This window comes from Arvicanthis niloticus, chromosome 1, assembly GCF_011762505.2.
Source record: "Arvicanthis niloticus isolate mArvNil1 chromosome 1, mArvNil1.pat.X, whole genome shotgun sequence".
In the NCBI taxonomy this organism is placed as follows: Eukaryota; Metazoa; Chordata; class Mammalia; order Rodentia; family Muridae; genus Arvicanthis; species Arvicanthis niloticus.
The window spans coordinates 89,992,077-90,136,255 of NC_047658.1; the positions used below are offsets into that span (position 1 = coordinate 89,992,077).

A 144,179-nucleotide genomic window follows, 5' to 3' on the forward strand; every position below is an offset into this window, starting at 1 on the left:
CTCAAAACCAGCCAGTACACTTTCAAACCAAGGTCCTCTGCAAGAGCAGCCAGTGCTTTCTTAACCTCTGAGCCATCTCTAGTCTCAAACTTGACATGTCAATAATTTAAAGTATATGACTCAAGAGCTTAATCACATTTACAATACAGTACAATCTTTACCACTTTTAATAAACTATTTTTAGTAACTCTAGAAAAAGTTTTATAGTGGTGGGAAAGCTTCCTGGTACCCTTGCTCTACAGCCCCTATGACCTCAATCCGCTGCCTCTATATGTCTGCCTACTTTAGGAGGCTCAAATAAGCAGACTCTTTTGTGTCAGCATAATGATGCCATCAAGGTTTATTCATATATATAGCATATCTAGCAAGTGCTGAACTCCATACCTCTTCATGGTTGAATAATATTCTTTGGTATGTATATGCCACATTGTGGTTATCCACCCATAAACAGATAAATACACATATTGTTCTCGACCTCTGGTTATTTCCATACAGCATCTTTTAATTACATTTTGTTGATCAGAGTTATGATAGGCCTTTTCTCTTTAAGGAATTTTTTTAAATCAAATTTGATTTCAACTATAGAAACCGGATCCAAATCATGATTGGAGTCTTGTTCTTTCTTTCCCTCAAGCCCGTCACAGAGCAGGGCCTTCACTATGGTGGTCTAACTCCCTGGAGCATGTTGACCTAATCTTCGATTATTTGCCCATCCTCAAGAGTTTTGTTTCAATAGAGTGTGTTCTGTAAAGTGACCTCAATTGCCCTTGAGGGCATTCCTCTATCATCGCTCCTAGATTGCATGGGTTGAATTCCCTGGAAGCAGAGCCTGAGGCAGGGGTTCTGATGCACTTAACTTATCTAAGGGGAAAAAATCCAAGGGACCATGGGACATGGTATAATAATAAAGAATAGTAATCCTGAAATTGTAGTTTTCTGGAGAGCAGCAATAGTACCTGTGAGAACTTGGTAGAAATTAACCTTGTTAGGCATCATCCCCTTCATTTATCAGGAATCTGTTGTATAATAATACATGAATGACACAAATGTCGAGCTATCTGAGAAGAGGAACCTCAACTAAGAAGAATACTGCCATCAGATTGTCCTGTAAGCAAGCCTGTATGGGCATTTTCTTGATGAATGATTATTGTGGGAGAGTCCCGCTCACTATGGGTAGTGCCACCCTTAGGCATGTCTTAGTTAAGAGTTACTACTGCTGAGAAGAGACATCATGACCAAGGCAACATATAAAAAGAAGGTGCTTATTTACCATTTAATTAATTTAATTGGTTTAATTTAATTGGTGCTTGCTTACCATTTCAGAGGGTTTACCCATGGTCACCATGGAGGGGAGGAGCATGATGACGGATAGGCAGGCATGTCATTGGAGCAGTAGCTGAGACCACACATCTGATCTGCAAGTTGCCCACAGAGAGAGGACAGGGCAGGGATTAGTATGAGCTTTTGAACAGCCAAAGCAGACCTCCATTGATACACCTCCTCCAATTAAAGTCACATCCCCCAATTCTTCCTAAACAGTCTGCCAACTGCAAACCAAACTTTCAGATATATGAGTTTATGGGACCATTCTCTCTCAAACCACCGAAGGGAGGGAAGAGTTTATTTCATCTTACACTTTCAGTGTAAGTCCATTCCCCTTGCTCAGCCTACTTCTTATGCAATCCAGGACCACCTGCCCAAGGGTGGCACTATCCATAGTGAGCTGAACCCTTCCACAATAATCATTCATGAGGAAAAGGCCCCCTCAGGCTTGTTTACAGGCCAACCTGATGGGAGTATTCTCAGGTAAAGTTTCTCTTTCCAGATAACTAGATTTGTGTCAAGTTGACAAAAAGAAAAAGAAAAGGAAGAACACTTTGTTTTGAGAGAGTCTCACGTATCCCAGGTTGGCCTCTAACTGGATAGCTGAAGACGACTTTGAACTTCTAATCTTTCTTCTTCTACCACCAGAGTGCTGGATTACGGGTGTGTAGCATCATGCCCAGTGCATGGGATGTTGGGAATTGAACCCAGGGCTTCCTACATGCTAGGCAAGCACTCTACCAACTGAGCTTACATCCCTAGTTCCACTGTAGGTGATTTAATGCACTCTATAGTCTAAGAACCACAGGAAAGTGGTCAAAGGCAAACAAGGATGTGGTCTTGGTGACATCTAAACCTTAGTGTGATCCATGAATGCCTATAAAACATACACAGTTCCTCCTTCTGGCAAGATGGTTTTATATTCCTGAATTTACTGCCCTCTGGCTGCAGGCTGTCTCTGAGGGACATGCCATTCCTTGGGCAAGGCAGCTTCCATAAGCTGAAAAAGTTGTCCCCAGAGAGGAAGCTGTGGTTCATGGCTCAGGATGAGGATTATGTAAACATACCAATTTGGTGAAGGGCATCAGTCCAACCACATCGGCTACAAGTGTTCTTATTTTCCTGGTTATTACTGTTCACTCCTTTAGACTGGAGTTCCAGGTGGTCAAGAACAAGATGCCTGTTGCTTGAGTCAATGGTGCCTGTCGTAAGTGTGAAGCTTAATCATTACTCACACATAAAACGGATTAAGCAAATGCTCTTTGAGTAGCTACTAAATCTGGGGCACCAGTCTGAGGTCAGGAAATGTAGATGTAAGCAGCGGAAGCAGCATCCTCACCAGGAAGATGTGGGCAAACACAATAACACATCTGCGCATCTGAGTGTTTGTGCTGTGACAAAACACACCCCAGAGTAAGAGGGGAGAGAGAAATATGGGGTGATACTCTAGACAGCACCATTAGGGAAGGATGTTCTGAGATCATGACATCTTTTAAGCTTAGCACAAGATAGCTATTTTAATTTGTGTAAATTAAAACTTGCTTTTTGTTACATTTATTTACTTCTGTGTATATGTACATCTGGCACATGCCTGCCTACCAGGACATGAATGTGGAAACAAGAAGAAAACTTGCAGGATGATCTTTCCCTCTGTTCCATGTGAGTCCCAGAGACCAAACTTGGGTCATCAGGCTTAGCAGCAAATATCTTTACCTGTCGAACCATCTAGCAAGGCAGCACTATACACACCCTGAAATTTTTTGATGAATAGGATATTTCAGGGAGGAGAAGCCCAGGCATTAGGAATAAAGAGATAGCTCACCCAAACAGTTGTCACTTTTGTACTGATAAATCAAGAGGTGGCTGAGAGCAGTGGATGGGTGGCTTGCTGCTTCTTGTTTGCATTCAGTTTTTATTTAACTTTAAACATTTACCAAAATATGCTTGCATGAGATTTTAAACCAAGTAGGATAGAAAGAGCTGAGATGGAAATCCAGCTACCCTAGACATCCCTGGTCTCCCTGCCCCAGGATACTCAGGCACTCTTTAGTCTTCTTTTAGTTTACCCCACCCTACCCCATCTTCTGCTTTAGATGTGGCAATTGAATACTGTAGATTCTATTTTTGATATTTAAATATTTACTTACTTACTCACTTACTTATTTAATGTGTATGGATATTTTGCCTGCATGTATGTCTGTGTACTACCTTGTGTGTTCCTGACGGCCTGAGAGGCCAGAAGAGAGAGCATCAGATTCGCTGGGAGTGGAGTTACAGATGGCTGTGAACTGTCATTTGGGTTTGCCAGGAATCGAACCTTGGAAGAGCAGCTGTTGCTCTTAACTGCTGAGCCATCTCGATAGACCCTATCTTTGCCATTTTACAAGATGCTCAAATTCTGTATCTGCTTCCTTCAGCCAAAGACATGTGCCTTGGCTTCCATCTGTAGTGCCAGCATACTGCATTCTACCTCCATTCCTAGCTCACAGGGCATGGTCTTTTTAGCCAGAGTTATCATAGGATCCCCTTCCTCTGAACTCATCTGATTGGTAGCAGTTTAATAACACAACACAAGCTCAACCAGTCAGGTTGTCAATTCTGGATATTCTAAATTGGAGCTCAATCTAGCTCCTATCTTGAAGATCAAATTATAGTGAAAGTGTGAGAGTTGAGCTTGGTTATCAAATTGATTGGCTAGAGAAGCACCTGGGAGATTAGTAAACACCATCACAGGGTGTATCTGTGAGGTCATTTCCCGAGACATTAACCTAAAGGGAAGATCTGCTCTTGGGCAGTCCATAGGCTGAGGGCACTTACCCTCCCTCCTTCCCTGTTCCTTTCCTTCCTCCTGGATTCCCTCTTCCTTCCCCTCTCTCCCTCCCTGTCTCCCTCCCTCCCTCCCTCCCTTCCTGCCTCTCTCCCTCCCTCCCTTCTTCTCTGCCTCCTGTCTGCCATAGTGTGAGCTACCCTGATCTAGCATGCTCTCTCTCTGCATGATGGATTGAAACCTCTGAATCCAGGAGCCAATAGATCACATGCTGCCGCCACCGCCACCACCACCACCACCACCACCACTGCCACTACCACCATGCCAGCTGCTTAGGTCGGGTGTTATTAGTAATGAGAGTGCAACATAGAAGATAAAACCTTTTTTTCCTAAGAATGTAAAAGGGGGCACAGTTGGAAAACACAGAGGTCATCAAGGATCCCAGTGGCTTGTACTTCGAGATTCCGATTCTGATTCCAATTCTAATTTCATTATTGGCTTTTGGTTCCTCAATCCCACCCCCCTCATATTTCTATGCTATACTCCCCATTTTCTCAAGTGAGCTCCAGTGAGTTTCTGGCACTTGCAGACAAAACGAGCTCACCGATACAGCTCCTGCTCCATGGAGATTGAGACTTACGTCACTGCCCCAAGTGCAGAGCTGGCTGGCTTGTGCATGGTGACACTCAAACCAATTATGCAATTGAATTAGCTGTTAACAATGCTTTCATAAGTGGAACCCTAACAGATGAGAAAAGACACAAATAACTATACTATGGCTGTTAATGGCAAGCCAAGAGTTCAGTGGAAGAAAAGAGTCTCAATAAGAGAAAGCTGCGCAGGTCTGAAGCTGCTGGAATGTCTCCTGAGTCTCCTGCCAGATGAGCAGGATCAGGAAGGATCATTGGCAAACAAGAAGGAAGCCTCTGGCTCCATTTCCTTAAGAGGATGCTTTCAATTGTGATTGAACTGGTGAAAGAGCCCTCTGGTGGTGAGAAAGAGTGATTCTCTCTCGGCCCAGCAGCAGATTCCACACACCCATGTGCACACCTACAGGTCATTGCTGAATGAAAGACTGAGGGCCTCCCCTAGCACGTGAGGAGAAATTATTAGGATCTAAGTGATGGGCTCCCTGCCTCTGCTCTCACTTCAGTCAGGTGCTCTGATATGTTCCAGATGCCCCTACATTCAAACTAGTTTTGGCTTTGGACAAAGGTTACCAAGAATGACCTGTGTCACCAAACTACAGCACAAAGCTCTATTCTTGGGCATTGCAACCATTTCTTTTCTGTTTTCTGACTGTGATTGTCTTCTTTATCCACCTGAGTACTTGTCTGTTCTTCTCGGTAGTCTACCTGGATACTTGGTTCCACCAGCCAGACTCCCGGTATGTGTGGCTTTCTGTTACAAATCTGAGGATGTGGATCTGGGACTGCTGTTGCTTTGCTGTGCATCTGGTGAATGGACTCATGGAGCACACTATCGCTAAGGCTAAACCCTTCCCACCATCACTGCCTTGCTACAGAGCGCAACTTTCCTTCCTCTGCTAAAGTAAGAGAAGAATAAAACAGAATAAGGAATGTCTGTTTGATTGTTATTAATTATTTCATATTATTGAAACTTCTGAGTGAGAAAAAAATATCCACCTATCTTATAAGACCCCCCATGAAAGACCAACTTCACCTTTATGTAACTAGGTGGCCTTTTAAATTAATAGTTATCAATCAAGCTGTGTGTGATAGCTACACCTGTTATCGCAGCATTCTAGGCACAGGTGCAGGAAGAAAAGTTCAAAGCCAGCCTAGGTTTTCTAATAAGTTTGAGAGCAGCCTAAACTACATTAAGACCATTTCCAAAAGAAAGTTAGTAGTTAATATTATTTGCATTAACAACAAAAATAATAGTGATCAAGAATATCAATGATCATAACTGAGAAACAGATTTTCTGTATAAGGAAAAAAAGACATTAAGTCACTTAGAAGATGGCTCATGTATCTTTCCCCCATTGCCTCCCATGTGCTTCTAGTCTTGTTAGTTATGATCTTGGCCCTAAGATTACATTTCATTTTGTTATATGTTAAATTGTCAGTATGAATGGTCACACACACACACACACACATATTTCAATGAATATAATCAGACAAGTCCACATTGTACCTGCATATTCACACATACATACATTCAGCTGTGTATGACCCCACAAACTGCACCGTGCAGGTGTATACATATATTCACATATCTACTTTATGTCTGCAACAAATTCATAGGCACTGAGAAATTATGGCAAAATTGACCATAGCGCTCATTTAGACATAAACACAACTATACAAATAAGCCTATCTGTGTAACACCAAGAACCAAATCTTCAAGTGACATTAACATAAGAATAAAAACGTCGCAAAAAGCTTGTGAGTCAAGTCTGAGATTTATTTAGTATACTGCCACTACTCAGTTACCTGAATAGCTTTTATACAGCCAGAAATGGCATCCTGGGGAATGGATATGATTCCCTTCCATTATATGTTTGTCCAGTTAAATAACACTCAAATATGACAGCTGGCTGTGGGCACATCTCACGGATTGTAGAAACAGCCCATGCAGCCTCAATTCTAAGCACCCAAATGGGTATCAGTACCTGTCATCCGCAAGAAAATAGCTGGCCAGAGCAATTTGGTGGAATGCCTGAAGTCAACTTAGTGTGTGTCCTTATCTTTATGCTAGAACATATGGAACCGGGAAGCTGGCCTGTGCCGGTTCTTTTCGGCATTTGCTATTTCTGAGGGAAAGAACTCACAGGTGTGTGATGGCATTTGTGTTTTGGGCAAGCAAGGAACCCAGACCTAATTACACCTGCGTCCTGGTCTGACTGAGAAGATGTTAACAAATGAACAGCACCAGGGCCTTTGGAAAGAAGCTGACGTTTTCAATGCTCTCATCCTGAATTCACCGCCCCCTCAGATGTAAAAGTGTGAAAATATTTAAGAAGTGTATTCAGAGACCAAACCCTTAAATCGCTTTATCCAAGGTCCCTGATATGTGAACCACAGTCTAGGTACATTTAGTCCCTTCAGCCCTTTAAAGGTATATGTTCATATATACATGTGAATGGTTCTGAGTCTGATGTGAGCATACTATCTTCTGTGTAAACCCGAGCTCTGGAGACAGGAGGGTAGACATATTGGTTTGTTTTCTGAGGAACGAATTGAGACAGATACACACAAACAACGTTTTGCCCACCCAAGTGAGCCACCAGAGTCTCCCATCCCTTTAAGATTAGATCTTTCCCGGCTTCTGTCTCCCCAGCAAACTCCTGCAGCAAAGAGCAAAGTTGCCTGGCTCATTGGGCTCAGTGATGAGGAGGAGGGTTGATTAGAGAATGCTGCGTTGGGTGGGCGCTGAGATAACAGGCGCGCGCCAGAGTGCGCTGTGGGTCCTTGTCCTTAACCCTTCCCTCTGAGCAGCTGGATCCACCGTGCTGCAGTGCCCTGGAGCCCCGATGCTGACTGCCCGGGGCTCCCGAAACTTTGCTTGTTTGTGGGCTTGAGTACGCAGAGCAGAGCTAGCAGGCAGGTTCTAGGAACGCACTAGGAGAGTGTTAGGGGAGGGCCCCTTCAGCACCCCAGGTTCCTAGCTTAGGAGCTCCACCAGCAACAGTGCAGCGGCAAAGGGGAGCTGTCCCTTCAGCACCACAAACCTCCAACGACCCGGCATTGAGAAGCCGGAGGCTGGGCAACAGGCGGGGAGCTGTCCGTTCAGCACCACGGACCTCAGCCCTCCGACGCAAGTGGCCGGCCCCCGCCCCAGGACTCTCCCTTTTCTCCAGTTTGCGCGGGGGTGTGGAGAGCAGGAGGAGAGCTTTCCTGGGAGGCTGGGGAAGCAGTGAACACTCTTCTCAGCGACTCGCCTCCCAGAAGAGCTATTTTTTGCCATCCGCCTTCACCCCCAGCACACGCGCTCGCACACACTCACGCACGCGCGCGCACACACACACAAACACACACTCACACACACATACACACGCACGCACACACATACACACGTACACACACACATACACACGCGCGCGCGCGCGCGCGCGCACACACACACACACACACACACACACACACACGCTCACACACCAGACCTCTCTGGGTTTCTTTTGCCTTTAGTCTCCCGGGTCTGTGAGAAACCAGGCGCATCTCAAACCAAGCTGGCAGCTCCAAGCTCCGAAGCCATGCCCTGCACAAACGCTAGTCCTCACCAAGCTCCTGAGGAATGAAAGCAACCCAGGAATCCTCTGACCGCGGCAGTGATGTGGACCAACCCCCTGGAGCCCGCACCCTCCCAAGGGCCATAGACGATTCGGGGAACTGGAGAGAGCTCAAGACAGGAAATCCCAGCTTTCCCAAAGTCCCCGTGGATGCTGACAAAAGGAGATCTGGATTTCTAGAAGAGGCCGTCCTAGGTTACCCAGCTGCAGAGTGATTCTCCCGTCTGTCACTGAATCTACCCCTCCAACCCCCAGCCGTTCAGAGTACCATGAAGAATTATGAGGATGTGTGACAGAGGTATCCAGATGTTGATCACCACTGTAGGAGCCTTCGCAGCTTTTAGTTTAATGACCATTGCAGTGGGCACGGACTACTGGCTATATTCCAGAGGTGTGTGCAGGACTAAATCTACAAGTGACAATGAAACCAGCAGGAAGAATGAAGAAGTAATGACCCACTCCGGGTTGTGGAGGACCTGCTGCTTGGAAGGTAGTTACAAATTCCTCTCACTGGCTCTGAATGATCTGCTTCTAATGTCCTGACGTGTGTTGGGGGGTGAATAGAGACAATGGAGGGGAAGAAAAATAGTTTAAATTGTTGTTGGAAATGTGTGAGTGTCCAGACTATGCTTCCACTGAAGCTGGTGCTGTGTGGATGGAAGTGTTAGGTCTTGTTGATTGTTTTTGGTCTAAGCTAAATGTGATGTGATTTTGTAACACTCTTAAGCACCTTCTGCAGTTGAGAAAGCTTCTAATCTCGAATCTCTAGGCACGTTGTACACTGCTTGGTTCTCTGTCTAGAGAAGGAGACTTTGGATTTGTTTAATTGCATTTTGGTGAATGGGGGATTATTAAGGAACAGAAGGAGAGAAGACAGGAAGGTGCTGAGGAATTGATCTGACCTGGGGCACTCTGATCTGGTTTTTTGTTGTTGTTTGTTTTTTAATCAATAAAAGCTTACCAGCTTCTTCTGAGTTTTGTCCAACTAGACATTGTCATGAACTTCCTTTGTTAACTTATACTAGGGAACAATATGTAAACCCCAACTCCCACACCCCTACATCTAAAGAAAACGTCTATGAATAAGTGTTCATTATTTAGGCTCAAAATAAAATTGAAGTCTTGGTGTTTGCTATCCACCTGACTTCATTCATAAATCATGCCTATCACCAGCAAATATATTTCCTTGACATTTAGACGAGACTGACTCCAAGAATTGTGTCTCATTGCTTCTAATTTTAAAAATTAGAGGATTTGTTCTAAATTATAATGAGGCAGGCAGGCCATTTTTAGAATGTGGAGCTCTTAGGTAGCCTATGTCAGTACCAAACTTGCTTCACTGCTCGAAGAGTGACTGTCAGTTTCAATGAACGATACCTGGGTATCAGGAGGAGTGAAAAAATAAGGAAGAAAATCAAAGCTTTGTGAGCCTGATACCTAATGGAGTCACTAGATTAAAGGGCCACTAAGAAGGGGTTTTATTTGTCTGCTTGGTGATTTTTGTTATTTCTGTGGCTTCTAGGAAGTCACTGGAGTTTATCACAGTGATAGTCAAGAAAATATAGGCTTCCTCCCCTCCCCTCAATCTCCCTTGGTTCCTCCCCTGCATTCCCTGTGGCATTTCTCAGGGTTTCTTGGGAACTCGCATTTATGTAAATTACTTGGGAAATAATGCTATGACATCACTTGCTAGTGTAATATTGCATCATTCTCTGGCCTCCTTCCCACGTCCTGATGCTCTGAACTCTCTTGACTATAGCGCCACTACAGTTGCTTCTGTTTCCAACACAGATTTGCAACTGGTGGGGAAACCCGGGAGGGAAAGGGCTACTTCATGTGAAGTCAGAAAACCCAAGTAATGCTGCAAATGGTCTCTATACTCTTAGCTAAGATATTTGTCCCTTTTAACTCTCCGTTAACCCAAGAAATGACTGATTTGGAATCAATAGTCATGAGTTAGGACTACTCAGGCTTACACTGTAGCCAGCATACTGACAGAAATTCTAAAATGTGCTTTTTTCTGACCATTTGCACTTGGGTAGCATGAGGTCATTCACCTTGGAGAAATTCCACCATTCCCTTTGCTGTGCTGTCAATTATGAATCAAATCAGTTTTGCAATGCTGTGATTGGTATTATGATGATGCCCACATAGGTGGCACAAAAAAAAAAAAAAAAAAAACCAAAAAAACAAAACCAGGCTCTTCCCCAGCCAAAATCATAGAGAAGTACATCAGATTCAGTCATTTATAGTTATTCTGCCTCTTGGAAATATTCTGGAAATGTAAAATTAAACACTAATACTGACGTTCTTCGCCCTGCCTTATTTATTTAAAAGTCTGTCAGGATAAAATCAGGGCCTACATTTTCTGAACTTTTCCTCAAACCCTCATAAAAAGCATTTCTTCTTTTTTTCAACATGCTACTCTGTGCCTAGAGTTCATGCATGGGGACCAAGACCCCAACTGAGTGTTCCATTGCTTTAGTGGAGTAACTAGGAAGGGAAATTGGGGAAGAATTAGAGGGAGTGAAGATGTGTTCTTGGGCTAGTCAATTCTTTTGGAAAAACTTGTTGGAGGCTTCCTATAGCTTTTCTCAGCTAAATCTTACATTTTGAAGCATTCTATTCGGCAAGCTACATAAACCGTTGTGAATCTGAAAAGGTTTTACCATCCAGATGGGCCTGGCTAAAATTTGAAGCCAAGATTCTTCTTAATGGAGTGAACACATTAAGTGCTCAAGAAATTTGCAAGAGCCTCTGTTTTCTGCATGGTAAGACACATGCAGCAGATAGTATGTATTCTAGGATCTCTATCTTCTGTGCAGATGAAGATAAATAGCCATCTTTATTCACTAACTCCTGTCTGTCTCAGAACAGCGACATTCTCATCTTCTGGTTCTTTGAACATCAAAGGACCTATGTAGGGAGTATTTTAGATCATTTTTTCTTACATGTAATTGAGAAGAGTTCTTTTTTCATACTTTAAGAGCCACGAGACAATGTGACTATTTTGCCCCAAATAAGGAAATACTCAAGAGGGACATGACAGCTGTATGCAAACCTATGAAAGGCTGTCAATTGGAAGAGAGATTTGAAATGTTCTTTGTGGCCTCAAGGGAGTCAGTGTTTTACCTAAATATAAATAACTAACCAGCGTTAGGTAAGAAGCTTCAAGCAATAATGAGTCCCCTAACAGCAGAAGTATTCAAATGTAAAATAATAATAATAATAATAATAATAATAATAATAATAATAATATCAATTGTCTCCAAACGTGGCTAGTCACTGGAATCTCATGAATAAGTTTTTTAAAAATAGACTATCAGATTCGGCAACTACATTCCAGGCCTCCATAGGTCTATGGTGCATCCCTGGAATCTAAATTTTCTAAAAGTCCTTCAAGAAATTATGATATTAGAGTCAACATGTGATGAATGTTTGCAGTGTCCCTAGGGATGACTGTGCATGCTCATGAGGACTACGGCAAGAGATGCTTACTTCTGTCTTGTTACCCTATGACCCAGCAGAGTGTCCTTTATACTCAACCCTTGCTATGTTGTAGTACTGTTTTCAGTATTTTTGAACAATTGGGTTTTTCATCTTCAGAGGAGCTCAGGGATGCAGAAACTGTTGTTATCCTCACCTTATAGATTGGGAAACTGAGGCTGGGAGAAGTTCCATAATTTGCTCAAGGTCATACACCTCAACTTCGCAGGTGGTATGTAACCTAAAACCTGCAGCTTCTCAGATCTTTGCTAGGGAGCCCGAGTTCAGCTTTAGTAGCTGATTTGCTGCCGGTACAAACATTGACTAGAGAGAATGCCCAGACACATGGTTTTTTTCCATTCAGAAGTCTCAGATCTGAAAACATTCAGCTTATCTGTGCATCGATGGAAGGGATGCAGGAGCCACCAGACAAGAACAAACCCAGAGCAGCAAAAGATGCACTTTGAATGAGAAACCAATCAACCTATGCAGAGACACCCACAGTGAGAAATCCAAGTGATTGCCTGACTCATTATCTGGAAAGCAGGCAAGGCATTCACAAAGTCCCAACCTGCTGCATGCTTTCAAAGGCAGTGTGTGAATTTGAATGAGAATGTGTTCAGTAGGCATCTCTCTCATTAAAAAAATAAAATAAAATGAAGCCCTAGATCAATGCAAAGCAATGCATGTAGATGGTGGAGGGGCCACTAGCCTAGCAATAAAGAACCCTGGATACTAATCACAATTTTATCCCTAAGAGTCATGTAAATTGTTCATGCTGCTCTCCCCCCTTAGACTTCAGTTTACTCAGTTCTACGATAAGACCTTTAGATGAGGTTAAGAAATTATAAGTCCACTGTCCATGTGGCCTTGACAGGTCATGCAAAGTGTGAAGAAAGCATATCATACTCTTTTACCCCAGTTGTATGGTAGACAAAAACAATATTTAGGGAGATGTGATGACCAGATTTTGGTCTCAATGTTTGTGGCTGTAGATGGTAGTGGGGACTGTACCAAGTTGGAGAGACCATCTAAAGAACAACTGTTATTTGTCTTGAATTGAGTTTGACTCTGGGGAAATGTGTATCAATCTAAAGGTCTTACCTTAGAACTGAATAAACTGAAATTCAAGGGAGGAAACACATGAACAATAAGTTAGGTAACTTAGCCAAGCATGGGACAAGGGATAGCTCAATAGGTTAAATGTTTGTTACATAAATGCATGGACCAGGGTTGAGATTCCTCCACCATGTAAGTGCTAAGTCATTATGGCAGACTACTTGTGATCCTGGCAAACACAGATTTCCAGAGCAATCTGGATAATTACACTGGCTGAATTTGGAAACTTGAGGTTCAGGTGAGAGACCCTGACTCAGCATATAGGGTGGAGAGCAACCAACTACAGACTCTGGTCTCCACATATGCACACACATACTTGTGCACACACAAACACACATACAGATACACATACATATGTAACCATAGGTACATACATACACATACACCATGAGAATAAACATAAAAAGAAGAAAAAAATCAGGCATTAAAAGCATTTGAATTTTAAAATACAAGCAAATAGTTCACCTTTTAAAAACATGGACTCACCCAAACTACTTACATTGTAGCTTAATTTTGTCCATACGTTGCCAGCTTTGAACCCTAAAAATTACCTAAATGGCCATTGAAAGCAGTTTTCTATTTTCATATTCAGTTCATGAATTACTCTGTGTAACTCATTTAAAAGGCTTTGGATATTAAGAAAAGAAAGCTTACTCAGGATTATAACTTAGGGAACTTCAAATCGAGGAAAGGAAGTTCAATAAACTGCTGTTTCTACTGCAGATGGGCCTGAATGACACCAAACATCTGGCTGAAAACTGAAAAAAAAAACTTAGCCAGCCATTAGAAGTTCCCCCATATTTCCAAATCTGCAGATGGCTGATTTTTTTCAGCCAGATGGGGTTCCAGCTTTATTTATGTGTTCTGAATCTTTCAGGGAAGCTGCAAAGATGCAGTTGAAGAAGAAGACAACGGAGGGGGATTGTTGACTATGTCCTTTGTGCCAAGCCCTGTGCTAGACGCCTTCAAATATGTCAATGTACACTTTTCCTATCTTATATTGCCTGGCAGAATGCAACTTCTGTAGGTACTGGGGTCTTACGCTCTCTATGTCCTTAGAGCTTAGAGACAGTCACTTCTCCTTCATTCCTAGATCTCACATGTCATATTATCTAAGCCATAGCACAGAACAAGCTAGAGATCTTCCTGACTTTCTACTCCTGGCCTTTCTGGTACTTTCCATTCTTCCTTCTCATCCATAAACCCAAGAGTCAAAAGCAAGAAGAAAGTGGGCCAGAGTCATAAGGCAGCATGCAAGCTGTGCCTGTGGGTTGAGTTAGGATTGGGTAAGTGGTAGAGGTCAGAACAGGAACCTAAGCTTCCCACCACTGCTGAAGCTGCCCCACCCATTCCTGAGACCTCCAGGACTTCCTCAAATCCATGAAGTAAAGAGTAAAAGCCTGTTGGACATTTCGGTTGCCACAGTACAGATGTAACTGATGTAGCCGACAGAAAACGTAATGCTCAGATGCCCAGTCACTTCCACAGTTAGTAAATGGTATGCAGATAGAAAGTAGGATGCACCAGACTCCTCCTGTTCACCTTGAGTCACGACCCTGCTCCAGCCATGGAAACTATCCATCTTGTAGGCTGGTCTTGTGCTCAACTCACTGATCAACATTTCAGTCCCAGATGTGCCCTCCTTGAACAAAGCCCTCAGGCATCTTCTTCCCACCCCAGACAGCACTCTGCCTCCTTGTTCTGTGGTTCCATCTCAGACAGTAAATACCTGGGAAATCCCTCTGTTGGTTTCCTTGCTTGAAATTGTATTCTCTGGACTACCAGAAAGACTGCTCACTTATATTCCAAGACTGGTCAATTATTGGTATTGTGTGTTGAGAAATGCACTCAGATCCAGCAACTATATGTTTATTTAGTCCAAAAATTGGGGAAATGAACATAAATGTCTATCCAGGAGCAGTGCAAATGATTGCTGGTCAGTAGAAAAAAGATAACACCAAATATAGTGGCTTAAGCTTTCCAGCATGTTGATCAGTTTTTATATTTAACTTTACAATCTTATTTCTGTTACTGGAAATTTTGTTACTGGAAAAAAAATTACCTCCTCTGTTAAACCAGTTTTATCATTCTGTTGGTTGAGTTGAATTCTTACTGTTGAGTTGAATAAAACTTGACATCAGCCGACTATGTAAGTTAGGAGAAATGTGCTTTTAATAGTTTGAAAGTTATACTTTGCAATATGGAAGCACTTCCACATGGAAACAGTGTTTAAGAGAAGCTTTAAAAAATGCCAAGGTTGATTTCTTTTTCTTTGTCCTGGACATCCTAAGAGACATATTGTTCTACTATAGAAAACAATCTCATCTTTAGCAACAGCTCCAAGAGTACAGGGCAACAGCAAAGGTCTGGGGTCTTGCCTGGGTCCCATCTTTCAGTGGCTATGGACTCTTGGGGATGGCTGAACCTCTGGTTGTCTCCTTACCAGATGTTTTACTGTGCAAATGCCATCACCAAAATGATGCCAGACAGAAGCAACTTAAGGGAGAAAAAACTTATTTTGGAACACAGTTTCAGAGCGTACGATCTGTCAGTCATTGCTTGGCCCCAGCCCCCACCCCCACCCCCCAGGCATTTGGGCAGGAGATGGGGCAGTGAAAATAAATGCAGAGAACAGTTGTACACATCATAGCAGACAGGAGTAAAGTGGCAGGAATCAAGAACTAGGGATCACCTTCAAAGGCCTCCTCTAGGGAACTAGTTCTACCAGACAGAGGTCTAAATATTCCAAGGACTCCCCCAAATGGTGCATCCTGCTGCTGAGTAAACATTCAGAATATGTTCAGAGGCACTTCAGATTCGAAGTGTGGTACCTGCCTGTCAAAAACAGCAAGCCTTTTTCAACCTCTTTGCAGTTTCTGTGGTTCTGTCAATAATATGTTGGCCATTAGTTCCTGATTTGTTCATGTCAGAGAGAATTAACTTGCTTTAAAATGGCAAGCTAGCTTTCTTATGTCAGTATTCCTTCCTTCTAGTGTGTGTGGTCCTTCAGTGAGTTACCTTGGGCTCCAAGAAGAATCATTCACAACATACAAGGACATGTAGGGAAAAGAGAGGCTAGTACTTCGTCTCTGGTTTGGATATGTTTTCGGTAGCATTTGTACATGTGTCAACCTCAGCAAGGAGGTTTAGAGGAAACAACCATGTTGAAAGAGCACATGACAATGGGCAACCTGTTTGGGATAACAAGGTTCTGTAAGTTGAAGGAAGCTTGGGCATCTTACTGGAGAAAGATACTCATTAGCTGGAAAGCTCTTGGCCCATCTGCACAGTGCTTTGAAGAAGTCACATTACCTGAGTTCTCGTGACCAGGTAATGAGACTATATGTCAGCCCCAAATCCAATCACCAGTCATGCTTTAAAAGTAGTTTCAGGGGCTGGAGAGATGGCTCAGTGGTTAAGAGGTCTGCAACCATCTGCAATGGGGTCCAATGCCCTCTTCTGGTGTGCCTGTACTCAGATACATAAAATAAATCAATCTTTAAAAATAATCTAAAAAAATTAGTTACAGGGTACTGTATAGGCAACTGAAGTCTCAGCAGCATGGGGCTAAGCCAGTGGTAGGAGCCAAGGAGAGATGGGCAAGCACAGTCCAAAGTTAGTCATTTCACATCAAGGAAGCATGTTACTGGGAAAGGTCCCTAAGGCCCTCCAATAGATGCCTGTGCCTTCGTAAGAAAGCCAACAAATAGGGTCTTACCACTCAGGCATTAGCTAGACAAGCAGTGACAACAATGAGCTAAGAAGGAGAAGTGTTGGTTCTTCTCTCTTAGTGCTCTAGACATGGTTCCTTAAAGGGCATGAGATTGTTGCTGTTGGGAAACAAGGCTCTACTGCCCCCTCAAAAAAGGAGAGCCACTGGAAGTTTTAAAATATATGCAGATGAAGGAAAATTCAAAGGTTGAGCAGCACTTACCCTAGAATCATGCACATGACCGGCTTTATCTAGAAGCTCTCCACCCTTTGACAGCTCTTCGAGGCAGATTTACCTGTGGTCCTATACCCTGGGCCACATGAAGTGGTCTACCTCCAAGGAACACATGCTCCTTCTTTCTGACATTGGTAATTGGGTGGGATGCTGTTGGCAAGCCTGTGGATCCACATGCTTCCAAGAAAGGAGTAGAAGAATGAACTCCAACAATCCTTGAAGGCAGTCACAAGAAAGCAGTACAAATAGCAGCTGACACAGAGCAATCACCCTCCATATGCCAAGTTACTATTATTGTGTCGGGCTGTGTGCTCATTTTCCTAGCCATCCCCTGAATGTTTGTTTATTTATCTGTTTAACAGCAGACTTACAGTATTTAAGCAGTGTTCTACTCAAGCATTTAACAAGGATCACTTGGTTCTCATGACTTCTTCAGAAAATAGATATTACTGTTATCCACGTTTTCTAGACTTCCATACAGAGCTGGGATTCAAGTCCTCCCATCTGCTGTCTCTCATTAATTATGCGCCAGGCACTTAGATACTCAGTATAAACAAGATCAGCTGATTATCCTAAAAGCCAGTCTACTGATAGCCTTTCTGTGCCATCAGCAAGGAGACAGAGGCTCAAGGAGATGAAGTCATTTGCACAGAGCCTCAGCCCTGGGAGTTGGTAGGGATACAAGGCACAGACCCACACAAACCCAGGATGGGTTTCATTCCACTCGCTTTGTCAGGGAAAGTCTAATGTCAGTCACTAGCACACAACCGTCCAATAGCTGTAGATATCATGAAGTCTTAATGCTGGGGATGGGGATGTGCTTGAACATCAGCCAAGTGTCTGATGTTCAAGCATGAGGAACTGGATTTGGACCCACAGCACCATGTAAAGGAGTCATGAGTGGTGGTAGAAACCAGTAATACCAGTGTTGGGGAGGTAGGCACAGGCAAGTCCTGTAGCTCGCTGGTCAGCTAGTCTTGCTGAGTTAGTGAGACCCAGGTTCCATGAGAGACCCTGCTTCCAAAAAAAAAAAAAAAAAAAAAAAAAAAAAAATGAGAGAAAGAGTGATAAAGAAGATACCTTGACATTTGCCCCTGGTCACCACACCCACTCATCTGTGTGTGTGTGTACACAAGTGAGAATATACAGATGTGCCACATATAAACACAATGTTAAGAGTCACCGATTTTGATTATAAATCCAGAAGGCAATGCCCAGGAAAAGAAAAGGTAAAAACCAAGAGAGTTTCAACACCATAGTACTGGGCTATGAAGAAGCATCCCTCCACAGACCCAATGCCATTTCCCTTTCAAAGGAAACATGGGGCATTTGGATGTAAGAAGCACAAGGAGACTGACCAGATGCTGTGGGCACAAGCCCTGAGGCACCTCCCACTGCATCCACACTGGAGCTTGAGGGGATGCTATTAGATTCTTGACTGTCCTCTTTACTAGGGATTAAACTTTGGACACATCACTGATTTGACTCCTTTGAGCTTTAAATGCAGTGTCAGGCAGACATCAGCTTTTGGCCAGTTTCTCACAAAGCACTTAGAAGGATTCAGCCATCTTAGAAGAACACCAGCCAGCAGACCAATATACCACCAAGCTCTATTTTTACTGATTTGGGGCAAGAGTGAGCCAAAAAAACAGGCAGCTGGGATAAGACAAAGGGTAGGCAAGTCCTAACACCACCATTTTAGCATTTAATTTGAACGTTAGAAGAAACATCATTCAAGAACTCTGGCCACCACATTCGCAGGAACCACCAGCTTAGCCACAGAGCCCAGTGTGTAGTATACTCTCACAAAACATGCGTTAAGCTCATTGAAGGATGGGGAGTAATTTGATCAGCTCAAGCTTCTAGTGTGCCTGTGCTAATTACCAACAGTGGCTGAACAGTTTTGTTAGACTGGCTAGCCAGCAAGCTCCAGGATCTGCCTGTCCACTCTATTCTCCACCATCAGTGTTAGGGTTACAGGCACACACCACTGTGCTCTGATTTCATGTGGCTGCTGGGAGTCTGAACACAGGTCCTCTTGCTTGTGCAGAAAGTACTTTGCCTATTTTGCTGTCTCCTCAGCCTTAGATGTTTGATTCTTAACTGTCTATGAACCACCCTCTGAATAGTACATGTAGTACCCCAGCCGGGAGGTCTCACAATCCAGTAGCCCTCAGTCTGCGAGGCATGGCTCTTCTGACTCTGAGATCTCTGTGCCATTGTCTGCTGTCCTCTATGTTGTCCTGGAATGTAATGCAGCTCTCCAACGGTCTCATCTTCAAGCTCTCTCAATACTCTGGGTGCAAACTTGGGGAAGGATAAAAGAAAAGTAAATCCATGCTGTGTGGACATATTGCATACACACCCAGCAGACACTGTTTGTGTCCCTCATGCCTGAGTCTCTCAGTGTATTTGTTACCTGCACATGTAGGGGCTGGCATCGCCACCACTCTGCATTCTGTAGCTTATGCTGTTTGAAGTTGTGTGTTTCTGTCCTAGAAATACAATGATACATACGTATTAAATTAAAGTAATATTCTAGAAATCATGGGTAGCTATGGAGATACCTCCCACTACCCCATCCATTACAAAAATTCTCCTGTCCCCCATGGAAGTTAGTTCAGAGGAGTCACTGTAGACACACATTTAAAACAAATCCTCTCAACTCCTTGAAAAGTGCAGGACATAGAACCAAACAGCTGTTTATTAGTGGACAATACTTTCTTTTCAAAGTATTACTTTTTACCAAAGAGGAATCTGTTTGTGGTTAAAATGCTCTAAGTCTTTAGCAAATAAGAAAAAACTATATCAAAAGGTAATGGTGTTAACTGGAGTTAAAGGTGTGCTGTGTGGGGCTGGAATGCCCCCCCCTCTCTCTCTCTCTCTCTCTCTCTCTCTCTCTCTCTCTCTCTCTCTCTCTCTCTCTCTCTCTCTCTCTGTGTGTGTGTGTGTGTGTGTGTGATGAGTGCTAGCTTCACTCTTGAGCAGCAGGAGGTGGCAGACCTAGAATACTAAAGTCTGAAACCACGGAAATCAGCTCCAATGCCCCTGCCAGGAACACCAAAGATGAATTTCCGGTTATAGTCCCTGGGGTTCTGCTGTAAGGACATCTCTTTGGCTTAAGAAAGAAAGAATCCAGTCCTAACAGAGGGAAGGTATGCCATGGGAGGGTGTTGTGGGCTTGTGTGAATAAACTTTTATATACTGTGGTCAAGGTGGACTTTACTGAGAAGGTCACATGTAGTTCAAAGTGGAAAGGCCATAAGGAAACAAGTAGAGTGGCTCTGTGAGGAATGGCATCCCAGGTGGAAGAACAGCGACTGCAGAGGCTGAGGGGGATCTGTGCCTGATGCTCAAGAAGTCCAGTGAGGCTGAGAGGGGGCGTCGAGAAGGAGAGAAGCAGATTAGTTTGGGATGTTGGCATACAGCTCACACAGGGCCTGGATTCAGAGCCTAGGAAGGAGTGGAATGTGCCTGTACCATCACCGTCCTCCTCCCTGGTCCTCCCATTTGTTCCTCTTTCCTCTCTTCTTCCCACCCCTTCCTCCCCATTCCTCTTTAGCCCTACCCCCTTCTCCCTCCTCCTTTCACTTCTTTTTACTTCCTTTTCCTCTCTCCTCCCCTCCTGTCCCTCCTCCCCTTTCTTTTTCTATCTCCTCCCTCCTCCCCTTTCAACCCACTTCTCTCTCTTGCTCATCTTCCTCCCTCCCCCTCTCGCTCCAGGTACTGGGGATTGATTGAACCCAGGTCCTCATACATGCTCTGGGTCTTCTCAGAGGTATCATTTGCTGCACATCGCCCCAGGGTCTCTCTAGATTTTTGTTAGATAAGAATACTAAGTCTAGTCTTCAAAATGGTTGCCCATCCTGCCCCCCACTCTTCTCTGTGACAGGCACAACAGAATAATTAATATCTCAGAACTGTCTTTCTTCTTCCCTTCTCTGAAGACAAGTCTATGGTCCCTTATTTTCAGCACTTTATTTCTTATTTGGGGGAAATCATACAAGTGACGTCAATGAGAAACACGTTGAGTACTTAGTGAACCTCTCAAAGTGCTTAGAATCATTCTTCCTGCTGAGTAACGTCTTAACCCACAGATTCTTTCCATTGAACTCCTAGTCCTATCCAGCTCCTACCGACTTCTCCTCCCATGCAGGTCCCCTGCTCAGCCTAGAAATCCAACAAGAGATGCAAGCTAAGTGGTTTCCAGCAGAGGGACCCTCGGCCTGGGTTCCTTGCTCTGTAAGCACTTGTCAAGCTGCCACCATGTGCTAGACACCATGCCATGTCCGTAAGACACATGCGGCAGAGCATAAGGAAGGCCAGGTTCTTGTCTTTGCTCCCAGCTGTATGGAGAAGATGCTGCTGAAGAGGCAAGCAGTGGGTGGAGCTCCTGCTGCTAAGAGGAGGAGTTCCTGGATTAGTCAATGTCGGGTTGTCATGGAAATGTTCTTAGGGCTGTGAGTCTTCAAAGTGACTGGCCTCACTCGGTGCTCAAACGGCATATGCCAAGTACACAAAAAGAACTGTATAGGGTACACAGAGGACTGACCTGTCCAGTGCTGGCTGGAGATATAAATGATCAGAGCTCCTGGGTTCTTACAGCTAAGCAGAGGGCAGTGAGAACAGGAAAGCAGCAACTTCTCCATGAAGGCATGTCAAGGGTGTTTGGGGGGGGGGGGGGGTGTCCATGTGTGTGTGTGTGTGTGTGTGCGTGTGTGTGCATTCATGCATGCCTGTGTGTGTATATGTATATGTGTGTATTGTATGTGTGTATGTATGTGTATATGTGTGTATATGTGTATGTGTGCACTTCATTGTGACAGAGTCACACTCTATCTCCAGCTGGCCCTGACCTTACTTTACACCCCAAGCTGGCTCTAAACTTGAGCTCTTTCTGCCTTAGTTTCCCAAGATCTGGGATTGTAGTTGTACATAGCCATATCCAGTTCCTCTTTTTCATGGTTAAACTTTTTCAAAATCCTAGATAGTTGGTTTTTCTTATATTCTTTTGAGTAGAATTTTCCCTGTTGCATGCCTTTGATCTCGTTCTACAGTACTGGGGATGAAGCTCAAGATGTTCTGTGAGCTCTCTGCCACCCAACTATTTCCATAGCCTTTATATTTTTCTTAAAACACTTTGAAGGATGTAAACTTAACACAAAAGCAGACCTCAGTATAAAACAAAATCAAACAATCTCTCCCTGTCCCTTTATTCAAATGATTGCTGTTCATACTTTGTTAAATGGCTAAAAGATAGCATTTCTCTGATTTGCTGCTTTACTGTGTCATTTGTCAACACTTAACAGAGAGAATATTTTTCTCTTCAAGTTCATGTTGTTCTTAATTTACTCAAAAGCCTTCAGAGACTGATCTTATGTGATGGTTTGAATGAAAATACCCGCCATAGGCTCATATATTTGAATGCTTAGTCCCCAACTGTTAGACTGTTTGGGAATAATTAGTAGGTGTGGCCTTGTTGGAAGAGGCTTCTCACTGGGAGGGGACTTTGAGGTTTCAAAGCCCATACCATTTCTGTTTCACTTTCTCTGCCTTGTGCCTGTAGATCAAAATGTGAGCTCTCATCAACTGCTCTAGCACCTAGCTGCCATGCTCCCAGCCAATATGGCCACAGACTCTAACCCTCTGAAACTATAAGCCCCAATAAACTCTTTTTTTCTTTAAGTTGCCTTGGTCATGGTGTCTTATTACAGCAATAGAAGAGTAACTAAGGCATATTTCAACTTACTAAGACACTTAATCTTCATCGAATTTTAAAATCCAATATAAAGAAAGGTTTGTAATGACAATCCTTTGTCATTACAATTTGACAATTTCTGTGAGACTCAACCCTCAGAGCCACAGAAATGGCTTTTTTAAAAAGTCATTTCTGATTTGATACTCCCTGTGTTTATTCCCATATCTCTAAATCATATGTTCATCTCTCTATTTTTTGATTTATAATCTATTGACTTCCTGCCATGATAGGTAAGGATTTATCCAGCTCATTCCAGTCTCTGTATCGATTAGCTCTCTAATTTTTAAAAACAACACAAATCTTCATTTCTTTCCCATCCACATTAGGCGGAATGTCTTAGCTTCCCACTTTACAGAATGAAAATGTCCAGGTTCCTCATCTCGACCCATCATGTTTGTCAATTGTATTGTTACTTTTCATCATTAAGATTCATTTTATCTTGACCTTGTGTAGATCTCCACAGCTGCTATGCATTGGTGAGTGCAGCGGCTGTGCCATGACCATAAGACAGTGTCTTGTAACATCTTCTTCATCCTTCATTCACTCTGCTCTCTCTTTTGCAATGATCCCTGAACTTGGGAAGGTCTGAATGAGCATAATCTAGTCACTTAGTCTCAGCATTGTAACCTGTCAAGAGTCTCTTTAATCAGGTAGGAGGTGGGAGAATAGATAGAGGACCTAGACATATTGTAAACATATATGAAACTGTCAAAGAGAAAGTTAAAATATTACTAAGAAGAAGAATCAGAAGAGAAAAACGGTAGCTCATAGGCAGAGTACTTGCCTGGCATGCACATGACCCTAAGCTCCAGCTTCAGCTCTGCAAATAAAACAATCCAACATGCACTCTCTTAGCGAGTGGGTCTGTAAGGACATCAGCATCTCCATGTTCTAGCAGTAGAGTCAGAGTCTGAAAAACAACACAAGTTACCACGGCTGTGACTGTAGACTGTGTTCAGCACAAAGTCAAGTTGCTTTCTAGGGCTATCTTCTTCTTTTTGTGGTTTCAGAGACACAGACTACAAGTCATTCAGAGAAAAGTATTCAAATGGCATCTCCCAACACTCAGCCCATTGCTCAAAATCATCTGCATATGTTTACACCTGCACTTGGGCTTTCTGGTACAGTGTCCGTATTCTCTGATTGATTCAAAGCTTTCTTTGAGTTTTAAAACAGGTCAACTTCAAAACACAGGCCTGAGAAAAACACTACATACCCTTTGTCTTGCTTCCCCAACATCACCCAGAACCTAAGAATTCAACCTTACATAGGGTGTGGTGGTGAAAAGGAAAACCAAAGGAAACAAAAAGAAAATCCAATCAATTATGGTTTAGATCTGCACTGTCTCCCAAAGGCTCATGTCTGGGATACTTGGTTCCCAGATGGCAGTGCTGTTCATAGAAATTTTGGGAGGTGTGGCCTGGAGGAAGTAGGTTCCTGGGGGGGGTAGATCCTCAAGGGTACATTACCCCTGACAACTTCCTAACTTACTATGATATGAACTGTACTACCTACCCCACAATACTGTCTCTGATATGCCGGGCTGAACCGTCTGAAACCGTGAGCCCAAATATACCTTTGTCTTTAAGTTGTTTCTGTCACAAGGATGCAAAAGTAACTAATACAGACTTGTACTACAACTCGACTTGCGGTCAAGTCCAAGTTCAACCAATATGGCTGAGTGACTCTGAGCATATTACTTAACTTCTCTGAATCCCAGTTAACACATCTATACAATGAGGGTTGTCAGTGTAGCTGATTACAGTATCGTGTGACTAATTAATACCTGTACAGCACTTAGAAAAGTGCCTGAGTCCAGGGTACACGAGTATTGGTTATTTCCATTTGCACAGCATAGACTAGACACAATCTACTCATCAGCACTGTTTGGCCAACAGGAGAGCATTTTCCAGACTGTGCCAGCTACTGTTTTGTTTGTCACTAAGAATCTTCACAAGACTCCAAGAAGATTGAGATCAAACCAGTGATTTAACTTATGGAAGTAATACCAGCAAATCAGACTGCCTTCAGTGGCAGATCTTGGATCTGATTCTTCTCATTGGATGGTCCAGATTCTATGGACTCCATGTTGTAGAACATCTTCAGATGAACTACACTGGGGAGCTGGTAGCACCTAGTAAGTAGCAGCAGCTAGTGTATTCTGAGTACTTGCTTCCAGACCTCTCCTTAGTCCTGTAAGACCCTTCAGGGTATGAGCACCACTTAACAGATGAGCATCCAGGACTCAGAGGGGCCCCTGGCTCACACCAGAGCCAGTGAGATCCAAACTCAGGTTGTCTAAATTAGAAAACCAGTATCTCTCATCTTAAAGCCAGGGCCAGTGTTCTCATACCATGGAGGTCAGGCAAGGTCAGGCCAGCCTGCAGAGATCATGTCCGCAACTTCAAAATGATTTCAAATCAATAAGAGTGATAAAAGCAGACATGTCTTCTCCACTGCAGTGACAGCTAAACAACCACAATGGTGTACACATTGCAGGCGCAATCCCACTGAAGTCCAGGGACCAGTCAGGACAGTTCCCAACTCTCACCATGAGTACCACCCATGCACAGCAAAAGAAAATGTTAGATACGCTTTAAAATACCCAAAATATTGAAAAAGAAGATGATGACAACAATGATGACAATGATGATGATGACGACTTTAGAAAAGATAGATTTTGTTAACTCTCAGTTTATGGAGGCTATTTTGGAATCCTAAAAATATAAGAAGTCCATACTTCCACTGCAAACCTACGCCGGCTGGGTGTCTCCAGAGAAAGCCCTGTGCTACTGAGTTGTGAGCTAACTACCTGCTTTTCCCTCCACGAGATGCCATATTTTGGGGAAAAAAATGACTGACTGACAGGAAAATTATGGTTATTCAGGCTTAAGTCTTTGGCAGATATTTTCTAAAAAAAAAAAAAAAAAAAGCAACCAACTGTATTTGTTGCCAAGGATAAAATTCAAGGTTTCAAGTAAAAACTACAATTTTGGAAAACTTGTATCTGGCTCTGGGAGCCAATTCGATGTTCTTTTTTAATTTTCTAATATTGTGTGCTGAAACGTGCCCAGTTTAAAAGACTTGCATAATTCAATGAATTAATCTTTCCCCAATGAACAAACATATGTTGTCAACAAAATTGTGCTCGAATAGCCATGCAGGACAGTGAGCAACTTTAATAACAGTGCTTTGGAAGGCAGAGGCAGGTGGATTTCTGTGAGTTTCAGAATAACCTGGTCTGTATAAGAGGTCAGCTGATGCTACATAGTGAGAGACCCTGTCTCAAAAACAGCAACAAAATATCATCCTAAGTAATCATACAGCAACAACATAGCATGAGAACCAGGATCCTCAAGTGTTAGACATGAAACGTCAATACAGTTCAGTGGTCCACACTAGGAGGAAGCCTTTAAGAAGCTGCTGCTTACTGAGCTTTCGTGTAAGATAAAAGGCAAATAGCCACAATTATTTCCAGAGGCCATTCAAGCTGATCGATCTTTTCCAATCATATATTTCTATAACGCTGGGGTTTCTTCGTGTACTCTTATCTGAACATCTGGTGGCAGATCAAATGCAGAAGCAAATGAAAACTATGCTTTAGAGAAGTTTGCCAGGGAGATGGCTCAGTGTGTGGATGCCTGCTGCCCAGCCTCATACATTCAATTCCCCAAGACCCCAGGCAGAAGGAGAGAGCCAACTCCTAGGTGCCCTCTGACTTCTGCATATGCACAGTGGCCTGGGTATATACACACACCGACACATACACAGTAAACAAACATTTTGAAAAGTGGAAGACTTGTCCAACAAGTGAAAAGAAACACCAACCTTCTTTTTCCCCTCTTTTGTTCTGGAAAACAGATGTTTTTAAATAAAGGTATTACGTTAACACGCAATTGGATCTACTGTCATTTTCCCATGAGTTTTAAGATAAGCATTTACCCTTATGTGAGCTACAAGAGATATCAAATTGATACCATCCACACAAGCAAAAGCAGGATGGTGTGTAGATGTGTGGAATCTGAAGACTAGATTTGCAAGCTTTTTCTCCATTCTGTTTTCATTCTGTTGACAAACTTGAAAGTGTTGAGGAAAGAAACAAAGATGAGAAACACAGTTGTCAGCTTTTGTCTTTCCCTCTGCTTTCTCTCCAGTGGGAGATGAAACAGTCCCTTGGCAGCTCTGGCCTCTATCTCTGAGCCCTCTTTGGCTGCAGCTAGGCTAAGCCGTTGTTCTGCTGTCTCTGGGATGTAAGAGGCAATGTGAGGTTTCAGTAAGTCCTGGAAGAGGTGGCTTTGATTAACACACAACCCTGCAGAGGTAACGTTTGATGAGTCCTGGAGGATTCATAATGTCTTGTGGCTTTGTTAGGGAATGCCGACAAAGCAAAGCCGTGACTCTACAGGGAGCAGAAATCTGTGAAGACATAACTCCCCTGTGAGATGAAGCAAAGCACAGGGAGAAGGAGCTGCACACCCTCGGGCATTTGGTGGATGGGGGTTAAACTTATAAACTGACCATTTTGTAACATACCATTAAAGAGCCTATCAAGAGGGAGCTTTTACCGAGTGGATACCGCTGGGGCTCCCTGAGCAGTCGTTCCTTTTGGCTGGTCTCCCTACTGTTCAGCACCAGCATCTGCCTCACTGCTTCTTCACTGCAGATACAAAATGACTGCACGTGATGCCTTGGGTGGACAGGATCCTCAAACTGTGAGCCAAAATAAACTCATCCTGTCTCAAGTTGTCAGGTGTTCTGTCACAGCAGCAAGACAGTAGCTGACACCCCTGTAATACACAGAAGCACCAAAGTGCTCTCTGGCTCCCCCTCCTCTCTCTCTCTCTCTCTCTCTCTCTCTCTCTCTCTCTCTGTATGTGTATGTGTGTCTCTCTCTCGCTCTCCCTCTGTGTGTGTGTGTGTATGTGTGTGTGTGTGAGTGTGTCTCTCTGTGTCTCTCTCCTCTTTCTCTTCTCTCCTTCCCTCCCTCTCTCTCCCCTTTTTCTCCCCCTCTTCTTCCTCCTCTCCTTCTCTCCCTCTTTCCTTCCCTCCCTCCCTTTCCCTCCTCTCTCTCTTCCCCTCCCCCCTCTCTCCCCTCTCCCTCTCTCTCTCCCCTCCCCTCCCCCTCCCCCTCCCCTCCCCCTCTCCCCTCTCCCATCTCCCCTCTCCCCTCTCCCCTCTTCCTCTAGTCTTATGATTTCACTTTTGCAGTCTAATGAGTGGTCTTATCCACTAGAAAGGATGGCTGGGGTCTGTGGGTGCTTCTGCTAGTTTGTGGTAGGATGAGCTTACATCTTACGTCCTCTTCCTTTGAGTTTTGGTACTCTGATTTTCTTATTATGTTGCCCAAGCTAGGCTTAAACTCACTATGCTCCTGTCTCAGTCTCCTGGGTGCTAGGGTGACAGATATATGCCACTGAGTCTACCTTTGAATTGATACTTTTAAAATAATTTGGGAGCCATGTAGAATCGGCTTAGGGATATGCAGAGAGATAAGCCAAGTCATAATAGGAAAAGCTGTAGTAAACTAAAACTCTACAATGTTGATGGCAATATGGTCACCAAATTCACATTTGGAAATTACCACAGGGCAAACGTGTGGGCATAGATGAAAATCACTCTGCAGAGAGGTTTCTCTGGAAACACCCTGACATGTGTTAGAGATGTGTTTCCTAGGTTATTATAAATTTAGTCAAATTGACAGTGAAGATCAACCATTCAAGCAGGCAAAACACTAGTAAACACATATAACACCGAGGTTTGTCTGCTAACATCCATGCTAAGTAATCAATACCCTCACATCTGAGCCTGTTAACTACCCTCATTATCTCTATGTAACAAAAGAAAAAACCTGGGCACAGCCTGGGAAAGGGAAGTATTTCTTACACATATAACCATTCCTCAGGACAGAATCTACACTCAGCAGGACTCTGTGGCATGCCTTGAACTAAAAAGGAACATCCAAAAGAAAAATCATAACTCTCACAGGAGCCGGAGGATGTGTGAGTATTAGAAAGATGAGAGATGGAATGTGTGTTCTGAAAAGAGGGAGTAGCATGAATGTAGACCTGGCAGCTGAAGGAAGAACAGGATAGAACCCCAAGTAGTCAGGAATGGCTCGGTCAGGTGTGCATCCATATAGGTGGAGTGGGCACAGAAAATGGCAGGACAGCAGAAGTTGTTGGACTTAGAAGATACATTGAGTTTTACCTTATTCTGGGGCAGCAGGAACACTGTGTAAAGTTTAAAATGATGGCTTAGGGATGAAATGTAGCTCAGCTGTTAAGAGAACCTGTTACTCCTGCAGAGGACCAAGATTCAGTTCCCAGCACCCACATCTGGTAGCTCACAACCTCCTCTAACTCCAGCCTCCTCTTCTGGCCTTCATGAGCACCCATACCTACATGTATACATACGCATGCACACACACATACACGTGCGCACACACACATGCACACACACACATATACACAAAAATACAGATTTAAAAATCTAACATTGTTTTGAAGTTTTCTCTAGAGTACTAACAGACCAAGAAAAAGTCACATTAGAAGACTGGTTAAGAGACGTCTTACTGGGAGCTATGGAGATGGATCTGTGATTAAAGTCCTGGCCAGGAAAGCACAAGGACCAGAATTTTGATCCCAGGAACCCATATATATGCCCAGAGGAGTATGATGGCCTGCCTATAATGCCAAGGGCGATAGGGGATTCTCCAGAGCACACTGGCCAGTGAGACTCCCACGCCTGATTGATTGAGAGGTCATCCCCTCCCTGTCGAATAAGATGGAAGAGTCATTGAAGATTATTCCAGACATGAGTCTTGGGCCTCCACGCTCACAATGACTCATAAACATGCACATGTGCACACACACACACACACACACACACACGCACACACATGCACACACATATGCAAGCATGCACATACACACACACACATGTGCAGTGCATTCACACAAATAGAAAAAGGGAAAAGCAGGCCTTGACACAACAGACTAACAACAGTGATAGGATCCTGTCATACAAGGAGAGCAGTGCTGATGGACCACTGGCCATATGCTGAGAAGATGCTTCAAGGCAGAACTTCACTGCCTTCTCCAGAGTCTCACTGGCCACCTTGCTCTGGAGAATTCCCTATCACCCTTGGCATTATAGGCAGGCCACCATACTCCTCTGGGCATATATATGGGTTCCTGGGATCAAAATTCTGGTCCTCAAGCTTGCCTGGCCAAGGACTTTAATCACAGATCCGTCTCCATAACTCCCAGTAAGAGGTCTCTTAGCCAGTCTTCCAATGTGACTTTTTCTTTCCTGTTCTGTTCATGCTACAGACAGAACTTCAAAAATAAAGATCTAACAATGTCAGATTTTTAAATATCTATTTTAGTGTGTTTGTGTGTGTGTGTGTGTGTGTGTGTGTGTGTGTACATGTAGGCGTGGTTATCATAGCAGAGGGTAAAAGGGAACAAGGTCAAAGCACTCTGGATTTTCTCCCTTTAGTTTTAGAATTGACAGTGACACCCTTGAGTAGCAGGAAGTTTAGTGAGGATGAGAAACAATGAATTGGGTTTTAAACACATTGAATTTATCATTTCCCATTTAACAGTCAAGATGGGGTGTCAGAAAGGCCATTGAGTACGTGACAGGGAAGCATAGGGTGACCTGTCTAATTACTTGCACAAATAACAGCCTTGCTGACCAGAAGTCGGGCAAACCTGTGTATCCTAACCTCTTCTAATGGAGAGAACCAGATGAGAAGCCATTAGAGGAGATTCCATGTGACAAGTTAACCGATGCTAAAAGTCTGAAAGCCACCTTAGGTCACTGCAGTTTAACTGGGCACAGATAGGGTTCCCTGGGTCTCGCAGAAGCAAGTTGTGCAACCGTCATTTCCCTCTCTGTCCAACTTGTCATCTGGTTCTGAGCAAGCATCAAGGAGCCCTTTCATAAATGGTGACCTTTTGAAATTTGAAATGATGGTTTCTAGCTAATTTCCATTCCAGCCTGGGGGCTACTACTTGAAGGTCATGGGCTTGAAGCTCTTGACTTGTCTCTCACCCCGTGCTCTCAAGTGTAATTTGGAAAAGGGCAGTGTTGTCTGCACTCGTAATGTGCCCATCATTCAGATGAAGGTTCATCACTCATAATCATGTGACAACTCTCTGTTTGAGGTTGGAAATATAATGTTAATGACAGGGCCAGACCCAGTCTGTTCTGGAGAATTGGGGAGCCTTTTGATGGAGGCTATAATAATATAATCATATTATCATATTCCTATCAATTCATTGTTGCAAAGTAATCATATTAAGAAAGAGGGAGGCCTCGGGGAATGGGTCATCTGGTAAAGTACTTATCCTACAAGCCTGAAGACATGAGTTCAAATCCCTAGCACCCACATGAAAAACCATGTCTGACAGCATTTGCCTGCAATCCCCGTGCTGGGGAAGCAGAGGCAGGAGGATCACCTCAGGCTTGCTGGGCAGCCAGTCTATCCAGCCACCAAGCTTTGGATGTGGTGAGAGGTCCTGTCTCAAAAGGTAGTGTAGCGAGTGATGGAGGAAGATATCTAACCTCACTGACCTCTGGCCTCTACACACAGGTGCACAAACGTACATACCCTGCTAGAACACATGTACAGAGAAAAGAGGGTGAGAAGGTACCATATTGGCTTAATAGCAGAAGTATGGTCTGAAGTAGAGGTCAAATTCCCAAAAGCAACATTTCTCTTCCCATCATCTTCTCTGCTGAATCCATTTTGGAGCAATAGACAGCAGACTTGGGAATATATGGTGGTTAATTGTGGCTCTCAGGGCAACGATTATCTATCCTTAAATCCAGTGCTGAGTGTGAATTTCATTCCCAGCAAGCAATCATTGGCTTTGATTAGTTTACTCATCCATTACCAACAAATAGCCTCAGACAAGGAGTCTCAAAGGGCTGATTGGCCGAGGCCTGGGTCACATGTACCAGCCTTGGAGAAGGAAAACAACCGCTCCCCCCCTCCCCAGATGGTGGTAATGACCAGTGTTGAGTACTATTGGAGTGTTCTAGGAAAGATACATCCTTTTCATAACCTGCTCGTTAACACAACCCTCCGAAGCAGGTTGTATCATCACCACCTTTTTAATAACAAGGAAACAAATAGTGAGATAAAGTCGGCTGCCAAGGAACTATCCACAACTAGAAAATGGTAAAACCAAGGAAAAGTATCCTTCCAAGAGGCCCACAGGTAGTAAATAAAGTAGCCTACAGACAGACAACCTCTCCCCAGAGCATGAGTTCTTAACCCTGTATAAAGCCATCTTGCCTTGTGATAGTTTGTTAGATTTTACTCTACCATAACCACTCTGGTGTTGGCATTGTGGTTGCATCTGGAATGTTCCTCATGGTTCATCTTTTTTGCACTTGATCTTCAGTTTGTGGCACAATTTGAAGACTATGAAGTCCTTAGGAGGCAGTGGAAGGAGACTACTAAGGATAGTCCTTTAAAGGTGATAGTTGCTACTGGTTCTGGCCTGTGTACCCTGCTTCCTGTTCAGTCATATGAGGAGACACCAATGCACGCTCCCAACATCAGGAATTCTGCCATGCTTTTCCAGCCAAAATGGACTGAAAACTTGAGTTGAAGGGCACTTGTCAATTGCACACATAGAGTACTGATCACTATAAGAATTTTTCTCCCATAATTTATTTCTGTCAGGTACTTTGGTCACAGCATTGCAATGGTAACAAACACAAAGAGGTTCCAGATGTGACTGTGTTTTTTTCTATCACAACTTTATGAATAAGATATGACCCAGGCTGAATGACATACGACCCAAAAACATTACTCTCATTTTACAAGGAGGAAATTGAAATTTAGTTCCACTGAGGTCAAAGATCAAAGAAAGAACTGAACAAGAGACCAGAATCCCTTCTGATGCTGCAGTAACACAGTGTAAGGATTTGTAAACGTTTGGTAAAAGGCACTGGTGTGGAGCCTCCTGGCTCTTCACAGCCTCAGCTGAAGACTCCCCCACCATGCTGCCTCCCATGACTTTCTGGGCTTGAGATGAGCAGAGCTGTGGACCCCAAGAACTTCAGCCCAAATATCGCCCTGAGACTTAAAGCTGCACATTGACCTACTTACAAATCAGTGCGTCCCTACTAAATTTATCTCACTCAAGTTACAAGCGTGCATTGCACACATGAACACACACATATGAACAGGTTAATTTAGTAACAGTCACTGTAGTTTTACATCTATTTACATCTCAGAAACTTTCTCAGATTGTAACTTTACAGGATGATTCTTGGTCAAACGTTGGCTCCTATGATTGGACTTTCCAAATACTTCCTCACCATTCTCTCATGTTGCCAGAAACATTTGGATACTAATGAATTTAATCCAGAGACTTGAGCATGATCAACAACTTTAAAACATTCACATTTTACATTTAAGATATGTCTTTCATCCTATCAATGCTATGTCTTTCTTTTTTTAAGAGACTTTCATTGTTGGTGTGCAGAGTAGCTGACAAAAGCAAGCTAAAGAAGTGGGGCTGGTTCAGTTGCACAGTTGGAGGGTTCCAGGCCATCACCATGTGGAAGGCATGGCAAGGGGAGCATGAAATTTAGACACTTTTTATATTTTGCATAACTCCTGAAGATGGATGGTGACTTCCAGAGTATTTTCTAAAATAGCATTGGGCTAGCCATTAAGAGGAAGCTATTACTAACCTATAATTACCTACGTGCTGCCTATAAGCTGTGTGAACTTTCTTGCTCGTGCCAATTACATTGTAGTTAATGTCCTTTCTGTTTCTAGTTTCTACTAATGAAAACACTCTTCCCACATCCTTTTCTTTTCTCTGAGCCTTAGAGAACCATTAAGTAATGGTCGTGCTCCAAGACCACCCTATCTTTCTTCTAACTGTAACAGAGATGCTGGATGACAGTTCCTGTCAGGGCGTGGTTACAGGTGTGGGTGTGCATCTCCGCTAGGCCCAGTGCTCTGCATCTTACCTGACTCCTAAGGTGATTCTTGCCCTTCCAAAGTGAGTAATCCTTCCTGAGTCTAATCAAAAGGTAGGATATTTGCTAGTGCATTAGAGAGGTGTTCTTCATCATAGTATTGAGACTTCTAGTAGTATTCTTACCGAGGTGACAATGTGAATTCAATGGGGAGGTTCGTATTCTTTTATTTGTATTGAAACCATTAGGCTTCCCCCTTGTTTATTAGTGAGTTAATCCCTTGCTCATGAGAAGAGTGCTTTCTATTCTTGAATTTTATTTCTTTACTATACAATGTTGAAATATATAATCTGATACAAATTTTCTGATGTATTTGCTAATGAACTTGAGATATATTATATATATATATATATATATATATATATATATATATATATATATATATTCCTTCATGTGTGTTCATTTTCTAGTTTTAAAATCAGAACCATAGTGTCTTAGTCAAATTATTCTCTGGACTCTGAGTAGAATGATCTTCACATATGACCCTTTAAGCCAAGGGCCTTTTGTAAAGAAGTCCTTTGACAATTTCTTTCCTGTCTTAGTTGTCAATATCTGGCCTTTTTTCTGGAGTCACTTGTGTTTCCTAGAACATCATTTGCTTCATAGAAATGTATAAATGTTTTTGTGGGGAGCTGAACTGTGAGATTGTTTATCATTTATTTTCTTCCAAGTCTGTCTTTTTCCTTCTCTATTTTCTCATTTTGTCTCCAAGTGCACTTATAATTGGTGTCATTTCTTCCAAGATTGTGCCATTAAGTTGTCTTTCAGTCTTCAATTTCTAGGCTTTGAGGTTTCTATCTCTGAGTTTTTTAATGTATTTTTTAAGAAGCCGGGAAGAGCTATTTGAAGGCAGCTAGCCAAATGCCACTTCCAGCAATAAATTTTTTGCTCCTGGGATTTTTTTTTAACCCAGATTTAAACTTTCATCCTTTTAAAGTTGCATGTTTTAACATGATGAGGCCCATTTGGGGATCTTAGCCCACATCCAGAAAGTCATAACCCCCTCAGCTAAGTGTCATTTGCCCAAGTGGCTGACTACCCAGCTATGCCTGTGCTTACCAAGTCATTGATGAAGCCATGGAACAGGGGAAGTTCAAGGACATAGCTCTAGACAGAGATTTAGCTAAGCACAGTCACCACTGGAAGATGTTCCTGGGTGTGAACTCACTCCCAGTTCACTGGCCAATGGAAGACCTACAACTTAGGTCTTAGCATTGACTTAGTTTCTCCCTCTCCTCTCCTCTCCTCTCCTCTCCTCTCCTCTCCTCTCCTCTCCTCTCCTCTCCTCTCCTCTCCTCTCCTCTCCTCTCCTCTCCCCTCCTTCATTTTGTTTTGTTATTCTACAGAATTTACCCCATTTTAGCCTCTGCCCTCACAGACTCAGTAGGAAAAAACTATCCTTTCTTAGTTGGCTTAGTTAAGGTTTCTATTGCTATGAAGAGACGCCAAGACCACAGTGACTCAGATAATAGAAAATATTTAATTGGGGCTGTTTTATAGTTCAGAGGCTTTATAGTCAGTTATCACCATGGTGGAATGCATGGCAACACAGAGACAGACATGGTGTTGGAGAAAGAGCTGAGAGTTATACATCCTGATTGGCAGGCAGCATGAAGAGAGAGTGACACTGGGCCTGGCTTGAGCATCTGAAACATCAACCAACCAACCCCCCCCCCATCCCCCTAGGAACACACTTCCTCCAACAAGGCCATACCTACCCCAACAAGGCCACACCTCCTACTAGTGCCATTCCCTATAAACCTATGCAGAACATTTTTATTCAAGCCACCATATTAGCTGTGTGATCACCTATATCAAATTATATGTGTAATATTAAAATTTGTGAATAGTAATTGTTCAAACTCCATTTTAAGGTATTGTAAGAGTAATATCTCTACTACAACCAGCAAAACTATCTAAAGATAGAAAACCAGTATTAACAGACCTTGTTCTAGACCTGCCCTCTTCCAGCTCCAAAGTTAGCAACATGAACAATGAGGTCTATTTCCACCACAAGCTTCTTTACCCTCATGTGATAGTTCATCTTGATGGCCAATTCAGTTACATTGATACATTCCCAGAAGATTAGTAGAACACATGTCTGGGTATGATCGTGAGGGCATTTTCAGAGATGATTGGCATGGACTCCAGTCCAGATCCCAGTGCCCATAACAGGCAGCAACTGCAGGGGAAAACCCATCCTAAATATGGATGTCTGTGTCCAATAAATTGAGGGGCTAGATGGAACAGAATAGGAAGAAGAAGCCCATCAGTTCAGGCTGCCCGCTTTCTGGTCATTATGAGATGAGAAGCCTCCTTTGAGATATAAAACCACCATCACAATTCTGCTTCACCTTGGACGCAAAGCAATGGAACAACTGCCCCAATGCTGAGAGCTCTGAAACATGAAGGTATACAGACCTCTCCATGGTTAATGGAATTCTCTGAGGTGCTTGCCATAGTGACATGATACAATGAACACATCTTGAAATTCATTTGTGCATACTCACATACATGCAGAGACATTATTAGCTTTTAAAAACTGAAGTGCAGGGTCTAAGGAGATGACTCAGCAGTTAAGAGCTAGCTCATAGAGGACCCAGAGGACCCAGCACCCATACCAGGCATCTAGTTGTTCACCATAACACTGACTTCTGGCTTTTGGGGATAGCCACACACACACAGCTAAATAGAAATAAAATAAATCCTTATAAAATAAATTCTTAAAATTATAGCATTCTGTAGATATTGGTCCTCCACTTGCTTCTCTTCCTGAATACATCTCCGTAATGCTTTATTGCTTGTCAATGGAATCAGAATGACCTGGGTTACAGCATCAACTTGTTCACCTTAAGCAATGGCTCTGGGAGTCTTATAGCCTCACTGCATCCTTAGCACCAGGCATTCCATGACTGTGTCTTTCATTATACAGCAGCTTCTCCTCCAGACAAGCCATTGCTTCTGCCCCCCTGGCTTCCAGGCCCTCAGCACAGCCAAGTAACATTAGCCACATTCTGCTTCTTGATAATTAAAGCCAACCAAATTTAAAAGAAAGTTGAAAAACTTGATAATCAAATTCAACCACACTTTAAAGGTAATTTACCTTAAAGGGGAGAGAGGAATGGATTTGTATGTTTTGAGGGCTACATATTAGGTCCTGTCCTAGAACTTAATAAACATGAATTCTGTGAACTAATCATAATTATTCCAATTCTACTGTGGAAAGGGAAAAAGTGAAATTCAGCAAAGTCAAGTCTGCTTAGTAGGGCGTCAGAACTATGGTGTGGATGACGATGCTATTGGTGCTAGTGATGATGACAGCCACTGTTTACCAAGAGTTTCCCATGAGTGGTCACTATAGCAAAGGCTTTGCACTGTCTCTTTCGATACATGCAACAACCTTGCAAGTAGGTCCTTTTATTTTCCTGTTTTATAGTTTTTTAAAAATATGGTTAATTGACTTGACAAGGGCATTCCATCAGCTAGCATTGGAGCTTGGATTTGAACCCAGGTCTTTCTGATTCCTTATAAACATATCTTCCCCTTGATTTGGAGGTGAAAACTTTCATGGCAGTTATTCAAGACTAAACATTTAGCTTCCTGGACCACTTCCAAACTGAGTGTCATGCGACTGTGCAGAAGGCTGGGCCTTGGGGAGAAGAAGCCAGACTCCATCTCCAGCTGTCCACATCCCCTTGTCTCCTGGGCTCTTGGACAACACTTCCTGTCTTATGGCCACACATACTGTCTGTGCTTGGCACAGCCTGCTGTCACCATGGAACATCTGTGGCTCACTACTTCTGTGAGTGATTCTATTTTCCACACATCCTCAGCTCGTTAGAAAGCAAGGCTCCTATTTGTTAGTGGGTGTTTGCAGTCCCAAACGGAAGTGCTACAAAATGATGACTGAGCCGATTCACACCGGTGGGAGCCTGTGACACACACACACACACACACACACACACACACACACCGCAGCAACAACAACAAGTATGGAGTCTTTGTCTACCAAAGAGCCAACTGATAATTGTTGTCCAGGCCAGGCAGTGATATTCATATAGAGCCCTGAATCCTCTGGGCCACCCTCTCAGAAGTGTTAATGTTTTAAGGAAATACCTTTGTCAACAAATGCTGTAAGGGAGCTGAAGTCAACCTAAGCCCCACTGTACCCCAGGCAGCCAGAGCTTTACAAAAAGAGCTGTCCTCCCCCTGCTGCTCCTGGCCCTTGTGGAAGTGCCTTAGAAACCCCCACAGTCCTCTCTGACGTTCCATCTCTGGTTTTTGGCCAAATGCAATCTTTAAAAATACGCATTTGGCAAAGAATCTGAAATTTTTCCTTTGGATTGTTGTGTGATGGTGGGAAAGACACATTTTTTTTAAGCCCTAAAAAAAGCACCTTAGCATTTTGTGGGCTTTGGTAATTCTGAAACAGCTGAGATGCTAAAACTTTCAAGTTGGCAGGTGGAGACCGAGGTCTCCAGAGCTGATTCCGTCTGACAGAAGGTGAGGAGCCTCGAAGCTCACAGGACTCCAGCCTCCAATGTGTCCACCACTTGCAGGGAGGGCTTTACCCCCAGGACCCTGGCCTCCCATCCATCTACTAACAGGGAGACTGCTAGCTACTACTCTTGGAGACATCTGTGCCTACTTTAGGAAGTTTACCCTGCTGAACTAGCTGCTGGTAGCATGGACTAGCGGTTTGAAACTGAGGGACTAGACTGCCTGGATTTACAGACAGCTGGTTCTACTCTCTATAAACTGTCAGACTGTAGTTAAACTCTTTAATTCTTCCAAGCCTCAGTTTCTTTATCTGTGAAGTAGACAGTAATGATTTATATAAAATACTTTCAAATAGTACTAAATTTGGGAGAGAATGCCATAATATTGGCTATCATTCACAGACAAGGAAAGCTCAACTTAGAGGAAATATGTGGGATAGTAGCTAAGAACAGTGGGGTACCTGGTCTTGGAAGAAAAGATAGGCTTGTAACCTGAGGGTGGGAGGGAGGGAGGTTGGAACGAAGACCTACTACGTATAGTAAGCTTGACATGAATCAAAATTACTTACTGTTTTGTCTATTTGTTGAGTTGCAATCATCTAGTTTCAGAAAAGATGGGGAGGATTTCTAGCTACATAATGAAATTGGACTGAAGAAGAATGGGAACAGAACAAAGGCAAAATGAGTCTAAAGATGCAAACCTGGAGCATCTATCTGTGTTTCTGTTAAGGGCAGCTAACAAGATGAGGTATGGACTGAGTCTCTCAGCAGTCCTGTAACTGAAGGACTCTGGTCGGTTGCACACATAGAGTACCGATCACTTTAGAAGAATGAACTCAGTCCCCATCATGCCCATTTCATAGATAAAGAAACTGAGGCACGGAAAAATTAAGTAGCTTAAATTGGTCACCTAGTTTATAAATAGTAAAATCAAGAATCTTTCCAGACCTACACCTAAACTTGTCTTAAGCTATCAAGCAGACTTCATCTACAGCTCATCCCTGGGCAAATTACTTAGATCATAAGATCTTGATGGTGTGGTTCTTTTCCTCCAATAAGGATAATAATTGTAACTATGGAATTATTTTGAAGATAAAAATGAAACAATCATTGTGGAGGGTATTGATCACAACCTCAGCCGCTTAGCCACTGCTCAATAAATAGTGCCTAAAATAAATGAAATTTAGAACAGCACAATTTCCCTTGGTACCAAGATCAGACAGGAACATTTCACTTCCTTAGAGGATGTCATGACACATAACAAAACGTTGTGTCTCCCAGTGGGAACTGGTGGGAAAGCCTCCAAGCAATGAGAGATGATACTCAGATGGGTGGAGTCCTGGGTCTGCCCCTCCGGAGCTGGGTGACTTTGGCATGCTGGCGTCACTTTCCTAAAACTCTTTATTCATCACTGACAGGCAAAATGTAGTGGCTCCTCACAGGCTTAGCATGGAAGTTATAACTGATGATGGATTCCTGTGGGCATGTGGTCAGTTCTCCATAGCTGTGTGCAGTTGTTTTGTGAAGCTTTGTCACTGCTCTGAAGGCATGCAGATGGGCCAGGAGCAGATGCAACATGCTGCAGCACTTGTCTGCATCTTAGCTGTATTTCTGACAACTGTGTGATTACACACCTAAAGACCATGCAAGCATCAAGCATTCCAATACATGCTTAATGTGAGGTGTAGTGTCCGTATATAGCCTATAATACAGGTACATCCGGCTGTGTATATAAATCCCTAGGTAATTTGTAGTGTCTAGTGAGATGTAAATAGTTGCTACACTGTATTGTTTAGGGAATGAGGTATGAAAAAAAGTCTATCCATGCTTAGTATAGATTCATTTTCCTGCACGAACTCTTTCTGTCTACAGTTGGTTGGATCAGTGGCCACTAACAAGGTGGAAAGTGGAGACAGTATCCTTTGGTGGAAGCAGATAAGAAGTAAAAGGACCTGGATTTGAAAGGCCATTTCCCAGTCTTCCTTAGAAAAAGTATCTTGGTATCCACGTATGGTATACCATAACTGCAGCACTCAGGAAGCTGAGACAGGAGGATCTTGAATTCAGTGTCAGTCTAGATTACATATGAAACCTTTAAAGAAAGAAGAATACATATGAGAGAGAGAGAGAGAGAGAGAGAGAGAGAGAGAGAGAGAGAGAGAGAAGAACGAGATGGAGGAGTGAAGGAGGGGGAGAGGAAATTGTGGTGGGGGAAGCCAGGCCCACCGGAGTGAGTCACTGGCACAATGGTCAGGCATATGCATAGTAAGCAGTCAGACTGTGCTGGGTTCAAGTCTTGTTTCCACCACTTATTGGCAAGGTGACATGGAAAAAAAGTTTCTTAATGCCTCTGTGCTTTAATTTTTTTATCTGTGAAAATAGGGAGCAGGAGTGGAAGGGACCAGAGAGATGAATCAGCAGGTAAGAGCAAGTACTGTGCTTCGAGAGGACCCTAGTTGTGTTCTGAGCACCCACATCCAGCAGTTCACAGACATCTGTAGTTCCATCTCAGGGATTCCAATGCTTTCTTCTACACTCTGCAGGCAACATGCACATACACACATACATACATTCATACATACATACTACATATACATACAAGCATACATACAACTAAAAACAAAATCTTGAGGAGAGAGAAACATACAACAGAATACCATACCTTGTCATTACTGTAGCAAAGATGAAGTGAATTGCTGCCTGAGAGATGCATCGGCCAGTGCACACTGCTAGCTCTTTATCTCACTCAGATAATAGGAGGAAAGAAGCTGACAGTAGAGTTGGGGTGAAGGGAGCCGACTGCTAAGAAGGATGTGGTTTTGAAAGAGGGTAGAACACAGTGAGATGGTTTTAGGATAAGCCAGTGCCCGGAGAGACTGAGGCACATGAGGAATGGATAGTGACCAGGTATGGACTTGCACAGCAGAAAGGATGCACTCCTGGATTCGGGTGGGATGGACCAAGGTCAAGGAGGCAGAGGAAGACAGTAGGGCTGAGCAAGGTGGCAGTTAAATTTAATGCTTGGAGGGAGGCCTTTGAATGCACATGTCCTGTCCACTATGCCAAGCTGCCCAGTTTCCAGCAGGCCCTCCAGGGGAAGCAGCAGCAGAAATCCATGACTATGCTGATCCCTCAGGAACAGGATGCTGGCTTTCCTGGGCTTCTCCTTGTTAAATGAAACTAATCAGAAACATAGGATCTTGCAGGGAGCTGGCATTGGTTTCTTTTTGACACTGCTGATTAAGTCAAATAAGCCAAGCTCAGAAAAGTTAATACTTTTATTTCCTCATGTGTGGATCGTGTGTGTGTGTGTGTGTGTGTGTGTGTGTGTGTGTGTGTGTGTGTGTGTAATCATGTGCCTATCTGTGGCATAAAAGTAGAAAGAAGTGGAGAAGTGGACTCATCCGGGAGTAACAGGAAGGAGATAGCAGGAGGTAAAACAGTCAAAATGGATGACATACTTGACAGAAATGTCTTTATGAAATCTGTCACTATGTATAATATATATGCTTTAAAAGCCATTAACAAGAGTAATAAACCAAAATGTCCACACAGATCATCTGAGTTTCTGCAACATATCACAGGCAACAGAAGCGGAGAGAGTTCTGTCCTCACCAGGCCTTGAAGCTCAGATTCCACAGGTCCACCCTCCACCCCTGCCTCTTCCTCATCTTCCCCATCTCCACTCCCACTTCTCCCCTCCCCTGCCCTCCTCTCTCCTCCTCTCCCCTCCCCTCCTGCCCCCTCCCCTCCTCTCCTATGGTTCCTTCTTTATCTCTCTCCCACAAATCTATATTCGGTTTCTGTCTTCCAAAAAGAAAAAGAGAGTAGGAGGACAAATTGTTTAAAAGCAACACAGCTATTTTAACAAAATGCTTTTCTCCTTTGAGTCAGTCCTAAGAAATTTGAGTAAAATTTAAGCTGGAATGAACAAAAAAAAAATAATAATCCTGAGGAAAAAAAATAAAAGGAAGTAGGCAAAAGAACCCAAATCTCCCTCAGGTAGAATGGGAATGAGCAAGAAAAGAGGGGGCATGAAATGTTCCTTGCTGAGGAGCAAACCTGCCCAGGGGCTTGACAGGAACTCCTGTCAACAGAGAAGATGTGTGTTCCGGTGCTTGGATGCTCAGCCCATCGCAGAGCAAACATCTGGCTCTTAGGAACATCTGGATAATTGTTTGTGTAGACATGTCATCCAGATCTTGGCTGCTAGGACTTGGGTCACCTGCTGTGACAGTCAATCTTCATTTTCAGCATAACTGAACCACCACAGGAGGCAGTGAGCCCGACCTCTGAGTGTGATGTAACTGAGGAGGAGGACCCACCATGAATGATGGTGGCATTTTCAGGGCCGAGGTATCTATGACATAAAAAGAGAAATGGAGACAGGGAACACAAAGCCAGACTTCTCCTGGCCACCAAGGTGTGGACTGAGCAGCCATGCCATGCCTTCCCTGTCATGACAAACCAAGCCCTCCAAAACTGTGCAGGAAGCCTTTCCCCTGTAAGTTGTCTATATTAGGTAATTTGATCACACCCCTGGAAGGGAAACAACATAGAAATCTTCAAGTCCAACGAGGTTCTTATCTTTTGGATTTAAGTATCCTGGGTTCTAACCTCAGCTTCAATGTCAGCTCTGCCTCTGGTGGTGTACCCTGAAATAACTGTGTCCTCTGTGGGTCTGTTTTTATTTTGTTTTTATTTTGTCACCACCACCACCACCATCATCATCAATGTGTGTATATGGTGTGTCAGGGTGGAGCTTGCACCCCCCTGTATATTGTGATACGAGTATACTGGGCAGAGCACAACTATATGGAGTCTATTCTCTCCCTAAACTTCAGTGTGGGTTCTAGGAATCAAATCCATTTTCTTAGGCCTGCTTAAAAAATTCCTTCTTCCCACTGAACCATCCCAACTCACCACACCTCTACCTAGGTGCCCCCCAACCTCATGCTTGGGAATCAAACCCAGGACCTTGTACATCCTAGATAAGGGTTATACCATTGTTCTATGACCTCAGTATCTTTCCTTACTGAATGGGAGGAAGTAACCAGTCTCCTTAGCCTTGCCACTCTGTCTGACAGACTGATAAGTACAGACCTTGGAACCACTCTGCCTGAGTTTGAATCTTGCATCTATTGCAACCGTGTGAAGTTTATTGAACACTTTTAAATGCTTTGAACTCTCAGAACTGTTAGCTTTCTTACCTACAGATTGGGTGACAATGGGGTTGTTTACAGAGCTCCCCCCTCATCCAAAATGCAGCCAAGTTACACTAGAATCTTCATACACCAATGAAGATAAGAAATCTATCACCCGTGGCCAGGCATAAGAGTACAGGCCTGCAAGCATGGCATTAGAGAGGTAGAAGCAGATTGGTCTCAAGTTCAAGGGCAGCCTGAGCTATAGCATGGGACTCCATATCTCCTTACAAAAAGCACTTCTCTTGCACGCTTTAAAAGCTACACTGTAGGTGGCACTGAGGTGCTTCTGACTCCTCCTGCAACCAACAATGGCGTACTCTGGGATGGGTTTGGTTTTTGCAATGATAAAGTTTTATGTCAGCTTCAACTGCAAAGAGCTGAGGTTCAGAGAGGCAAAACCTTCGCTCAACATTTGTCAGCAGGTGTTTTTTGGACCAGTGAGACATGCCAGAGAAAGCTAGAGAGGACATGTTATCTCTTGCTCAGTGGCCTGCACACACAATCACACTAGAGACAAGGTGAGTCAGGGAGGGCACACTCCTTCAATACTGCAGACAGACACACCAGCGACCGCTCTTTTGGCTCCTTTGCTCATGTCATTGACCACCCTTTTCCTCCAGCCTTCGGTTGTTGGCTTTGGGAATAGGTTTTCAAAGAAAACTGCCATTCCCTCTTCTACCTGAGAATATTCCCCTGCCTCGAGGAAGATTGATTCTGTTTCCTTTTCCTTATCTGAAAACCCTTATCTCTGCAAAGACATTGGGCAAAGGCATTGGAAGGCTCCCCACCAGCAGTAAAGCCAGCATCGCCTCATCTTGGCACTGAGAAATCCCCTGCATCAGTCAACACCAAGGGACACAGAGCTGCCTATGCCAAAGCCCTGGGGTTCCCATCCACTGTTCATTAATGCTGCCCACAGGCAGAGGAAAAGCTGTCTGCTCTGCTGGGCAGAAGGTCCAGGTTCCAGAGCACTGAAGGAGATAATTGTCTTTATAGCCAGGGGACACTTGGCAAGGGGTGGGGGGTCAAGTGACTGACACACTCCAAAAAGTGTAGGCAGATGATGGCAATGAGACCATATTGTCCTCGACTCCTGGCAAAATGAACAGAAGCACTGTGCCACCATGGATGAAACAATGAGAACTGAAGGGGACAAGACACAGAATCTTACCAGTTCTAAGGGTCCGTCGATAATTTATCTGGTGAAGTTAGAAAACTGTTCCATGAAGCTGTAGGAGAATGGAATAAGAGAATAAGCACAAAAGGACTTGAAGACCGAATGACACTTCATTCATTCAGCCATCCTACCAGTGCTCACTGGTACCTGGGAATGATGTGCTAGACAGGCACAGTAACTATCCCTGTGCATGTGAGCATCCATGCATTCATGTATGCATTCCACCGATAGATACCCAGTGCTCACTGGTACCTGGTGCAGGGAATGATGAAATGCTAGGCAGGCACAGTAACTGCTACCCCTATGCGTGTGAGCATCCATGCATTCATGTATGCCTTCATTCATTCTATTGATACCCAATGGTCACTGGATACTGGGTGTAGAGGATGAAGTGGATCTAGGCAGGCACATGGGAAGCATAGGTCTAAGGCAGAATGTGCTGAGCTGTGTTTTCTCTAGAGGCCAAGTCCTGCACCTCCACCTGTCAATTTAACATGAGATCCTGTCTCTTGCTAAGTCTCCAGGTAACTGTGTCAGGTCCAAATGGCTCAGTCCAGCCTTCTCTGGGCTTGCAGTCTAAAACCAGAGTCCGGGCGTCTTCCCTAGATGCTATCCAGATGTGCTCCCTAGAAGCTATAATATGTCCCAAATGGCAGAAACATCATCTTCAGGACAAGCCTTCATTCTACCTACTGCTCCTGGTGTGGCTGCTAGCATGAGAAAAGTCCAAATAGATCCTCAGCGTTCTACTCCTGTTGCTGGTGCCAGCTAGAGCGGAGCCTCCAAAGATGTGTGGTTTCCACCCAGGCCTCTGTGATTCTGTGAAGTATGAGCAATAAAAACTGCTGATCTTTGGTGAGTGAGTATGTGATTTATGGACTAGGACATCCTGAGAAGTCAGACCTCAGCCCAGCCTACAGGCACGTCGACCTGCATCAGTGTGAGGGCAGAATATTCTAGGTTTATTATGGTGCATGCATCAGACATTAACCCATTGAATCCTTACAACTCTTGGAGGTGTTAGGATCATCTCCATTTTACAGATGAGGAAACCAAGGCTTCAAGAGGTTAAAGAAGCCTCTTGATTTATGGCAACAAAATTCAAAAGCTTGGATTCGAACTAAGTTATCAGCTTTAACGACTGTGCCCTGCTGCCTCTGAAGAGAATGGTCTAGACAAGGTGCTGAATCACACCCACACCATAAGACACAGAAATCTGTAGATTCAAAAATGCATCTTCCCTGATATGACAAGGTCTGGATCTCCCAGCATTCCTCAGGCTACCACTGCAGTTCCCTCTGAATGATCTGGCTCCTAGTTCTGTCTTCTTCCACCTTCTGCATGGTCTGCATGCAAGGTTCAATCTATCTACTTCACACGCCATTAGACTCAGTTTCCTTGATAGGTTTCCACAACTTCACATCGTGGTTTTACTGTGAAAATGCTTTTTCGTTCTTGTGGTTCTTCCAGACCTGCATATCAATGGTCTCTCTTGCAGAAATAAAATCAAACCGCTTTCTTACCAGACTCCCAACTGTGCACAAAAAATTAATCAATTACAGTTGTGATAAGAGCTGCAAAAAAGGCAGCTCAGGGGGCTGAAGCGATGCTGTTGTTATCTCAGAAGACACTCCTGAAGCATCCTTCAGAGAGGAAGGGATGGGTTTAACAGGATGGGCCCTCAGCCTGTGCAGATTTCAAGGTCTCCGGGTTTCACGTGATGCCATCCCTCCTCCCCCTCTTCCTCCTTCCTTCTCCTCCTTCTTCTAAGTAAAAATATTCAAAAATTAACCCTCCAACTGCTTTAGTATACAGTGCTGTCAGTAATGTGTCTAAATAATTCAATCAGTTACCTATTAGAAATTCGTGATTCCTGAAATACCGTTAAAGGGAGGAGAGACTTCCTGATGCATTTCTGAGTAACAGAAGTCCTGAGAAGGTGATACTCTAAGTAGTCCATTCAGACTGTGCCATTCAGGCGAGGTCTGCAAATGCCTTTCCAACAGGCGTGGGAGCCGAGAGAGCAACTCAAGGCAGTAGTAGGTCTGGGAAGCATCCAGTAAGTAATACTGAAATTAGTTTTACCCTCTACTCCAAACCTACCTCATCTACACTTTGGACTGATGGCTGTATTTGAACCAGTTCAGGGAATTCCAAGAGGCAAATGGGGGTACGAAATGCTACAGAATGAGTGAGGAGCCTTTGAAAAACCCAAACCAAACACTTTCAACTTAGAAATGAAAACAAGAAAGGATACACTGAAAATTGAGCAGAGAACATGTCCATCTGTCTAGCCATCCATCTACCTATTACCCACTCAGTCACTTCCTTCTGTCCAGCCATCCATCTGTCCTTCCAACCATCCATCTGTTCATTCCCATGCTGCCATCAGTGGATACGCTCATTCATCCACGCATCAGCCCATCCATCTATTCACTGGGTCACGACCTTCTAACAATTCAACCAACCATCTGTCTATCCAGATATTTGCGTCCATTCTTCCATGTACCCACCTAGTTCCTCCTACCTATCCGTCCATCCGTCCATCCTTCCATCCATCTCTCCATGCATCCACTCATTTCTCTTCTGTCTGTCCTTCCATCATCCATCCACTGACTTACTTCATCTATCCTCTCATTTCTTTCCACACACCCACCCATCTAATCATCTGTCCATCCATATACTTGTATCCATCTATCTAGCCACCTATCCACTCAGCAGATATTTGTTTAACCTACTATGTGTTGCTGAAGTTATCCTCTAGATTCAACAGCCAAGCCATCCAAGGGGTTGGAATTGAGCTAGCTATCTCTGACCTGCAATAGCCTCTGAGGCTAAGATCTCTGAGAGCTCTCTGAGGAAAGAAACACCAAGTTATGGACAGGGGTCAATCATGGGGAATTCTCTAAAAAGTTTCAGAATCCTCCTACCCATGTGAGCCAATTGGTTTAGTGTTTTACCAATGCAGTTGACAGGAAACCACAAACAGAAAAGGGTTGCCCCTGTGTTTCTCTGGGGATCCTGAGAAAGAGGAAAGACTACATCCTACCCCCAAATAGCTGGTCGCAGTAAACTGACTGAAGGCTCAATGCCTGGCCTTAGAACCCTGCCTTTCCTTTAAAAAATAAGAGTTATGTATTCATGCATATGGATATACATTTTTTTACTGTAGCAGTAACTCAGCATAAGAAATCAGCATTAAAAAACTATACTATAAAAACCCCAGCATAAGAGAGTTTGAAAGTAACAAGAAATAATTATCATTCTATTCTCTTAGTCCAAAATTAAGCTCCATTAAGTGCATAATTGTTGTATTTTTGAGGCATAGTCTGACTGTTTAGCCCAGGGTAATCTGGAACTCACAGCCTCCCAAGGGCTGAGGTTCCAGGTATGTACCACCATATCTTTATATAATCACCCATTTTTAATCAAAGTGAGACTATACTTTTGTAATGTACATTTTCATTCATTAAGATATAGTGATCAGATTTTCTTCATCGACAGATACATTACTGCATCAAGTGACAGTATTTCACTATATGATATACTGTAGATTATTTAGTTAATTCCATTATTGGGAATTTGCTGACTTTACAGAGCACTGATTCACACACACACATGTTGTAAACGAGTTTTATATACCTTCATAATAATTTCCTTACAATAGAATAGAACTGCAATTATTGAGTTCAAATTTATCATATCTTTAAATAAATATGATTGCAGACTAGTTGAAGGTTTACACAGAATGCCATGAAAAGCATGGAGAGTTCCTACCTTCTTCTCGATAAGACACAGCTAGTGCGTCACATGTACCATATGCACCACACACTTGTTCTTAGCCATGAACCAACACTGGAAGGTTTTCATTGACTGAGTCCTATACTTGCCCCATCTCCTTATCCCTCACCCAGCGTCCTCTCTCTGATCCAGAATACCATTATGCCTAGTCATCGTGCCTCCTTAGGCTGCTCTAGGCTATGACAGTTAGGCACACTTTCCTTGTCTTTCCTGGTGACCTTGACAATTCTTGAGAAGTATTGACCAGCATTCCATCAAATGTCTCTCAGTCTGTCTCGCCTGCAGCTTTTCTCATGGCCACTTGAGGAGTTATGGGTTTGAGGGAAAATCACAACGGTAAGAAGTCTTTCCTATCGCATCATTCAAGAACACATCTTATCAACGTAACTTAGCTCTGCTGACAACCTTGGCCACGGCTGAATCGGTGTTTGTCAGTTTCTCACTGCAGTGACTCTTCCCTCTCCCTTCCCTTACTGTGCACTTTGGGATGCAGTCATTATTCACAGCCCACACTTCGGTAGCAACACTGGGTTCTGCTTCCTTGAGGGGGCTACAGCTACATAAATTATTGGGAATTCTACATGAGAGAGTCATTTACTCTCCCACATTTAGTTATTTATTTCTCAACTTACTTAGATGGCACAAGGGCACTCATATGTATTTTATACTTTGGGCATAATCTACCACTACCTTAGTTATTTTGTTGTTCCAATTGTCCGACAATGGCATGAGTGACTGAACTGGTGCCCTTTTCTCAGGGCTGTGACAAAATGCCTGACAGAAACTGAAGGATTTTTTTTTTCTGGCACATGGTTTTAGAGAGTTCAGTCTGTGCTTGCTTAACCGTTCAAACCCAGGCAGAAGACTTTGGTTGTGGAAATGTGTGTGTGAAACTGTTAACCCCATCATGGAGAGAAAACAAACAAGCAGGTGGAAACAGGAAGAGACCAGGGATGAGATGCTACCAAGGATACACCTCCAGCTGGATCCTGTCTCCTGAGGTAGCACCATGGCTAGAGAGTGAGCATTTGATGCACATTCAAACCATAGCAGCAGCTCCTGCTGTTGGTCACGTCACAGTCACTGTCACTGTGACATGCACACACCTTCACAGTTTATACCCTGAATACATCCTTCTTTTGTGGTTTAAAATGCCCATTCTCTTTTTAGACCCTGGAAATGGTTGTTTTCCCAAGGACCCCAGGTTCTTTCAGCTGAACAAGGCTGGTAGCAACCAGGACCTGGGTCCTGGATGTGTCCCAGCTGCTGAACCGCTGTTGCTTCCAGGTCCTTTCAGGTGACAGAGCTTGGGAATGTAGGTGTACACACTCTTTCATGTACAAAGACACATTTTTAATTGGCTCTGGTTATTTTCTGTCTGTGTTTATTTTAAGCTAAACAAGGCTTCAGACTGATGGCTTGAGTTTGAATCCAGTCTCACATAGCTCATTCCAACAGCTCCTTCATTTGGAGGCAGTTATACTTTAGAAGCTTTTGCTTCATATTATCATATTGAGATTGAAGTTTTAGTTTTATTTGGTTTGGTTTTGGTGATGGGGATGGAGAGTTTTGCTGTGGATTAAGAGTTAATCAATTTGGGGGGAGGTGAGGAAAGGGGAGCAGAAGAAAGAAGAGGAAAGGGGAAAGAGAAGGGAGGGGAAGGAGAAGGGAGGGGAAAGAGAAGGGAGGGGAAAGAGAAGGGAGGGGAAGGAGAAGGGAGGGGAAGGAGAAGGGAGGAGAGGAAAAGAGAAGAGAGGAAAAAGAGGATGGGAGCGGAGAGAAGAGGAAAAGAGAGGAGAGGAGGGGAGGGGAGGGGAGGGGAGGGGAGGGGGGAGGGGAGGGGAGGGGAGGGGAGGGGAGGGGAGGGGAGGGGAGGGGAGGGGAGGGGAGGGGAGGGGAGGGGAGAGGAGAGGAGAGGAGAGGAGAGGAGAGGAGAGGAGAGGAGAGGAGAGGAGAGGAGAGGAGAGGAGAGGAGAGGAGAGGAGAGGAGAAGAGAGGAGAGGAGAGGGTATATGCTAGGTTCTCATTTCTCATGGGGCTTGGAGTCCTTTTAGCTTCAAGAGATCAAAACCCACAAGCCCTGACCGCACAGCTCACCCACTCTGAAGTCCAGAGACCATGAATATCAAAGAGCTCCAGATGGGAAGCTGAAGCTGTTTCTATGTTTATTTCTCACTTTGTAGAATCTTCTTTTGAGCTATGACTAAGGCCTTTTGATCTGAACTGCTTCCAAACTGCCTTTCCATCCCAGATAAAGAGCTGATCTTTTGTTGCCAACAGTGGCTCATAGACTCATGAGGCAAGCAATAGGTTCTTGAATCTGTATTCAAGGCCATAACCTCTGATATCTAGAGGGACCAGAAGGGTTGCATAGGGGAAAAAAGGAGAAACAAAGGCATAGTTCACTGGTAGAGGGCTTGCCCAGGGCCCTGGGTCCAATCTCCAGCACCATCAGAAAACAGAAGAAAGGAACTGGGGGTATAGACCATAACAAACTTCAAGCCTGTTAAAAGAACACAGACCCATTGCTGTCATGCCCTCTGAATTAAAAGAATCAGAAATCTGCATTTTGTAGATGTTGGCAACAGTCATCCACCTTTGTGAAAGGCAATCAAAGTGCATCATCTGGAAGGACCAGAAGTTTATATCTTAGTACATTCATTCTCTTACTGATTGACACAGAACAGCAGCACACTTAGGCAGTAATTCACAGACATAACACTCAAGTGCGGGTCAGTATACCAGAAGTAACTCATGCCATTTGTCTGCAAAAGCATTCCTGCTCTCCAACCCCACCTCATTTTCTCTCCTCCTTCACTTCCTCCCTCCCTTCTCCTTTTTCTTCTCTTCTTCCTTCTTTCCCTCCCATACAAGTCCCAACCCAACCCATTCCTCTTCTTTCCCAACCCTCCTTCCTCTTCTTTCCTTGCTCTCCCTCCCAACCTGTATTTCCTGAACGAATGAGTTTCTGGGCAAGTTGAAATCTTAATCCTCAGAATTTGATGAATTCACATGAAAGCTTAGCAACCCAGCAGAGGATAAAGCCACCCATTCCTCTGCACAGTGCTAAGAAGAGCACAGTCCCTCAGCCCCCAAAGGATATGCAGGCAGGGAAGGCACTAACCTGCCACCTGCCATACATCCCTCATGCCCTGCTTCAACATCTCACTATTTCTTTAGACTTTCTGAGGCATGAGTCTTTTTCTTGGAACTATGGGAATTGATTCGAAGATACCATCCAAAGCAGGGAATAGGGCTGGGGGAATTATTATCCATCTGGCAGTAGCAGGCTTCCAAATGAAAACCATACCTCATTCATTCATCTTGGCATACATCCCAGATTCTCTCACCCAAGAGGGTACTATGCACCAATGACAAAGGCTCTGAGACAACAAAGACATTTGAAGTCTTTGGGACATTAAAGACCACGCACTCTAGTTAATAGCTCTAGATTCTGAGCATCTGTACTCGCTCTATCTGAACATGCTACCAGAGATTCCTATGGCTGGGAGATAGATAGATCTGGGCCCGGGAGTCTTCCCTGTGTAAGAGTCACTTCTCTGGGAATGGTGTTGAGCATCTAATGGGGAGATAGATGCAGGGTTCTAGACTGAAGCCTTGAACATTGTGCACGTCTCATCTCCCTCCCCAAGCCCAACGCCCCTGGAGCTGCATCAAAAGACAATTGGTGCAGCCTTTCTCTTCATCCCTCATCACTTAGCTTCCAGCTTTCCATTTTCCCTCTGCAATCTATTTTCCACATTGTAGCTGCTGTAATCTTGTGAAAACATCCGTAAGGTCGTGCTAGCCTTCCTGCTTAATATTCTCCAGTGGCTTCCCACCAGTCTGTAAAAATAAGCCTCCTTATCACTGACAAAAACCTTGTTTCTCCAAATATGGTCCTTGGACTAGGAGCGTCAGCCTCCCATGGGGGTTGAAAGAGATGAAGCTAACTGACTCCACCCAGCTGAATCTGCATTTTTCACAAAGTCCCCTGGGAATTTGGGCACTCAAAGTATTTAGGAAACTGTAGGCTTTCGGATCCATGTTAGTGGTCCTCAATGGTAGTACAGTTAATCTCCTGGGTTTTATTTTAAAAACACACACACACAGACATGGATGCCATCATGTCATGGTGGGTACCTGGCACTTTTTTAAAGTTCCCTGGATGATTGTACATTGCAAGGGGTTAAAACATCTTCAATGTCCAGTGGGTTCCTTGTTCACTCCTCCAGCTTTAATTCCAACACCTTCTTCCTCTTTTGGACTCCAGCTCCATCAGCCAATTGATTGATTGATTGATTGATTGATTGATCTTTGATTGATTGATTGATAAACAATCTTGTTATCACAGGATTGCCTGGAGCTTGAACTTCCGGTCCTCCTGTCTCTGACTCCTAAGTGCTGGGCTCATAAGCGTGTGCCATTGTAGCTGCTTTGTGCAGTAGCACTTTGTGTTACTGACTGAGTCATATCCCAGCCTTCACACCAACCTTTTCTCAATAGTCCGGGAAGCTCTTAGTCCAAACCCTTGTGTGCTGCCACCTGGAGCCTCATGGCTCACTTTTTGCAATTATTTCAAATGTCACCTTTTCAGAGAACCATCCCTACCTACCTGTCCCCACAGCTCTGTATCCACATTCAGTCTTCTCCCTAGGATACAATGCTTCCTGCAGTAAACTTGTGTCTGGATGTCTGTTTGTGGAATATCTATTTTTCTTCATTGTATTTCAGCTCCAGAAAGACAGGGACCTTCTAAGAGTTATTTACCGGTGAGATGGATTAATAGCCCAAACTGAGCCACAGGCATTGGGCAAGAACATGTGTCAGGCTGTTGAGGGGGGGAGGGGATGCTTTTCAAAATGAGATTTGATTTAAAGTAGTCATCATGGCCAAAAAATCTAATTTATTTGACTATTTTATAATTGTTTACTATGTTAAGGGTAGTAGATTTTAAAATTAAGCACAGGAAAGGCTACTACTATGGTCTTAGTTGTTTTTCTTTTGTTTCTTTTATTGTATTAAAATATTTTGACAAAGGCAACTTATGGGAGAAAAGACTTCTTCAAGGGTAAGATGGAGAACGCTCACAGTTCAAGGGTAAAAAACTCCTGGGAGGAGAAGGTGGCAGGAGCCTGAAGCAGCTGGGCACATTGCACACACAGAGTTTAGAGAGGGATGGTTGGCACTCAGCTTCCTTTCTTCATCTATGAGATCCAGAATTCCAGCCAGGGACCCATGCCACCCACAGTAGAAAGGTTTCTCCATCTCAATTAACATAAGATAACCACCCCCAACCCAGGCAAGCCTAGAAACCTGTCCCTCAGATGATTCTAGATTCTATCCTATCAGGCTGACTCATAACATTAATGGTCACGACTCTTTCTTAGTACTTAGAACTTCTAAGTCTTGTTTCCTAGCCTTGGGGGTTTGTTTGTTTGTTTGTCTGTTTGTTTGTTTGTTTTATTTTTCTGAGGCAGACCCAGGATGGCCTCAAACTTGCTCAGTACCAAAGATAGTTTTAGACTCCTGATCCTCTGACATTCTTCTGCCCTGCCCTACGTTGATGGGTTCATACTGCCAGGAGCCAGGTTTTCTATATGGTGTTGGCTATGGTACCCAGGACTTCCTACATGCTGGGCAAACACCCTACCAACTAAGCCTTGAAGTATAGTGTGAGTGCAGAGAGTTGTACACATCACACACACGTGACTAAGTGAATTCTAGCAAAGAGAACAGGCCTGTATAGTCAGTGGCCAGGGGAAGCAGAGCTGGCTGAGCTTCTGAAAGATCAGCTCATTCTGTTGGAAGTTAGGCTCCTGCATTCTTGAACAGAGATGGAATAAGTTGGGGGTTTGCAAGTGTTAGTCCAACACAGTGGCGTCTATGAAACAGCAACTAGACCAATGCCTTATAAAAACAAGCCGATGGGCCCTGTGACAATGAAGCCATCAGTGAATAAATTCCCTTCTTCCCATCATCGCCTAGGAAATTCAAGCTCTCGAAGGCTCAACTGTTGAGTGGGAGTCACTAACACGTGATGGAACCCCAGCCCAACCCTGCACTCGGGGATGTGACACACTGATGTAGGCTCAGCAGTTAGGATACTGTGGTGGAGATGTTGATTACGAGTGAGGTGGGCATCTGGGAAATCACTAGCCCACTCCATTTCATTGTGACTTGAAACTGCTCTATAATACAAAGTCTTAAGTGAAACAGAAATCATTAGCAAAGAGCAGCAAGTCTCAACCATCCCTGGGCCCAAGGATGACAATGGTCTGGTGCCTTTCAAGGCTTTGGGTGGGAGTGGCTGGGTCAGCTTTCCTTGTGCCTGTCTTCTGGTCATTCGTATGCACTGTAGTTCTTGATGTGTAAGGGGGTCCATGCCACCCATGGGCTTCTCTTGGTACCAGCTCTTTGGGAATCTTTTAGTTTAGCTCTTTTAGCTTAGGGAATCTTACATTTTACCACCCTCACCTCTCCCAACCCTCCACTCCGCCACCCTCACCCATCCCTGGCAGCTGGGTTCCTCTTCTTCTTCATCTCCCTGTCTGCAGATGAAGCACAGGTACTGGGCAAGGTGATAGCTGAATGGCAGTTACAGATATGGAAAGCTCCTTAGCTATGTGAGGGTGGAGCAGAGAAAGGATGCAGTTCTACCCTGAACAGAGTGCAGGTGGCACTACAAGGACCACCTTGTGGTCTTTGTAGAACAAAGACCTGTGGAGAACACAAGTCAGCCAGGTTCCCTCTGTTCATTCTGCACCTCTCTAACCCCATTCATGTAAGCTCCAAACAGGAGATGGCTGCCTCAGAAAGCTCCCATCTCCAATGTCCTAGCAATGCTTCTTCATCTCCAGACCCTGTTTACTCCAACTCTCAACACACACACATGTAAGCACTCATGTACTCAGATGTGTACATATCCATACACATACACATGTGCATGCATATACATACACATTCATACACTAACACATGTACACAATCACACATGCACATGTACTCTTGCCCTCATCCACAAATGCATACACACATGAACATACATGCTCATATATGTATATACTCATGCATACACACATTTATGCAATGACACATAAACACACACTAACAATGCACATACTTATCCAAACATGTACACATGCATACACATACACTCATACATGCACATATACTCTTTCACTTACCCACACATACATGCATACATTTACACACATGCTCATTTATGTATACATGCATGCACATACACTTATGTGTACACATAGTCACATATATATACACACACATACATATACACACAAACACATACTCACATGCATGCACTCATGGATGTGCATGTACACTCATATGTACATGCATATATAGACACACATGCACACACAGCCTGCATGCATACCTGCATAGTCACTTATACACACTTCCATATGATTACACACTCATTCACTCACATTCATACTCCTGTGCTCACAAGGCATTCGTGTGTATGCACATGCTCACACATTCATACTTATGTATATACACACTCACACACATGTACCTACACATGTACTCACTTGTATTCATATACCCACATGTGTTCACATACACTCTAGCACATATACACTCAATCACACATGCATATAGTACATATGACTATCTGTGCTTTCCCAGACAACGATGATAACCTGTCATAGCCCTGAATATTCCCAAGCCTCATTGCAGTAACCCACCCAGTCCATGCCTTACCCCATGACACCTTTCATTTCCTTGCTATTGTTTGACAGATAAGCAAATGAGACTACAGGAAGTTAACCTACTCAAAGACTCTCAGACTGTCAGCCTTCTTGGCACAGGTGGGCAGAATGGGAGCACCAGCATCCTCATCCTATTGGATGGTCCTACCAGTACAGCCTGCCCGTGGCTAAGCCTGTCTCTAGGAATGTCTCTTAGCTTGGGAGAGCCAGTACAACTCTGGTGCCACCTCCACCCCAGACGCATTCAGGTGAGACAGGAGCAGGCTCAACTCTCTAGTCTTCCATGAACACATCTCTAAAGGCAATCTCAGCTCCATTTTTGCATGTGACTGGATCTCTGTCACAACTCTGACACAGTCCCACTTCCCTGAGTGGCCTGTCCTGCTCTCCTTACTACCCCTCCCATGGGGGCTTCTCCCAGAGGCCCAGCCCAAGGAACTGCCACCCTGCAGAATTCCACCCAGTATGTCCACAGGAATATAACGTGAGACAGCACCCATGACCTGTAATCACCTGTGCTGTAAAAATAGTACCTTCTTCCTGTCTACCACAGCACCCAGCATGTGGATGGGAAACAGCGAACCCAGCCTTCCTGAGTCTCTGGGGTCTTATTAGGAGGGTTACATATGACTGTGATCACATATGAGAAAGTGATGAGAAAGAGGTCCTCACCTGTTGGTCCTTTTTCAGAACCTGTCATTTCTGACACATGGCTATACTTCTTGGGTTTGTGGCATCCCCCAGATGGGGTGTTCTGAAGTCCTGCATCTTAAAGACCACACCTCTTTTCTCTGTATTCTTTTTTATTTACAGTGTTACACATGTACACCTTGTAGACTGACCACTTTCACCTCCTCATCACCCCTGTGCTCCTTGCCTACCCCCTACAAGTTTCTCTCTCAGATTCATTGTCTATTCATTTTTCTGTGGACCACTGAGATTAGCCAGGGACACTAGACTATGAATATGGAGTCTGGTTGGCTCAGCAATGGGTCTACAACTAAAGACAGTGGTTCCCTTCTCTCTCAGAATCTACCAATAGCCAATTGGTAAAAGGAGGGCTCCCCTGAACTCCTCCCCCTTCCTTGACTGACTGTTGATAGGGCTGGTCTTATCTGGACCCAGTGAAAGTAGCCATAGTTGTGAATGTATGATTACAATGGTTGAATAAGTTCTAGGGCATGGTGTTCTGTAGCCTTTCACCCAATCTTTTGCCTCATACATACTTCCTGCCCTTTCTTCCACAATGTTCCAGAGCCTAGAGAGATTGGTGGAAATGACTTGTTTAGAACTAGACTCAACCCCTTAAAGGCCCTACTAGCTGGTAACACAATCTTGACACTTATTAGAGAAACTTTAGCCATGGTCCAAGGAATTTGTTTTTCAGCATGAGAAAATCAGCAAATAAGCTTCCCTGCTTTCTCTGTAAGCTCCTGGTAGGCTGTCCCAGGGCTTGTCTGTTGCTTTTGCACATATTTCCCAGAACAATGCGTGTTGAGTGAACAGATGAATTACAGCTCACGTAGGCTCCTGCAGGGGTGCCTGACGCCTGGTGGGACTTGGTAGAAACACTGTAAGAGCATGCTGTGTGGGAAATTATTTATCCACAGGGCATAAGAACTGTCTTCTTAAAGAGTAAATCAGATCATGTTCTGCCATGGGACAGCAGGGAGGGCCTCCCTGGGGAGGTGGCATTTAAGTTGAGTGAAACACAAAGCCACGTAAGGTGAAGAAGAGCTGTATTCTGGGTAAAGGCCCATGTACCTCAGGCCTGGGGCAGCAAAGAGCTTGGCATGGTTGTGCTGGCATGGCTAGGCCACAGGACACAACCACCCAGGGGGCAGATGGTCATAGGTAAAGCTAAAAAGTAGATGGGTCAAATCAGAAAGGACATTGTAGCTTCTGCTAAGGATGTCAGGTGTGGGTGGTTTTAAATATGACAAGTAGCCACCAGAGAGCTTAAGTAAGGGGAGCTAGGTAAAGTAAGATTTTTGGACAAATATTACCAGGGAAAATCAGCATGGTGAGGGCAGGGAGATTATAAAGGGGACAGCCTTCACCCAGGGAAGAGAAGGCAAGGGACCAGGAGGCTAAGGCAGGAAGAATGGGAGTTCAAGGCCACTTACATAGTAAGAACCTTTTTCAAAAATGAAAGTTTCAATTTTAAAAAAGAGAAGGAAGGGAAAAGGAGACGGGAAAAGATAAGGAAAAGGGAAGGAAATGGAAGAAGGGAGGGAGGAAGAAGAGGAGAAGGGGAAAGGAGAATGGGACTTTTCTGAGTAGGGGAAGACCCATCAATGAAAACAGCTGTTAGTTAAACAGTGTCGCCTCTGTGTTCTTGTCACTTAACCTGTATTACCTCACAAACCCCCGAGAGATAGGTGCTTTTCTTATCCCCATTTCATAGACAGGGAAAAGTAAGGCACAGAGAACGAACTCGGTCAGGGCCATGCAGCTAGAGAATGATGGTGCTGGGATTTGAACTTTGGCAGAGGCTCCAGAGCCTAGGTACTGGACACACTCATTCCTCCATGGGGGGCATCTACAATGCAGGAGGCTTCCCGAGGCCCCACATTCTGCCCTGGGCATTGAATAGTCAGCACACTTGTACCAGCCCAGTTGAGCAACTCCCAGTTTCGGACAATAGAGGGCAAATCTGGATGGAACATTCTCCCAGAACACAATCCTGACACTGTCCCTGATGGGAGCAAAACTAATAACTCCAAAGGGCCTTGCTTCCTGGGCAAAAGGTCAAGGGTTTAAGGTATTCTCAAGGAAGTTCCTTCCCTTGCGTAGAAACAGGAAGCCCATCTTGAACATAGGACCTACCTAGTGTGTCCATAGCTTCTAATAAAAATTAGGAGCAAAGATGGCACCTGATCCTTGCCCCCCCCCATCTGCACTGTGGGAACCAGGTTAGTACCCCAAGAAGCTATTAGGAGTCAGTATACATATGACTGACTCCATTAAACAGTGCCAGGCCCCGTCTAAGTGACCATTTGTTGGATGTTCAGAATACTGTGTAAACACCTTGCTGAGGAACTGGTAAGAAAGCATGCACATTTGGTACAGATGCCCGCCTTCCCCTGGCTCCTCCCTCTTCCAGATGATATTTAAATTCTCAATAAGGAAATGAGATAGGAACAGGGAGACACAGTGCTGGGCCAAGCCAGGACTGCATTGCACACACCTCGCTCTCCGTGACCTTCACTATGCCATTTCTGCCTCTCTCTGCACGTGACTGTTCAGGGTGGATGGGAATATGCTAAACAGCAAAACAGCATTGATAGGAAGGAAGGGCGGAGCCAAACCTTCTGCTTCTGGGCTCAATCAAACCAGGCTGGGAGGAAGTACCACTCCTACCGAGTTTCACAGGTCTACCACAGACCTGAATGTGAGGCCATCTCCACTCCAACGTTCCACACCATTTCCGGCTATGCTTGACCTTCCTCGAGCTAGGCACCAACCCTCTAGCCAAGAATGAGATTGGTGGGCTTTTTCCGGGACCAGAGTCCTGCCGTTCTAAGCCCAGCCCTGTTCACTTGTTAGCTGTGTTTCCTTTGGATAAGTGTCTTGCCCTCTCTGCTGCTGTTTTTCATCTGTAAAAAGAAAACAGCGGGTGTCAATGAACATCTTGTGATGCTGCTGTGAGAGCTAATTGAAGGCATGTCTCTGCCATCTAGCAAGCGCTGAGCAAGCCTTAGAGCATGAGAGCTGTTTGTTTTTAACACGTAACAGAAGGGTAGCTGGTAAGATGGCTCAGCGGGTAAAAGATACCTGCCTGCAAGCCTTCATTTAATCCCCAGAATTCAGCAAAGGTAGGAGAACTAGCATCCACAAGTTGTCCTCTGACCTCTGTACACACACACTGTGGAAGGCATTTTACCTCCTGCCCCCACCAACAAATAAACGTAAGAAAAGGGCTGTTTCTTAAAACATATTTATTAAACTAGTCATCGTACTAAAAGTTGTTCCTCTGTGTTTCATAATGAGCCCTCTGTGATAATCCTATTATCTCCCATGTTCAGAAGAAAAGGAGGCTCAGAAGGGTAAAGCATCCTATCCTAGGTCACACAGCTTGAAATGGTAACAGGTCTTGAACTCAGTTACTGTAGACCCAGGCAGGAGGCTCACAATTCCTACACTAAGCTAATCCACAAATCCCTTTTACATTTTACACTTCAATATTTGTCTACATTGTTTGGCATCCATATACAGAAGAACCTGGCCAGAGACATCCCCTGTTAGTGCTTCAGATGCCCCGGAGAAGGCTTCCCTGGTCTGAGGATAATGGCAGCATGCTGAGACAGCACCTATACCAAGGCTGTTGTATTCGCTGCTCCCCCTGCCTAGAGCCCTTTTCCCTGTTGGGAGGGCTTCTGGGCTTTGCTCAAATGTCACTATCAATTCCTTACACGTTTCTTTCTTCCTCCGTCTCACAATTCACCAGCATGCTCTCTTCCTCTGCAGGCCTGGGTTCTGGATCTGCAAGCCCAGCCAGGGGATTGAAGCCATCTTCAACTTTGCACATGTGCAGGTTTCCACCTCCCCTGAGCAGTGCCATAGAGCTGTCATTCGCTAGTGAGTTAGGAGCTATATGGGATAAAGATCGAGCACTTCAGAACATGCAAGGGTCTTAGGAGGTGTATCCCCCTGCTAAAGCACTTGCCTCACAAGCTTGAGGGCCAGAATGCTAATCCCCAAGACCCATGCTGAGTTGGCCTGGTCCCCCAGACTGGGATTTCAGCCCCAGGAAAGTAGAAAGTAGAGATGGGGAATCCCCAGAGCAAACTGGTTGGTCACACTGGGAAAAGCTCTGGATTTGTTAAAAGACACTTCCCTGAAAGCATAAGGTGATGGGCAGAGGTGGCAGCATAAACTGAGAATGCCTTTAATCCCAACACTCAGGAGCCTGAAGCAGGTGGACCGCTGAGACTTTGAGGACAGCCTGGTCTATAGAGTGAGTTACAGGACAGCTGGAGCTACACAGAAAAACTCCATCTCTGAATAAACAAATGAATGAATGAATGAATGAATGAATGCACAAATAAGGTGGATAATTCTTGTCCTACCTTGCAGTTTGTTGCTTTGATAAATGCTGTGACCAAAAACCACCTGGGGAGGAAAGGGACAATTAAATCTTACAGGTTTGAGTCCATCTTGGAGAGAAGCCAGGGCAGAAACTCAAGGAAGAAATATGGAGACAGAAACTCAAGATAGGCGTCATAGAGAAAGGAATGTCACTGGCTAGCTCTCAGTGACTTGCACAGCCTGCTTTCTTATACCATCTAGGACCACGTGCCCAGGGCTAAGACTCTCCACAGTGGATTGGGCCCTCTCATATCAATCATTCATCAAAACAATGCCCCCAGAGACTTGCCTACAGACAAGTTTGATGGAGGCAATTCCTCAACTGAAGTTAATTCTTTCCGAATGACTCCAGTCTGTGTCGAATTAAAATACAACAAACAAACAAACAAACAAACACAACAACAAAAGAAAACCCAGTATAATTTCTGACATCATAAGTGTGCACACATTCACAAATATGTGTGCTCAGGCACATGAAGCAGCATATACACGTGCAACACACATTTAAAATGGAAAAGTTTTAAATATATATACAGGAGAATTGTGTAGGCTAAATGTAAATTCTAGCCATACCTTTTTATATAGCATGTGCAAATTTGGGGATCCGATGGAGCTTTGGAGCCAAACCTTGTATTGTATGGAGTCCAGTACAGCCCGAAAATAACAAATGCCTTGTGCAGAAAAAATACTAAGAATTTTAAGCTAGAAAAGTGGACAGATCTTTTACGAAGCACTCTGGTCCTAGTCCCATGGATCCTATCATGATGCAGAAACAAGAAGATTTGTGTCTTCAGCCTACCCACTGGCTTCATTTGAGTGGCGCTTCAAGTTCTAGGCTTGCAGCCTGAGGGCCAAAGTCAGCCTTGACCTTGTGAGCCAGGACACCAGGTTACAAAATCAGAAAGAAACCATGATTCTCTACCAGAGCCTTTTCCTTGGTCCCCAGCATATCTGAGTAAAAGGCTAACTCTTGTCCTCTTGGATTTATTAGCCACCAAGATGCTGTGGGGAGGAATACCACAGCCCTCGCAGTATAAATATATATGTCCCTGTGTTCCCTCCGACTCCCCTGCAGACATGTGGCAGCTTCATTCTGAAACCTGGCAAAACTCTCCAAAGGCTCTCGCCTCCTCCTCCTCTCCCTCCTCCTTTCCCTCCTCCTCCTTTCCTTTCTCCCTTCCTCCTCCCTTTCTCACCCACTCTCTCATTTTCATAAACCTAGGTAAGCACACACTCAAAGGATGGAACATAGGAGCTGGAGATTCAGACTACAATTCTGCTTCCAACTCTAGAGTCCAGGCTCTTGGAGGAAGCTCTTGAAACTGGGAAGACAGGGATGGCCTTGCCCACCCAATAGTGTAAAGAGTGAGCCTCTGAGCCATTGGCTCAAACACTGCCTCCCTCACAGCAGCATCTGCCCCATCTCAATGCCTCTCAGAAGCAGTATTGAAAATCTGTAATTCAATGTGTGTTCACTGAACACGTGCTGGTGGTCTACTCTGCCTTGTTGTGTTAGTTAGGGTTCTCTAGGGGAACAGAACTTATATATTGTATGTGTACGTGTGTGTGTGTGTGTGTGTGTGTGTGTGTGTGTGTGTGTGTGTGGTGTGATATTTATTACAATGGCTTATAGACTGTGGTCCATCAATGGCTGTCTACCAACAGAAGATCCAAGAATCCAGTATGTTGTACTTTATTCCATGAAGCTGGCCATCTCAGTTGGTCTTTAGTATATGCCAGAATCCTGAAGAAGTATGTTTTAATGCCAGTGAAGGATTGTACTCGCTAGCAAGAGTGAAAGAAAACAGGCAAAGAGAGAACAGGCATTCTTCTTCATGTCCTTTATAGAGGGAGCCAGCAGAAGGTGTGGCCTGGATTAAAGGTGAAACTTCCTACCTCAAAGATCCAGATTAGAAGTGGATCTTTCTACTTCAAATGATTTAACTGAAAACAAACAAACAAACAAAAAAACAACCCTCACAGATGTACCCAGCTGCTTGGGTTTCAGGAAATTCCAGATGAACTCATGTTGACAACCAAGAATAACCATCATACATGCCAAATTTCCTTCATATATTTCCCCCATCTATGTATCTATATTAGTTAAATTTCTCTTTGCTGTGACCAGATAGAAGCAAGGCAGGACAGACTTACTTTGTCTCAGAGTTTTGGGAGATTTGAATCCATCCTGGCTGCTGAGCATGTCAGTAAAGAGTCTGAGGCAACAGGTCACAGGTCACATAATAAAGGGACCTGTGACTGACCGATTGGTTAAAGCCCACCCCACCTCCAAGTATCCACTTCTGCCAGCCATGCTTCTTACCCCAAAGGGTCCACCATCTCTATTGTCTTTCTAGGTGGCACTACCAGCTAAGGAACACGTGTTCAAACACACATGTCCGTGGGAATCATCTCACACACCGCAGCAGTGTCTTGTCCATCCAGACATTTTATTTTTGGAGGAAAGATCCAAACCCAAGGAAAAGATGCTGGACTTCCCTAGTCTCCTCCTCAGCAACCAGGACAGCATCTCCTTACTCTGTCCAGTTGCACCACTGTGCCCACCATCCTCATCCCCATCCTAGGGTACCTCACACAGACTATATCCTGGGAAATTTGATCACAGAGATCCTATTTCTCACTTTCTCCTTGCCTGACTGTGTGGGTGTCCAGGAAGACATGAAGATGAAGGAGAGTGGGCAAGGCACAGAGAAGGAGGCAAGAGCCCCTGCAGAATTTTGCCAGTTTTCAGAATATTGCCACCACATTTTCCCTGGGGAGTCAATGGGAACCAGGGATGTATTTATCTATACCATGGATATACATGAGCTCCACACATGAGCCATGTTATATCAACTTACTAGAAAAACATACTATTGTCTCTGTCTCCCTGAAGAAGAAATTGGGGGTCAGAGGGTGGGTGCAACTTGCCCTGGGAGCCAGGCTGTAGCAATAACCTCAGTGTCACTCCCACTTGGAAGCTCTTAAGAGCAGACAGGGTCTTGATGTCTCACCCCCTCCACCAGCCCCCAGCAAGAACTTTCCTCACCAGCCCAGTCTGTGTCAATCCTTGAAACTGCACCACTCAGCCTTTCCTTCCAGCCCCAGCCCCAAACCTCTACCCTCAGCCCATTCTCTGTCTGCTCAAACGTGGGCTTTCCTCTTTGGAACCTGTGATCTCTGTCCCTGGTGAGATACAGATCCTGGGGGAAGGTCATGCCCCCCTTCTATGTCCCCCACAGAGCTGGCTTGACACGGGACCCATGCTGTTCACTGAGGCGTCTCCTAATCAATCCATCTGTGGCTTCCCTGCACTCTGGCTGCTTTCCCAGTCTTCTCGCTGAGACACCTGCAACTCCATTCCACCTTCCGAAGGCCAGGTCCTCTCCCCAGCCATATGCACTCCTGATGGAGACGGTGCTTCATCAGTCCTCAGCTCCTGGGTGCAAATGACTCAGCTCCCTTGCCTGGCATCCGCCAAGATTCTGACACAGTGCACTACATGGAGAAGAGGGAGACAGACAGCTCAAATTCCAGATGCAGAGCACATTTCAAATCTGGTCCAAATTCCAGTACAACTGCCTGGCCAGGCCATGTTAGGTGGCTTCATTTCTGTGAGCTCTTTTGCCCTTATGAATATAAAGGCACTATAAAGGAAAGCAATGTGCATGCAATTGGGTAGCAATGGAACAATCTAGAGTGATGGCATGATGATGCCAGCTGCTGGCTAGAGCAAGGAACGTCCTTTGCATGGAAGAGGTCCACATGTAAACTACTAGGCTACAAAGAGCCAGCATCCCATCGATGCCCATACAGTCTGTCTCGGGTGGTTTACTTAATTCAGCTGTGTCATCTAGTTTTTCAGATGAAGAAAATAAGGCTTCAGGATGCTGAGAAATTAAAACCAGGTTAAATAGATAAGAAAGAACAGTTGAATGGGGATAATTCCTGAGCCACCAAGTTTTCCAACCAGGTCATTGTCTCCAAGGCCATGGGACATCCAGGTACCACAGAGGAATCGAATGATGGGAGCTGAGGTGGCTAGAGAGGAGCTATGGAGGTGTGCTCTTCCTGCTCAGGAGCCAGAGGGAGAATATGAAGGAGCTCGTGACCACAAAGGACAGGTGGGACGTGGGCCTGAATGACTACTATCTGCAGCCCAAATCCATGACTATGGAAAAATGGAGTCTCCCCCATGCTGCTCAGATCACAGGTTTTCTCTGGCTTATTTGCACCAGAGATGGCATCACCCCGTTTACAGGCATGGAAGTCTAAAGAGACAGAACTACTCCTCTGCCTGAACAATGACAACTGTGCTTGTTAGTAGCTTTTGTACTTGTCTACTTTCTGTGGCTATAACAAAATATCTAAGGTTGATTTCTTTATAAATGAGGAAAGGTTTGGTTTAGCTCACAGTTTGGGAGGCTGAAAACTCAGGTGGACATATCTGAGTTGCCTCTGTTGAAGGTGTCCTGGCAGCATCATGACTTCTTAGAAATACAGAACCTCCAACCAACCCCTAGACCTGCTAAATTCCATCTCTAAAGGTATAGCCCAGGAAGCTATGCCTGGACAAACCCTCCAAGGGACTCTGCCCCCACAGAAGTTTGAGAAACACAATCCAGTACAGGGCTCCCGGGGTGAGAGTCCTGCCTCTGGCTGCCCGGATGCTTCCCCTTTCTGTTCTTAGTGTATCTGCTGGTGTTCAGCATCAGGTCTCAGCTCAGGTGCCCTTTTCAGAAAGTCTTCTGTGTCCTCCTATTGTCACTGGCTGTCTGGACCCTTTGTTGGCTTCCTCAAAGACCTGTCCCATGCAGAGACAATGTTGTCCTTTCTCTAATACCCTGTTTTGCTAGAGCCTGGTGTGGCACTCAGCATGCAGCAAACACTCAGCATTAATACTTAGTTGTATCTTTAATGAACAAATGAACCAATATCAACCTTCTGCTAAGTGCCTGGCCTTTGAGGTCCCCCTTCCCACTCAGTACCCAGCCTCTGAGATTCCCCCTTCCCACTCAGTACCCAGCCTCTAGGTCCCCCTTCCCACTCAGTACCCAGCCTCTAAGTGCCCCTTTCCACTCAGTACCTGGCCTCTGAGGTCCCCCTTCCCACTCAGTACCCAGCCTCTAGGTCCCCCTTCCCACTCAGTACCCAGCCTCTAGGTCCCCCTTCCCACTCAGTACCTGGCCTCTGAGGTCACCCTTCCCACTCAGTACCTGGCCTCTGAGGTCACCCTTCCCACTCAGTACCCAGCCTCTGATGGTCTCCTTCCCACCCAGCACCCAGACCACAGTACTCTGTGGTCCTCTGCCAACACTAATTGCCAGACTCACACACAGCTCCTGACTATACTACAGCATCCTAAAGGACAAGTCTCCCAGAAACCTCGGCCCAAGGATCTTATAGCTCAGGAAGACATTCCCTGATGGGAGGTGGGAAGGGCATGGGAAGAATGTGGAGGCACTAAGGATCAAGGGAATGTGGGTGACTCTGGACATAGGCCATCTGTCCTAACCATGTGGGGGAAGCCAGATGATGCATAAAAAGTCACTGTCCTAAACCCTAGATTGATGAGATTTGAAAACTAACCAACACCCTCCTTCTACCAGGCAAGCTACCCAACCATCTAGCTGCTGTAGCACCCACTGTAGCTCATGCACAGCCTCCCAGCCTGCCATTAAATAACATCACATCACACAGCGAGCAAGATATTTCCTTTTCAATTCACAGCAATGAGCCAGAATTTCATAATATGGTTTTGGTTTTATTGTGTTTATTTTTACAGTAGCCTTCTATTTATGGCCTCAGGTACTGGCTTTCCATTTACAGTTGGGATATAAAGTTTCCATTGGAAATAAGTTTAAGTTAAAACAAAAATTGAGTTGACTTAAAGAGAAATGGAAGATAAACACTAAAAATATACACCATAAATACACAGAGAAAGGAATCGGGATTCCTCACAATTTTTTAAAGAATCTAGCCCATTGTGGTGGAGGTCATGACCCGGGAGCTTGAGGCAGGTGGTCACACTGCACCCACATTCAGAAACAGTGAAGACTACTGTTCGGCTCGTCTTGTCCTTCCATGTGGGATCCCACTCCTCAGAATAAAGCTGACCAAACGTACGTGTTACATGAGCCATCCCACATCATTAACCTAATCTTGATAGCCCCCTCACAGACATGCCTAGGAGTTTATTTCTGTGGTTATTCTAAATGCCCATCAAGTTGACAATTAGCCATCGTACGTGTCAAGTTTCCAGAGCTGGTGCCATGTTGGAGCTTGCAGAAGCCAGGCAGATGGAAAGAAAGTATGATGGTGACCAGCATCTTACACCTAGCACCCCCATCCCACCCATACCCTGTTGAAGACCCACTCGATGCTTGGATACTCTCACAATAGCAACACAAGGTCAGGCAGAAATAACAGTGTTTCTGGTGCCCCTCAGGGCACTGTCCAGCCAGAGCCCAGGAGAAGCAATGTGATGTCATGTGTACCTCAGCGCATCCTGGTCACCCCAGTACAGAGCAGGAGCTTCTTCACAGTGTGTGTGTTACCTTTGACCTCCTCACCTAGCAGTAGGCTCTCGATGGCCCCTTTCTTCCCTGTGGTTGAATTTTATTGAATACATAAACTTTGTATCAGACATGTTCTCAGCAAGATTTTTGTCTCATTATGTAGACCAGGCTGTTCTGGAACTCACAGAGATCCACCTGCATCTGTCCCCCGAGTGCTGGGATTATAGGAGTGCCACACCAGGGCCCGCTAAACATTTTCTTATGCATTCTCTCTGGCTTTTGAAGATTTTTACATTTGAAAAATACAATGAAGAACATCTTCAAAAGTAAATGCATCTATAATATTATATTCCACTTTAAAAAAAAAACCATGTTTAAAAAAAAAACCAAAATCCCCATGATTCTGCCATTCTGCACCCCCACAACCAACAGGGATATCTATCATTGAAAAGAATGCACTCAGCCTCTTATGCACACTGGGACATATCTACATCTAAGTCAACATACTCCCAGTGAGTATCCATCACAGTATGGAGATTGCCCAGGAAGAGTAGCACACTGCTCAATTCCTGAGGCTACCATCCCCATAAACTGCATTATGCACAAATTTTTCTTCGCTGACAAATGGGACTTCTATATGGAGCTTCCGTATAGAGCCATAACTATTGTACCAGTGTTTTACCTGCATGTATGTCTGTGTACCACATGCATACCTCATGCCTGTGGAGACCAGAAGAGGGCATAGGATCCCTCTGGATCTGAAGCTCACATGTAGTTATTAGCCACCATGTGGTTGCTGGCAATTGAACCCAGGACCTCTGGAAGAGCAGTCAGTGCTCTTAACCACTGAGCCACCTCTCCAGCCCCCTGGAACTGTTATTTAATAGTGACAATGTGTTCATCTTAAGCAAAGTATGTAAGTGGTCAGGGAGGCATAAGAAGCCTCATAAACATGTGCGGCCAGTAAGCAACAGGTCCTGGACACAGCCCGAGGTCACTCTAACTTTACGTTTATGTAAAGCACTGGACACTAAGAGGATCTTAGAAACTCTGTGTCAAGTTCCTCAACTTTATAGGCCTCTGTTGAATAAACAAATGTTGATACAGGAATGGAACTATCTCCTTTCCTTGGAAAAGCACAAAGGAACAGAAAAATGGCTTTTATTTAGCACCTAGCATGTATTCATCCCTCTTAACACAGGCTTTCTGTCTGTCTTTTATTCACTTCTCAAAGAGTCAAATAAAAACAATGAAATCTGTCAAAAAGACACTAGTACTCTTATCTCCATAAGTTTACAGTTGCCTTAGACCATCTAAAAGTGATAGTTGGGTCACCCTCACACACACACACACACACACACACACACACACACACACACACACACGGGGGGGGGGGGGGGGGGGGGTTGGGGGGAGGGTATTGAATGGAAGATGCTATTCCCTACTGTGAGGTGAGGGTAGGGTTTCTCACTGTGAAGGAAAGTGGGAAATCCTCAGACAGGTAAGGCAGACTTCATTGATAATAGCCTCAGGCCACTGACCACCATGGAGAAATGTACCCCATTCTCTCTATTGCCGCTGCCCTACAGTCAACCTAGGTAATAACCTGCAAGTTCCAGGCTATAGCCCATCCAGAATCAGAGGTCAGTTAGTCTCAGCAAGGACTTGTGGTAGCAAATGGCAAACCTGGACACTGAGTGGGACAGTGGTGAGCACACCATGATTCTGAGCCTTCACTTCACTGGGAAAGATAAAGTCTAAGGAGTAAGCAGGGCTTGAATATTACCACGCCAAAAATCCATAGCCCCGAGAGAGGGAAGAGGCAAAAAAGGTGAGCCGGAAAACCAGGCTCAGAAAGACTTATGGATAAAACAAGAGTCTTGGGCAGTGAAGCAAGGCTTAAAGATGAACCTGGACTTGTAAGGAACATGCCATACTAATGCCTCAACGAGTGCCCACTTGTTATTTAACAACCTACTGCACACCAGGCACCGGGAAGATGGCAGTGAGCAAGATAGAGATGTTCTTTTGAAATTTACACCAAGTGGAATCAACAGACATAATGAAACTATAATTAATTATTTATAATATACTCTTGGAAGAGAAGCAGAGGGTGCTGTGGGAACAAATAATCAAACACCACCAGCCTGAGAATATCATGGCAAGGTCTTAGTACACATAGAAATTAATTGACTGGAGGATGTATAGGAAGGAAAGCTGAGGTAGACACATGTGCAAGGGCTATGAACATGTGAGAGGAACACAAGCTGTGAATTGGTAAGACAGATCTGGAAAGCTCAGGCCAGGAAACAGATGCCCTTATAGGCCAGGATGGGGATTCTCGTTACTCCTCAACAAAGAGTCTTCTTGTCCAAAATTCTCTAGTACATGTACCTGATAGACAGTAAATACTCATGAAGTCGCTACTCTGTGCCAAGGTGTTTGGACCCAGAGGGACTTAAGCTGGTAAAGAAGTTGTAGCATAAAAGGCAGGAAATACAAATGGTTAACATTCTTACACAGGACAGTAAGCTCTGGAGAGAAAGCCGGTAGACATGCTTAAGGGAGACCAGCACCTCAGTGGTTCATGAAGAGCCAGGATACAGTGGCCCAGGTAGAGATATGCAAAGGCCTAGAAGTCATAGACATGTGTTCATTAGCACATGGTCACATGTGCACACGGATATCATATCATCACAATGCCTGAATTCCCAAAACATGTTTGCATCCACCTCTGATAACTCTGGAGACCCCTTCTATCTTGTCCACACCTTGTCACCAACATGTCCCCCTTCCTGAACACAACCCATTCAGGGCAGTCCTTCTGCACCCCTCTTAATTATTAATAAAAATTCAGGGAAGGGGAAAGCAGCCAAGGAGATGGCTTTGCTGTCAAAGTGCTTGCCACACAAATATGAGGGCTGAGTTCATTTCCCCAGCAGTAATGCAAAAAGCCAGACATGCATGCTGTCCCTATTTTGCAGAAACAGAAAGAGGAAAAACCTTGGATCTTGATAGTCAGCCAGTCTAGCTGAATCAGTGGGCTTCAAGTTCAATGAGACACTCTGTCTCAAAAAATAAGGCAGAGAATTATTTAGGAAGACACCTGATGTTGACATTTGGCCTCTACATTTACATAAATATATACGCAAATACCCACACACTGCTCAGTGGTACATACCTATAATCCCATCACTTAGGAGGCTGAGGCAGGAGGATTGTGACTTTTGAAGCCAGTCTGGAATACATTACAAGACCCTGTCTAAAACATAGAGAATAAATTGGCAAGGAGACAGGGATTTTAGAGGAGAGATCCTATCTTCTTTCTCCTGCCCCAGACCTTGAATCCAGCAAAAATACCTAGTGGGAAGCTCAGACCCCAGGAAGAGGCTCCAGGTTGTCCACGCAGGTCATAGGGAAGACAATCAGGTCTTCATATCACTGAATGAAACCCTGGTGTGGTGTTTGCTCAAAAAACGACAGAACTATTCCTAGATGTCAGGTGCAGTTAATGGTTGCTGTGGCAACCACCCGTGCTTAATGAATAGAAGAGAGTAAAAGATGCTGGGTAAATGTCAGGGCCCCAGTGGATGTGCTGGCGAGCCAGTCTGTTAGGGCTGGATAGAGCTGACCAGCGAAGGTTGAAATGAGCAGCCCAGGGTAGCTGGAGATTAATCTGGGAGACTTAGTTCGTTTTCTCAGTTTAGCATGACCAGAATGGCACAAAATGTTTTTTTTTTTTTTTTTAAGAAAAAAAAAAGTGTGACTCTTTATACACAGCTAAACACAAGCTCCAGTTTGGGGGTTTAATTCTGCGCATGTTTATAGAACTTGCAGGGGTGGCAATCCAAGCGCACGTCACTCAGGAATTAAGAAACAGCACTTAAAAGATTCTTCTGGATTTTTTTAATGAAGAAAGTGTCAAATTGGGGTTTAAAATACTATTTTTGATCCCCAAGCCTCCACATGCCAGATTGTCATTGGGCCATATGTGAGCTACTTATAAAAGGTGGAAGGCGGGGGAGCAGGAGGGATGGTTCAGTCAGTAAAGTGCTTGCTAGGCAAGTATGAGGATAGGAGTTCAAATCCCCAGCACCCCTCTAAAAAGCAAGACCTGTCAGAGCCTGTAACCTCAGCACTAGAGAGGCAGGGGCAGGAGGAGCTTGCTGACCAGACAGTGAACATAAAGACAGGGTCCCACAGAATGAGCAAGCTAGCATCAGGGGTCCAGGACTCAGGATTGTCCCTGACTGTGATATTTCATAATGGGAAGATTAGAGTTATCGTAACTGGTTTTGTGCTGCTGGAGGAATACCACAGGCTTAGTAACTTCTAAAGAACAGTGGCTTAGTTCTTACAGCTAGAGGCTAGGAAGTCCAAGGTCAAGGAGCCATCTCTGCTGAGAATCTTCATGCCATGGCTGAAAGGGTGGTCATGGACTGGTGTGTGTGTGTGTGTGTGTGTGTGTGTGTGTGTGTGTGAGAGAGAGAGAGAGAGAGAGAGAGAGAGAGAGAGAGAGAGAGAGAGAGAGAGACAGAGAGAGACAGAGACAGAGAGAGACAGAGACAGAGAGAGACAGAGACAGAGAGACAGAGAGAGAGACTGTACTCATGCCTTTATGAGGAGCCCACTTCTGTGATGACTACAGGCCCATGGTGGTAGAGTTTGTGTGTGTGTGTGTGTGTGTGTGTGTGTGTGTGTGTGTGTGTGTGTGTGTGACTATACTCATGCCTTTATTAGCAACCCACTCCTGTGATGACTTGCTCAGGTCCATGGCAACAGCATTAACCCACTCTTGAGGACAGAGTCTTTAAACCCCTGTCACCCTTTAAGGTCCCACTTCCTCACACTTGATCTGGGGCTTCAATTTTCACCACGTGAACTTTGGGGGGATACATTTGAACCTCAGCACCAGTTCTGAATGGCCTATGCCTCAAATCTTGCAAGAGGGTCTCACTCTTCTCACCAAGCCTCCAAACCCATCACTGTGATATTCCCCGTAGGCTTGTGTGTTTGGTACTTGCTCCCCAGGTGGTAGCACTGTTTGGGAATGTTATGGAACCTTTAAGGCCTCCTGCTAGAGGAAGTGGGTCACTGGGGGATGTGCTTTGAGATTTTGTATCTTGGCCCTCTTTCCTGTCGACTCTCTGCTTTCTGGTTGTAGGTGTGGCCAACTGGCCTCTCACTTGCACCTCCATGCCTTTTTGCCACGGCAGACTGTTTCCCCGTGAACTGTGACAGGACAAACCCTTCCTTCCTTAAGTCACTTCCTGTCAGGAACTTTATCACAAGTAATGAACATCCACCTTGTGTATCCTCCAGTCAACTTCTCAGATACTTGAGGTACAGTTCTTTGCAGATGTGTGATGTGCCAAGGAGGCCATTTGGCTATGGAAGAAGCATGTTCCTGAGGTCAGAGCCTTGTTCTTAGACTCTAATATGCAACAGAACCCTACAGGGAGCTGTTGCAAAGCATAGGTTCTCAGATACCTTAACCAAAGGAGGCCCAAGAACATAGTTCATAGCTTAAGCAGTAGTTCAGGTGACTCTCACACAAATGGCTCCAGCTTTGCCCCACTGGAAGAGAGCTAGACCTGTGTGCAAGAATCTGAGGTGAACAAACCACATCCATGGCTCTTGGTCTCTCTCAGAACCCTCACTCTGTGGTCTGCAGAGGGAACAAGTTCTTAGCACTTCCAGTGCCTACCAGGACAGGGTCACAAATACTGGGACTCCAAGCAGTGAGTGATCCAGAAAGCATCCCAGTCCTACTGACAGCCAGCCTTCCAGGAATAATGCCAAGCCATCAGAGGAGCAAGACCAACATGCTTTAGATTTCCCCCATGATTTTTATTTTAATTTTTGTAAATGTCAACAGTCAAATAACTTCTGATCTTCATTCTTTCTCCACACACCTGATTGGCTGGTACCCCAGACAAATGATTCTGCTGCCTATTGGTTAGCCAAACATTGGAGACTATGGCATCATGGGTACTGTGTCAGGAGGCAGGATGCACAGGTAAACTGAACCTGGACCCTAATCCAGACCTAGACCGCAGGAGGGCTGGCCTCTTGGCTTTGTGCCTGAGAATCTTTGGATCCTGGGCTCTGCGATAAGCTAGTTATTTAGTTGTCCCTTCAATTATCCACCTAATTAAGGGCAAGGGAAAACTGTTTACCCCGAAGCTTCTAAACCTACCCAATTGACTGATTGAGCCAAAAACTTAATACCAGGCTCTTTAAAAATAAATCAAGACACTTCTTTGTACACAGAGGACAATTGGCAGAGATAGCCCATTCTTTCTCACCAAATTCCTCATCTAAGATCACAGATGGGATATTCTGTGGGGCCTCCTCTCTTCTGCATATCTTCCCAGGCATGGCTTCTTTTTGTCATTAAAAGTTACCTTTCCATAGAATCCTCCCTTGTCTACCCAACCTCATCCACATCCTTCACAACCCATCCCATTATTCCTTCTGCAGCGTTTATTACAGAAAACAGTTGCTTTCAGTCACTGATAAACTCCAAGTGTCAGGACCATTCCTCATGGAATGTGGGTGCCTTCAAGGACATCTGTGAAACAAAAGAATGGCTCAGAGTGTGCACCAGCGGCAATAAACATCTCTGTTAATATTTATTTCTCATTAACTTTCTCGGTCTTCTGATTTCTCTTATTAGAGGCAGTAATTCATAATTGCCATACCCCAAGTGCTTCATCTTGCTCAAAGAGACCAAGTTTAGTTCAGGGTCCTCATTATCCAGGAATTTATTATCTAAATCCGTACATATGGACAAGCACATGAACTCTGTCTTAGTATGAATATGTGCATTAATGACCCAACCACTTACAAAAGCAGCCTCTACTCACAGGCTCTGCCCCACCTCTTTAACACCCCGTGATGCTCAGTCTCTGTCTGGCGGCTTTCTCTCTGATTGCCAGCTCTGTCAACATGTGACAGTACAAAGCAAATAGGAGGTTGAAATGTAATGTGCCAACTAAGGGGAAGGAGAGCCTGCCTCAGGACACAGCTAACAAGGGGAGGGGAACTGACAAGGGTGATGCTGTGATAGACATCCCATGATTTGAATATCAAAAGATTAACAGAGGCTCTTGGGAAAACTGATGACATACTTTTTCACAAAATTGACCCACTTTATGATTCTGCTGTGAAAATCAAACTTTACAATCCCGTCTTAAGGGATTTCATCTCGGACCGTCGTTGCAACTTTATCAGAAAAATGAGGTCTCTCCACCCACCCCCAAAATCAACACGATTTTTTTTTCATCCAAGCACATACTTAGAAAAGATCAGATGAAATAAACCTTTTCATAAGTCATTTCAAGTTTAAGATGGTATTGGCAGCAAGCCCATCTTTGCCCTTCATTGTTTCCCGGGAAGGGAGTGTTGTCCCATGGGCTACCCTGAGGACCATGCCTCTCAGCCTGGCTACAGTTAGAGCCAACAGGGATGCTCAGAAACTCCATGTGTCCCAGCATCATTAGGTAAGAGCTTCAGTGGGTGGATTTCATCCCCTACTCTTTAGACAATATGAATGTGTTCTAACACAAGCATTCCTATGAGCATGTACACCCATACACCCATGCACACACACACACACACACATATGCACACACACACACACGGGGGGGGGGGAGATGGAGAGAAGAGCTATTTTCAAGACTTCCCCCCCCTTCCGAAAAACAAAAACACAAAAACAAAACTCTACCTAGTCCTCAGCCAAACTTGACAGAGCAGATGGTTCAGGCCAATCTCTCTGGAGGGTGACAAGCTCCTTGGGCTCCCTGCCTAAGATGACTCCACACAGTACATGCATATGCATGCATGCACCCACACACACAGATCTGCATAAATATCCATGCATCTCTATGAGGATGGAAGAAGATCCTGATTTCCTTTCTAGGCCCAAAATAAAGATAACGGTATTAGCAGATGTCCCCTCTAACCTGTACTCAATGCCCGGTGCTATGGATCAAGAGAATTTTACTAACAGCTGAGTTCTGGGATTAATCAGATCTTAATTGTATGTCTTTTTCTCTGTCTCGAAACGCATTTGTTGAATTAGCACATACTTGCATAGTTCCATGCACTAAAGCCTATTGTAAAGTGTGACGAAGACTAGAGATACAGTAAGTAGGATGCCCTCTAGTATTCACAAGGCCTTAGGTTAGACTCCAGACTCACATAAATTAGAGATGGTGGTGCACACCTGTAATCTTAGCTCCTCCTTTAACCCTACCCCTGAGACAAAGCAGAAATATCAGAAGTTCATCTACTGGTAAGGCCATCCTTAGTTTGAGAACATTTGCGGCCAGCCTGGAATACATGAGATCTGTCCCAAAAAATAAATGGATGGATAAAGTATCTGGCAAATATTAGCTTCACATTAAAGTTCTCAATGACTGGTACTAATGTTCTCAGCTGATGTAGGGAGAAACTGAGATGGGACTATGGTATCATACATCTGGTGTATAGTAGAGGCAAGATCCAAACCCAGTCATCCTGGCCTCAGCAACCACACTTCCCACTTCCTCATGTCACCCAGGGTAATGCTTGCTGGGCAAGGCTGTGAGAGAGACCCAGAGAGCATTCATCGGGTACCTCAGATTATGTCTCCATAAGAGTGGAAAATACAGTGAGTTCTCTGGGGCACCGGGTGTTGGGGTGGGGGAATGTGCATATGGAAAATGAAGGTATAGTTTGGGGGTCTTCTTTTACCTTACCTTTTACCTTATTCTTTGGAACAAGATCTATTACTTTAACTGACTTATGAGTCAGCTAAGCTGGCAGGCCATGAGCTTAGGGATCTTCCTGTCTCTGTGTCCTCAGTGCTGGGACTCCAATCTTTTTATGAGGACTCTGGTGGTCAGACTCAGTCTCTCGGGCTTGCACAGCAAGTACTTTGCTGGATTGATGCAACAATCTATCCAGCTCCAAGTTCAATTTTTTTTTTTTTTTTTTTTTTTTTTTTGGAAATGTCTACTAGTCAGGAGACTATCAAGACTTCAGATGAAGAGGTCAAGCTTCATGGGATAGCTTGACTAAGGTTTGGTGCCTGTTGCTTGGTACTATGACAAACCACCTGATAAAAAGCAAGTTAGGACAGATTTGTTAGCCTGTGGTTTTGAGAATGTGGTCCCTCACCGTAGGGAAGGCATGGCAGCAGAAACACAAGGCCCTTAGTCACATTGCACCCACAAGCAAGAACGCTTCTATGTCTGTGACCTCAGCTCAGAAATGGTGCTGCCCATTAGGTGGGTGAACCTTCCCACCTCAGTTAATCCAATCTGGAAACTTCCTCACAGACATGCCCACAGGTGTGTCTCCTAGGTGATTTTGTCAAGTAGACAAACAGTATGAAACATTACAATGTCCTTAGCTGGCCTGTGCTGCTATAACAAAATACCATATACCACAGTAGTTCTCAACCTTCATAATGCTGTGACCCTTTAATACAGTTCCTCATGCTATGATGACACCCAGACATAAAATTTTTCGTTGTTACTTCATAACTGTAATTTTGTTATTGTTCTGAATCATAATATAAATATCTGTGTTTTCTGGTCTTAGGCAACCCCTGTGAAAGGGTCATTCAACCCCCAAAGGGGTTGTGACTCAGAGATTGAGAACTACTGATATACCAGGTGGCTTATATAATAGAAATCTCTCACAGCTCTGGATGGTTCCAGGCTGCTTTCTCGTTGTTCTTTGCATGGGGCCCCTTTTATAAGGGTGCTAATCTCATTCATGAAGACTCCATCCTTCTGAAGCCATCAATCTCCTAAGACTCTGACTCCTCATAACCTCATTCAGGAGATGAAGACTTTGAAATAATAGTTTGCAGGAAACACAGATGTTCGTTCAGTCGGCTGTGTAAGAGCGGTGGCATCTGAGGCTGCAGAAGCTTGTGTTCCCTTCACTCTAGACCCCTCCCCAGAGATCAAAATATACATGTTGAAGAAGGAGCCACTTGTCCTTCAGCCTGCAAGAACCTGACTTGTTTCTGCAAATTCCATATGAGTGTCTTATGCCCTCTTTACGACTGTTGATGGTTATTTCCTAGGTTGAGGCTGAGGCCATCTTGCTGGAATCTGAAAGAAAAGTCTTGGAATGGGGACTCTGATCTGCATGTTGAACCCAAGTGATTTGAACCAATACTTTTTTTTTTTTTTTTTTTTTTTTTTTTTTGGAGATAGTTGACAAGAAAGATCTTTAGGACATTAAAACACAAATGCCTGGTCTTCTAGGCTACTTCCCATACTGGCATGTTTGGAAGCCACCAGGGTTCATGCCCATCCTTTAGGACACCTCTACTGAGTGCTTCTAACCCTAAGGAAAAGCTAGGGTTCACTGCAGTAGACATACAACCCAGCCTCCCAGCTATTCCAGAGATCAGTAATAGAGAAACAGCTGGAAGGGCAGCTGATGAGCCCGGTGAAGCTGGCACAATAGTCCTTTGTCCACACTGTCCTTCCTTCTCAAACCAAGGAGTTCAGTATATCTCTCAGTCTCTGCCTTTGCAGTCCCTTAGCTGAAAGGCAGTTTATGACTCTTCAGATATCTGGCTTCTTCTCCATTTAGATCCAAGCTCAAATCCTCCTCTACCACCCTACCTAGAGCTGCCATTAACTGCCCCCCACTAAATACAAAACTATTGTCATACCAAGGATGTATATAGTGGTAGAACACTTGCCTTGTGTACACTAGACTGGGTTTGATTCCCAACAACACACACACACACACACACACACATCCATAAGATCTGGCTGTAGAATATTTTCTTGATTAGTAATTGATGGGGGAGGGCCCAACCCATGGTGGGTGATGCCATTATTGGGATGGTGGTCTTGGGTTCTATAAGAAAACAGGCTGAGCAAGACATGGGGAGCAAGCCAGCAAGGAGCACCCTTCCATGGCCTCTGCTCCCAGATTCCTGCCCTGACCTCCTTCAGTGACCAACAGTGATATGGAAGTGTAAGCCAAATAAACCCTTTCCTTCCCAGGTTGCTTTGGTCATGGTGTTTCATCAGCAATAGTAACCCTAAGACATGGATGGAACTGGAAACTGCCACGTTAAGCAAAATAAGCCAGACCCATGTTCTCTCATGTAAGAATCTATACTTATTTGGGAGAAGGAAAGGGACCATTGGATCAAAAGAGGAGAAATGGGGAAGGGTAATGTACTTTGACTAGTTGTGTGTCTCAGCATTAACCACTGTTCACTGCAATGAAAAGCTTCTCTGATGAGGGTTGAACTCTACACAGATCTACATGCAGAAGGATGCCCATGTGTCAAAATATAGTCATCGTGCTCACTAAGAAATTGGTCTAGATTCTCAGTGATGATCTTGGGTCTGAGAACAAGCCTCCTCTTTGTCTTGACAACCAGGGAATCCCCAGAACCTCTGGTGGCCCAGTCCTCACACACAGCCCCTCCCCAAATCCTCTCCTATCTCTTCCTCTCTTACCCATACACTCTGGGTCTATGCTGCAGAGTAACCTCCACTGACCCTTAACACCTGCAGAGACTCTGAACTCCCAAACAAGTTTTTCCTCTTGGATTCTGTCATCATAACACCAGATCCCCCTCGGCCTGAAAAAACAACCTCCTCTGATTAGCTCCTCATTAACCTTCAAATCTCAACTTAGACCTGATTTCACTCAGCATTTCTTTAACAGAAATCATCTCCCTGAGTTACCAGGGAGATAATTTTTAGTGTGTGTATGAGGGAGGTTGTTTCCTCTGAATCCTTTCTATACTGTTTAAACCATATGTCACCTATGCTCTTTTAATTTAACAGAGGTTATCTAAATATGAAATAATAGGCTGCTTATCTTTAGGGTATTTTATGCATTAAAGAATTATTCTAATAAATTCTTAATGTGAGTACCACAAGGACTTAATAATTATAGCTTTGTTTATGGCTTAATATCTTGTGTTTAAAAAAAAAAAAAAAACACCTTTCTGAGCCCGTTACTTTATTCTTTTTTTTTCTGAGAAAATTCCTTTCAGACTCCCAAATAGACTAATTCTGTCACCCGAGAAAATGCTGCCTTTATTCTATCTCCCCACATTGCTCATAACTCAGTCTTTGTGCTGAGTGGAGCCCATGAAGTCATGGAAACTAACAGAGATGATCACAAGCATCCTTCTCCTAGTCTTGATTTTAGTGGGACTGCTTCAGGGACCTGTGATTTAAGAGGCATGATGATCTGAGAACATACTTGATGATCTGAGAACATACTCTTTCTCCTAGGAAGGAAAGATTCCAGTGTCTCAGCCAAAGTCAAGCTACTAGAATAATTTCTCCCCAGAATGAAACTTTAACCACCATAAAAATCAGTCTCTGCGATGAGACCTCAACAGCTCAGGAAATCGTTCCCTTCTGTTTCAAAGTTCTTCCCAGGACCCTGTGATCCACTGAATCTTATACCCCAAGTTTCCCAGCTGCCATGGTACTGGAGTCCCCTTACCCCTCACCCTTAGCTAACCAATCAGTCTCTAGACCAACGCCCAGGATTGGTTCCATCAATCTTCTTTGCAGCATCTTTGCTTGGAGCTTCATCTTGATGCTGAGCCATGATGGTGTTCAAGTTTGTATCCTGACTTGATCCTTACGATCTAAATGTTTTCAATAGCTCTCTAGGTTACATTTGTTTGCAGCATGTAGGTAAATCACACTCACCCTTTCTCTTCCTTTTTAAAAGATCTATTAATAAATCTGTGCATGGTGATGTTACCAGAGTTGCTAAGAGTCAGAGGCTGGGCATGAGCAGTTATAACAAGCTAGGCTCAGCCAGTTGTCCTCAATAGGTCATTAAAGAGACAAAATAGTGTAATAGTGTAAAGCAGATAAAAATCTATTCAGTGTGTATACTGGGAAGAGGAACAAAGGAAGAGGTCAACTGGCCATCCCTAGTCTGTCTCTGGAGTCTGGACAAGGCTTAAATGGAGGGTCAGAGATCTGCATATCTAAATAGTCCTGGTCAAAGCATGCTCCCTGCCACCATACCAGCACTGTTTTATCCTTGTGCTGCCTCCATTTTCTCCTGTCAGGTATTCTGACAAGTTGCCAGAACTGAATAAAGTCTCTTTAAGGAGACAAGCTCTTCCTCTGGCTGGCACCAAAGCCAAGTCTTGCCCTTCTCCTAGCAAGAGACTCCTGGGGAAATTCCACTTCCTTGGGGTCCATTGTCTCAATAGTCTCATAACAAAAGGGAGGGGTACAAGCATCTCATCTTGAAATGTCTTTATTCTTGACAAGAATGGTTTTTAGAGCACATACCTGTAATTCTAGCATTCAGAAGTCTGAGGCAGGAGGACCACAAGTTCAAAACCAGCCTGACTACATGGTGAAACAGTGTCTCAAAAACCTGTACTGCTATGGGGAACTATTCATAAGAAAATGTAAGTAAAGAAGAGTGTACAGTCTCAGCCCTATTAATCATCTTGTGTGAAGGCACAGAGGGGAAAAAACACAGAAGAGATATAAAGTGTTAACTGGTGGTTATTTCTGGGAGGTAGCAATATGCTACATATACGAATGGCAAAGTTCACTTTCCAAGCATTTGACTTGGGGTGCCAACAGCTTCATGATCAATGTGGAGTCTTCCTTGGGGAAATCCTTGACAGCCTTCCCTTTCAGGATGATTTGCTTTTAAATATCACACCACAGTGTCACCACTTTGTCTCTTCTCATCCTAAAATATTTACCAAAACCAGTGATCATCATTGGTCTGATGTATTAAGTCCTTACCGTGTGCCAGGAACTGTACTAAATGCTTTATGCATTTTCCTGATTGTTGTGTGAGGAGGCTGCAGAAAGCAGCCCCCAGTGCTGAAGACACTGTGACTGTACCAGTTCAACCTCAGAAAAACTCCATGACGTCACCACTATCATCTCCCCAAGGCTAGAAAGGTAATTCACTGAATACGACCACTAGTGAGTGATCGTTTTGAGGCCTCTTACTCACTATGCTTCATTCAGAAATAGCAAGATTATCCATCTACAGGAATCTGAGGGTACCATCAGACCAACTGGGGATTCTGACCAACTGGTGAACTCATGCCCAGATTATAAAAGAATGCCAATGTCTGGCTACATGGATTGGTTGTCACATTGAAGTGACAATGAACTCTTTATTTTTTTTAAAAGAAACCCCGAAACTCTGACTTCCATGGTAAATACACTGAGTTTTAAATTTCGGTAAACACTTAATTTTTTAATAAAGCACAATGTGCAGTTAACAATGCAAGTTAAAGAAAATAAGTGATCAGAAATCACAAAGCAAAGCAAAACAGTTGTTGACTCAAATTTCTGAAAAAACCTGCTGAGCCAGGGTGATGGGCCAGCAGGTGAGAGAGCACCCTCTACACTAGCCTGAGGACCCCCTGCCCATTTGAATTCCCTGGCACACACAAAGGGCAGTGTGGCCACATGCCCCTGTTATCAGTGCTGAGGAGACAGCAGGTTCAGGGGGTCACTGAGGCTTGCTGGCCTCCAACCTGGCTCCAGGTTCAGTGACAGATCCCTTCTCAAGGGAATAAGATGGAGACCAGGACACCCAATGTCCTCCTCTGGCTTCCACACAGGCACACGAACGCACACACACACACACACACACACACACTATACCCTGTAAAAGCCCAAATCCCTTTTTAATTTTTACTTTTTCTATTAAAGAGCAGAACTTACTGGACTGTGGAAAGCTCAGCAGACTCTTAGAGAGACAGAAAGTAAATATTTCCTGCTGTACTGTGTGTCGCAAATACTCATGTCTGCCATGGTACCACAAGAGCCAGCATGGGATCTGAACAGACAAACAGGCACGGCTGCTCTTCAGTAAAACTATCCACCGCATGTCATAAAATAATGTTCTTTTTTTGTTTTTTTTTCTCAATCATCTAAATATGCAAACACTACTCCCAGCTGACAAAACAGGAGATCAGGTTGTGGACCACTTTGGACCTTTGGAAACTGGCTGCCAGGGCTGGAGACATCATGGTTCAGCAGTTCCAAGAATGTGCTGCTTTTCCAGAGGACCCAGATTCAGTTCCCAGGATCCACAAGGCAGCTCACAACCACCAGTAATTCCTATTCCAGGGGATGCTACACCCTCTTCTAGCCTCTTCAGTCACCAGATACATACATGGTACACAGGCATATATGCAGGCAAAACACCATATGCATAAAACTAGAACAACAACAACGACAACAACAAAAAGCCCTGGCTGCCAGGGCTGGAAAGATCACTCTGTTGATACAGTACTTGGTGAACAAACAGGAAGACCTAAGTTCGAACCCCAAAACACATATGAAAAAGCCAGGAACAGTGGTGTCATATGCTTGTAATATAGGCACTGGAAAGTAGAAACATGAGGGTCACTGGTATTTGCTGCCTTGTCAATCTAATCCTGAACCCCCAGCCAATGGGAAGCCCTGTCTCAAACAAAACAACACAACAAAAGGTGGGGGCAGGGCAGATGACTTAGGGGTTAAGAACACACACTGCTCTTAGAAAGTTTGGTTTCCCACTTCAGGCAGGTCACAGGCACCCGTGCCTCCAGCTCCTACTGGATTCGAGACCCCTGGCTTCTGTGGGTACCTGCACTCAAGTGCTTATGCCTACACACAGACACATGGTTTCTAAATAAAACAAAATCTTTTTCAAGTGGACAGCAACTGAGGATGCATAAACACATGTGTGCTGGCTCACTTGTACTCACCTGTGGGCACATGCTTGCATACACACACACACACACACACACACACACACACCACATACAATGAAAATCTGGTTAGTATGCTTCTAAGAGCCACTGGTGCTTGCTGATCCTAACTCCCAGTCTTATGCTGCCTAACCACTTGGTGTACCCTGTTTTATACGGTACCCCTCTACCTCCTGATCCCCACAGTGATTCCCAGGGGTCTGTTCTAGGAGAGTCTACATTCAGTCTCCCCCTAATTTTTTTTCTTCCTGTGAAATCTTCTTTAAAATATATAAAGCAGGTCACAGTGTGGTGAAGCCACTCTCTTCAAAGCCCTTTGCCCTGCCCCGTGGCCCTTGGCCTGTTTCAGAGAAGCATAGAAAAGGTGGGAAAGGCCGGGCAGTGGTGGCTCATGCCTTTAATCCCAGCACTTGGGAGGCAGAGGCAGGCGGATTTCTGAGTTCGAGGCCAGCCTGGCCTACAGAGTGAGTTCCAGGACAGCCAGGGCTACACAGAGAAATCCTGTCTCGAAAAACAAAAACAAGTTCTTATATTAAAAAAAAAAAAAGAATACCACACTCATATATGTATTTTAAAAAAAAAAAAAAAAAAAAAAAAAAAAGAAGAAGAAGAAGAAGAAGAAAAAAGAAAAAGAAAAACAAAAGAAAAGGTGGGAAAACCAAGGTAAGTACCAATGTCATTGTTGAGAGCAAGGGATGACCACAAAACTGTCACCAAGCCACCTGGGAAAGTAGTTGTAAGTATTCTGTCTAAACTCCACCTCCACAGTTACCTGGCAACAGCCAGGTAGGCCTGGTCCACTATAAAAGGGGCTGCTTTCCCCCTCCTCTCTCTCTTACTCTCTTAATCTCTTACCCTCTTACTCTCTTGCCTCTAGCTTCTCTGTCCCCTCCCCCTCCCTCTTCTCTTCCTCTCTCTCCACGTGGTCATGGCCGGCCTCTACTTCTCTTCTTCCTCTCTCTTCTTCCATCTTCTTCCCCCCACTTTTGCCCTATCTCCTGAATAAACCTCCCCCTTGGAACCCTGTGGTCTGGAGTGCTCTGTTCTGAGCTACGGTCGGACGTCTAACGGGGACGACTAACAGTAGTGGGTTCACACTTCTAAAACCACTGAAGAAATCAAGACTCATAACAGTCCTTAGGACTTTCCACTTTGGAATCCATAAGACAGTGTACTTGCTGTGTCAGTGGGTAAAGCCTCTGATCTTCAGGGATTTTGTCTGTAAAATAGATCACAAAAATTATGTATTTCAAGAGCTATAGTGTATAAAACATGTAAGATGTTTAAAGTGGTCCATGAGATATAGAAAATGTGCTATATACATATTATGACATTATCCAACCAATTTGTGTTTCTCTCTCTCTCTCTCTCTCTCTCTCTCTCTCTCTCTCTCTCTCTCTCTCTCATGTGTAGAGGCCAGTGGTCAATTTTAGGTATCTTCTCCTATTGCATTCTACCTTGTTTTTGAGGCAGGGTCTCTCACTGAACCAGAGCTTGCTAGCCTGGATGCCCAGCAAGGCCCCAGGATCTACCCTAACCCTAGCACTGACGTGACAGATACATGATGCCATACCTGATTTTTCTGTAGGTGCTCAGGTCTCTGCACTTCTGCAACAAGCAGTCTACCCGCTGAGTCATCTCCCTAGCTCCAGTGTCAGTCTACTATCCATTGCTGGGAGGAAACACTAGGACATGTTCCTTTTAGCTCACAGTTTTCAAGGCTCCAGGCAGTCAGCTGGACACACTACTTTTAGCAAGGGTATAGTGAGGCATGGTGATAGCAGAGCAGGCTACTCTTTTTACAGTACAACCATTGCTACAAACAAGAAGGAGAAAGAGAGGGTGGGGCTGAGGGCAAGACACAGCCTTCTGGCATGCAAATCTCCAGAAACCACTTCACCTAACTGTCCTCCATCTCTTATGGCGTCCAGCACCTCTGCGCAGTCTGTTGAGAAGGTTGATCCTCTGATAAACTTAGAGCTCCCATGACTCAATCACCCTGAAGACCGCTGCATGGGTCTTTTGTTAAGATACGTAACACTTCCGACAAGCGGAAACATGAGAGTGAAGCTCTGAGATTCAATCGAGGAAATTAATATCTTTTTTCAAAATTAGGAGAGAATATATGGTTTCTCTTCTTCCAAGAATTTCCTTGTGTCCTCTCCCCTGGATCCTTTTCTGGATTCGGAGTCTATACTTGGCCTGGTGAGCAAAGAATCAGAACTGAAGAGGCAGTCTACATATCTCATCGCAATTACTGTGAAATGCTGCGGGCTTAGAGCCTACTCACTGTAGTGAGCAGTAAGGGGTTAAATAGATAGCGCTCTTAGCAATGTAAGATAATCATAGGAACAAAAATATTGGACACAACAGTGATGGACATTCAGAGTTTGATGGTGAAGCCTCAGGCTTTTAAGACCGTGTGATCCTTGGTGCCTCATTAGAAATGTCAATATTAACAGTCTTGCCTCACGGATGGCTCCATCCATGTGCCTGGCCAATTGGAAACCCTTTTATTTTAATGTGTGTATACAGGGATATAAGTTTGGGTGTGTGTGTGTGTGTGTGTGTGTGTGTGTGTGTGTGTGTGTGTGTGTGTCCCAGCCTGAAACTTATAATATAGACCAAGATGGCCTCAAATTCACAGAGATCTTCCTGTCTTCAATTTCGGAGTGCTGAAATTAAAGGCATGGAACATCATACCCAGCCATCTTTGTTTTTTAATGTGTGTGTGTGTGTGTGTGTGTGTGTGTGTGTGTGTGTGTTTCTCACATACCACAGAGTATGCGTGGATGTCAGAGGACAACTTTGTGGAGTCTGTTCTTCCACCTTTTTGTGAGTTCTGGATATTAAATGCAGATCATTGAAATTGTTTGGCTAAAACATTTACCTACTGTGTCCATCTGTCAGCCCTCCACCTTATGTTTTGTGATAGGGTCACTCACTACACCAAGAGTTCACCAATTCAGCATGACTGTCTGGTCAGCCGGTCTCAGGGATCCTCCTGTCTCTACTTCCCAGCCCGCTCATTACAGGCAGCCATCACCATCACTGTATTAAGCTTTTTATGTGGATAGTGGAGATCTGAGCTCAAATTCTTGTGCTTAACAGCAAGTGTTTTACCCACGAAGCCAGCCATCTTTCCACCCTAGAAACACTTAGTAAGCATCCGCTATTATGCTTCTGTGCCCAAGCTTCACAAGTACATATACATATATATTTCATAGATGGCCTTTTCTCTTCTTACAGTGACCTCTCTGAGAAGCAAGCCTGGCTCTGTCTGATTCTCCCCTTCTTGCTTTGCTCTGCATGGCACTGTGCCTCACCTCCCTGCCTCTGTCTTTGCAGACAGGGAAGAGGAAACACAGGCATAATTCCCTGCTGTGCTGTGAGCCATTCTGAATACTGTTTGTCATTTATAAGAACTGACAGAGTCATTAGCTGCCCCAGAGATTGGTTAATTGGCTAGTTAATAAACACCCACAATGATTAACAAACACACACAATGAGTTGAGTCAAGTTTATGCTGGAGAAAGAAAGAAAGCAAAATGCTAACGGCTTTCTCTGTGGATCTGAGCGACCCACACTGGGGGGATTGGGATGGGTCATGAGGGAAGAGAGAACTGGAGGGGCCTGTGGTCAGGATTGGCAGGCTGGAGACAAGAAAATACCCCCAATGTCCAGAGTGGACTGTTGGCTCCTTGTTCACCTGAGTGACTGCAAGTGAAACTCTCATTTATTCATCTGTCAAATGAGAAGATACTTATTCATCTGTCAAATGGGAAAATAAATCAAATGCTTCAGTTCTGTTTCCCTTGTGCCTCACTGAGGGCAGGCTAGGCAGAGATCCCTCAAGCTCTCATGTTTCCTAGCTCTAAGATGACAACGGCATGAGATATCGGAAAAGCATCGTGTTTCAGCCTCTTTGTTTTTATCTTATCTATTTATTAGCTATCATCTCTGATGATATGTTAGCTGTGGGTCACTCCAACAAATACCTGAGACAAACCTGTGTGTGTATATGTGTGTTTGCCTATGTGCTGGAAATTAGACATACTAGGAAAGCACACTACCACTAAACTCTAGTCCCAGCCCCAGGTCTATCTTTTAATGCATGGGTCTCCTGAGGACACTCAAGATCCAAACTACAACAACTAGTCTCTTTTTTGCACCCTACATGAATCAGCTGTTGGGCCTCTATGCACAGTTGCTGATGAGCAGGGAATTATATACAACATGGAGTTGCAGACCCAGCCTGGACCCCAGTAACATTCTCCCTTGGCTCAGGGCCGTGTCTATTTTCACAGGAGCTTTTCGAGGCGTGTGCAAGAAAATCGATCACTTCCCGGAAGATGCAGACTATGAACAGGATACAGCAGAATATCTTCTACGTAAGTCCCCCTACCTCTCCAGTCTCCCATGGAGGAAGGAGAGGGTCCGCTGCCATCACCCACTTACCTATGAGTGTGAGGCTCCTCATTATCCTCCTTAAAGTGTAGACATACATCCGCAAGGCTCTGATGTTGAAGTTTCTTTCATTTCAATGAGCTAGAAATAGAAAAGAAAAAATGAATTGAAAGGTTCTTTTTAGTCTCCTTAGAAAAAAAAATCTAAGGAATTTTCTTCTACTCAGTTTTCACCTTTCCCAGTGGGTGATGTGAGGTGCTAATGGCAAAGTGCTAATGGGTGAGGTGCTAATGGGTGATGTGCTAATGGGTGGGGTCCCCAAGGGCAAGGTCTGGCAAGATAAATACAAACCAAAGTTCACCTTTCCTTGGACATCTCCGCAGTTCCAATCCTATTGGGACAGAAACAGTGTCTCTGTAGGAACTTTCCATGAGAACCAGTGCAGTTTGGGGCTGGAATATGATAGGCCTATTGGACTTTCTCCTCCTCAAGAGGTTGGTCCTAAGACAAGACAGTTCACTATCTTAACTTTCTTCATCTGTTTTGAAATGAAAATTATAATGTCAACAATCTGACAAGGTCACAAAAAGTACATATGAGAATGTGCAGTACACTCAGCCCTGGACTAAGCAGGTAATCATGAGGTGGTGTATATGTCAGCTCTGGCCTGTTATGAAGAATTACAGAGACAAAGGCAGAGGCAGATACAGATGGGCCTTACAACAGTCCAGGTACAGGAATCTTAACTTGGAATGCCAGTGTTACTTCACTGAGAACAAGTGTCAAGTTTAGGCAGTAGGAAAATCCCAATTAATTACCTAATTTGCTATTTAGGTATGTTAGGTTTATGGGAATTTTTTAAATACTGAAGTTATAAATTAAACTTCCAAGAAATCATCTTATTCAGATTTTGTAACTCAGAGATCAAGTATCTTGGTGGCCAAAGGGGGTAGAAGATGGGCTTAGGGTCGATCCAGAGGTGAAGGGGGAGTGGAAGATAGGAAGAAAGGAAGTAGAAGGCAAGCAACAGGTGGACTGGAAGGAGGGAGGAAAGGAGGGAAGAAGGGAGGGAAAGAAAATGGGATTTTCCCAGAATCCTTATTATCTTTGTTTTTCTTTCCTGCTTGGAAGAAACAGTTTTATACCCTGCCCTACTAGACACTAAGCAGAGCCACAGCTTTCAAGCCACAACCAACAAAACCAATTTTAAATTCTTTGGAGAGCTTGATTATTTTTCTGACTATTTTCCTCCCTCCTCCTGGGGAGGTAGAGTCCTCTGCTCCTTCATTCTCCCCTCAACACCCAACAGCAGCCACAACACTTCACCAACAGCCACAGAATCTGAAATTTAAGCATGGGCCTTTGCAAGTACATGGGTTTCTTGCCAGGAATTTTAGAAACTTGATCTCAGTCTCTTCTCCTGTTCATTGCTGTGGTGAAATATCCTGATTCAAAAGCAATTTAGGCAAAAGGGGTTTATTTTAGCTCACAGTTCAACTGACAGTTTCCCATCACAGGGAGGTAGAGGCAACTGGTCACATGACATCCATGATCGGGGGAATAAGAGGGGAATGAACAGATGCTGTTGAGTGCAGACTGCTGTTTAAACCCCTGTGTCTTAGTCCCATCCCAGCTGCTGCTGCTACAATGGAGTATTGCCTGTGTAATTCATGCAGAAGAGGAGCTTCTTTGGTTGACAGTTTGGGAAGCTAGGAAGCCCGTGAGCATGGTTCTCAGCCAATGGCTTGGGCTATCTTGCTGCATAATAAAGTAGCAGAGGATATCACTCAGAAAGATGAAACAAGTCTGTCATCTCCAGTTTCCCTCCCTCTCCTTAAAGCCACCAACGGCCCTCTGAAGTCATCTAATTCCAGGTACCTCTCAAAGACTCTACCTACCATGAGCAGATTTCTAGACTAAGTCTCCAGCACAACAATTTTGAGGGCCATTGTTAACCCATGGCATCATAGAAGGCTAATTAATAAGGCCTAAGTCATATTGACTGAAGGCATCCCATAATATGAAGGGCAGCAAAGTCCAACTCTTTCCAATGATGAAAGTACACTCAAATCAGCTTACCTCTGACTCTCAAGACCTGAACTCAGGCCCCGAGAGCTCGGGTGGCCAGGGTTTCTAGAACCTACGTAAATCTTGCTTGTGGGCAGAGAGAGGACTGACCACCAACAAGGTTGCGACTGTGGCATGGTGGAAACAGCCTCACCGTTCTTTAGACAAGAGCAGAAAAATGACAAGTTTTTACTATGCTGCAGGTAAGACAGTAAGAACAATTGCCTGCATGAGATGCTGGGCTGCTTGAGATGGGGTGGAGGTCTTCTTTTTTGGAGCTGGCCTCATTTGGCTTGGAACAGGATAAGAAACCACTACCACCCAATCCTGTCCTGCATTCTCCACCATGCAAATGAGGGCAAATCTGATTGGTCAATGTGCAATCCTAGCTGGAGATGACTTACTGAAGGAATTGCAGTTAACAGTTCATTGCCCACCATTCTGCCAGAGGAAGAAACTCAGTTTCCTGCGTTAAGAATGCTGTCTGGACCAAGCTGGCTTTGAAGGCCAGCTCCATTTCTAGTCTCAGTTGTAGTCCTTCTCCTACACATAGTACATACTCACTGCTTCAGCTACATCTTTGGGGTATGTGTGTGTGGTGGGGCTTCACTTGTAACCAGCAACAAACAAGTTCTATGTCCCTGAGCTGTCTCCACTCCCGACCTTTTCCCTTTTTCTCATTTTTCTTTTTCGTTTTCTTTTTCTTTTTCTTTCTTTTTCTTTTTAAAGCAGACTCTAGTTAATTTACCCTCTCTGGCCTTGAAGTAACCTTGTAGCTCAGTCAGACTTTAAACTTGTGTTTCTCCTGCTTCAGCCTCCTTGCTAGAATGCATAACAAGCCTACGCTATCAGGCCAGTACAAATATACACTTTTATAATCAACCTTATCACTTCTAATGCCCTTGGGGCATATTTCAAAGGTTAATTATTTTTTTAATTAAAAATTCTTTTAATCAAATAAAATCATTACACTGAATATTCAAGCAAACCCTGCCAACTCACAATGCAGATGGTCTCTTTAAAGGTTGATTCACAGACAGGCAAAATGGCTCAGACTCCCAGTTCCCGCCCCTTTAATACAGCTCCTCATGTTATAGTGACCTCCCAACCATAAAACTATTTTGATGCTACTTCATAACTGTAATTTTGCTAGTGTTACAAATTGTAATGTAAATATCTGATATGCAGGATATCTGATGTGCAACTCCCAAGTTGGGTGGGGTCTTGACCCACAGGTTGAGAACCCCAGACTTCTCAATTAAGGGTGCCTGCCTCTAAGGCTGACACCATGAGCTCCATCCCAGAACCCACATGGTAGAAGGAGAGACCTGACTGTTACAAAAGGGGGCATTCTGACCTCCAAACACACACATTTTTTTTTTTTTTTTTTTTTTTTTTTTTTTTGTGGGATTTGGGCCAAGAGTCCATTTGAAAACCCACACATCAAACATGAAAAATTTCAGGAATTATTAGATGAATTGTTCCCAAGGCTGGACCCACTAAGCTACACCCCATACTATGGATACCCCAGCCAGCTTACAGGGGATCACAGACTACCTGAGGACCAAAATTACCATAAGCATCCTCTCTACTTCCTGGGAGTATTGAGGTGAAGGGGAGCCTTCCCTCGCTGCACCTTCTGAAGCTTTACTGGAATGAACCAGTAATAAACACACTAGACTGAGAAAGAAGCTTACAAATGTGTGAATGTGGGGGAAAAAAAGAAGGAAATCACATGATGTTTGAAGGTCACCAAAGCATGAGTACACATCTAACATGACTTAGGAACCTATAGACTCCGTTCTTCCATAGGGGAAGGAGAGAATGGGGGAAGTAAATACCTCCTCTCAAAAGCCCATGGGCCTATTAAACAGGCAATGGCCCTGGACAAACTCAGACACCCAGGACACACATGGCTTGTAAGTGATTCTCCGTGGAATGGAAGTGGAAGCAGCCAGGGGTGACAAACAGAAGTCTGTCCAGGTATGTCGGCAGACTGCACTCATCCTGTGAAATGAGTTCAGGAGATAGAGACTCAGGGAAGGGACTAGAGTAATTGCTGCCTCTTAGGCGGGTCCAGCCTTAGGGCAGATAAGAGAATTTCACGGAAAAGCTCTGCTTGCACTTGAAGCCGGAGCATGAAGCTGGGATACTGAGGATGACCAAGGTCAGAAGGACCTTGACACTGAGCTCGCTTTTTAAACGCTTTTTCATTTACTTTAAATCAAATTACTCAGCATGTCAAAACAAAACAAAACCCCACTATATTTTCAGGTTCTCATTTTCTGAGTCCCCTGCACAGTCCAGGGCAGTTCCAAAGACAGCCAGGGCAGGCCACAAGCTCAGAGGGGACTGAGCTAATCTGGTCCTTCTAGGACCCAGGATCCCCTTCCCATGCTTCTTTTTTCTCAACCAATTTTTCAGGCAGTTTGACATCTGTCCTAAAATGTCACCATGGGAGCAGAGGGATGGGAAGGACATAGCTATCCAGGACCACGAACTGCCCAGGCCTCTAGACTGAGACATCTATAAACAAATACAGAAGTTTTCATGTCTTCTGCCTTAGGAGAACCCACTCCTCTGTGCCCTTCCTCTTCCGTCTGTTACCATCCCCAAGCACACAACCAACCCAAACTGGTCACAGTGTCTTAGAAAGAGTTTTGCCTTTTAGAGCTAAATGAGGAAAAGCAGGTGGAACTAAGTCATGTGACTGTGAGTGCCGCAACCGGAGCTCAAAACCTTTCGTGGCCAAAATGAGCTATACCCTTGCCTGTCCTGCCCCTATTCTGCTCCTAGCTGAAAGTAAGCGTGGGAGTTGCTCATGAATCTTCTTATTGCCCATAGTGGAGCCATCAGCTAATACTTCCACATAGAACTCAATCCCTTCCATGGTCCACTGCACCAGTCCAAGCCACGCCTACCCGCACCTGGATCCCTGCAGTCCTGTCAATCACGCAGGGCCCAACCCTGGGAAAAGTCCTCATTACTGTACTGCTGTCGTCATCTTGAAATTTTAATATTGTGACGGAACACGTCATATTTTTTCTTTGCACAAGGCCTTGCACAAGGCTTTGCACAAGGCTGTCCCTACCGGTGGTTTCTTCTAAAGCATGAGACCCATGAGGATGAGCCCTGTGGCTTTTTTAATATATGGATGAGCACAGAATCCGTTCAGGTTCTTTATCCAAGCCTGACCATGATGCAACCGGAACAAAGCTTGTGCTGCCTGCTACTGAATAGTTAAGCTTTATTCAGAGGGCCAGGGACTGGAGCAGACTGCGGTAACACTCTTAACCCTGCCTTCACACTTCTCAAGCCAGCACCGTTACTGAGAATGAGACAGTTGTCAGCAGCATCCAAGCCTGTCTCTCCTGGTCAGGAGCTCCTGCGGTTATCTTTCTGGACATCTGGACCTAGGCACTTACCAGTCAGCTCTTTGTACTCCTCCAGGTGCTGCCTGGGCAGAAGAGTTAGAACAAACAAACCATTAATAATGCATGTATGCAGATTAGCTCAGAGCAAGCCAACCATTAGCTGTACAGAGGTGCGTGCTCCTTTCTGTAGCGTGAAATACAGGCTGCCCCAAACTGCCCTCCCATCCCCCACCAATGCTAGAAAATAGAGCCAGTCCCTGGCATGGGGCATTTCATCTTGGGATTTGCAAATCCTGCAAAATAGTGGTTTTGAAAGCAAGGCATGCTCAGCCGAGCCTCGTTTCACATTTCAAATTTGAGTCTATTCCTAAGCCAGCAATATGTGAAATAATTCTCTCACGATGTACAGCAGCAGCCATCAAGACTTACAGACAGCCTTTAGGCTGGAGGAAGATGGCCACATTCTGTGGTGTACTGTGCCGCTGAGGGTCTCCCCAGCTGTGTAGAAAATGATCCTGGAGCTACTGCCTGCTGCATCTATCAGAACTTCCGGTGTCCTAAGGTTCATCAGGGCACAACCCATTAGAAGTTGACGATTGGGTCGTGTTTGCTTTTATTCTGGCTAGGGTCATACTGACTCTTACCATGGGACCTTCTGACCTCTCCAGGATCCAGGAAGCCACCAGGTTCACAGCAGGGCACCAGGGGTCTCCTGACCAACACCGCTCCCAAGGACAGTGCTGTGCCTTTTATGGTTCTTAAATGTTTCTGCTGCTGCTTCCCTAGCACCTGGCGGGGTGCCTGGCATCTAGTAGGCGCTTAATAAATATTTCTTGAGTGAATACATAAATTCATCCAATCATTCTGTGACTAAATGGGTTTTGAATGGGTATTGCCAGGCTCTTTACTATGCAAATACAGGTGTTTAAGATTCTGCATCTTGATGAGCTGCAAATGGGCTGACAGGAATCCCTGCATTCAAGACTGCCTATATAATTTGCAGGTTCAGATGTAAAATGAAGATCCTGGATTCCAGGCTCAGAATACAGACCCAAAAGATTTTAAAACAACCCTCCCTCCCCTATCACCATCAGGTCTGGGTTGTCACTGTTTGGCGTTAATTATTTAATATTGCCCTCTGTTGTGCTCGGGGACACCCAGGAATAACTGAAACCTCATGCAAGAATCTCAGGGTTTGCAACTAAGGCTGGCTCTCCATGTTCACTCCCAAGCCCTCGTCAGAAATGAAGGGTGACCTGGTTAGTAGACTGAGGCAGAACAGGACTGACATCCAACCCCAGGAAGTCTGGGAAGTGGAGAGTTAAGAGGATGCTGGCTAGCCAAAAGTGAGGTCCCCAGTGACTCCAGGCTCCAAGTCCCTAGACATAATTTGCAATGCATGCGACTGGCAGAATTTCTTAGACTTTCAAGAGGTCAGCTGTCAGGCACTGTGCCTCCAGATCACAGGCCCTTGAGTGACTGGCACTGATCTCACCACACCTCTATGGGATATGGACTTCTCTCTAGTTCTTCACTGTTTGGTTCACAGACACTCCACAACCACAGCAGGTGAGTCCCCGGGGCTGCTGAAGCATAGATGGAAACTTCTCTCCTCTCCTCCACAGGGGCTGTGAGGGCCTCCAGTGTCTTCCCCATCCTCAGCGTCACTCTGCTGTTTTTCGGGGGACTCTGCGTGGCTGCCAGCGAGTTCCACCGCAGCAGGCACAGTGTTATCCTCAGCGCAGGCATCTTCTTCGTCTCTGCAGGTGAGTGTCTTGCCTTGAGATGTAACCCAACAACAAACCAAAGCCAGAGCCACACTGATAGTGAACGATCAGCCTGTGTGCCGTTGAGGATTCCATTAGACAGTAAGAGGCTCAGACTCTAGCCAAGGCTGCTTCAATACAAGGAGACACAATGTCACAGTCTATAGACAAAGACAAGATCAGCCAAGACTATGGAGGCTGAGCCACCAATTCCAGACCAGCCTGGGCTGCACAGTGAAACCCTAAAGAGAGACAGGGAGGGAAGAAGGGAAGAAGGAGGGGATAAGAAAAAGAGAGAGAAGGAAGGAAGAGGAAGAGAAGAGATAAGGGGATGGAGAAGGGTTGAGAAGACCTTTGAGATGCCTGCTTGCCAGACAATTGCCGTTCACAATCTTTCAAGCTTCCAAGTTCCCATTTCCTCCCAAGCATCTCTGGAGAAAGCAAAGGCAATAGCCTCAGATGTTCATGGGGAAGACCTGGTCATCCATCCACACCAGCTGAGCAGGAAGAAGTGCAGGGTAAATAGGAGACGAGAGACTACTGTCTTAGTTTCGGTATTATTGCTGTGAAAAGACACCATGATGAAGGCAACTCTTATAAAGGCAAACATTTAATTGGAGCTGACTTAGGTTTTCTGAGGTTCAGTCTATTATGATCATGTCAGAGAAGCATGGCATCATGCAGGCAGACTTGGTCCTGGAGGAGCTGAGAGTTCTATGTCTTGATCCAAGAGCATCCAGGGGGAGGATCTCTTCTGAAGACAGCTAGGAGGAGGCTCTCTTCCACATTGGGTGGCCCGCCTACACAATGACACACTTCCTCCAACAAGGCCACACCTATGCCAACAAGGCCACACCTTCTAAAAGTGCCACTTCTCATGGGCCAGGCATATTCAAACCACCACAACTATCTTCAGAAATGTGTCCTATTTTGCTACCTTCTCCCCTCCCCCCCCCATTTCCCCTCCTCCTCCAACGTCCTCATCTTCCTCTCCTTCTGGGTTTCCATACTTCCTGTCGTGTCTCTGTCATCCTTCACATCCCTCCCGGCTCCTGGCAGGTCAATGCCAACAGGATGAAAGACTTTAGAGAAGCAGAGAACAAGGAAAGTTGACTCCTCAGTTTTCTCATTGTTGCAACAAAGTATCTGACAAAAGCTACCTAGGGAAGAAAGGGTTTCTTTTGGCTCACAGTTTAAGGGTACAGTCCCTCATGGTGAAGAAAGCAGCAGGAACATAAGGCCCCTGGTCCCACTGCCCACAGTCAGGAAGCAGAGAGAGATGAGCAGATGTTCAACTTGCTTACTTACTCTCTTCATTTTATTCAATCCAGGACCCCATACCACAAGAGGATGCCATCCACATTTAGAGTGGCTCTTCCCGCCTTAATACAGCCTCAAGTGTCCCTCGCAGATAATGCTCAGGCTTTCCTCTTAGAAGATTCTAGATATTGTCAAGTTGACAGTTATTATTAACTACCATAGCAGGGGAGAAAAAGACAGCTTTGGTGGTGACCTTCAAATTGTTATTCAGTGGTCCTCTTTTACCTATAGGAATACTTTCCAAGGACCAGAGTGGATCCTGAAACCAAAGAGTAGTACCAAATCCTATATGTGCTATATTCACTCTGTAAAAATATACACATGAAAGTATACTGTATACCTTAGATACAGTAAGAACTTAAGAATTAAAATAGAAGACTCATAATAAACTGTAACAAGGTTATTTAAAGCATACAAATTGATTCTTTCTGGAATTTCCTTGCATTATTTCCAGACCAAAGTTGGCTGTAAATAAGTGACAGTTTTGACATTTGAGATTTTGCTCCACCTGTGTGGCCTTAGGAACTATCCTCAACCTGCTGGTACCTTGGCTTCCTCACCTCCAACATGGCAAAGAGCAATGGCTCCCATTTCACAGAGCTGCTGGAAGGACACTGGATGTGCAAGTCACGATGTTATTTTCTACTGTTGCAAAAGCAGCAACAAGACATTGTCAAGCATGAAGCCCAGCATCCTGGTCCCCCATCAGGCCTTGCACAGGCTCTTTCCCACACTGTTTCCCCTTCTACAAAGTTGGAGAGACAGCATCCCACTCTCACCCTCAGAGAGTCCAATCAAGTTACAGACCAGGGAGAAAGTCCTGTCCTTATTCAGGACACAGGTCAGCCAGAGGTAGCTATGGCTTCTGTCATCATGCTCTGTGGTGACAGTCGTTAACTAGAAAACCCAGAGGCTTAGCTGCTTTTGAGGAATGTTCCTCCCACTGTTAGCCCTGTCTTCGGCTCTGGCTGACCAACCAGGAGAATCTGCACCAGTGTTGTGCTGATGTGACAGTTTACAAAGAATGAGATAAGATCATTATTTTGTCCCCCCAGGGGATTGTTAGGGGAAAAGTGTCATCGGCTACTTTCTTTGCATGGGAGTATTGTGAGAGATGACAGGTAGGTTCGATGCATCGGACTATGAGAGCCCTGAGGGAATGCTTGTCTAGGATTAGAGCTCCCCCCTCCCCCCAGCCCCAAGAGCCTCAAATTTTCCGCCTATATAATGACAGTATCAGAAGACCCAATGCTCCTCAAGGCCTTTTATGTGCTAAAGTTTATGGCTTTTATTGAGCACTTCCTGTGTCCTGGGCCTGAAAACAAGGTCCAAATGCATGAGCTTTGAAGCCAGGCTACCCAGTGTTAATTTCCCCCTCTTTTATATCCTCATTGTATAGCATCAGGCAAGTCACTAAACTGTTCTGTGCCTCAGTTTGCCCACCTAAAAGGCCCAGGTCATAACGATCCCGCCTCTAGAGGCTAGTTAAAGGATTAGATGAGTTGGTACCCATAACTGACCTCAAAACCGTGGCTAGCACCCAGTGTGACTCAACATAAAGCAACTGTTATGTGCTTTGTGTGTTTAATGTGTACATCAATTCTATCCATTCATTCACTTACTCACTCATCCAACCAACACACCGTGTGTTCTTGCTTTGGGTCAAGCTCTGGGCTAGAAGTTGGAGCAATAGTGATGAGCAAGTGTCTTGTCCTTACTGAAATCTCAGCACACCATGGCTGAGAGTCTTGGGTTCAAATTCTGCTTTGATCATTTCCTAGCTTGTGTTGACATGGAAACTTACTAATCCATGTTATTCTCCCATCTATAGAAGGAAAAATACAATGATTCACTGAACTGGTGAAGGAAAGACTTATAGTTAGGAGCGGGTAGCTGAATGGTACTGCACTTGCCTAGCATGCTTGATGCCCTGGTACCATCACCAGCACCATAAAATAAATAAGACAAGTTATTAAAGACATTACTCAGTGTCTGGCTTATAAGAAATGTCCCACGAATGACTGATAACTTGCTTGGCTTCCTGCCTCTTAAAACCATTCAGACATTTGAGAATCTCTGTGAACTTCCCCCCCCCCCCCCAGCAAAGTCCTCTTTCCTGGGACTTTCTAAACTTTGTCACACATATTTCCCTGCTGTCAGAGGGGGAGAGAGAGAACATGGCCCTGGGCACTCAGGGCATCGACAGAAGCATCAGTCAGCTGAAGTCTCTTTGAAGTCAGTTTCCCACCTAACTGAAAAATTCATGTGAATTCTGCTTTTTCCTCCTTATTATATCCTTGTTCATTTTAATATAAAAGAATGTGTCTTCCACTAATCATCCAGGCAAATTGACACTTGGGGGAAAGAAGCCAGTTTTTATCTGGGAGGGGTGGGGGGGGGAGTGCAGCCTGACAGAGCCAAATCTGTCATCTCTTGTATCAGGTGTATCTCATTGATCAGAACCTGATGCATGCCCACCTGAGAAAGCCTGTGCCAGGAAAGGTGAGGAAGGAACATGGGACAGAGGTGGAACTTGGCCTTTCCCTGCTATGGGCAAGCTCTAGACCCTCTAGACCGAGTAACCAGGATCCTATGTAAACTGTTTGTAAGACCTCACACATAGGCACCAGCCAATCAGAATGGTGGCACTGAATCAACTCTGCTTGGCAAAGCTTTGTTTTCTATCTTAAGGTTTATTTTATTTTTATTTATGTGTGTTGGAGGTGGGTACCCACACAGGCCAGAAGAGGACATGGGACCTCCCTAGAACTGAAGTTACAGGCAGCTTTAAGCCACCAGACGTGGGTGTTAGGAAGTGAACGTTGGGACTCTGAAAGATCAGCAAGCCATTTGTGTAGCCTCTAGACAGAGCTTTAAGATAACCATTTGGTTGTCTTAGGGATATCTTGAGAAGTTCAGGACATTTGAGGAGTGGGAGGGAGGACTCAATAGAGAAACTCCGGGAAAAGTTACTCATCAACTGGTACTGGGGCCTACAAAGAGGGAGGGACAGACTCCATACAGTGCCACCTGACAGGTAGTGAAATTTTAGATGCAAGAGGATGCCAGCGGATACAACAACTCCCTCAGTCATCGTTGGCAGCAAGCCTGAGCCCCTGACATAAAGATACAGAAAGAGATGTTTTGGAGTACGACTGTGAGTCAGGCAAGTGGGGCTGAGTAGGAACCTGAGTCCTGCTCCTTCTCACCATTGCCTAGGGAATCAGTTCCTCTCCTAAGTGGTGAGCAGCTGGTTATTCCCAACGTAGCCTGTTGCCACTTGAGAAAAGTACGTGTATTAATAAGCCAAGGCTCTCTAGAGAAACGCAATGGCATGGGGTTAGCTTACACCCAAGAGAAGTAAGTAATCCAGTAATATTTGCATGCTAGAAAAGCAGAAAGCCTCTGCATCACTCAGTCCAAGGAGCTGGAAGCCTCTATAGTCCCAATCTGAGCTGAAGGCCTAGAAGCTCCCTGGAAAGATCTGGTGTTGAGTCCATGTTCAAAGGCTGAAGAGACTGAGGTCCACTGTCCAGGGACCATGGCAACAACAACAGATACAGCAACTCGAGGTGGAGTTTGCATGTGTGTTGTGACTGGGTCCTCCACCCCTCAGCCTATTAAATGGCTTTGCTAAAATTCAGGTTAATGGCCAAGATGATAATCAAGAGGTAGGAGTGAGTCTTCGGAGTTAATAGCTTTGTATACTCTAATTACTGGTGCGCCACAACAGCTGACCTCAAGTGTAACTTATTCTGTGCAGAAAAGAAAAAGACTTGGAGGTCATGGGTCTAGCTCAGTGGTAGAATATTAGCCTAGTCCATACAAAGCTCTAGGTTCCATTCATAGCACCGAGCCCCTCTGCCCCTTCAAAAAGATTTAAGTGATCTTCCTTCCTCCAGGAGTTCATTCACCTCCAGACTACAGTTACACCCTGTGTGTGTGTAGTGGGCTTTCATCAGCATTTCCAACTCCATATATCTAGCATGCCCTATTCCCTATCTGGTCCTTCCTGCTGTTCAGGATGTCACCAGCCTTGTCAGCATCCAGGCTATGCCCTTGCAAGTCATTCTCTCTTCCTTCTCTCACACTTCATGGTCCACAGCCTTGCCTCTCCTGTCAGCTGTCAGGATCCATCTCAGAGCCACTAGGACTTCAAAGGAAGGCTTCTCTCTCTCTCTCTCTCTCTCTCTCTCTCTCTCTCTCTCTCTCTCTCTCTCTCTCTTCTTTCCTTCCCCCTCCCTCTCCCTCAGTCATCTCATATATCTCATATGCATCTCTGATGGGGTCCTTGTTGCATTACGCTCTCATTACATTTCCATGCCAGTCTCTTCAGCTGCCAGTGAGAAAGTCAAGGTCAGGGACCCATATCTTGTTCATTTTGCCATTCATGTGAGTTAGTGTCAAGAGTAAGAGGTGATAGAGTGAGTTATTTCCAGGGGAAATGAGTACATTCTGGGTTCTCCAGAACTTGTTATAAGTAGACAAAGTCTTCTTTAGCTGACAGTGCCCTGCCCAGGACTGAGCATCAGAATTCTTTATTTCCCAACAGACAACCTTTGCAGGAAGAGCTCAGCTGTGGGATTCCCTGGCCCTAATTCATTGCCTCCTCTCCCTGTTACCTCCTCATGTTCTATCAGTATCTCAACGCTAAAAACGGTCATTGCCTCTGAGTTTTTATAGGACGTGTGCTTTCTTTTCCTTTTCTCTCAGGGCTAAGCAACATCATCGGCATCATAGTTTATATCTCAGCCAATGCTGGAGACCCTGGGCAGAGGGACTCTAAAAAGAGCTACTCCTATGGCTGGTCCTTTTATTTTGGAGCCTTCTCTTTCATCATCGCGGAAATTGTGGGCGTGGTCGCCGTGCACATCTATATTGAGAAGCATCAACAGTTGCGTGCCAGATCCCATTCAGAGCTCCTGAAGAAGTCTACATTTGCGCGCCTGCCGCCCTACAGGTATAGATTCCGAAGACGGTCAAGTTCTCGCTCCACTGAACCTAGATCCCGAGACCTGTCTCCCATCAGCAAAGGCTTCCACACCATCCCTTCCACCGACATCTCCATGTTCACCCTCTCCCGGGACCCCTCTAAGCTTACCATGGGGACCCTTCTCAACTCTGACCGGGACCATGCTTTTCTACAGTTCCACAACTCCACACCCAAAGAGTTCAAAGAGTCGTTGCATAACAATCCAGCCAACAGACGTACCACGCCTGTCTGAGCTGACCTCTGACCTCTGCCCCGCCGCTCAGCACAGCCTTGGGGGAAGTGTACACAGATGTCTCTAAGGTTGCATGGCATGGTCCTCGTGATGGTATCACTTCTTACAAAGAACGAAACCAAATGGACTCAGCCCCCTCCCACAGTGGTCCCTCATCCCCCAGACCTTAACCCGTCCACCTCCCCTGACTTTTCTCGCTGGTCCCTTAATGTTACCCCTCTCTGTGTATCTGTGCCAAGTGTTTTCTTTTCTTCCTTCCTTGCTGGAAGGACCACGACATTCTTCCCTCCTTGGGAAAGGACTTGACTAAAGTCGAAGGTGCAGTCATAGCGGTGGGGGATTTCCGAATCCCCTGTCAGTTGTATGCATAGGTGTTCCCATTGTCCACCCACACAAACTCTCCGTGAAACCCACCACATAGGTGGCCCTGAGAGAGGCATTCACCTTTAAGTGTTAGAAAAACATGACCAGAAATCAGATGTCAGTGCCCCGAAGCAGCTCATGTAATAAGCACTCGTGTTATTAAAGGTTTTTGCCTTGTAACCAATGGAGCTGGGGGTGTTTGGTTTTGTTTCCTGAGTATTTCCTACGCAAATTTGCTCTCCCACCACCAGCCTGGCTCAGGTCTCTCTCAGAAACCACACTTCCTTTCTCTAGCCATGAGGAATGATTTCCCCTTTTACCTGAGGCCCTTGAGATCTTCCCTGTAGCCTTTTCCTGCCAGTTAAATCTCTGGTGGCTCCTGGGGGAGTGGGAGATGCTGGCCATTCAAGATCTAACTCTGACACTCAAAGCTCTTGACCTTCAAACCTCAGCCTCCTCATCTGAAGCAGAAGTGGGAGGCTTAAGTAAGGTCTGTATGTGTAATGATTAGTAATTTAGAAGGATCACGTATGCATTTATGTATAGTTTTTAGACAGGGTCTCATGATGTCAGGCTGGCCTCAAACCTGCTGTGTAACAAAGGATGCTTTTAAACTTCCTAAGTCTCTTGTCTCCACCTCCTAAGTTTTGGGACCACAGGTGTGCACCACCACACTTAGTCTGATGTGCTGAGAACTGAAAGAGAAAGAGAGAGAGAGAGAGAGAGAAATAGAGTAGACAGAGAGATGATGAGTGTGTGGAGATATATATATATATATATATATATATATATATATATTATACATATATATAATATAATATATATATAATATATATAATATATATTATATATTATATATATAATATATATATAATATACATATATATATAATTTTATACATGGATTCTAGGTAGTGTGAAAATATATCTTGTACTAGGTAGCTTAAACAACAGGCATTTCTTTCTCATAGCTCTACAGCATTACTTCTCAACTTGTGTAGGTCACAACCCCTTTGGGGGTCAATCAATACTTTCACAGAGGTCACATGTCAGACATCCTGCATATCAGATATTTACATTCTGATTCATATCAGAAACAAAGTTGTAGTTATGAGGTAGCAATGAAAATAATTTTATGGTCAGGGGTCACCACACCATGAGAAACTGCATTAAAGGGTTGCAGTGGTAGGAAGGCTGAGAACCACCGCTCTAGAGTCTGAGACATCCAAGGTCTAGGTGTCTGTATATTTGGCTCTAGGCAAGGACCCACATCCTGGCTTGTGGACAGCTCTCTTCTTGTTGTGCCCTCATGTGGTGTGTTGGAGGTGGTATCTCTGTTATTCTTATGAACTACTAATGTCATCATGGGGTGGGTAGGCATACCTATGACCTCATTAAGCCAACGGACCTTTCCAAGGTTTTGCTTTCATATCCCATCTCACTGGGATTTAAGGCTTCAACACATAAATCTGAAGAAGCCATGACACAGCAACACTGAAGAAAACATTATAAAAGCCAGTGAAGGTGATTCTGTATGAAGGAAGGGAAGGGTATTCTCTGGGGCCTTTAAGAGCAGATAGTGAGGGCACCGTTGAATGGTTATTTAAGTTTTAAAAGCAGGAATGGTTTAACCCCTCTGCCAATATAGTGTCGTAGAATGTTTCGGACAGATATCCAGGACTTCACATTTCCACAGAACTTGCTCTCCTAGAATGCAGCCCCAGTGGGAGTCAGGGGTCATTGTCCTAAGTGCTCACACTTGGCAGCCCAGTCACTCGGGACTAAATACCTGTTTAAACAAGGCAAAGGTTGAACCTCCCAGGAGACCCATAAAGATCATATAGCTAATATCATCATGGACCAACGAGGTAAATAAAGCAAGAGAGGGTAAGAGACTTGCCAAGATTCCTTCCTATCAAAGTCCCAACAACTTAGGACCTTACTCTGTGAGTGTCATTATCAAGTGCACAGTGTCGGTGGGATGGGATGGGGAAATGGCTTTGTGGGTAAAAGCACTTGCCACCAAGCCTGATGACCAGAGTTTGATCCCAGGACCCAAAAGGAGAACACAACTGGTGTAAGCACATGCACCCCAACCCCCACCCCCAGTAAATAAATGTTTAAAATAGTGTGCACTGGAAACAATTGATTTTATTTGATGCTTAGCAGCTGCTGTATGTAGCTGACATGCATCTCCAATTATCTTTTTCATCATCCAAATATCCTCATGTTCTAGAAATCACTTTCTCCATTTGAGTATATGAGAAAGCAGAGACTTGAGGTGGGTGCTGATAGGCAGAGTCACGTTTGTAGCCAGGCCTTCCTACCTGAAGCAGGATCGCCTTCTCTGCCAGCACTTTTCAAACCTCAGCCACCTGAGCGCCAGCTTAATAAGACGGTCTCTACCCCCCCCCCCGTAACACAACAATTATGTACCTAATATTTTCTTTAAATAAATTCAGTTTTTCTTTCCCTAAACAGATTTTTGGAGGCATTTATATATAGTTTATCTACTAGAAAGTAGAATTAATTCAAATAGGCAAACAGTAACTGGAAAAAGTACAACAAAAATAAAACAGTAGTGCTGTCTCCTAGCCATTGCTGGCTCTGTAGCTACTCTTTATCAAAGGCATATGCCCAAACTTTGGGAACAGGAAGGAGAGCCTAGCTTGGGAAGCTGCCTCTTCCCTTGGCTTAATCAACAGGAACAGGAAAGAGGAGGAAGGAGTCTCACTTGGTGATGTGATGCTGTGATAGAGGACCATCTCCCTCTACATGTGGGCTGCAGACAGGCTTGGGGAGGAAAGGATCTAGTGAATGGGGCAGGTAGATGACATACACTGTGAGGAGGGAACAGCAGTTCCAGGACACCCTAGGAACCAGGAGTTAACTGAGATCGGGGGATCTGGGTCAGTGGCTCACTATCTGGGTGCTGACCCAGAACATCAATAGGAAGCTATTGTGCAAAAGCTAGAGAGAGGGAGGAGAAATATGGGTTCCTTACTCCTGGAAGGACCCCTTGTGCCATCTCTAGGCTGCTCCTGGCAAAGGTTTGGCACCAGGGGCTCAACTGCCTAGCATCACGTATACATTAAGAGCATGCCCAGGTTGCAGTCAGGATACTGGTCAATCCTCATCATCAGAATTCCTATGAGAGGGGCTGAGGAGATGGCTCAGTCAGTAAAGTGCTTGCTCTTCACCAGAGCTCACTCTCCAGAGTGCAGGTAAAATCTCCAGGGGCAGTGACACTCACCAATGAATCCAGGAGACAAAAGGATTCCTGGTGATCACTAGCCAGCCAGCCTAGTCAAACTGGCAAGCCTCAGGCTAGTGAGAAAACACTGTTAAAAAAAAAAAAGGTATATGACTCCTGAGAAACAACATGAAATGTTGTTCTCTGACTTCCACATGTATGCACACACATGGGCATGAACACTCCCATACATGTGCAAATACACACTTGTGCCTATGCACATACATACACACACACACACACCCTTCCCCTGCACCAGTCCTTCACCCTCCATGTCAAACACCATGTTAGAAATGTTACTTACTTTGTCCTGTTGAGTCCTAACCTTTGAGGCAGATATTAAACCATTGGATAGAGTTGAACTAAGAAAATACATAGCAACACAGAAGCATGACCCATGCCTGTTGGACCCCAGAGCGTATGCAACAGCCATCACAGAGATTTCCCAGTGGCTCCATCATGCGGCACTCCATCTCCTCTGCCAAACCTGGGTCCCTTCCAACTCACCATTTCTAGACCAGCAACATTCTTCTGCCAACCTCAGAACCAGAGCCACTGGCTTCTCTGCCATTTTTCAGTGTGCAGTCCTCTCCCTCACCTTGAGGACAGATCCTCTGTGGTTTTTCGAGGGGAAAGCTGGCATGTCCTGCTGTTCAAGCCCCACTCTGCGCAGCTGTATCTGCCCATGTTTGAACCCACAAAGTCCTGAGTTGGATCCCCATCACTAGAACCAGTTAACCATCTGACCAAACAATAAAATAAAAATAGGACTCGATTTTTTTAGGGCAATTGCGTTTGTAGTCATAAATCACTTGGAAAAGAAATTGAAGTATCATACCACCCATATGAGCCATTCTCTACCTCCTCGCTCTACCTCCCCGCTTGGCATGGAGAGGGTGGAAGCAGGAGGATTGTGAGAACAGGACAATCATGGGCTATATAACAAGATCCTGTTTCAAAAAAATAACAAACAAACAAAAAAGTAAAGTATTGCTACTTCATGTTGTTCCCAAGTTTCCATCTCTCCTCTTGGGTCCTCCTCTCTATGAGTTGTCCACATTCACCCAGCTCTACTCAGGCTACTGTGTCACAGTACCCCGGCTATATCACACTGATTCCCAGTTCTTTGCCTTATTAATAAATCTCATCCCTGCTTGCAATGTCTTGGCTTCTCTTTCCCCAAACCTCCCCCTCCAAGCCAAGCCCAAGCCCCCACACTTTCTGTGAAGTCTTTACCGCAGTCAGTCCCTGGCTACATAGTCTCCACTTCTTGCACCCTTCACCTTCTGGCACCTCTTCATCGCTTCATGTGGCCAGCATGTATTATCTATTTTATTTATTTTTACCTATTTTATTTTACTGGGGATGAGACTCTGCCATGAAATGTATGTGGAAAGCAGGGAACAACTTGCAGGAGTCAGTTTGCTCCTTCCATCAATGTGGGTTCCAAGGACAGAACTTGGGTCATCTTAACAGTGATGTCTTTACCTGCTGAGCCATTTCACCAGCCAGCATTTATTAAGCATTTGCCGCCTACCAGAAGCATTTATCAAGCACCCACCATCTACCACACACATTTTAGTCCAAGATACATCAGAAACTCTAATGCATACTTTCTATTTTCAGAAGTTGGTAAGAGATGTTCATAGAAAAATATTGCTTTCCTCAATCATCTCTGTATTCAGCTCCTTCAGGGTTTAGGTCATAGAAGCAGCCATGATCTCAACAGAAATGACCTCTGTCCTACGTCACTCTGTCTACCAGAGGAGACAATGTTCAGGGAGCATAGCAATCTACATTGTTTAAAATGGTGCCCTGTTTCATTAAAGGAATACATACCAAATAAAGTGCTGATATATATAAAGTGTCTTCCATGTTAGTGGGTGGTCAAGAAAAGAAAGTAATGCTAGAATCAAATCTAAAAGTTAGTTATTCAGGGAGAAGAACAGAAGAATATAAGGGTGGGACTGTGGTGAATGCAAACACTCTGAGACCAGGAGCTTGGAGGGAATAAAAAAAAATAATAAAATCCAGGAAGCTGGGTTCAGGGGATCTGGATTTGCAAGCATGTTAGCTTTATGCCTTGAGTGCATTCATGTAACCTGAGGTCATTTGAGTCTTAATTAGGCACAATGGGTAAAGTGCTTGTTTCATAAGTAGGAAAAGACCCGAGTTGAAATCCCCAGTACCCATATAAAAGTCAGGCATAGTGAAATATGTCTGAATCTCCATATGTCTGAATCTCCATGAGGACAAGCAGGCAAATCCTGTAGGTTTATTGAGAAGCCAATCTAACTGATGCAGCAAGTTCCAGGGTTAATGAGAGACTTTGTCAGGTAGAGAGGGCTGACAAGCTGGCTGAGTGGGTAAAGGTGCTTGCTCCCAAAGCTGACGGCCTGAGTTTGTTACCCAGAACCCACAGGATAAAAGGAAAGAGCCAACTCCTGCAGATTGTCCTGTGACCCTCACAGATGTGTCATGGCACCCATCACCTGTGCAAGACCCTTACCCTCTTTCCCCTCTCATCATGAGCGTGCACACACACACACACACACACACACACACACACACACACACAACTAGAACATTTTCTATTTTCAGAAGTCTGGTAAGAAAGACTCCCAGGAAAACACCACTTCCCCATCATCTCTGAGTCCACCCCACTCAGGCTCAGCTACTAGTCGGCATCATCACAGTCAGTGAACATCACTGTGTTCTGAACATGACTCTGCTCACACCCACAGCTGATAAATCAGAGGACTGTGTCTGACCAAAGGCCTGATAAGCCATTCACTGGATGGCCAGTGGCCTGGAACTTATGGCTTCACTCCAAAAGATAAACTGGACCAATCAAATGATCTTTCCTGGGAATATTAACTAAATTGTTAATTAGCTATAGGGAACAGAGAGGATTTGAGAGAGTCTGAAGGGAGAACATTAACTATGGACCAAGGGCAAGTTGTCAGCTGTAGCTGTGTTGTCAGCCTCCCATTCGTGTGACAAAATACCCAAGACGTCAGCACAGCAGAATGTCTAGGTGATTGGAGCATGGTGGAGTGGAGCTGTTCATGGCCAGGACACAAGGGGACATAGAAGGTGCTGGGGACAAAGCATATCTTTCCAGTGCTCTGTGATCTGCTTCCTCCAGCTTCACCTACTACATACCACCACCTCCCAATACACCATTGTATTGTGACTCCATCAAGGGGTTGATTAGAAGGCTAGAGTCCTTGGGATCCAGATACCTCTCAACTATTAGGCCACCAGTTAGGGAACAAGCACATGAGACTTTGTGAGAGACAGCCCATACGAACAGCATATGAGAACCTACAAAGTTTCAGGGTGCTCAAGTAAATAAATCCACATTTTCCTATGTTCAGAAGGATCATGCATTCCAAGAGGCTTCTGACCTATTCATGGATACTCCATGCAATTCACATATTGCAGCTTACCCCCAAGTCTTGTCATCGCTCTATGTTAGTCCTTGATTAAGCTAAGTGAGTTTCTTGCCTTTGTAGTTGATGCTTCCTCAAATTGAAATCTCCCTTCTCTAAATACCTATCCCCTTGTTAACCTTCAGGTCTGAGCTAACCAGTCACTTCCTCAGAGAGGAATTCTTCCCAAGCTCTGCAAAGTTAATGGCCCACGATTCTTTACTATAATCTATACCTGTTTCCTTGATGGCTCAGTTTTTTTTATATACCTTTTAGTGTGTGCTCCATTTACTTAATTTTTTACAAGTTCCCCATGCAAGCATATTTCTTGGATATTTTGTTTTCTACTGTATTCTCCATGCCTAATGCCTGACAGGCTCAGACATTGAAGAGAGAAAGAAGGAGGGACGGAGGGAGAGGGTATAATGCAAGCTCTGTAGAGGAAATCAGACCCAGCTCTCTAACCTTGGTTTCAAAAACTTTGCTGTCTTATTCCTCAAGGCCCAACTATATCCTGTTCTCAGCCCCTGGGTACTTTGTCTGTACTCCTTCACAGTCCCCCTAACCTTGAGAATGCCTAAGTGTGTCTCTATACTAATTACTGAATAAGTATTGATCAGAACTGATACTCTACAAGCTTCTCGAATTAAGAAACAACCCAACAATACTGGAGCAGCTAAGTCCCTCTGAGTGACATCAGGAAGCCTGACCAGAGTGACATCTAGTCAGGAGAACACAGCCTCAAAGCCAGCCCAGTCCACAAAGGGCTAAGACGGAGAGATGTGTAGGAATCCAAGTGTTAGGGTCTGAGAGTTTGGCAAACTATGAAATCAAAGGCATCACGATGACAGTGGAGAAGCCCAAGGCACCAAGCTAAAGCAAGTGACTCCTGAGAAGTAACCATTGCTGTGCTGATTGCTTCTTTGAAAAAAAGAAAGGGCCTCAAGGAAGCAGTGCTGAGGATTGGTACCTTGACCTTGCATGTCCTTGGCAAGTGGTCCACCACTCAGTTCTCTTCTCAGTCCCTCAAATCCATCTTTAGACAGTGATCTGGCTGGGCATGGTGGTGCACATCTGTAATCCCAGTACTTAGGAAGCTGAGGCAGGAGGATTTCCACAAATTCAAGGCCACACCTGGCTACATGCCAAGATCCAGCCTCAAAAAATGTTAAATTAAAAGTGTAAAAATTAAAAGTGTAAAATTAGGTTATCTGGACCTAAGGATCACTTCCTGCTTCTGATGCCTAAGGTGAAATGCTTCTGGTAGCAGCCAACACTTAACTTTGGCTTAGCCAGTATCTTAGTTAGGGTTTTACTGCTGTGAACAGACACCATGACCAAGAAAACTCTCCTAAAGATAACATTTAATTGGTGCTGGCTTACAGGTTCAGAGGTTCAGTCCATTATCATCAAAGGCAGAAACATGGTAGCATCCAAGTAGGCATGGTACAGAAGGAGCTGAGAGATCTACATCCTCATCTGAAGGCTACTAGCAGAATACTTACTTCCAGGCAGCTAGAAGTAGGGTCTTAGAGCCCACACCCACAGTGACACACCTATTCCAACAAGGTCACACCTTCTAATAGTGCCACTCCCTGAGCCAAGCATATACAAACCATCACAGCCAGCTTACACTAGTCAGGGAGACTTAGATTATGTCATGGCAAATCAACACCAATATCACAATAGACCTTCATTTCTTGGCTCCACAAAGACCAGAACAAGTGTTTCTGGTGAAGTGGTCCCCTGGGTGGCTCCATTCCCAGCAGTGACTCAGCATCCATGCTGTGCCATCTGGAATCATACTGGCAAATGACACCTGGAAGATGGGAAGAGAAAGGAAGAGGAGAGGGTAAGAAGCCAAAGATCATGAACTCAAACTTCACCACCTTGGCCCAGAACTTACGTACCTCAGGTACTCCAGGTCCCATCCATTGGTGAGAACAAGCATGTGCTTCTGTGTACAGCCCAGAGGAAAGGATGCTGAAAATGGCATCTACGGGCAGAGAGCTGCTTCTGGATGATAAGCACATCATCTAACGTGCACATAGTCATCTCTGCCAAACAACTTCAATAAGGAAAGTATACCCTCCCTGAAAAAAACAATAGGCAAAGAGCCCCAAGGCTGATTAATTCAGCAGCTTCATGATAACTTTCCATTTTCCCCATTTTCGTTCTGTGGTGCTTAATATTGATTGACAACTTGTTAGGATTTAGGCTCATCTAGGAGGAAGACTTCTGGGCAAGTCTGTGAGAAACTTTTAGGCTGGGTCAACTGAGGTGGAAAGACTCACCTAAACATGGGTAGCACCACGCCAGGAGGCCTGGACTGGGATGAAAAGAAATAAGCAGCCTGAGCAGCTCTCAGCTCTCTCTGCTTCCTGACTGGATGTGTATGACACAGCCTCCTGCTGCCACGCTTTTACCCCCATGATAGACTACACCTTCATCTGCGATGCAACACAAACCCTTTCTTCCTTAAGTTGTTTTGTGAAGAACTCTGTCACAGCAACAGCAGTGCAACTAATTCACATCCGCAGGCCTGAATTCCACCCCATACTTATCAGATGTAATATGTCCCATCACACACACAGTTGATATCCCATAATATCTAGACACAACATCCAGCAGGGAATACCTCTCTTGAAGAGTAGAGAAAGCTTGCCCAGGATCCCAGAAGATCTGGGAGATCTTCTGAATGTTTCTTGTTCTTACTGGGCCAAGTGGAATCAAGTCTCTACCTGTAATTGGCAGAGTAGACCTGCTCTGAGGCAGTGCAGCCAGTAATTCTGAGCCTCAGCTATTCCTGTCCTGTAGCATCACCCAGTTCAGATGCAAAGGTCCTGGGATAGGAGAGATGACTCAGTGCTCAAGAGGACCCAGTTTCATTTCCCAGCACTTACATGGAAGCTCATAGCTCCCTGTAACTTCAGTTTTAGGGGATCCAACACCTTCTCCCCGATTCCACGGGCACCAGATACACGAGTAGTGCACATATACAGAAAACACTCATACACACCAAATAAAGATGAATACATCTTTTAAAAATTAAAAGATACAGTCTCCATCCCAGTGATTCTTTTGTATGTAAGAGGTATGCCTGGAGGGAGGGGCATGCACCTGCACAAAGAGCTGCATGTGCATGTGGGGGCCAGAAATCAACCTGGAGTGCTGTTTCCTAGGCACTGGCCACTTTGTCTTCGGAGACAGTATCCCCTACTGGTCTGTAAATCACTAAACATGCTAGGGTGGCTGGCAGGCAAGCCCCGGGGATCCTCTTGTCTCTTCCTTCCCAGGGCTGGAATTACGAGCATGCTACTGTGCCCAGTTTTTTATATGAGTACCATGATTGAATGCAGATCCTCTTGTTTCTGCAGTAGATGCTTTAACAACTGAGTTATATCCCCAGGCCCCCCATCACCACAGCAATTCTTAATTGGCCTCAGAATGGGGCTGGACTTCAGAAATCACCAACTGATAGCTTGGCCAAACTCTATTTATCCTTAATCAGCCTGTTCAGTGGGGTGTTTATTTTAAAATTGGCAAATGGAAAAGAGAAAGCAACAGGGGCAAAATGTTAACTGGTAATGGATCTGGGCATGGGGCATATAGGAGCTCTAACTGTTCTTTTAATTTTTCTGTGGATAAACTTTATATCAAATTAAAAGTTATTAAAAAGTGGGAATGAGAACTCGACAAAACAAACAAACAAACAAAACACAAGATATTTTGGCTTCTTTCAAAGAACTCTGGATATCTAGGAAACCCAAGTAAGTTTTCTTGCAGAGAATTAAAAGTAGACCTAAGAAAGCCAAACCCAAACTTCTGGGAAACTACTCCCGAGTCAGGAGTCCAGACACCTGTAGAGCTAGGCAGGGTTCAGGTGAGTCTCACAGCCAGGTAGGCTTGGAGTCTCTTGCTGTAGTCGCTACAGTTGATTCATAATTTTCCCCTCCCATTCTAACCTCTAAGTATAGATCGGATTATTTTTTGTCATGCTCGGCACCTAGCACTTGCCCACACTGAAGCTCATCCCTGGCAACTCCTCTGCCCACTCATGCAGCCTGCTGAGATCTCCCTCTCAGCAGCAGCAGCCTGGCATTTCACTACCTGGCACAGTTAAGTGTCATCTGCAAATGGGGAGCCATCAGCACTCACACCTCCAGATCAGCTAGGCAAATGTCAGCTAAGACCAGTCCCAGCACAATCAGCTGTTGTCAATTCACTAAGTAACTTCCCACAGCCCGACCACGTGACTGGGTGCAAGCGGGCAAAAATCGGGGTGTGACAGCTCATTCTCGTAATCTGTGAGGGAATTTGTAGATTGGGTCAACTGAAATGGAAAAAAGACACACCCTAAATGAAAGCCCCATCTTTCTGTGACCTGAGATCCCCAGCCAGATAAAGAGACAACAAGATGAGCACCAGGAAGAGGGAAGAGGAGTAGAAGAGGAAGAAGGAAACTGAAGAGGAGAAGGAAGAGGTGGGGAGGAGAAGAGAGAGGAGAGAAGAGTTGTGGGGAGGAGAGAAGGAGAATGGAGGAGGAGGATGGGTGGGAGGAGGGAAAAGAGGGGGAGGGGAGGAAGACAGGATGGTGGTAGTGGGGTGCCACAGTAGGTAACTTAAGTCACAGGGAATTTAGTGTGGAAGGCTACCCCAGCTTTCCAGCAGCCGCACCACCACATTTGAGGCTGGGTGACCCTCTTGGAGCTGTCCTGTGCAAGGTAGGATATAACATACCACCACTGGCTTCTACTCTCCTTGCCTACCAACTTGTGACAAGCAAAAATCCTTTTAGCCATTGTCAAATGTCTTTTGAAGAGAGGAGACAGAAGTCACTCCCAGCTGAACAGCACTGACTGGTCTAAAGCTGGGAATTGAACTAAGCCTTAGAAAGAGGGCAACCTGAGTGACTACAGCTCTTAGGGCAGAAAGCTGGCAGTTTGGTTTGAGTCCTGGATCTAACACTGGCAGATAATGTCACTTAGCAGTTCACTTAACTTCTCTCTGCCTCAGTTTCTTCACTCATAAAATGGCGTGATCAGGCTATGATGTGTTTGTTATATAGCAGAAATAACAACCCCTGAATTAGCTTTCCATCACTGTAACAAAATACCTGGTGGGGAAATCAACATAGAGGGGATGCCTAAGTTAAAGTTTCTTGATGTGAAGAGACACCATGACCATAACCCTTACAAAGGAAAACATTTAATCAGGTCTGACTTACAGTTCCAGAGGTTTGATCCATTATCATGACAAGAACCATGGCAACATGCAGGCAGACATGATGCTGGAGAAGGAACTGAGAGTTCTATATCTTGATCCAGAGGCAGCAGAAGGAGACTGTGTGCCACACTGGGCATAGCTTGAGCATAAGAGACCTCAAAGCCTGCACCCACAAAGACACACTTCCTCCCTCCAACAGGCTATACTTATTCCAACAAAGCCATACCTCCTAATAGAGCCACTCCCTATATTGGGCCAAACATCCAAACACATGAGTCTTTGGGGCCATACCTATTCAAACCACCACATAGGGGGAAGTTTCTCTTGATTTGTGGAGCTTCAGTCTATGGTCACTTGGTTCCACCATCCCTGGGTGTGGGAGAGACAGAACAAGACAGCGGTAGAGCAAAGCTGCTGACTTCCAGACGGTCAAGAAGCAGCAGTGAGACGGGGACAAAATATACCTTTCAAGGCCACATCCACAGTGGCCACTTCCTCCACTAGGCTCTACCCCCTAAAGTTCCCACTACCTCTTCCACGAGGTTGATCAAGCCATGACTCCATCAGATTAACCCATTAATGAGTCCAAGGTCCTTCTAAAAGACCCTAGATTCACAGGGAAATCAAACCTTCGACACATAAGCCTATGTAGGTAATTTCCAACCATAACAACCTTGTAAAGACTAGTAGCTAAGAACACATACCATGCACCCAACAAGAGCAGCTGGGCTTTGCTCTGGTTGCCCACACCAGGAAGCCACAGCTGATAGAAGCTACCATCTGAACATGGCTCAGGAGAATGCCCAGGAGACAAAAATACAGACAGGTTATGACATGCTTCTAGCTATAGCCATGCCAAATTGGAAGCATACAGCAACATGAAACCCACCACAGGCCTGGGAAAGGGAGGAAAGCAAATGCCAGTAAGAATACAGCATAGTTTTCAAACACAAGGAGTGGTGTTAGCCTTGTATGTTTGTTGGACAGAGTAAAAGAATCAGTGAACCTACGTTCTCAGAATGGTAGCACACACTGTGTGTTGAGTACAGTGGTGGTCAATTCTTATGTTTCAGTTACTTGACTCATTGCTATGATGAAACCAACTTAAAGAAAGAAGGAGTTATTTCGGCTTGCAGTTTGAGCCCTCATGTGTGGTCAGTCCATCAAGGTGAGTGCAGCATGGTGGCAGGAGCCTGAGGCACTTTGTACCTATGGTACGGAAGCAGAGAGCTGATACTCAGTTTGCCTTCTCCTTCTTTAGAAACCCTGCCCCAGAGGTTTGTTTCCATAGTGATCTAAATCCCATCAAATTGACAGTCAGGATGAACCATCACAACTTGGCTGACCTATAGGACCAAATGAATCACACAAACCCTTATCTAGATGTTGCTGGGAAGGATTTTTACAGCTGTGACTAATTCTAAAGTTGGCTTTAAATAAAAGGGATTATGCTCAATGACCTGGTGCAATCCATTGAAAAGCTTCCAACGTTGAACTGAGGCTTTTCTTTAGATAGATAGATAGATAGATAGATAGATAGATAGATAGATAGATGGCATGGGCAAGCAGAGGACACCCAGAGGCCAGCCTGCTTCCACAAGGCATGGGCGAGCCGTAGCTGTAGACACCCAAAGGCCTGCCTGCTGACATGCCACTCTACACAAGCAGAGGAAAATACCCAGAGGTCTGCCAGCCACGTTGCCCACCACGGTGCAAGTCACTACAGTCTGCAAGTATGTGTACATCTGGGAGAGGAAAAGAAGCAGAACATTTTGAGAATTATGAAGAGGTGGAACTGGAGACACAGGCTGGAGAGAAATAGCCTGTTTTGAGTAGCCTGCCCCTCCACCGAAAGCCATGGTGAGGTCCCAGCCCTCATGACTCTGAGGATTATGTCTAGGAGTCGAGAGCACGAGAGCTGGCCCTGCCTCTTACCTGCTACAGCACTCAGGAGAGTGGACCCTGCACCTCGCTTGGGCAGCACGATAGAACTGGCTCTATTAGTGCAGGTATGGAAGAGCTGATAGGCTGACTAACCCAGGCCCAGATCCCAGGGGTTTGAGTTGGCCCACCCCAACATCTATGAACTGCTGGACCATGTGGAAGAGCTAGACCTGCAGATCCAAAGCTGCAGGATCTCCATGCCACAGGGCAACAACAGGATAATCAAGAGGAGTCCTGGTGAGGGTCCAGTATTGATGGTGTAGCAGAAGCCAGAGGCCTCGAACCAGACCAGTGACTCATTACAGTGAACATTTGCAAGTAGAGATATCTGAACAAAAGAGTATGCTGTAGAACACACTGTGACACACCACAGCTTCCATGACAAGATGGATTTTATGCTTTGTTTTGTCTCGTTGGCTTTTTCTTTTCTTTTGAGGGAAAGGTTGCAGCGACAGGGGGCAGACATGAAGGATGGGATGAGTGAGATTGGGTGCATGATGTGAAACTCACAGAGAATCAATAAAAAGTTAGAGGGGGAGAGGGAGAAGGAGAGAAGGAGGGAAAGAGAGAGGGGGAGGGGGAAGGAAAGGGAGAGAGACTCCATCTGTGAGCAGAAACATTCATTCCTTCTCAAGAGCACCCACTGGACCTCCCTCAGAGCCTACCCCATAGATCTCAGACTTACCCAGCCAGCCCCAACAACCAAATAAACCAGTTATTTGAAGCATGTCTGTACTGGCTGGTTTTGAGTGTCAACCTGACACAACCTGGAGTTATCACAGAGAAAGGAGTTTCAGTTGAGGAAATGCCTCCATGAGATCCAGCTCTAAGGCATTTTCTCAATTAGTGATCAAGGGTGGGAGAGCCCATTGTGGGTGGTGCCCTCCCTGGTCTGATAGTCTTGGGTTCTATAAAAAAAAAAAAACAAACTGAGCAAGCCAGGGGAAGCAAGCCAGTAAGAAACATCCCTCCATGGCCTCTGCATCAGCTCCTGCTTCCTGTCCTGCTTGAGTTCAAGTCCCAACTTTCTTTGGTGACAAACAACAATGTGAAAGTGTAAGCTGAATAAACACTTTCCTCCCCAGCTTGCTTCTTGGTCATAATGTTTGTGCAAAAATAGAAACCCTGACTATGACAATGTCCTTAATAATCTATATTCTTTTCCCTCCCTTCCTGTCCCTGCAGTCATAAGTCTGACCCCCACCTCTGGTGTTGACACCTCTCTGATTTTTAACTCTCTGGTCTTAACCCCCAGGTCCACTGATAGGAGTTTGCTAATTTGACTGAAGTCCTCTCCTCTGCTTCTTTCTTTCTTTGCCTGCTTCTCACCTCCAAGTCACAGTTTCTCTTGAGTTGAGCATCCTGGGTGTAGTCTTTTTAACTATATGACCATGATTACCTTGTTACAAACCACTCAACCCCTGGTGCCGTAGCCCTACCATCCCTGACTTGAAAAACAAATCTGTTCAAATCCCTTCTCCATGATTTAAGTGGCTTTCTGTGCCTTAATTTACTTTCATGCTGAAAAGGATCAGAGGCTACCCCAAATATGCCCTGTTGGCATGAAGATTATTTTATACTGAAGACAGCTGAGATGTAGCTGAGGTGTGAAAAGTTTTTTGCCTTCTCCGTTGCTGAATAAATCCCTGGCTGTCTCTCCCCATTTCTCCTGTCCCAGGATGAAACACGGGCTCACTTCTGGGGAGGGCACCAACTTGAATCTGCACATGTAAGCGTCATTTAAGCAACACTTACCTCAGTAGAACGCCCCCACGTGTTTGCCTTCCCACAATTAAACACTCTCAAAAGTCCAACCTCTTTCCCTTTGTCTCAGAAGCTCTCCACAGTAGAATTGCTCCTTATTAATAGTACATAAACTCTCAGTGAAAGGACTCTAGACAGCCTGCACATGACAAATGTGGCTCGGGCAGGCCTTGCCCTCTCTTCCTATTTTCCTCTGCCTTGCTGAAAAACTATTCGATTACATTCCTAAAGCTGCTAGCCACCAAAGTCTGTTCCCTTATTTGCCCACTTCCTCCTCCTGGGGCTGACTACCAAGGTCCAACTATCAAAGTACTGAAGTTCAGCCATCAAAAGCCTCCTTTGGCTCACCTAATTAACACGCCCAATTAAAATATTAAGTACTTTATCCTAACACAGGGTTTCTCCTTTTGCCTTGATAAACCACCATTTTAACTTGATAAGCCACATCTGTCTCCTCTCTATCCAGAAACAGTCTTTTATCCTCCTCCAGGAAGATATGAAATTAAAATGCTAACAGCAAGTAAAAATTGCATGCTTCCTCTCTTTTCTTCATCTGTCTTTTATCAACTTGATTTGAGGAGCCCAGATGTTGACTATAAGAAGGGAGTGGGGAGATTTTTCCTTTATATTACAAAATAATACCAATAGGACCCACCTCCGTGGCATAAGAGGCCTGAGAGCTGCTATGGCTAGGCACTGGCCCGTGGGCGGGCCCACAGTTGCCTCTCTTGCTGCCTTAAACTTTGAGTCACTCTTTATGAACCCAGACATGCTAATCATTCAAGGGGTGTCACTTAATCATTTAAGCCTGGTAACACAAGGCCAATTAGCCCTAAATTGACCCTCTCTTCTCTGCTCCCTTTAAAGATGAACACATCAAGAGAAGTGTAATCTAGAAATTTGGGGGGGAGGGGGTTAATGGAGCCATGAATTGTGCAAACTAATCATCCCATGGTAGGATGGAAGCTATCCCCACCCCCTAGAAGGGGCAATAAGTCATCCAATGAGAACAAAGGAAGCTACTGCACTCAGGGAGAGCATCATCCCATAATGAAATCCAACCTATTAGACAACACCTTCTCTGGAGCCAGTGAAGTCTAACAGAAGAAACCCCAAGACAGCAGCCATCAATCCAAGCAGAGTCTGGTAGCCAGACCATGAGTTTACTAAGGTGTAACTGTGCACACTTCTTGGACCACCCTGCTTTTGTCCCTTCCCTTCATAGTCCTGAAACTTGTCAAAACTCCAAAGAGTTGAGGTTGAAGGTACCCCATTCTCAGTGCAGTCTAGAATAAACCCTCTGCCTTTTCACCATTTTCTCAGCCTTGTGGGAGAGAAAATAGATATATAAACATATACACAGACATACACAGACACACACACACATGCAGACACACAGACATACGCGCACGTGCGTGTGTGTGTGTGTGTGTGTGTGTGTGTGCCCAGTCTCTAACAAGGACAACTTGAATATGTGAACATTAAACAAGACAAATCTGTGAGGGACCATGTGTGCCACTGTCTCACAGCCCTAAAGAAATAGAAACAAGTTAGAAAGCCTCAAACCCTAATCTACCCACCAACTTACAACCACATAGGAACTTTCCCCTTACAGCTTTTAGGGAAATTCTGTCTTCTGTGGCAGAGTCACAGAAATGTAGCTGGTGTTATTAAACACAAAGGCACGGGATTGTGTAAAATGGCTTAAGAAGTCTAGTGACACTGGCAGTAAAAGAATTTAAAAAGACATGGGTAGAAGAATTTATTTAAAAAACATTGTGTCGGGCCAGTTCTCAGAGAGAGAGCATCCTGTCCCTGAGAGAGAAATAGAAGGTTATTTGTTTGTTTGCTTTTTTTGTTGTCTTGTTTTGTTGTAGCAATTGAGAGAAAAATTACTTTGTCTCATTGCATGAGTCCTGTGCTGTTTATAGCCAAGGGGATAGACAGACCTCTCATTATCTTAGTTTTTTTTTTTCTTTCTTTTTTTTAAATTAATTTTTTATTGGATATTTTATTTACATTTCAGATATTACCCCCTTTCCCCATTTCCTCCCCACCCTCGAATTCCCCCACACTGGGGCATCCAGCCTTCATGGGACCAAGGACTTCTCTCCCACCTATGCCCAACAAGGCCATCCTCCCCTACATATACAGCTGGGGCTGTGGGTCCCTCCCTATGTGCTCCCAGGCTGGTGGTTTAGACCATGGGAGCTCTGGTTGGTTGGTATTGTTACTCTCCCCATGGAGCCCAAAAACCCCTTCAGCTCCTTCAGTCTTCTCTCAAACTCCTCCATTGGGAACCCTGTGGTCAGTTCAATGTGAGCATCCGCCTCTGTATTATGTCAGGCTCAGGTTGTTTTTCTTGAACTTGGCCATTGGTATAAGGTGTTATGGGCCACTAGAGGTCAGGCTCCAGATATTCTGTGTAAGACATGGTGGACCACTAAAGCTCCAAATAATCCCCCAGACTGATTGTTAAGTATGGATATTTTGCATTTATTTATTTATTTATTTATTTATGGTCTCTATGTAGGCCATTGTCACCCCAAATCTCAGGAAAGAGAACTCCCACAAGTCTTTTAACACCCCCACCTACAACCTTTCCTTTCAAACCACCCTCCCTCCCATAACATAAGGAGACATTTTGATTAAGCCAGAAGCTCACATCCTCCCCATGCCCCTGCTCCTCCACTCTGGCACCCCACAGTCAGTATCCAGACCTGGGGGAGTCCCGTGCAGCCTTTGAAGTATCTGAACTCCTTTACATTTTACATATCAAGAGGGAAGCGGATCATAAATCATTATTGGTGGGAGAGATAGAGGAAATCACAGAGGTCGGATATTCTAAGGCAATTAATTGGGACAACAGGAGGAACAAAAGGAAAGCCATTATGTAAATGGAAGACCATTCCACCTTGAGAAGATAAAGTCTGCTTTGAACACAAAGGTGGGGGTTTAACAAGGCCAGTTCCTTCCAGGTCTGTTGGAATATTAAACTCCCTTATGACTAATATTAGGCCTGGACAGCACTGGGTTTCTGAAATGTTAACACTTTCGTATTCTTTATAATTCTGTCACAAGACTGGGCAGAAATAACTCATATTTCCACAAGATCACTTACACCTGGATGGAGTCCACACCTGGACCCCAGGTTCCACACTGCCCCCCACCCCACCCTGTGGCAGGTCTCCCCTCCAGAGCTTTTATAGAACGGCTCAACGGGGGACTGGGAGGGTTCCACACTAGAAAGAAGTCACTCTTCTGGAGGCCTGCCCCCTGCTTCTTCTTGAATGGAAAGGATTCCTCTGTCTGTAAGTAATCTGTAAGGACTGAGAGGTTGCTTGGCCTAAAAGCTCTGACTCTTTCTCCCCCCCCCCCCCAACGCCCCAGCCTGAAGCTATCTGGTGGGCAACTGAAAGCAGGATGAAAGCTTGATGTCTCTGCCTCTGCTTTCTGTTTCCTTGGCCACCTCAACCATTAAAGTCACACTCCTGCTCCACTCTGTACCTGGCTGGACATGTTAACTGTTTAAGTGATCATCTAAACACCAGTAACGCACAGATGATCGGCCCTATATAACCTCTCTTACCCCATTTTCAGGCTGAAGACACTAAAGAGAAACTACAGCTTCTCAAGATTTTCAGGGACACGGCAGTCAAAAGATTATTAAACAGCAGCTTTCAACAGTTACCACTCCAAACAGGAGGGCCCCAGTCACTGTTCACCCATCCCCACCCCTGTGTGTTTGTGGTGTCAATGCGGGGTTTATTGTCCTCAGTTACATTATATTCTGTAAGAATATAACGTTAGGGGCCCTGTGTGGTGGCACATTTTAACCCCAGCACTTGGGAAGCAGAGGTTGTCAGGTTTCTATGAGTTTGAGACCAGCCTGATCTACAAGAATTTCAGGTCAGCCAGGGTCATTCACTGAGACTCTGTCTGCCTTAAAGGGAGAAAAAAAAATGCGAAAGAATATGATGTTAGAATCCAGATGTTGCTCAGGAATCTGCAGTGCCCTTCACCTCTCACAGACAGCCATTGGCACTCTACTGAGGCACTGCCTGTGAATTTCTAGCTAACAGACTCACAGGTGCACAGATCTCCTATCTGGTGTCTCGGCTACTTTTCTATTGCTGTGATAAAATACCATGACCAAGGTGACTTATAAAAGAAAGAGATTAAGTGGGCATAAGGTTCCAGATGGTTCATTTATGGTGGCAGGTTAGGAGCATGGAGATAGGCAGCTGGAGCCACAGCTGAGAGCTCACACCTTGATCCACAAGCAGGAGGCAGAGTGGACAGAGAAAGCCATGAGTCTTTTGAAACCTCAAGCTCCCCTTCCCCCCGATGACATATCTCATCCAACAAGACCACATCTCCTGATTTTTCTTAAATAGGTCCATCACCTGGAAGCCAAATGTTCAAAAATGGGAGCCTATGGGAGGGGGAAATCCTCAAGCAAAGCACCACACTTGAAGAAGCAAATTTATATTAAAGAGGGTATTAGTGGCTACACATCCTGGCCCCTACCCAGTTCCTAGCTGGGAATCAGAGAGCCTAGCTGCAAGCTCGTACTTTGAAAGCACTTCTACCCTCAGAAAGATATAAGGAGAGGCTCCTGCTTCTGCCACATGGGTTCCAGTTCCCTTCCTTCAAATCCTCCCCTCCCCCAACTACCACCACTGTCTCTGGTGCTGAACTCTCCTCAAAGCTCTCATATCCTGCTCCTCTGTCCATGCTATTAATACCTCTTCTACTCAGCTTTTACTCCTCCCCAAAAATCTGTCTCAGTGTCCCTCTTGAACCCAAGACCTTCCACTTTCCAACTTAAAACTTAAGGCGGTATCTCTCACTGAACCTGGAGCTCCCTGATTCAGCTACACTGGCTGGCCAATGAGGGTCAGGGATCCTCCCTGGCTCTGTCTCCCGAGGGCTGGGGTCTGACTTTCACTTATGCCATAGGTGCTGGGGATCCAAACTGGGGTTCCTCGTGCTTTTATGGCAAACACTTTACTGGCTAAGCCACCTCCCCTGATCCCCAGCTAACTATTTTCTCTGCCCTGTTGTCTGTCTGAGTCACTACCTCCCAGTGTGCCTCAAGTTCTAGAAAGGGTGAAGCCAGCATCACAGGAGCTCTCAAAGCCAGCCTAAGACAGAGATAAGCCAGACTGGAGTCTGACAAAGGCTGACAGTACATGTTCCCTACATGCCCCCTTTTGTTCTTTTGCTCACATAGTCTCATATGTTCATAGATGATTTTCCTCTATCATCCACATGTGTAGTGTGATATGTGCCTAGCCACACACAATAATAATAAATTAATTTAAATGTTTGAACAGACACCAATAGTAGTCTATGTCTTATCTATAAACACTAAACCCATGTCTGTCCAACAAGTCCACTTCTAGGTGCCTAAGAAAAACAAGCACACCCAAAGACACATACCAAATCTTCACTGGAGCTTTGCATATAACCCAGACCAACGGGAAACAACCAGATTTTCGTCATCACTGGGATCAATGAGAACCTGCATGAATCTCGAAACAGACTGTAGCATCGCTGCTGTCACTAATGTGTGCTGTTCACAGGCCACATGGCTCCCATTTACAGGACATCAACTGTGGCAATATGGCTTTATTGAAAGTACCTCTTATACTCAAAGAGACTGGGACTTTTACTAGATCTCAAGCTGAGTTAATAACATTGAAGTCACTTAAGACTTAGCCTGTGATCCTATTGAGTATCTAGCCTGTTTGTTTTATCTGTCTTCAAAAGAACAGTGCAATAACCACTCTCACTTGTCTTGGATTCCCATGTAATCAGCTTTTACAGCCAAGCAAATACATAGCTAATCTTTTGGGGTTTTTTTGTTTGTTTGGTTGGTTTTATTTTGTTTTGTTTTGTTTTTGTTTTCATGTTTTTAGTAAAGGGTAGGTAATGGTTTGACACAGGGTTTCTCTGTAGTCCTGGCTGTCCCGGAACTCACTGTGTAGACCAGGCTAACCTTAGGCTCAGAGATCCACCTGTCCCTGGCTCCTGAGTGCTGGGATTGAAGGCATGCACCACTGACTAGCCATAGCTGTAATCTAATGTTTAATAAGTTTAACTGAAAGCACAATAGTCCAAACTAGCTAGGGTGATAGGAGTTAAAACAGTAATGCCTTCTTTTTTTTTTTTTTTTTTTTTTTTTTTTTATTCTTCCCCAGAAAAGCCCGAAGTAACGTTCTAGAGTAAGACACCATTTATGTAGGCTGGGTTATATAAACATGTATTTTTGTAAAAAGTCATTAAGCTAATCACTCCATGTTGGTGTATTCTAGTATAATATATTACAATGTAATAAAAAGTTATGTCCTAAAAAATATGTAAAATTGGGCCCGGGGTGTAGTTCAGTTGGTAGAGTGATTATCTAACATTCATGAAACCTTGGGTTCGATCCCCAGCACAGCATAAACAAGTATGGTGATGAACACCTGTAATCCCAGTACTCAGAAGGTAGAATCAAGAAGATAGATCACCTTCAACTGCTCTCTCTCTCTCTCTCTCTCTCTCTCTCTCTCTCTGTATGTATGTGTGTGTGTATTGTGTGTGTGTATGTGTGTGTGTGTGTGTGTGTGTGTGTGTGTGTGTGTGTTTGAGGTTTGATCTCTTCCTTTAGTATTTTTTGTTTTATTTTGTTTTTTTGTTGTTGTTTTGAGTTTGTTTTATTTTATTGTTGCTGTTTTTGAAAAGATGATCTTGTATAATATAGGTTGGCCTTGAATTCACTGTATAAGAGATGAATCTGGACTCCTGATCCTCCTTGCTTTCATCTGTCTATTACCAGTGTTACAGTAGTGTACCACCACATCTAGTTTATGACATGTGGGAATGAAACCCAAGGCTTCATGCATACTAGGCAAACACACTCCCAACTGAGCCACAGCCATGGCCCGTCCTTAAGCTTCTTAAATACACTCTACCGTCCAGCTGCACTTCCAACCCTCTTAAACAAAACAAAACAAAACAAAAGCTAGAGCAATATTGAGAACAAGAGGGACAGTACAGGAACGAGAGCCCTCTTACAGTATTGCCCAGACTGGCTCCAATATCAGGACTCCTGTTGGGCTCCAGTGACACTCCTATCTTAGCCTCCCCAGGAGGCTGCACAGTACATCACCATTCTATATTGAGGGAGGTGGGAACAGAAATAAGAAGGGGCTCACCATCTCCCTCCCACCAGTCTGTGGAAGGCATGCCAGTGTCCTGTGGCTGACATGTAGACTCTTCTAAGGATGCCACTCCATCAGCCATATGTAGCCAACACACACAGAGGCTTCATGAGAACTGTACTGTCTACCATCACTTTGGTCCTCCTTACCCCAGGCTCCAGAGTTCTGCCTTCTGGCTCTGGGTTACATCTGGCACAAGTTCTGGTCTATAAACTGCACCTCTGTGTTCTGAAGGTTCCCGGTGTTGGGGCAGGTGCAGAGGGTGCTGGGCTCCAGTTTATCCCCATGATAATGAATTCAGAGGCAGCTGTGACAAACAATGGCCTTTCCCTGGACTCCCTCTGGCTCTTGGTGAACCCAGGCACAACATGAGCGTCACTGGCATCCAGCTTTGGTTTTCCTATCTTCTGAGTTCTGGTTCTGTCTTTAGTTTCTGGATCTGAATTTCCCACCTGTAGCCAGTTCTTGTCAGTGTGTGTACATACCAGCTCTTAGGCCCCTTATTCTGTCTTTTAGAGCTCTATTCTCCAACTATTTATAGTTGAATAAAGCCAGATTTTTTTTGAACCCTCAGCCCCCTAACCTTCCTCCTGGTTCTGCCTTCTCTTTCAACTCTGAATAAAGCACAGTGGAGAGACCTTCCACAATTCTGGAAGTGCTTTCTGCATGACTCCACAGATGTTAATATAGGATTTACTTATATTTTAAAATCCTGGATTTGCAATGTGTGCAGTTTATGGTTCGTATCCTACATCTTGGAAATTATTTTCGTGTGTATTGTTTATGTATGCATGTGAGTACACTTGCATATGGAAGCCTGAAGTTGACTTCTTCAATTGCTTTGCACCTTATTTTAGCTGGCCAGCACACCCCAGGGATCCTTCTATCTCTACCTCCCCAGCACTGAGATTACAGGCATGACCCACAACTTTTTCTGTGGGTGCTAGGGATTGAACTCAGGTCCTCATTGGACCTACTCAGGACCAGTGAGCCTACAGAAGCATCTCTCCAGCACCTTAGGAACTTTTGTTTAAACCTATGACTTAGGTAACTTCATCAGATGAATTTGTCTGCAAAGGTCAGAGGACAACTTGCAGGAGCTGGCTCTCCTCTTTCGTCATGTGAATCCCAGGAAGAGAACTCGGATTACCATGCTTGGCAGCAAGTACCTTTCCCCAGCAAACCATTTCATCATTCCCTATATTTATATATCTAAATACTTTATTCATCTACCAACAATAGGTGAAATGCAAGTCCCCTGTGTCCCCTGAAGGGCCCCAGAACTGCTGCTGCTGCTGCTGCTGCTGCTGCTGCTGCTGCTGCTGCATATGCAATAGTCCTTCAAAGAACTCCTCTGCCTGCTGGCTTTGACAATAAGAGATCATGATTACAAATGACTTTCGATTGTGGAAAGATCTTTGGTCTTCATTAAGGTTTATTTGTGACTGTTCCAATGGTGGTTTCTCAGAAGTAAAAGAATGCCAATGGTAATTAGGCCCTCCTAATTGCAGTAGTCACTGATTGCCTGTATTAAAAAACATTTGAGGAAGTGTAGCAATTAGAGCTTCGGGAAATATTTTAAAAACAAAATGAAAAGAAGCCTCACGGTGCAAGGACACAGAGCGGCAGCCGGGAGCTCCTGCCCAGCTGGAGTAGACCCTTGGCAACCCAGACGTCTGGGCACAGTATCCTTTGGACACTGGCCACAAAAGTCTGAGGAAGTAGAGCTGTGTTTCTTTCCAACCATTCTGCAGATACAGTTGAAAGGCCAGAGAAGGGAGACATTCTGCAAAAATGCATAAAGGTTATAATAATGACAAACCTATATCAGTTTATACCCACACTGCTTCTGTTATTTTTCAAGAAACTATAAATTGCTCACACACACACAGAGAGAGAGAGAGAAAGAGAGAGAGAGAGAGAGAGAGAGAGAGAGAGAGAGAAAACAGAGGTCAGAGGACAACTTGCAGGAGCTGATTCTCCTCTTCCATTATATGAATCCCAGGAATAGAACTCAGATTACTAAGCTTGGCAGCAAGTACCTTTCCCCAACGAGCCACCACATCAGTTCCTATGTTTGTATAGCTTAAGTTTGACTTACAGGGTGATTTCTTATATCCCTGTGAGATGCCATCTTAGGAAAAGTATTCTTGAATGTATCTGTCAAGTGTCCTGGAGAGAGGATATTTCAACTACAGATGCACTGTGCCCATAAAGAAATGGGAGCATAATTCTTGTTTCCATCTCTTCATTGGTTCAGGCTCCATGAGAAATATATAGGTCCTTTAAGTAAAGGATGCTGATGGCTCACCCACCTCCTGCCTCCAATGATGACAGGCTCAGTTAAGGGTTTTTACTAAGGAGCATTAAGGGGAAGACTAGGGTGGCGCGTTTCTGGGTTGCTCGGAAGGCAGAGACTGCACAGTTGAGCGGGCGGCATGGGGTGGAGCACAGCGTAGGAAGAAGCAGGTGAATGAGGGAGCACAGTGGGTGGGAGGGACAGCTGGTGAGAACACAAGTAACAAGATCACATGCCTCAAACATGGTTTTGGATCCAAAATATTTTGTGCAATTTAAACCAAGTTTAATCTTTTCTGATATGTGCACCAGGTGCTGTTCTAAGCACTTGGTGTTCACTGTGCCATCTATCCTCAGGGCAGTGCCACCAGTCAGGAATTATAATCTCCATTTTCTGAATGAGGAAAGTGAAGCTGAGGGAGGTAAAGTAACTTGCTCAGAGTCACCAATTGAGTATGCAACTGAGCCAGTCAGCACTGTCTGTCTCGGCATCCCATCCTCCTGAGACCTGTATTTCATAAGCTATTGCACTCTGCAGAGTCTAAATCTTCCTTCCCTACTGTCTATCTCTTCATCTCATTCTGCAGATAACTAGCTGAGCACCTCCAGGGAGCCAGGTAGCGTGTTCCATATGCCATGTGCTAGAGAGTTCCCTGGGAGTCTGGTTTAGAACAAGCATACTATTGCCATTACCCCACCTTGCATGAAACTAATTTATCAGTCCATGGGAACACAGGAAAATACCATCAGATGCTTAGAAGCATTATGCCAAAGCTGGAGCTAGAGAATCAGGCAGCTCACAAAACACAAACAAAACTGGAAGAAACCGTTTCCTTAACATAAGGAGAATCTGTAAAAAGAGTGGGAACATGGAGGAGTGGGGACTCCAAGCTCAGGCAGGGTCAATGAGTACCAGATGGAATGATTAGCTCAAGAGTCCAGGAGTTTAGCCTTTCCTTGGTACCACTGGGAGTCTAACACCAAGACTCTGCAGGTAGATAGCATGACTGATGGTTTGGAGTCCCTTGTGTGAAATGGGATAATGTTTGAATATAGCCAATGTATGGCCACCTGTATATTTTAAATTATTTGTAGATTACTTACAATGCCTAATATAATATATGTCTTAGTTAGGGTTTCTATTGCTGTGATAAAACACCATGACTAAAAATAAGTTGGGAGAAAAGGGTTTATTTGGCTTACACTTCCATATTGTTGTTCAATATCAAAGGAAGTCAGGATAGAAACTCAACAGGGCAGAAACTTGGAGACAAGAGCTGATGCAGAGGCCATAGAGGGGTGCTGCTTACTGGATTGCTCCCCATGGCTTGCTCAGACTACTTTCTTATAGAACCCAGGACCACCAGCCCAGGAATGACACCACCTCCAATGGGCTGGGCCCTCCCCTATTGATCATTGATAGAGAAAATGCCTTACAGCTGGATCTCATGGTGACGTTTCCTCAGCTGAGACTCCTTTCTCTCTGATGACTCTAGAATCTGTCAAATCAACACATGAACCCAGCCAGTACAATGTAGATGCTATTAAATAGTTGCTGTAGTGTATTATTAATGGAATAAGGACAAGGAAAAATGCAGATGTTCAATACAAATGCAGCCATTGCAAACATAATTGTGATGGCTGACTGTACTATCAAGGTGATTAACTGGAAAAACTAATAACTAAACCAGTCCCTGTGGTTGGCAAGTGAAACTTAACCAGTCAAGGCACTGATAAGTAAGATGAGTCCCATATTCTGGTACATCATGGTACAAATAGTTGATAGCATTAAGCATAAAGAGAAAATAGCTAAGTGCGGTGGTTTGAATAAGAATGGCCCCTCATAGACTTATATTTCAATACTTAGTCACCAGGGAGTGGAGCTCTCTGAAATGATTAGAAGGATTTGAAATTTCATAAATCCGTGTCAGGCCCAGTCTCTTCCCACTCCTCTCTGTCTGCCCACATCAGGATGTAGCTCTTAGTTACTGCTCCACCATCATGTGCACTGCCATGTTCCCTGCCATGATGATAATGAACTAAACCTCTGAAACAGTGAGCCCCCAGTTAAAGGTACTCTTTATAAGAATTGCTATAGTCATGATGTCTTTTCACAGCAATAGAACAGTGACCAAGACACTAAGCCTAGTGGCATGTGTCTATAATCCCAGACACTTGGGTGGTTGAGGTAGGAAGATCACAAGTACAAGGTCTGTCAAGGTCCAAGACCAGCCTGTATAACTCAGCAAGAGGAACAGAAGGGAGAATGGCTATATATGACAAAAAGCTTGATTATATTGACTTACATGATAGTTTGGGATAGTCCAAAACTATCCGTCTGCATGCTGCAGAGGCTGAGAACTTGGTCAAATGCCCCAGCAGCTCCAATCTGGCATTGGCCCGGGGGATTCCTGGAGAACCACTGGTCTTCAGTCTACATTGGAAGGCTGAGGAAGCTGGTTCTGACAAAGTCTGGACATAATCATTATTATTTTTTAAATGAGAAATAGATTGAAAATGTGGCTCAGTGGTAGACTACTTACTTGCCATATATATGGCAATCCCCATATATATGGGTTCAATCCCCCCCCCACACACACACACACACAAAGATTGAAAATCAGGTCTGGATGTGATTGGGCACATCTATAATCCCAGCATTTAGGAAACTGAGGCAGGAGGACTGCCTGGGCCACTTCTATCAAGATGCTGTCTCAAAAGCACAATGGAGGAAAAGAATAAAAAGAGAATCATAAGATGGCCAGAGACAGGAAAAGGTTCCAGTACACACTGTCCTTTATTTTTTTTTTCCACCTGACATTGCTTTTAATGGATGAAATGTAGATTTAGAATATGTTTAAGCAAACAATGAAGCAAGGAATTTAAAGGAAAACAAAAAAGCATCATTTATAACATGATCTCTGTTGAGAGAGAGATGATTGGAACCCTAAAATTGGAAGATGTTCAGCAATGGGAGAATGGCCAGGGGGTAGAGGGTCATTCCCTCCTAGGCTCTGCTGTTTGAATAATTATTATATGCCAAGTACTGGGCCTAACATAATACAATTCATCGTTTGAATCTCTAAACAGATGTGTACACACTAAAATAGATAAAAACAAAAGCACAGTAACTTTATCAAAGGAACAGTATCCAAAATATACAAAGAACTCCTCCAAACTGGCAATGAAGATAGGAACACTTGACACTCTTCTTAGGTGAGAGTGTGAACAATCAGAAAAGTAGGTGCACATATGGTAAGTACATGAAAGCCTCTCATTGCTGCCAGTCAGCAGGGCAACTGGCAATTAAAATCAATGTGAGGTATCACCTCACAGCTATTAAGATGGCTACAGTCACAGCAGATGTCACCAAGCACCTGGAGCAATTATACCTGCCATGTATCAATGACTACTGTTTGGAATCTCCTTACAAAGTTAAATGAATGCACATCATAAGGTCTGGTACGTGTAGGTATTGACCAAGGTTGAACAAAAACATTTCAACCAAGGCCTGGTCTCAGAACCAACTTCCAATGTAGACTGAAGACCAGTGTTTCTCCAGGAGTTCCCCAGGCCAAGGCCAGATCAGAGCTGCTGGGGCATTCAACCAGGTCTTCAGCCTCTGCAGCATGAAGACAGATAGTTTTGGACGACTGTGTCATGTGACTCAGTCTAATGAAGCTTTCTGTTCCTCTCCAGAACCCTGATTAATTCCTACCGAATTTTCCAAGTAAAATATCAAAGTCCAAAGAAACCATGATAGTGGGTCATCATTACAGTAAGGGAGTGAGTGGAGCTGTGAAGCTAGAACTGATAACGGGCTGAGGGAAGCACATGCTAAACACCTTACAGCCGCCACCTCACACCACGTGCAAAACCAGTTCAAACCTGATCATCCTTAAATGTAAGAGCTGACCCTGTAAAACGGCTAGATGAAAGTGTATAAATGAATCGCCTCCTCTCGGGTGAGGCTGTGGCCTCTCACACACCACACCAAAAGCATTAGTGAAAATAAGAACTCAACCGAGCACCACGAAGGGCTCAAGGTCATGTGTGAACTGACATCTTCAAGAAAGGGAAGAGGGGCCAGCAAGATGGCTCAGCTGGGAAAGTTACTTGCTACCAAATCCGATAGCCTGAGTTCAATCATCTGGCACCCACATGGTAGGAGAGAAGCAGTTCATGCAATTTCTAACCTAGCCTCCATATGTGCACCATGGAGCACACATGAAAACACATACACACACACACACACAGAGGCATACATATAATTAAAGACTAAAATAAGTCATTAAAGGGGGTGGGGAGAAAAAAACCCAGAGAATAAAAAAAAATATATTTGAACGTTGCTTGTACCCAGACTGCCTGAAGAACTACTGTAACTCAGGGGTAGAGGAGAAACTAACAGTTTTTAAATGGGCTGTAGATTTATTTGGGTTTGTGGCTGTTTGCAGTTCTGGAGACTGAATCTACAGCCTCATGCATGCTAAGCGAGTTCTCTACCTCTGGACTATATATCCCAATCCTGGGCAGATAAGTCATAAAAACGGTAGGTAAGGAAATAGATATGTTTAGCATCATCTGTCACTGGGGAAATGCAAATTCAAATCCCAATGAGCTCTTGTGTGGCACCTCATAAGACAGCTGAAATACAAAAGATAGACAACTTTACATAAGGGACCTGAGCATCACAGATTCCGACTTCTGTAGGGACCTCCTAACCAAACCAGCCTACACTGATTCCCAGGAGGTCATCTGTATGGTTACAAGAGTTGGCAAGGATGTAGGGAAAGCAGACCCTTATTTGTCATTCCTAGATTTTAAAATGAGACACCATGCTGCATGAAAGATGCCAGTCACAAAGGCATCAGATGATCCCATTTACATGAAATGTCCAGAATAGTTAAATCCTACTTTGAAACACCAGATAAAATAAGTTAACGATTGTCATAGCTTGCAGAGAAAAGATATGTTGTTGCTGAGGGGCGGTGGCTGGGCAAGGGGCCTCTTTGTAAGGTGCTAACCCACTCTAAGAAAGGCAGTGGTGACATTCTACAACTGTGTGAAAATTCTAAAATCATTTAAGGAGGTGGATTTTATATTACAGGAATTATTCCTCAATAATGATGCGATTATTTTTTAAATATATCAGAGAGAATGAGATAGTGGGTACCAAGGCTTTGAATCAAGTCATGGAGTTTGAAATTGATGGCCGTGGGTGTGTAATGGGATCGTGGGACAGTGAAGAGGCCCTGAATGAGCTACAACAACTCAACATGGTAATGGTACCCATCTGCACAGCTGGGCACATTCCCTTAGAGTCTGCAGGAGTTACAGACCGTCCTCCACAATGGGGGTGGCAGCTTCCTGCCTGCACCCCCAAGCACTCCAGCTTCCGAGCCCCAAAAGATGAAAGCTGCAGACTTAGCTCCTTCTCTCTCAAGTGGAATTTCTGCAATGAAATTATCTACTGAACCTGCAGCCTAAGCATCAGGCAGGAGAAAGAATAAAAAGAGAGAGGAAGGCATTTTCCTAGTAATTAACTCTGAATTATTCACAACCTGTTATACGTCCCCCCCCCCCCCCCCGATGTTGAAGATTACATTTTCATTTCTCCCCCAAGTCCTAAATACCTTTGCTGTCAAAGCTGCCTTTTGGCTAACAGCCCTTACTCACTCACGTGGGACCCATGGGTATCGGGATTGAGCCCAGAGCCTGGTGCATACTTGGCCAGCCCTTCCCATGGGTCATTAAGAGACCCGTCCCCTGACCCACCTCTGAACTGCTAAAATGGGGCTGCTTTTAATCCTCAGTGGTTCCCCACCAAGGTCTGCAAATTGTGAAGGTTTTTTTTTTTTTTTTTTTACATTTCTGTAGGTGGCCTAGCTTCAACCAACTGAAGCAAAGTAGGACCCAAAGTAACTAAACCTTGGGAAGGCTAAGACATGGTGTCTCTGGGACAATGAAGTCAGGAACTGGGTCACTCCTGCTTAGCACTGGTACCCACAGCCTTCCCCACTTCCCTCAACACACTACTTTCTTTCTCTTTCCCATGAGGCTGGAAGCATGGCATTCAGTGGTAGCCCAATTCACATCTTATCCTAAGTCTTCCTTGCTTCTGGTTGTATTGCTGGTGGCCAGAGGAACTGAGCACCCTGTCATTGGTGAAACCCAGGAAAATCATGTTGTTGAAAAAGGAACAGAAAGAGTTCTCCTACACTACGGAAACAATGCTTCAAATTAGGAAGGAGTTCAGGCCAGCAGGGCTCAGCCTTGGCACAAGGGTCCCACAGCCTGACTAGAAGAAATTTCCATCCTTCCAGCCATGTCACTTATAAACTCAGTAATTGTGAGCTAGGTTTTCTTGTCAATAAAATAGAATGATTGTTCAAGGAAATGAGGCCCCATTTCAAAAACAATAACAAACCTTCCAGCCAGGCATGAACACTTACTTGTACCTCTGGTACCAGCTCCATAGAGGGCAGAAAAAGCAGGAAGAGTACATGAGCCTGAGAGCCCAAGACCAGGGACCTGCAACATAGCTCCGTGGGTTGAAGCACAAAGCCTGAGGGCCCAAGTTCTAGCCCCACACTCTACACTGTTCAGTCTTCAAACCTGAAAGTAATACATAGAAACATTACAATCTTCAGGCCTGCATCCCGAACAATTCTGCTCAGATTCTGTGGATGGAAGGCAGATGGCTGTGCTTCTTAAAGATTTCTGGGTGAGTCCACTGTGCCAAGTTTTGAGAATGGGTTGCATAACTCATTATTCCTTAACCCCCAGTATATGTTAGAACCACCAGGAAGATTTTTAAACTTACAGATGCCCGTGCTTCGTTCTCTATATTCTGCCCTCAGCTGGTCTGCAAGGAGCCATGTCTAGGTACAGTTCTTAAAGCCCTCAAATAGTTTTAGAATGTAGTTAAGGCTAAGAATCACCAGCCTCACGCATGTACCTTCATCAAGACCCGATGGTGACCTCCATAGCTTTTTGCACTCCTGTCCTCTCTTCTGGACCATAGTATAGCCACTCAATGACCTTCATGCACCTCTGCTCATGGGCCTCTGGATGCCTCAAACTCAAAACGCCTAAGACAAAACTCAATTTCCTACACACCTTGCAGGCCAGGGGACAATCTGAAGTTTTCACTGGGACAAAGATTCTAGAAGCAGAATCCATGTTTCCTCCTAGCTTATCCCCCACTCATACCCACCTCAAACACATAGCCATCTTCCTGCCTCAGCGTCCTGAGGAGTGGACTATTGCCCTGTCAGAGCTAGAGTTATCCTCCATCTACGAGGGAAGAGTAGAAGGCTAATGAAGAGACTTTGTGGGTGGGTTGTAAGCTCAGAGCTCAAGGGCAAAGAACTGAAGAAGGGGGCTCGGAGATAGCTCAGTTAGTAAGGTATCTGCCCCTGAGTCCAGTCCTCGGCACCCACATAAGAGAAAGCCAGGTATAGCATTGCACACTTGTAATCCCAGTGCTGGGACAGCCAAGACAGGCAGATGCTTAAGGCTGGCTGGCCAGCGTATTTACCTTCCTGGGGCAAGTGTCAAGCCACTGAAGTGGTGCTGGATGGTACTTTGAAGCCCCAGGCAAAGAAGCAAGGGCATAGCTTTTAAGTAAAGGGCCATTTTCATCAAATCACAAATACTTCATAAGTGATTGATAAATGGTGGTTAAAATAAACGGCATGGAGGAGGATCTTGTCTCCTCAGCATTCAGACAATGGCAGAGGTCATGAAGAAGTCAGTGTCTGCTCATGTGTGCTGGAGTCTGAGGAGTCTTCAGCCACACCAGCACTCTCTTATTTCTCTCTGTCTCTGTCTCTGTCTCTGTCTCTGTCTCTGTCTCTGTCTCTGTCTCTCTCTCTCTCTCTCTCTCTCTCTCTCTCTCTCTCTCTCTCTGTGTGTGTGTGTGTGTGTGTGTGTGTGTGTGTGTGTGTGTGTGTGTGTGCTCCTACCTTGGAAAAGGTCTTGGCTTTGCTGTTCTCTTTGCCTGGAGCATGTCCCTCCTGGGGTGCCATCTGGCTTACTAAGTCACTTCCCACGAGTTCCGCACATCTTTCCTCAAACATCATCTTCATGCTTTTCATCTCCTGTTAGCTCTATAACGCTGTGACAAAATGCCTGTGAAAATCAGCTTTAAAAGAAGAAAGGTTCATTTCGGCTCATGGTGCTTTTGGTCTGTGGCAAGGCTGAAGACCATGCCAGAAAGCATATGGTGAAGCTTAGCTGCTCACCTGATGGTTGCTAGGTAAGAAGAGGAAGACTTGGGGTCCTAATATCCCCCCCTAAAACATATCCCTCTGTGACCTTTTTCTACCATGCCCCACTTCTTAAAGGTTCTAGAAGCTCTGAATAGTGCCATAAGCTGATGGGAAGGCCAAGTTAAAAGCATGATGTCCTCCCTTGAGGTTTTACTTTTCTCCCCTCACGTAGCACCATCTTGTGTCCTCAACATCTGGCCATCTCAGGCCTCCACATCCACAGACTCAACCAGCCATGGCTTGAGAATGTCTCGTTTAATTGCTTCTGTTCTGAACATGTAAGCTTTTTATCCTGTCATTATTCCTTAAACAATGTGGTAAAACAACTACTTATGCAGCATTTATATCACACTAACCATTATAAATAATCTAGTGATGATTTAAATAATAAACATATATGCAAATGCTGTGTCATTTAACGTAAGGGATGTGAATATTCATGGATTTGGTTAGCTGGAGTCCTGGAACTGCTCCTCTCAGATTAACTATTACTTAAGAACCTAGTCTATTAACTGCTTTCCCACTTGCCATGACCTCTGTGCAAATAGCAGTGTCTGACAGGCAGCACAAATGCTTAGAGCAGTTAAAAAAAAACGCATACTATCTTCACAGGTCACAGCCCAGTAGGACTGGCAAGGGTCCAGTAACGAGCTTGTTTACCAGGTGGAGGCCACACAAATCTTCTTAGAGGGGAGATCCCTTGACAAGGCTCTAGCAGAGGCTCAGGACCCTGGCCACCTTTACTACAAAGAGCCATATCTCACATCAGGTGATCCAGCAGGGGGGAGGGACAGGCGGGAGGGACATCAGGAGCACAGGAGGGAAGTGTGTGGGTGGCCAGCTCCTGGGAAGCTGCCTCACTGTGACAACTCAACTATACTTCTGGGCAAAGTCCCACAAGAAAGCTGTGCGAATCCTGCTGTGGGAATGGACCTTTGCCAAGTGGGAATCTGAGCTGACAGGGAGCCCGGGCTCTCCCCACTGCAGCACTACTTTTAGCCAAAGCCTTCCTGGACATCCAAGCTCAGTGGTGCTGCAGATATCTAAGGGCCAGCTCTGCGGAGAGAGAAAAGCTTGTGTACCTATGCTTTTTACTTTGTACTCATATCTAGTATATGCATCATGTAACTTAGATACAATTACTAAATATAAGCTACTTTTCATCTTAGACTACACAAAACCAATGAATTTTTTTGTTGTTGTTTTGTTTTGTTTTTTGAGACAGGGTTTCTCTGTGTAGTCCCGGCTGTCCTGGAACTCACTCTGTAGACCAGGCTGGCCTCCAACTCAGAAATCTGCCTGCCTCTGCCTCCCAAGTGCTGGGATTAAAGACGTGTGCCATCACCGCCCAGCGAAACCAGTGAATTCTTATAGGATGTTGTCATCAGGTATTGCTGAACTCATACATCTGCAGCTGGGATATCCAATCTTCTATTTCTGTGCCAAACCCCCAACTGAAGCAGTTGAGTAAGAGGAGGCTTTGTTTCAACTCATGGATTCAGAGATTTCAGTCCTTCCTCAGAAGCTCCATTGCTATGGGCCTATGGTAAGGCTGTGCATGTTACGGAAGAGGCTACTCACCCTATGGTGCCAAGGAAGAGAGAGACAAATAGACAAAGACAGAGACAGAGAATAGTTAAGGGCCTAGTACAAGGCTTATCTCTTTAGGGCATGAGCTCAGTGAACTGCTTTTTCCAACCAGACTTTACCTCTCAATGATGTCATCATTTTATAAATCCATCAAATATTTGATCTGTTAAAAGTCAGAGTCCCACCCCATTAAAAAATGGGGTACAGAGCTAAACAAAAAATTCTCAACTGAGGAAACTTGAATGGCTGACAAGCACCTTAAGAAATGCTCAACATCCTTAGTCATCAGGGAAATGCAAATCAAAACAACCCTGAGATACCACCTCACACCAGTCAGAATGGCTAAGATCAAAAACTCAAGTGATAGTAGATGCTGGCGAGGATGTGGAGAAAGAGGAACACTCTGCCATTGTTGGTGGGATTGCAAGCTGGTACAACCACTCTGGAAATCAGTCTGGAGGTTCCTCAGAAAATTGGACATAGCATTACCTGAGGACCCAGCTATACCGCTCCTGGGCATATACCCAGAAGATGCTCCAACATATAACAAGGACATATGCTCCACTATGTTCATAGCAGCCTTACCTATAATAGCCAGAAGCTGGAAAGAACCCAGATGTCCTCTAACAGAGGAATGGATACAAAAAATGTGGTACATTTACACAATGGAATATTACTCAGCTATTAAAAATAATGAATTCAAGAAATTCTTAGGTAAATGGATGGAACTAGAAAATATCATCCTGAGTAAGGTAACCCAATCACAAAAGAACACACATGGTATTTACTCACTGATAAGTGGATATTAGCCCAAAAGCTTGAAATAGCCAAGATTCAACTCACAGACCACATGAAGCTCATGAAGAAGGAAGAGCAAGTGTGGATGCCTAGATCTTACTTAGAAGGAGTAACAAAATACTCAAGGGAGCAAATATGGAGACAAAGTGTGGGACAGAAACTGAAGGAGGGGTCGTCTGGAGACCATTCCACCTGGGTATCCATCCCATGTGCAGTCACAGAAGATAGACACTGATATGGATGTCAGGAAGTGCATGCTGACAGGAGCCTGATATAGCTGTCTCCTTAGAGGTCTGCCAGAGTCTGACATACCCAGAGGCAGATGCTCACAGCTAACCACTGATCAGATCAAGGGTTCCCAACAGAGAAGTTAGAGAGAAGACTGAAGGAGCTGCAAGGATTGGTGGCCCCATGAGGAGAGTAACAATGCCAACCAATCAGAGCTCCCCAGGGTCTAAACCACCAGCCTGGGAGCACATAGGGAGGGACCCATGACTCCAGCTGTATATGTAGGGGAGGATGGCCTTGTTGGGCATAGATGAGAGAGGAGATCTTTGGTCCCATGAAGGCTGAACACTGAGTGGGGGGGGGCGGGAATTCAAGGGTGGGGAGGTGGGAGTGGGGGATAGGTGGGTCACACCCTTATAGAAGCAGGAGGAGGGGGGGATGGAATAAGGGGTACCTGGGTGGTGGGGGGAATGGGGTAAGGGGATAAAATTAGAAATGTAAATATAATATCCAATAAAAAAGGGGGAAAAGGAGGGGGAAAAAAGACCATATATACATATGGTCTTTCCAGAATCCTCTAACACACACACACACACACAAAAGCCAGAGTCTCCAGGATTACAGGAACCAGTCACTTTCCCAAAGCCCATCATCAGACAACCAAGTCTTTTACACATAAGCCCTGTGGTACATGGAATATCCAACCATAACACTAATGTGTGTTTACAATTCAGTAACGGTTTGACAGTGTGCCGAGTACTTCACAAGGCTACCGCTACAGATATAGCACATGCTGTGGGCTCATCTGATTAGCAAAGCCTTTTGGCCACTTTCTGATGTCCGAATATCTGATCAACAGAACAGTAAGTCCGACTCAGACCGAAACACTGGCTGGAGATCGCTGTGCACATCCTCAGCTTGGCTGATTTCAAGGTACCAAGCTGTTCCCTGAGCACAGAGCTACAAAATGAGAAGAAATGCTCAGCAGGAAGCCACTTGTTAGAAAATATCTCTACAACACTTATGTAGATACGTGCTATATAGTATATAGCATGTGTTATATAGATAATATGTATAAAATAGCTTCCCCTCGTAGGCAAGGGGTATACTCCAAGACTTCAGTGAACACCTGAGATCATGGATATTGCTCAACCCTAGGCACAGTACACATTTTTCTACACATGTATAATTCTTATGATAAAGGGCTGTGTATTTGTGTGTGTGTGTGTGTGTGTGTGTGTGTGTGTGTGTGTGTGTGTAGATGTGCAGCATGTGTGAGTGTGGTATATATGGTTTATGTGCACACACGTGTGGGGTTGCATACACCCATGAGTGCACACAGAGGCCAAAGGAGGATGTTGGTGTCCTTCTCTGTCACTCTTCACTTGCTCCCTTGAAACAAGTGACTTCACTGAACCTGCAGCTAGATTGGTGACCAGAAAACCCTGACGATCCTCCAGGCTGCCCCTGCAGTGGTGGGTTCCAAGTACACCTGTGACCATGTTTAGTTTTTTTCTTCAGGTTCTGGACATTTGAACTCAATAAAGTGCTCTTACATGTTAAGCCATCTCCCCAGTTGGATAAGGTTTAATCTGTAACTTATATAAAGTAATAGACTACCAATAGCTAATAATAAAACAGAGGAATCTTAATTACAGATAATATAATACTAATGATGAAAGTTCCATCAATATATGTTTTTTCTCAAGACATGGATTTTCCCATTAATATTCTGGGGCCTCTGTTGCCTGCAGACTGGAAGCACAAGAGGCAGAGTAGTGGATAAAGGAGCTTACTGTGTTTATAAACTGCACGAACATGGCTGGAAATGGCGACATGCAAAGCTGTTAGGAAGTAATGAGTCCTGAGTGTTAGCTTTTAAAATGTAACCTAACTGATTGCAAGTTTATAGCATTCAATTTTTAATAAAGGCTAGGTTTACAATCAGCTTGCAGAAATCCTAAAACTTGAACAGCCGTCCCTACCAGTGCCAGCATAACACAGGCATTCTAGCACCAGGGAGCAGCGAAGTCACACATTGAAAGTGGGGTCGCCAGGTTGTGCTCATAAGACCAAGGCAAGCTCACTCAAGCCAGCCAGACGGCAAGTGAAGCGGATGCGGGATTTGATGTCCGTGTTGTTTGCTTCCTACTTTTTATCTGGCGTGGCTCTTAGTAAGCTGAGGTGTCGGACATAGAGCGGACAGTCACGACACTGGGCCCAAATGTGCGTAGATGGAAGAGAAGGGAGATGTCACTTTATAGGAGGCGGGTTATTTTTTTCTGGTGAAGTGTAAGGAATACTGGTAAAATTGTTGCATATCCAAGAGCTCCTTAGAGACTAAAAAGGCCATTTATTCTGAAACTGAAACCTCAGGAGCATATATTCACTAGTCAGGCAGTTTCAGATTAGTGTGCCGAGAACAGACACTTGTTTATAAAGTCAAAGATGCATCAGACACTTGAAGCTGAATAGGATCAGCTTGATGAACACCCCCAGCTCCCTCCCTCCTTTCCTTCTTCTCTCCCTCCCTCTTTCCCTCCTTCTGTGATCCGTCTCCCCCTCTCCCTCTCCCTCTCCCTCTCCCTCTCCCTCTCCCTCTCCCTCTCCCTCTCCCTCTCCTTCTGTGATGTGGTGTGTGTGTGTGTGTGTGTGTATGTGTGTGTATATGTGTGTGTATATGTGTGTGTATGTGTGTGTATATGTGTGTGTATGTGTGTGTATGTGTGTATGTGTGTGTATGTGTGTGTATATGTGTGTGTATGTGTGTGTATGTGTGTGTATGTGTGTGTGTGTATGTGTGTGTATGTGTGTGTATGTGTGTGTGTGTGTATGTGTGCCCAGAGTTGATGCTGAGTATCTTCCTCAATCACTCTCTCTACTTTGATGAGTCAGAGTCTATTGCTGAACCAGGAGCTCACAGATTCAGTTAGTTACCAAGTTTTCCCTGGGATCTCACATCTGCCCCTGAGTGCAGGAATTACCAGCTTCTAAGTGAGTCCTTGGGGATCCGAGCATGGGTCTCCATGCTAACAAGACATGCTCTTTATCCACTGAACCATCTCTGCAATGCAACAAACTAGTTTTAATGGGACCACCAGGACAGAAATGAAAGGAAGGAAGGGTGGCAGAGGCAACTGTATCTACATGTTACCTCAACCCTGTTGAAGGAAGTCATAGCCTCCAGCAACTCTACCTGGAATGAGCTGCAGAGAGGAAAGGAGCCCGGACTCTTTTGAAAGGAGCACTGTGTTCTGCTGAGGGAGTTCCAGTGTCAAAGAATGGCTGTACAACACCAGAAGTTTAGTGAAGGCTTTAAAAAGGCAAATGACATCTAAGCAGCCCTGGGCAGGGGTGTATGCAGAAGGAATCCCAGCTGTTGGGTTTCAGCAAGAAACCCAGGACAAATGACTAACATAACAGGTGCCTATTACAAAGGGATTCTGGCCCTCCTACCACTCTGTACCTGTGGCTCCTCCCAGCACTCTCACCCCGCCCCTACCCTAAACTTCCTGCTCCCAGTGATAGCTTACGGGCAATTCCGAAAGGTTCCTGCCAGGGACCTAGCAATGACTTACATCAGTACCTGCCGCCATCACCTGGCACCACACCTAGGTGCACCTGGTGTGTGCTGCTCATAAAAGGACTGCCCACCCACTACCCCAGCTCTCTTCCTCTCCCCTTGCCCGCTCCCTTTCTCTCTCTCCTTCCCCCCTGGTCCCGAGCATTCAGAGCATTCATTCCCCACCCCCGTTTCTATCCATCTCTCTCCCTCAGCCCCTCTTCTCTGCCCTCATGGCTCTACCCACACCTGTCTACCTGCCTACATGTCCACTCCTCTGCCTCTACCCCTTCTCCAGGTCCTCACTCCTCTCCCTTCCTTTCTTTGCCCTCATGGCTTAAATGTCTGCCTCTACCCTTTCCCAGGTCCTCACTCCTCTCCCTTCCCCCAGTAAACTCTCTTTATACCAAATCTGTTGCACGACATAATTACTGAGGGGCATACCCCGGCATGGACCCTCTAGATACCACCTCCCTCCCCCATTATGTTTCATAACATTGGTGCGGAGACTCAGTTGGCTCTCCTGGCGCCTGTACTCCTTCCCGTGGGTCTAAGCCACACACTAGGGCCCTAGTTCCAGCCTGCTGCCACCTACAACAAATCTTCCTTCCGGCTCCCCAAGCGCTCAGCACTCCATCCACCAGTGACAATTAGGTGAGTTTCCTTTTTCATCTGTGTGAACACTTCCCTGAGTCCGAGGAAGTGGCCTTTGAACATCTGTCCGTCGTCCATCACTCCTCTGATGCTCTTGGAGGCAGAGGTATTCCCAGCTAAGAGCTTTAAGGCCAATGTAGGCCCTCTTCACCTGTTGCCATCCCATCAACCCCGAAGCTGCAACCCTGAAGTTTCCTTAGGCCATTCTGCCCCTTCCTGCTCTCTTCTCTGCTTTGGAGCTTCCTGTAAATCCCAGAGTTCCTCTAGGTCCTCGTGGCATTTACGATTCTGTGCCTCAACCCTTTTCCTTTGGTTGAGACCCTATTTCTAGAGCTCGGCTTTCTTTCTTTTTTTCTTTTTTTATTTTTTATTAGATATTTTATTTACACTTCAGATGGCATCCCCTTTCCCCATTCCCCCTCCCCCTTAGGAAACCCCTATCCCATGCCCCCTTTTCCTTTTTGCATTTATACATTTTTTAAAAATAATGTTAATCATAGGCTTTATAAGTTTGGAATTGTTCAATCAGAGGTGTAACCTACTGACCAACCTAGATATAACAACTATCTTTGACTGGTGGAGATACTTGAACATCTGGCTCCCTGTCTCCCCCCTCTTTCTCTCTTTCATCACCTAGCTTCTCCTCTCTTTCTTCTTCTCCTCATCTTACTCCTTTTCTTCCTCTCAGTACTCCTCCTACCTTAGCTCCTCGTACACATCACCCTTCCTGTTAAAATGAAACTTTTCTCTCAAAATACAATTAGAGCATAATTATGCCAATTTGTACCAGTGAGGTACAGGATAGTCCTGATACCCAGTCCATCCTTTTGTTGACTAACCAGCTGAGCTCGGCTTTCTTTCTCACCTCCTGGCCTCTATGAAAGTTACGGTACCAGGCACCGAGATTCCCCTGGCTTAGCCAAGCTAAGCCACTGACCCCCTTTTATGTGTGGTAATGACCCACTGAATGGCCTGGTGTTCATTTGGTGTCCCCTGGAGTCCTGGAGACGCCCAAGTCTGAAGTCTGCAGTGACATTGTCCTTCCCCCCATCTATGGAAACAGTGTCTTCCATATTCCTCCTTGGATCCCTCTTAGAAAGCCTCCAGCCTCTACACCTGAAACGTGACCTGAAAGGTCCTAGATCTATTCGACTTTTCAATCAAATTTCTACTATTATTCAGGACATTTGCGAATACTATGAGCTATCAGAAAAATGGAAAGAGATTCTCTATTCCGTTTCTCTTTTCTCCAAGCCATGTTTCTTTCTGTCGGATCTCTGTCCCCATGCTGCATAAAAAGGTCTTGTGTGTAAGTTGCAATAGGTCAGAGCCACGTGAGACTTAGTAATGTGCAACATACACCTGGTCCACCCATGGCTGCTCCCAACCAAACTGCTAATCTAACCACTCCTGAAGTATGTATGGAGCTTTTATCTGTGAGTTTGATTTCAAATTCTAGCTAGAGTCTAATCCCTCCATGTAGCTCTGGCTCTCAGCCTCCCCACGCAGACCTGCACACCCTCCACCCTCCTGCCCCAGACTGCACTAGGTCAGGTGAGTGCTCCCCCCACCCCTTCATGAACTCAAGTTTTATGTCAAATTGACACACCTAATTTCCAGATTCTCACCTCCACAGATAGATGATTCCCAAGTATATTGTATTTAAACTTGCTCTGCTCTATACTTAAAGTCCTACCTCCCCACTCTTAAAAATGTTTTATCTCTGATTTCTTTACCCTCTGCTCTCAAAAGAAAAAAAAATACTATCTTAAGATTATGCTGTAAACTCTTTTCTAAGGATTTGTAAGCTGCTCATTGGGTATGGTTTAAAAATCTATATAATCTGCAACAATACTTGGCTTTAAATTTATATAACAAAGAGCTTATAATTAAAATATATATGTATATACATATATATATGATTCATCTCTTGTTTAAGACATATATATGTGTATATGTGTTTATGTAACTTAAAGTCAACT

General features: G+C 44.7%; 1 protein-coding gene across 1 annotated transcript; it reads left to right on the forward strand.

Annotated features, from left to right (window-relative positions):
* Nucleotides 1-7,824: 7,824 nt before the first annotated feature.
* On the forward strand, nucleotides 7,825-102,147 carry Cacng3 (calcium voltage-gated channel auxiliary subunit gamma 3). Its single transcript, XM_034508076.1, has 4 exons — nucleotides 7,825-8,832; nucleotides 87,749-87,832; nucleotides 94,915-95,055; nucleotides 101,089-102,147. The coding sequence occupies exons 1-4, from the start codon at nucleotides 8,622-8,624 to the stop codon at nucleotides 101,598-101,600; spliced, it is 948 nt and encodes a 315-aa protein (XP_034363967.1). The 5' UTR covers nucleotides 7,825-8,621; the 3' UTR covers nucleotides 101,601-102,147.
* The last annotated feature ends 42,032 nt before the right edge of the window (nucleotides 102,148-144,179 follow it).

Excerpts from the sequence above, each read along its gene's own strand:
- Cacng3 (XM_034508076.1), top strand. The coding sequence starts at position 8,622 with ATGAGGATGTGTGACAGAGGTATCCAGATGTTGATCACCACTGTAGGA. Across the intron at positions 8,833-87,748 it reads GAGGACCTGCTGCTTGGAAG|GAGCTTTTCGAGGCGTGTGC; the intron begins GTAGTTACAAAT and ends CTATTTTCACAG. Across the intron at positions 95,056-101,088 it reads CATCTTCTTCGTCTCTGCAG|GGCTAAGCAACATCATCGGC; the intron begins GTGAGTGTCTTG and ends CTTTTCTCTCAG.